The 121337-nt window shown below is 46.9% G+C and overlaps 1 protein-coding gene and 1 long non-coding RNA gene across 3 annotated transcripts; both read right to left on the bottom strand.

Annotated features, from left to right (window-relative positions):
• Nucleotides 1-23739: 23739 nt before the first annotated feature.
• On the bottom strand, nt 23740-105174 carry CARD10 (caspase recruitment domain family member 10). The gene is made up of 22 exons (XM_053251631.1): nt 104811-105174; nt 103624-103762; nt 92265-92483; nt 88178-88315; nt 83337-83662; nt 74989-75171; nt 66966-67121; nt 66277-66402; nt 63595-63792; nt 60476-60622; nt 56672-56787; nt 54541-54581; nt 53332-53452; nt 44207-44387; nt 43668-43791; nt 42681-42921; nt 37116-37185; nt 33236-33326; nt 31314-31466; nt 29744-29865; nt 26795-26910; nt 23740-24747 (listed from the first exon to the last, which is right to left on the bottom strand). Exons 2-22 carry the CDS (start codon nt 103628-103630, stop codon nt 24540-24542), a joined length of 3084 nt encoding a protein of 1027 aa, XP_053107606.1. The 5' UTR covers nt 103631-103762; nt 104811-105174; the 3' UTR covers nt 23740-24539.
• Nucleotides 105175-111003: 5829 nt separating this feature from the next.
• On the bottom strand, nt 111004-120734 carry LOC128325740 (uncharacterized). Of its 2 annotated transcripts, none has more exons than XR_008307577.1 (4): nt 120476-120734; nt 120227-120375; nt 112237-112259; nt 111004-111960 (listed from the first exon to the last, which is right to left on the bottom strand). It is a non-coding gene; the product is annotated as an uncharacterized LOC128325740 (long non-coding RNA). The 2 variants fall into 2 exon arrangements; XR_008307578.1 differs by having other exon boundaries at nt 120284-120375; nt 120476-120732.
• Between the last annotated feature and the right edge of the window lie 603 nt (nt 120735-121337).

Here is a 121337-nt window from a genome sequence, read left to right as displayed (position 1 = left end):
CGGTCTCCTGCAGCACCCACCAGCTGTCTGCTGGCCCCTTGTTTCTTAGGCTTTGCCTGCAGACACCAGGCTCCACCCACCCCCTTTTATTAGACAAGTTGTCCCTGCCTTGCGGGAAATCTCACCGCCTCTGCCTCCACTCCCTGCCGCTGCCCTCTGGCCAACTTTGTCAGGCAGTTCTGAGTGCCCTGTGAAGAATTCAACTGCTCAATGGAGAAACTAACAGGGAGACTGCAGACATTGATTTGTTTGTTTCTTGTTCATAAACAAGGGGCTTCAAATCACCGAAGACCGCCTCGTGCAAATTAGTTTTCCTTTACACCTAATCATCACTGTTGTGCACAGACAATTAAGAAGGTAAAATGGAGCAGTTTCTCTCAATGCTATTTCAGTGTGGAGCCAGGCTGCATAAATTTGTGAGGACAGAACCAGGGTATCAGAAATCAGGTGCATTCCATGTATTCTATGACAACAACCTGGGTTTGACACGGAGCAACTCCCGTCTCTTGGATGAGTGTACCTGTATGATTATGTTTGCAATCCAGATATCAGGAATCGCACACACATGAATCATATGAATCATGAGATATCATGTGATTGTTGCATTCACACCCAGGTGTACATTTAAAATATCATAGGGTACAATCAAGGCCTAGTTAGACTTAAGACTACATGCAGAGGTTCACCTGATGGTATGCTCCACTATATAAAAAAACCATCCCTACACATAAAAAACTAGCATGACAGGGAGATAGAATTCTTCCCCCTGAGTATATTTAATTTCCTCATATAAGGATCCTTTTTTTATAGAGGAGTTTTCAATCATGTAAGCCCCCACCTGTAATCTGAAGTGGTGCAATCCAGACAGGTTTGCACAGAAGAGGAATGACTGGATGGGGCTAATGACTAAAGATATGGGGCAGGAGATCTGGGGCTAACATTTTTAAAAGGTATCCCAAATATCTCCCAGAAAAAGTTACTCGAGACAGGGGATGACATACGGTGCAACATTATGTGTGCATTGCAACATAATGTTCACAAGAGTGCACTTTTGTACAGGTGCAAAAATTGCTCAAGGAATTGCATGACAGTACATCCCCTGGAAGTAATGGCCACATTGTTGTGTATTGTGTAATTGTGATTGTGCACTTGCACAGGAGAGCACTTGCGCAACTGCACGATCATTATGTTGCAACATGCTTATAACATTGCAAAGTATGTCAGCCAGTGTTCTACTAGGGACAGGTACTAGGAAACAAAGAAGGGGAAAAGAGGGACAGTTAACACATACGATTTTGGTGACCCCTTTGACTGCATTGGAAGATCTAAACAGTGCACACCAGTGCATGGTGGGATGTTGCAAGGGATCAAGGGATGCTCTTATGGGACACATGAACATAGGAACATAGGAAGCTGCCATATACTGAGGCTATTCACACGATGGGAGAAAATCGGGCTTGCGGAGGCTAGCCTGATTTTCTCCCATCGTGAGAACCATCGGGCTTGGCTCCACGCTGCAGCAACTCATGAGTAGACCCCTGACCAGGGCATGCTGGAGCTTCCAGGGGCTGTGTGGCCCCCGATCCCCCCAGCCCCCACCAGCTCCATAACGGAGCCGGCAGTCTTGTGGGTGGCCGGTTTGGCAGCCCAGAGCAGACTGACTGCTCGTGTGCGGGGAGAGCAGGCTAAACCCACTCTCTCCGCTAACCCTCTGGAGGCAGGTCTCCTTGATCATGAGACCCACCTCACTGAGTCAGACCATTGGTCTATCTAGCTCAGTATTGTCTTCACAGACTGGCAGCAGCTTCTCCAAGGTTGCAGGCAGGAATCTCTCTCAGCCCTATTTTGGAGAAGCCAGGGAGGGAACTTGAAACCTAGATGCTCTTCCCAGAACGGCTCCATCCCCTGAGGGGAATATCTCACAGTGCTCACATGTGGACTCCCATTCAAATGAAACCAGAGTGGACCCTGCTTAGCTAATGGGACAGGTCAGACTTGCTACCACAAGACCAGCTCATGTCATTAGTGTCCCTAAAGACACCATCACCTCAACCATCCACCTGCATTATTGATGCATTTGGGATAACCCTGCAGCACACAGATCCATACCAGCACTTGCATGGTCGGCCTGATGGATGACCTTTACCGGGGAATCGACAGAGGGAGTGTGACTCTGTCGGTTCTTTTGGATCTCTCAGTGGCGTTCGATATAATCAACCATGGTATCCTTCTGGATCGCCTGGGGGAATTGGGGATAGGGGGCACTGCTTTCGCAGTGGTTCTGCTCCTATCTCTCAGGCAGATTCCAGATGGTGGAGCTTGGTGACAGTTCCTCTTTAAAACGGGAGCTATTATATAGAGACCCTCAGGGCTCCATTTTGTCATCAATGCTTTTTAATATTTACATGAAACCGCTGGGTGAGGTCATCAGCAGATTTGGTGCAGGGTGTTATCAGTATGCTGATGACACCCTATTTCTCCTTATCATCATCATCATCTTCATCATCAGGCAATGGCATTCACTCCCTAAATGCCTGCCTACAGGCAGTAATGAGCTGGATGAGGGATAACAAATTGAAGCTGAATCCAAGCAAGACGGAGGTACTCATTGTGGGGGGTCGCAATTTAAGGGATGAGTTAGATCTTCCTGCACTGGATGGGGTTACACTCCCCCAGAAGGAACAGGTACACAGCTTGGGAGTGCTCTTGGATCCAGACCTCACCATGGTATCTCAGGTGGAGGCTATGGCCAGGAACGCTTTCTATCAGCTTCGGCTGATTCGACAGCTGCGTCCATTCCTTGAAATGAACGGTCTCAAAACAGTGGTGCATCAGCTGGTAACCTCCAGGCTCGACTACTGCAATGCACTCCACATAGGCTGCCTTTGTACGTAGTTCGGAAACTTCAGTTAGTTCAAAATGTGGCAGCCAGATTGGTCTCTAGGGTAACCCAGAGAGACCATATTATGCCTGTCTTAAAACAGCTGCACTGGCTGCCGATATGTTTCCAGGCGAAATACAAAGTGCTGGTTATTACCTTTAAAGCTCTAAACGGCTTGGGTCCAGGTTACCTTAGAGAGCGCCTTTTTCTGTATGATCCCCATCGCTTGTTGAGGTCATCTGGAGAGGTCTGTCTCCGGTTGCCACCAATATGTCTGGTGGCGACTCGGAACAGGGCCTTTTCTGTAACTGCTCCTGGTCTATGGAATGCACTCCCGGAAGATATCTGCAGTTTAGGCTCGCTGTCGGCCTTTAAGAGAGCCCTAAAAACCTATTTATTTGGCCTGGCCTTCCAAGGCTTGTAAAGTGTTGTTTTTAAATGTATTTTAATTGGTTTTAAATAGTTTTAATCATCTTTGAATTGTTTTTATATTGTTTTTAGCATTGTTTTAATTGTGGGGTTTATGTCTTTTAAAAGTTGTTGTACACCACCCAGAGCCTCTGGATAGGGCGGTTTATAAATATAATAAATGTAATAGATAGATAGATAGATAGATAGATAGATAGATAGATAGATAGATAGATAGATATCAAATATCTGAAGGCTCTTACATAGAAGAAAGAGTAAACTTTGTTCTCTGCAGTGGTTTGAAAGGACAAGAAAGCAGATTTAAGCGAGACATTGTGAGGAATTTCTTAACTATAAGAGCTATTAGACAGTGGAACAGTCTGCCTCGCACAGCGGTGGCCTCTCCTTCGCTAAAGGTTTTCAAACAGAGTCTGGGCAGCCATCTGCCAGGGATGCTACCGTCATTTCCTGCACAGAGCAGGAAGTGGCCCAAGATGACTGGAAGTAGAAATGGCCCAAGGTACTGCAGCACCTGAGGAGAGGCACCAAATGCTGCCTTGCCCCATGACCCTCGTGGGGGCCAGACCCCTTTCAGAACAGATCTTTGCAAGCACTTAAAGTGACGTAGGGTTTGGGGAGGAGGGACGGTTACCAGCAGCCTTCACTTCTCTCCTTCTGCATCTTGCAGGCTTTGCAAGGAGTGTGAGGAGAGGCACTCCTTGCAAAGCTTGCAAGGGTCAGATCAGTCCTGAAGCGCTGCTCTGATGGGGGAGATGGAGGATATCTTGCCACCCTTCTGGTGCCTCAATAATCTGCCACCCGAGGCAACCACCTCATCTCGCCTCATGAAAAGGCCACCTCTGCCAGAAAGGATGTTAACAGTAAACACCCTCATGGGGGCCAGGCCCCTTTCAGAACAGACCTTTGCAAGCACTTAAAGTGACGTAGGGTTTGAGGAGGAGGGAAGGTTACCAGCAGCCTTCACTTCTCTCCTTCTGCATCTTGCAGGCTTTGCAAGAAGTGTGAGGAGAGGCACTCCTTGCAAAGCTTGCAGGGACAGATTTGTCCCAAAGAGCTGTTCCAATGGTAGCAGCAGGGGACATCTCCCCACTGGCTGATGCCACAGTAACCTGCCACCTGAGCTGACCGCCTCATCGTGCCCCATGAAAGGGCGCCCCTGACTAGAAGCATTAGTCTGGAATGCTTCAGAGGCACAGGAGATACACTAGTGCTTCTCCCGCCGAACTGGCGCTTCATTAGTCAGGATGTCAGCCAATGTGTGAACAGGACTCACATGTCCAAGTGAAGGAGGTGAGGCTCCAGAAATGATCCTTAGTATGAACATGGGGGGGGGGCTATAAGCATGTCCCTATTTTCATTCTTGAAATGTTGAGGGTATGAGAAGAGCTGGTCTTGTGGTAGCAAGCATGAATTATCCCCATTGCTAAGTAGGGTCCAGCCTGGTTTGCATTTGAATGGGAGACTACCTGTGTGAGCACTGTAACATATTATCCTTAGAGGATAGGGCCACTCTGGCAAGAGCATCTGAGGCTCGAAGTTCCCTCCTGGGCATCTCCAAGATAGGGCTGAGAGAAACTCCTGCCTGCCACCTTGGAGAAGTCGCTGCCATCCTGTGTAGGCAATACTGAGCTAGATGGACCAATGGTCTGACTCGGTCGGTATAAGGCAGCTGCCTTATGTTCCTATGAATGTTTAAGCAACGTAGGCATGATGGTACTTTGGGGAGGGGCTGTAGCTCAGTGTGATAGAGCACTTGCTTTGCACACAGAAGGTTGCAGGTTCAGTCTCTGGCATCTCCAGGTAGGGCCGGGAAAGAGCCCTGCTGGAAAGCTGTCACCAGTCAGTGTAAGACAATACTGACTTAAATAGACCAGTGGTCTGACTCAGTCGAGGGCAGCTTCATCTATGTTCAAAAAGAAGAAAGGGGAAGAAGAAAACTGAGATGGATGCTCTGCAGCCCCCGCAGCAGTGGGGAGCCACATAAAGAAAGACCTTTGACTCCCTCCTCCTGTGGAAGCAAAGCCCCCCTGCTTGCTGCCTTGTAGTACTTGTAGGTAGTTTGTTGGAGCTGCGAAGTATCCTTTGCAGGAGGCAGCTAGGACAGGGTTTCAAGCGAGGGCGAGAGCTGTGTGGTGTGCTCTCTGGGGCTGCAGTGTTTTTAACTGACATTACAGGAACACTTCATCAACTGTGTTTTCTGTTCCTGTGATGCTTCGCAATAAGGAAGAATCTCTTGAAAGGAGGGACATCTGGTAATTCTGGATTGGCAAGGGAAGAAAGCCGCACACACACACACACACACACACACACACACGAGTGCACTTCTCCCTTTACATCAGCAAGCCTTCCAGACTGGTTGCTGCAAGCTGACCTCCTCCCCTACTTATGAGAAGTGCCCCCCTCCCCCTCCACCCCTCCCCTCCTCTTAAAGACCTTCCCATGAGGGACAGTCATTGATTCCAAGTAGATCGCGCTGTTCTGCATTTTATACACATTCCTCTCTTTGTTACATGCTTTGATGAGCAGTGACCTAATTAAAAAACATTGCCTTTTGGAATATTATCAATGGCATCTGAAGGGAAGATACATGCATTTTGTCTCTTGACCTAGATTTGGAGATTCCCTTTCAGCATTAAATTCCCTCTTGGCTTCCTCAGCTGCAGTCGTACCCAGCCGTGCACTATTACCCATCCATCAACTCCAGTCTACGGTTGCTCCAGTGACTTATTGCTTGTTGGCGCTGTGTCTCTGCTCATGTCCTGCAGGAAGTTTGCCTTGGCCACTCTTCGCCAACTGCTCACAAGTCCCAAGGACTATGCTGAAGCCCAAAGCATCCTGGGATTTCGGGGAGAAGGAATAAACATCGTCAAAGCATTGTGCCTCCTCCTTAGATTGCTACACACAGGCAACTAACTTGGCAGGAGTCTTCTGGGGGACACACCTTGCTCAACAACTTTTTCAGGAGTCTATCAATGGCTACTAGTCTGGTAGCTACAGGCCATCTCCAGCCTCAGCGGCAGGATGTAGGGGAGCAACAGCAGGAGAGAGGGCATGCCCTCACCTTTTGCCTGTGGGCTTCTCCGAGGCATCTGGTGGGCCACCGTGGGAAACAGGATGCTGTAGGCCATGAGCCTTATCCAGCAGGGCTATTCTTATGTCCTTTACAATCCCCCTTCACAATTCTGTAGGGGAAAATTTCCATTGTACCTTGTTTACTCCAGCAGCACTAATAACAACAACAGCAACAACAACAATAGAGTGGCTCTGGGAAAAGAAAACAGTAGTGGTGCCAATAGTTGTTGGTGCCCTTGGTGCAGTACCAAAAGAACTTGAACACCATCTTGACACCTTGGGCATCGATAGAATTACAACACATCAGCTACAGAAGGCCACACTACTCGAGACAGCATGAATACTATGACGTTATCTTTAATTTTCTTTAGTTATCCTAGACCCTTGGAAAAGGCCCAGTAATTAAAGTACCAAATCCAGTCAATAACGTCTGGTAGACTGTGTGTAAATAGATAATAATAATATTTACATACTGCTTTTCAAAAAAAGTTCTCAAAGCAGTTTACATAGAAAAATAAATAAGTAAACAAATAAGTTGATTCCCTGTCCCCCAAAGGCCTCACAACGTATAAGAGAATCACCACTTTAAAAGGCTTTAAATATACTCCCCTGGCTTTTTCCCTTTTTCTAGAGAACCATCACTTCTCCCCTCATTCAAGAGCAGATAAATGGCCCTTCTTGGGGTGCTTCCCATGCTAAACAGTATTTTGAGGGAGCATATACATCAATGCCACAATATCTTCAAAGCTGTTTTTATTATACAGCCAGACTAGGGCACCATTAGACATAAGAGCATTTTATTCAGATCAGGACTCTGGTGCTGGGGAAGGCAAGTTTTCCCTTTCCCTTCCACAATTTTCCCGGTTCAAATCCCACCCCCAAAGCTATGTCTGCCCCACAAGGCAACTAGCAGTATGAGGAGAGTGATTTCAAACAAGAACATAGCACAGGAGGAGTATAAAGACACTCTCCCAACACCACCATTCCAATACAAACCCTTCTACAACTGCCTTTATCTTTTTAACAAGTTGTTCTAGTAAGAACTAATCTGCCTACTTTCCTTTCACTATCCCTGCAACTGGACTAAATTTGGTTCCAATCCATTAGGCAGTTCACAAGTTAGTTCACTTGTGCCTCAAATGTTCATGTGTCTGCCATCTTGAATTGGGGTGGATGACATCATCACAAACTATGCATTTGAGGTGTCCCTATGGGTCCCTACACCTGCAGCAAATTTGATTCAAATCAGTTAGGCGGTTCACAAGTTAGCCCAATTGTGCCTCAAATGTCCATGCGCCCACCATCTTGAATCAGGGTGGATGACATCATCACAAACCATGCCATTGAAGTGTACCTGTGTGTCACTCTCTACAACTGTACCAAATTTGGTTCATATCGGTTAGGCAATCCACAAGTTAGCCCACTTGTTCCTCAAACATTTACACGTCCGCCGTCTTCACTCAGGGTGGATGACAGCATCACAAACTATGCTGTTGAGGTCTCCCTATGTGTGCATACAGCTGTACCCAATTTGTTTCCTATTGGTCCAGGCATTAGGCAAAGTTGATGGTGGGGACACGCACACATGGATGGACAGACGGACGGACACAAGGACACACGGAATGCTGGGTGATCTCATGAGCCTACTGGAAAATACACGAGGGATCCTGCTCACAGATAGCCTGCACTACATCTAAGCTGAATTTAGACATTATGTTGTACGAGTGTACAAATGTCTGTGCACACAATGTATGAGAGTACTGTGTGTAAATTGGGGCCGAAAGTCCCACCCCAGCCCCATCAGCCATTCTCGGCGGCATGCTACTTATGATTAGAGCAGCGTTTTTTCTGCTCGGTGTTTTTTCAGACAAACACCACTCCATGAGAAGCATGCTGTTGCAAATGACTGATGGGGCTGGGCAGGCCTTCCAGCCCCATTCTACACACAGAACTCTCGTACAGCACTCAGCAGTAACATATGGAGAGGGCGATTATGTTGTGTACAGATACATGCTCTCTTTCTACCGTGCATTTGAGGGACCTGTACCTAGGTTCACTTTTTATATGAATGCAGTTACAGGTCAGTACAGGGATGACTGATGTAGCCGGCATGAACTTCCAGCCCTATTTTAGATCATCTTATGTAGAGTGCCTTTTGGATAAAGTCTGAAGAGGGCTAATGTGTGAACAACTGTACGTGTATACAGAGCTGTGCCTGTGTACACTGTCCACTCGTTGTACAAGTATTGAGTATAACATGTGAATAGGTCTCTAGTTTGGTCCTAAATCCAGAATCTTACCCTGCTTTTTGCATAGCCAATGTCCCTTCTAGGCCAAACAGCCAACACATGGAGATCTGGGTCAGGACCATGGCAGAGGCAAAGGGTTAAATGCCCAAAGCCAAGCTCCTGACCTGGACCAGGTCTCCATGCAGCTATTATTTACATTCCAGCAAACTAACACGCAGGCCCCAGTCACACAACCTGCATATTGTCTAGTTAGGCCTTGGCAGTCCTTTGCAGTGGGGCCAAGAGATAAGGAGCACACTCTTAATTTGTGTAGTAGTGCCTCACCCTGGCCTGGAGTAACACAAACGTTGGGCCAACCCTGGTTCTCTTCACTGTTAGAACTAAAAGAAAGAAAGAAAGAAAGAAAATTGACTTGGTCCTGATATTGAGGAAAAACAGAGTTATTACAACACAGCAGATCTTTTGAACACACCACATCTTGAATAAACAAACACGTCTTTTTATATATCACATCTTGATACAGAATATGACGTGCATCTCGCACCATGTGTCAAAATAATAAACATGCAGCAAGAAAGATAAACTTCTAGTAATGAACTAATGGAATAAAATCAAGCAAATCCATTGTATTGCATTTATTTATTTATTTATTTATTTATTTATTTAACTTATATGCCACCCAAACTTTCGTCTCTGGGCAGTTAACGGTGACATAAAAACAATTAAAACAAATATAAGAGGTTAAGGCAGTTTAACAATTTTAAAACAGCATAAAATTAAAACCTACACATTTAAAAAGCTGGAAAAGCTTGGGTAAAGTGATGGGTCTTCAGATTTTTTTTAAAAAATAGTTAGAGATGGGGAGGATTGTATCTCCGCAGGGAGCACATTCCACAATCTTGGGGCAGTAGTCAAGAAAGCCCGTATCCGTGTGGCCACCAGCCAAGCTGGCAGTAACTGGAGACGGACCTCCTCAAGTGACCTCAATGGGCGGTGGGCAACATAATGAAGACGTTCTCTTAAAAACCCAGGGCCTAAGCCATTTTATAACTAGCACTTTGTATTTTGCCCGGAAACCTATTGGCAGCCAGTGTAGCTCCATCAACAGAGGAGTAATGTAGTCTCTCCGAGATGACCCAGAGACCAACCTGGCTGCTGCATTCTGAACCAAATGAAGTTTTCAGACTACGTACAAAAGCAGCCCCACGTAGAGCTCATTACAGAAGTCAAGTCTGGAGGTCACCAACAAATGTACCACTGTTTTGAGGTCATTGATCTTGAGAAACAGGCACAGTTGGCATATCAGCCAAAGCTGATAGAAAGCACCCCTGGCCACCACCTCAACCTGAGAAACCAGGGAGAGGTGTGGATCCAGAAGTACTCCCAGACTGCGAACCTGTTCATTTTGGGGAAGTGTGGCCCCGTCCAGAACAAGTAGGTCAAAATCATCTCTGGAGTTCTGACCCCGCACAATAAGTACCTCTGTCTTATCTGGATTCAGCTTCCACTTCACAAATTTTGCCATTTGTGTCCTGGCAGGATTTATATACAAGGCTGTTTCACACAAGAAGTTTTCCCAACTGAGAAAGAATCTTGCTATAAAGAAAATGTATGTGCATAACACTTGGGGAATACAATACTAGTGTTTATTTTGCTTTGAGCACATAGTTGCTATACTATCTTCCCAAGGCTTTTATGTGTGTGAAAAAACACAAGAGAAAATTTGGGGACTCACATCATTATTAACAGTACCCAAGGGCTAACATACTGCACAAGAGAACATCAGTCTAGTAATGTTGCATCTGCACAAATTGTTTTCCACAATAATAAGCCTGCTGGAAATAACGCGCTTACTCTTGTGTGACAATTTGCACAGATTTTGTGTTTGTGCAACTTGCGCAAAAGCAGCATTACTAGGCTGACATGCTCTTGCACAATATGTCAGTCATAGATTTTCCTACATGGAGATTATCTCTGCGTGGGAACATCCCACAAATGCAAATACACAAACCTGTTTACTAGACCTTTCCTTTCTTCCTTTGCTTCCACATTCTTGTAATAAGAGCCAGCAAGCATAGTGTAGTGGTTAGAGTGTTGGACTAGGACCAGGAAGATCCGAGTTCAAATCACCATTCAACCATGAAACTCACTGGGTGACTCTGGGCCAGTCATGTATCTCTCAGCCTAACCTACCTCACAGGGTTGTCATGAGGATAAAAATAAGCATGTAAATAAGCATTTAGCATCTGAGCTCCTCGGAGGAAGAGCAGGATATAAGTGTAAAAATAAATAAATAAAATAAAACATTGTCAACTCTTGAAAACTATTGCAGTACAATCGAGTGATCCTAGTTCTCATGCTGAGCAAGCTCCCACCATTAAGAAACCACTAAACTTCTCCTGAAACATGGCCACTCAGTAACCACCATCATTTTCTGAACAATAGGGAATGATGAAGACTTGTCTATATAACAGTCACATTCAAAGCTCCCAAACTACAATGAAGACCCTCATTTGGCCATATGTGGCCTACTGAATTGATTACACAGCCCAACCGTTTTGTAGCTCTGCTTCTTTCCAGCTTATGAAGGTATGTTCCATAATAGCCTCCAGGGTTCACAGTGTAATGCTTTAACCCTAGCCATGCCTAAAATCCACTGCTTCTCAGAGCTCAACAATCAGGAGCTGGTTGAGAAGGCACACCAAAACCTAGCTTCGCTCCTCAAGATCACGCATGGAAGAAGCTAGAATTCCAACCTAATTCCAAGAGGAGCCTCATACGAGCCATATTCAAGGTTTTGGGACTACTACAGTTCCACAGGAGCACACCAACCGTGCAAAATGGGGCGGCAGTGGTTGCACAGATCAGTGTCAGAAGGGAACTGGGTTATGGGCAGCTCTGGAGGGTAGACTGGAGCTTGAACTGGGGACCAGGAGGGACCAGTAGAGAACCAGGAATGAGAGAACAGACCAGGGACCAGGATCACGAGACAAGCCATGTGTTAGAGCAGAAGCCAAGGGTCAAAGTCAAGCGGACAAATAAGAACAAGGAATGGAAGACAAATCGAAAGTCAGAGCCAAAACCAGAGATCAAGCCGATCAGGAAACACAGCACAGCAGAACCAAGGAGACCTTGAAGCTAAGGCAAAGCCTGAGCCCAGACAAAGCCTTTATATTCTCCTTGCCCTGGGAACTAGAAAAGGTACAGAAAAGAGCCGAAACGGGATCAAGGAGGAAGAGCACCTTCCTTACTGAAAAAGGCTAGAGTCTGGGGCTTTTAGAAAGGTTTTAGAAAAGTCCCAGAGTTTAGAAAAAAGGCAACTAAGGGGTCATACATGGCCGAGGCTTATAAAATAATGCAGCTGTGAAGAAAGCGGATGGAGAGAATTTTCCTTCCCTTCTCACAAATAGGGTCAGCCAATGAAACCGATTATCAGAAGATGTGTGATGGACAAAAAGAAGTGCTTTTTCGCCAGTGCATAATTCATCTATGGATTTTGCTGCCATAGGGTGGCGAGATGGCTACTTTCTTAGATAGCTTTAAGGGAGATTAGACAAGTTAGTGGAGAGCAAGTCTATCAATGGCTAGTTTTGATGGCTAAATGCTGCCTCCATGTTCAGAGAGGAAGGATGCCTCTGAATACCAGTTGCATGGGAGCAACAGCATCTCCTACTTGGGGGCTTCCTTATACATTCCTGCCCATACTTTCCAATCATCATCTAGGGCTCTCCTCGAAATCCCCTTATTGTCAGAAGTACAAGAAGTGCTCTCTAGGAACAGACCCTCCTCAGTGCTGATACCAACTCTCTGGAATGCCTTTCAATCAGAGGCCCGTGGGCCCTCATGCTGTGTGCTCCACTGAGTGGCTGGTTACAACATGGTGGGGGTTTTTCTGGTCTTGGATCATAATTAAAAAGAATCTAATTGAACATGGTTATTCTGTTGTGCTTTTGAAGAGTACTAATGCTGTAATAGGCTAAACAGACAGTGTTACGTTGTAGCAGTCCATTTCTGCATTGTGAGGCTGTGGGTCAGCAAGAATAAAGATAAACTATCTGACCTGGTGCAGAGCATCTGCACCCTTAGTTCTCCCTGTCTACCCCCCTCCACCCGGCAACTGATCCGGCTCCCTGCCCTGTCTTCATTTTGTCTCCATCCCTTCAGCCAGTTTGTACTCCCCCTTCCTACATCCCTTTGGCCAGTTCATTCTCACCCCCATCCCTTCAGCCCCAGTTTCACCACCCATGCCACCACCTGCTTGGCCATCCTCCTTGCAAGGAGCCGACATGTGGGCATTTGGAGCCGACGTGCACCCTCCCACCACAGTAGCACCGCTGCCTCCTCCTCGACCTCCCTCCCTCCTCGGCAGGCTGGCTTGAAGAGAGGCTCCCCCTGCTCTGCTCTGCTCTGCTCTGCCCTGCCAGGAAATCTCGCAAGAGCTGCCACGCAAGGGATTAGCCATGGGTATGCCTTAGAGAATGATAGATAGATAGATAGATAGATAGATAGATAGATAGATAGATAGATAGATAGATAGATAGATAGATAGACACAAACACACACACACACACACAAACACACACTAGCTGATCCTGTGCAGAGCATCTGCACTCCTAGTTCACTGTCAATGCTTTCTCCCCCCACCCCACCCACCCCAGCTTTTTTGCCTGCCTGCCTTCTTCTTCTCCCCCCACCCCACCCCACCCCACCCTCCCGCTTGCAGCCGTCACCTTCTTCTTCTTACCAGCCAGCTGCCCCCATCTTCTTCTTTTGCGCCTGCCACCACTGCCATTTTCTGGCTGCCCGCTAGCCACCCACCCACCTCCAGCTACTCAGCCATGCCCGCCTGCCACCCGGTCGCAGCCACCTGCCTGTCCATCGGTCATGACTGGCCACCCACCACCATTTTCTTTGGCCGGCCTCCACCAACGCCACAGCCACCATTTTCTTCCACCCATCCTGTGGCTGTCCGGCAGCTCTCTGAACTCTCGCGAGAGCAACACATGGGATTAGCCACAGGTACATCTTAGGAGAATTAAATATATATCTTGGGATGGATGGAAGGACAGACAGATTCATTCCCAGCCAGGGATACACAGCTCCCTGGGTGTACTTTCAAGGCTTGTGAGGAGCCCTCCCACCTCCCTGACCCATTGATTAGTAATTGGGATGCAGCTCTGTTTCCTCCTGGTCAGAGGACTTGGCCATTAACTCACTAGCTTGCATCCAGAATACATTACTCATTAGCAGTGCGCTACTGGTTTACTTGTTCTTTTAACTTCCATGGCAATACTCATGAGTAACTTAATCTGGATGTAAATCAGTCACTGTAACTGTCTGTCTCATAACCATAACATTTACATTTGCGTGCATGTGTGCATCTCCATGGGGTACCTGAACTGAAGGTTTCAGACAGGAGGGATTATTTTAAAAAGGTTGAACCTCGCTAGATGGATAGATAGATAGATAGATAGATAGATAGATAGATAGATAGATAGATAGATAGATAGATAGATAGATAGATCTGCCTTTATCTATCTATCTGCCCCAGATCTCTGAGAACTGCAGGCAGCTTCCCATCTCTTTGGTGTTCCCCTGATATTTTCATATATTTATTTATTTTTAGATTCTCTTTGAACATCAGCATGTTCGTTCACTGACTTATTGGGAACACTGAGCCTGAGGCCGAGATGCTAAGGTGATGACTGGCATATTCAAACCTCTTTGGCCTGATAAGCTTCATGGCTGCAAACACGGTTTACACAAAGCAATTGTGCTTATTAAGCAGTGTTGTTTGTTGAGCCGGGAGCCCAGAGGAGCTGATCCTTGGGGAGGTTCTGCTGGCCCCACTTACTCAGCAAGTGAACATTGGCAATCCCCCTGGAGCATCCCCCAGAAGTTTTTCACATGGGGCTTTTAAAGCCCTTTAACTTGCATCTTCCTCTGGAATGGAGAGGGTGGCCTTCACATATCAGCCAGATTTACTCTGAAGTCTCTGCAAATTATCAGGGAGCAGTTCACACACAATTCGGAGGTTTTGCTGTGCGTTAGTGTAGCCTGATTTCTATCCAGGGTAAAAAAAAATCCACTATTTGCGTCAGTTTTGGGGGGACAACTTCAAATTCGCAGTAATGCCTCCCAGTAAATTCGTGGTAAAGCCTGCTGTGTGTAAAAGTCCCTGGTGGCACAGGGGATTCCCTAAGTGATGCAGGATCACTCAGATGCAATTAAACGGCATCCTCCAGTCTTGCTGTAGGCACTGATCTCCAGGGTTTGGCACACATGAGAGGGTGCCCCCGCCTCCAGTGGCATCTGCAGAGGTTTGTTGATCCGGAGCTGGCTTGGGGCCAGCAGTCTGCTATCAGTGTTACTCTGGAGATAATTTAGCACGTCTGCCCTGTATTTGATTTACAGAGAATGAGTCTTGTTGGCAGGGCCATTTGTTTTATTGTTCTTTATTGACTATACAGCACCTTGTCGTTTAGGCGCTTAATAAATTATTTTTTATCCTCCACCCTTCCCTCCTCCCAGGATAAAACCATCTGGACCCTTTTATTCTCTCTGATGCAGTTCTGTTCCCAGCCCTGCCCACAAAGTATCTGGCTACCAGCGTTAGGGTTGCCACATGTCCAGGATCGGCCTGAACAGTCTAGGAATCGGACATCCCATGCAGGATGTAGAGAAATTGTTGCCTATACTCAATATCCAAGAATTTGAGCAGGAAGATTGCTTAAATAAATTTTACCCATTTTGTTGGTGCTTCTCTCCAGGCATTGCAGCTACTGTACATGGCATCCGTGTTTAAATGCCCCTTATTCTTACCCTTTATTTTCTCACTAGTGCTGCCAGCTAACTAGGTTGGCTCTCTCTACATGGCTCAGTAAATCCTTTCCCACATTTAAATTGTGGGAGATGGGACTCCATAAGCATCAACACTCAGCACCAACAAGTCCTATTGTCTATTAGGAACATTAGGAACAGAGGCAGGGAATGTAGGACTGCCTCCTTGATTCTCTCTGTCAATCTCTGCTCTAAGTCTGACCTGATTGGTAGACTGTAGACTGATATCCTTAGGACATTCCCTTCTTCTTTGTTCTTTTTGTTTTCTTCTTCTTCCTTCCACCACGAGGTAGCTAGAACAGGGTGCAGGCCTTTCTATCTAACTTTGTAACTTCCTAAAATAAGCCTTGACTTGTGTTTTGACGTTAAGCAATTGTCTCCAGATCTCATCTTTAAGCTCTGTTCTCATCAAACTGGGTTTCTCTGCAAAATAAGGGGTTGATTCCAATACTCCCCTACACAAACAACCATCAGTTTATAAATTGTTATAAATAGTCATTTTAAAAACAGTAAGTGTGTACACTGTAAACACTTAATACTGGTTTCTTTCATTTCTCACCAGGGGCATAGCTACTACTGGACAAGGGTGGATAATGTCCCTGGGCCACCAAGGTTGGGGTTGCCCTCTCCCCACCCCCAGGACACTCCCTTGTCCTCTTTCGGCACCCAGCTAGTGAACAAAGTGCTCACAAGCTGGGAATGCGAGGCAGGGCCCCTCACCCGGTCCTTCCCGGACAGCGAACAAAGAGCTCAGTGCAAGGGAGACAACGCAAGCACCCAGCCACCCTTTTGCTTGCCAAGCAGGAAGGAGTGGAAGAAGGGCTGCACAGCTCCCCCTTTCAGATGCCAGCTGGCCACTTTTGTTTGGTGTCAGGTGCAGGGGGTGTGATTGGTGTAAAGGGGGATGTTGGCTGGAGCCTGGTGAGCTCCCTACACCCCTGTGTCTCCCCTGTATTTGGGTTGTGTAATCATATTTATTTCTCATATTTGATTGTGTTTGTGTTTATTAAGGTGAAACACTTCTAACTCTCTTTTGTGCAAGGAACGCTATGGGGGGAATGTGTGAAACAGCCACCAAGAGCCACTGTTGAGCACTCTTTGCAGTCTTGGTCAAAACAATCGGGTTTTGACATTTGCTTCCTTTCCCACCCCCATTGATGGTTGTGTCCAGGAATTCTTTCTAATAAATGTGGTGATCCTAGCCAGCATCCATGCCTTTCTAACCTCAAAGCTCGACTACTGCAACCTTTGAAGAATATCTTGAAGTGCCCCTTTGTGTAGCCTGGCGCTTTCTTAAAGGCTGGAACGATGTGAACATGTCCAGTCTGCTCCAGACGAGCTGCACCGGTTGCCTATTAACTTCCAGCCAGGATTTAACATATTTTTTTTCTTTACCTCAGAGGCCATACATGGCCTGGATGTTACACGTCTCCAGACACGACAAGGCTGTTCACATGCACAGCCAAACCCAGGCTAGGGAAGCTCAGCCTGGATTCGGCTGTGCATGAGAACTGCTTGGATTGGGCCCAGTTATGGTGTAGCAGCACCGCATAGCCCGGCTTTTTAGCCTGGCTGTCAGATGAGGTTAAAGGAATGAGCGCTCCCTTAACCCGGGCTTGCTGCTAGTATGTGAGCTTGGGCTGCTTCCAGCCCGGGCACACAGAGAGATGGGTGCCTAGTGTGTCTGTCTCCTGGGGAAATTCCCCAATCACTGTGCTCGGCACGGGGTGCATTGTGGGATTCCCGGGGACCAGGAATGCATCATTCTGGCCTCCAGAGCTCTGTGCGAATCATCTGGGAACATGATACACACTTCCAGAAACATGCAAATGCTTGTTTGGGGGAAAGATGAGTTTAACCAGCCTCCCCCCATGCCTGCCCGCCGCCCCGTCGTGTGAATGACCTCAACACATCTTTTTTTTATTATCCAACAGGCTCATTTGGTGGATGCAATCTGTAGCCAACACTGAAATATTTGTATTAGCTTTTGTTTCAGGCTAGCACTGTGCATCCTTCTTCTCCAGCCCTCTTGCATCCCAATAGATCAGGAGTTTGGGACATAAGAAACACTTGACTGTAGGCCTGAAGGCCAGCACAAGAAAGAGGAGTTTAATGTCTCAGATTGCAGCATAAGTGTAAAGCCAAAACTAATCACTAGTTCTCCTTCCCAGAATACCCATCTCTTTTAGTCCAGTTCTAAATCTGGAATGCAGAGAAACTGCAATCACCCAAGTGGGGCCAAAGTACAGAAAAACTACCATTCAGTGGCAGGATTGCCAGCTAGCTACACGTTTTAAAAGCCTGCTGTCACCAGAATTGGAGGGTACAATGCCAGAAGAAAAATCTAGTGGAGCTGTTTTTGCTGTTAGAATGGATTGAGGGACTCCCAGAGGGCAAGCTGGCACAGTCAGGGTATTGGGGAAGGCTGTATTATATCATCATCATCATCATCATCATCATCATCATCAATTTTTTACCATTTTATTCAGAGTTTTTGACAAATATCAAACTCTCATTCCAGATGTTAGAAAAATGGGTCACTTTGCACTGTGCCAGGAGTGATCTGCTACTCTTCCCTGAAATGTGGATGTGGTCTGGGAAGATTATCATGGGCCAATCTGTAAGGGCGAGACTTTCATGAGGAGAGGTGAGGCAGTCGCCTCAGAGGGTGGGTTACTCGGGGGTGCATAGACAATACAGGCACTTGCCTGCAGCAACAAATTTTGAGGGGTGGCAAATCTTGGGGGGCGGGGGAAGTTAAATCTTTTAAATACCTTTTTCAACCACTGCTGCATGGCGGCAGTGCAGCGCGGATGGCAGCAAGAGCTCCTAGCGGACCCGCCTGCCTCCCAAATCATGGCAGGTCGGGCCATCTGTGTGGCAGAGAGAGCTCCTCCCATGCCCCCGCCTTCCTCCCAAATGACAGGTAGGGCCATTTTTGGCCCGAAAATGGGCCAAGAATGGCCCAACCTGTCATTTGGGAGAAAGGCCCATGGGAGGAGCTCTCCCTAGCATCTCCGCCACCATCCCATTGTGCGCACACGTTAGTGTTCCCTCTAACAGGGATTGCCAGATGTGGTTTATTACAACCCCCAGAATCCCAGCAGCAATGGCTTTTGATTGGGGATTCTGGGAGTTGTAGTGAAAAACATCTGGAAATCCCTGTTAGAGGGAACACTGGTGCATGCGCACACACACACACACATGGCCCCACCTGTCATGATCTGGGAGGCAGGCAGGCCCACTCGGAGCTCTTGCTGCCCCACCACCACTGCCTCACAGCGGCAGTTTTAAAGGTATTAAAAACAGATTCCCCCACGCACCCAAGCCCTTTACGTGTAAAGGGAAACCCTTGCTGGGGCAGCAAATCTTTGGTTGCCTACGCAGCAAAAAGCTTAATCTGCCCCAGGATTACTGGGGCACCAGCAGGGAGGCAAGATGCCACCTTGTATCACCATCACAGCAGTTTTTCAGGACCAATCGGATGCTTGAAAACTTTGAGGAGTACCTCACATCCTATGCCTTAGGAACATAGGAAGCTGCCATATACTGCATCAGACTATTGGTCTATCTAGCTCAGGATTGTCTTCACAGACTGGCAGCGGCTTCTCCAAGGTTGCAGGCAGGAATCTCTCTCAGCCCTATCTTGGAGAAGCCAGGGAGGGAACTTGGAACCTAGATGCTCTTCCCAGAGTGGCTCCATCCCCTGAGGGGAATATCTTCCAGTGCTCATACTTCTAGTCTCCCTTTCATATGCAACCAGGGTGGACCCTGCTTAGCTAAGGGGACAAGTCCTGCTTGCTACCACAAGACCAGCTCTCCTCTCTGCCACACCCACTGCCACTTCCCTGATTGCTTTTCACACACTGAGAGTGCGCTGTTTAGCTCCTCTGCAGCCCTCTTTGTGGCAGTGGTGGAGGAGTGAGGTGAGGTGAAAGGCAAGGCAGGGGAGGTCAGGGGCACCCAAAAAAACATTGGAGACTTGTGCCACCTAAACCCCCCCCCCCATGATGTCACGGCTCTCACTCCAAGGAAGACTAACTAACTAGCAAACCACCTGCATACTGGGAGATGCCAATGGGTCATCTATGCCCTGATGCCAACCATGCCCCAATGCCTGGGCATCAGCATTGGGGGCATGGCTGCTGGCATATTGGCAGCACCAGCACTCAAGCCAGCATTGCTCCAGTTGGTGGACCTTTGATTTCTAGTGAAAAATAATAATGCAGCTCCCCACAAGCTTGCAGTCTTTCTACTCCTGGTTTAAACAAGGAGTGCCTTTAATACTATAAATATTTGACCCAATTTTGTATTTCGCTTAAATACCTACCTCATTGCTTTCTGTTTTTAGGTTTTAGTTCTTGTCAAACAACCTCCTTCGTTCGGTCGTATGACTCTACGGAACCCGCTCCATGAGGGCAGAGGCTTTAAATTACTCTTTACATGACTTCTGCAAAGTATTTACTGCCAATAATAGGTACCTGCTAACCAACCCTTGACCATTCTTCCTCTATGCCAAGCCCAAATTAACTCACAGCATTAATATTTACCCAACTCTTCTCTCTCCCACCTCCATCTTCACAGAGAACGAAGCAGCAGCCCAACAGAAACCAGGTAAGTAGAAATGCAGAAGTGGCCACTTTGAACCCTAGAAGAAATTGTGGGCCTCAGAAAACAGGAAAGAGAAGCTGTGCAGTGTGACTTTTACAGCAAGAGACCACAGACAAGATTCCTTCCATTCCAGCCATGCTATGATTTTTCTGAGTGATGATCTACAATTTCACTGCTCTCACCTGACAGCCACCCCATCTGTGAAATGGACTTGGTTCTTCATCCCCTCAGGCTAGGCCTCAGCAGCTAGATGGCCCCTCAGCTGCAATGATTTTTACCTCCTTGTCAATACCAGGCAATGTTATATGAGGATGCCTGAGAATAAATACACAAGTAAGCAAAAACAGTTTGTAAACAAGCACCCTTTTTAAAAAAAAGAAAAGCTAAGGAGTGAGCTCTCAATGGGAAACTAGAATTATTAGCTTGGTAGTCTGTTTACATAGTTCACACTGCTTGCCTGCCCTACACAACTCCCATACTCTGGTGTTGTTTTGCCCACAACAAATAGAATATTTCCAGGCATTCTGGAAATAAGGGGAGTGGACTCTGGAAATAAGGGAAGAACAGACCAGCTGTCACCAGATGGTTAGGAAACAGGTGGGATGTTCTAACTGCATAGATCAGTGATTCCAAACCTTTTTCTTAGTGCGGACCACTACAATGTTACCAAAAGCTTTTGTGGGCCACCACTAAGCCTTGGACACCGCCTGATTCCGCTTCCTCCTCTTGCTGCAGCCTCCTCCTTCTTCCTCCCCCTCCTCTTCTCAACACCCCACCACGACCATTATATGCTCCCTACCCTGCTGGGAGATGTAATGTATCCTCTCTCAACATGGTCTCCTTCCTCCTCCTTGCTGCCCCAGCTGCAGCCATAACTCTGCCCGCCGCTGTTGCTGGTGGGGAGCGAGTGGATGCAACACATTATCTCTCGCTGGCGCGCAGGGGTCCTCCCATCCCCATCCCCATCCCCATCCCGAGCCTGCTGACATCCCCTCGTTCCAGCGGGCAGTGTAATGGCTATGGCAAGGGCAGCAAGAAGAGGACGTGGAGGAGAAAGAAGGCAAGCAGCCGCACGGCACAGGCATCATGGACCACCTGCAGTACCTTTGCAGCCCAAAGGTTGGGAACCACTGGCATAGATACAGAGGCTATTCTCACAATGGGGGAAAACTTGGCTAAGGGAGCCCAGCCTGGTTTCCCCACATCATGAGGGGCTAACCCGCCAAAGTAGCCTTCCTCTAAAACGAGGTTAGCAGAGTGAGCACTCCACTAACCCAATTTTCCCCCCAATTGTGAGACACCATGGTGTGGCTTTGCACCATGGCGACTTGTGAGTAGACCCCCGATCAGCAGGCTGCAGCAAGCGTTCCGGTGTCGGGGGTCAACCAAGAATGCAACAATGCACTCATATGGGGCATGCTGGGATTTCCGAGGGTCAGATGCCCCCCGATCCCCGCCATCCCTACCATGGGCGGATGATCTGGTCGCTTGGGGGGGGGGATGCTCATGTGCAGGGAGAGTGCAAGGAACTGTCCCTGGGTGGACACTAGTGATGTGCACGGTCCGGAGAAGTCTGGACCGGCACCGAAGGGGGGCCTTGTTTTTAGGGCGGGGAGGGCTTGCTTAGCCCTCCCGCCTCCTTGCCCCCGCCAGCGCCCATATTTTCTAGTATAGGGGCGCTGGAAACCAGCCGCCCCCCCCCCCGCCGCCGCAGCGAAAGAACTCCCAATGCCAGCCCTCCCTCCCTCCCAGCTAGCTGCCCGCCCACCCGCCCGCTCGCTCACCCGCTCACCGCATAGGAAATGAGAGGAGCTCCGGCACAGAGCTCCTCTCGTTTGGAAGGCCTCCGGCATAATGGTGTTTTGCGCGCGCGCGCGCATGCGCACACCACAAAACACGCTGTTTGCCGGAGGCCCGGTCTACCCGCCGGGAAAGGGCCGGGTAGACCGGGCCTCCGATCGCTGGGTAGACCGGGCCTCCGATCGCCAGAGGCCTGGTCTACCCAGTGATCGGAGGCCCGGTCTACCTGGCCCTTTCCCGGCGGGTAGACCGGGCCTCCGGTGAATGGCGTGTTTTGTGGCGCACGCATGCGCGCGCGCGCGCGCGCAAAACACCATTATGCCGGAGGCCTTCCAAACGAGAGGAGCTCTGTGCCGGAGCTCCTCTCGTTTCCTATGCGGTGAGCGGGTGAGCGAGCGGGCGGGCGGGCAGCTAGCTGGGAGGGAGGGAGGGCTGGCATTGGGAGTTCTTTCGCTGCCGCCGCGGCGGCAGCGGCGGGGGGACGGCTGGTTTCCAGCGCCCCTATACTAGAAAATATGGGCGCTGGCGGGGGCAAGGAGGCGGGAGGGCTAAGCAAGCCCTCCCGCCCTTAAAGGCATACCCCCCACCCGGACCCGAACCAGGCAGGGCTGGACCGGTCCGGCAGTTCGGCCATTCTTTGGAATGGCCGCCGGACCGGTTCGGACACACTACTAGCGGACACACAGCTACCGGCTCCATCACAGAGCCAGTAGGGGCAGCAGGGATCGGTCTCCCCCAAAATCCCAGAATGCTCTGCGTGAGTGCGTGGGGCATTCTGGGGAGACCCACAAGACTGCTTGTAGCCTCCCAGTCAGGGGTTTACTCATGTCCCCGCAGCGCTGAGCCACAGCACTCCACTAACCTCATTGGGGAGGGCACTTAAGCAGGCTCACCGACGGGAGCCACACAGCTCCCAGCAGTTCCCACAACCGCAGAAAAGCGGGCTGAGCTCCCTTAGCCCACTTTCCTGCGGTTGTGAGAATAGCCTCATTGAGTTGTTGTTTCTGGGCTACTTTGTAGGCCCATTGTAGCTTCTGTTTTCAAGGTACCAGGCGTAATAAGAGGGATCAGTCGTTGAGAAAGGGTCCAAACAATCCCTCATCCTCAAGCAGGATGTCATCAGAGAGGGTAATCTCTGGCAGTCCCTCTGGGTGCATTGACACTCCCCCCACCACAGACTCCTAGTTTGTCCCTAGGTGTGCTGTAGGGTGATCCTCTTCGTAGGATGTCTCCTTGAGGCCAGGTCACATGTGGGTCCTGAAAGTTGGGCAAGATTTGGGCTGTTCGTATGCAGTTTTCTCACAGCATTTTCCGCATTAACTAGGAACACAGGTAGGTGCCTTATACCAAGTCAGCCTTTGGCCACTGTGGCTGGGGTTGATGGGATTCGTAGTCCAAGATCTTTGGACCCAGGGCTGGGAACCCCTGACCTAAAGGCAAGAGTTTGAGAGCCCACAGGGGTCAGCTAATGTGCTGGGGTCAACTAGTCATGCTCCAAAGGCCATTGCAGCTGAGGATGATGGAAGTTGTAATCCAATGACATCGAGGGATGCAAAGTTTGGAACCCTTGGAAGAGAGGATAAGACTGCTGTGGCCCACATGTTCACAAATCTCCCTCCCCCCCCACCCTCTCACAGCTTGTGCTTTTGCTAGGACGAGACACAGCAAGGGAACTGCCAAGAGACATTAGACAGAGAAGAGTGACATGAGACCAGCCAGGGAGAAAGGTGGGACAGGAACCCCTCCATGCAATTCCGTCGGCTAATGCTAGAAGTGCAGCCATTATTCATTTCCATTGTAAATGTTATTTAATTCTCATCTATATGCAAGTCTTCAATTAAAACAACAACAACAGACTCCATGTATAATTTATTCACCATAAAGCTTGCAACGAGGATGTCTCACAAGCCCACTTACTGCTGCTCCAGCTGAAGGGGCTGTGAGCGTCACCATGTATGCACAAGAAAGCATCCTCCACCCACTTCCATCGGGATGTGAAGAGGTAGAGACAAAAGCCCACAGAGAACATGGGGAAGGCCCCCTCAAATGCAGGGTACAGGTAGGAAGTGCACTATTGTATGTGTATTGACTATAGTACATCAATAACTGTACATGGGCACAGATCTATACATGAATACACTGTGCACAGACTGTAACATGGGGAAGGAAGAGGGCCTTGAAAGAGAAAAGAAGATGAGATGGATGAATGAGACTGCCAGCGAGGAAGGATTAAAAGGTGGGGGAATTGAGTGGTACTTTCCAAAGAAGTCAGATTGGCCAAGTCAGATAGGGGAGGAGAGCCAGTCTTGTGGTAACAAACATGAATTGTCCCCTTGGCTAAGCAACGTCTGACTTGGTTTGCATTTGGATGGGTGACTACATGTGAGCACCGCCAGGTATTCCCCTTAGGGGATGGGGCCATTGCTCAATGGTAGAGCATCCTACATGCAGGTGGTCCCAGGTTCACTTCCCAGCATGGTCTGACTCGGTATATGGCTGCTTCTTGTGTTCCTAAATGTGCATGGGGTGTGGAGCATGTCATATGTTGGGACGAATTCCAAAGGAGACCACGGAGTCCAAGCTTCTGCCCTGCAGAGGCAACTCTTCCACTTGGAGATGCTTCAGAAAGGACGCCACCTTCGCTGCAGTGGCACCCGTCACATTTCGCTGTCTTCCACCCACACGATCCTGTTCTGTTCCTGGAAGATGTGGGCTCGCACCACCTTCACCAGCTCCTCTGCACTGCCCCAGGACTGCGGATCCACCCACGCCCAGGAGCAGGGCAAGGTGGGGAGGGCCAGCTCTGCTCTCCGGAACTGCTTCAGCACCTCGGAATCTCGCAGCCCCGGTTTCCCCAGCAAGCTCCTGGAAAGAAGCACAGCAGAGAAATTCGCCAAAAAAGTATTTTCTGTGAGCTGCCATGAATAATGCATTAGCAGAGATGGGCTAAGTCAAGCATGTTAGTTTAAGCACGTTGAAGTCTAATGGCCTGATCCCAAGAACTGATGGGGCGCCACACTAAATGCTTTAGGTTGGGAGCGTTCACCGACCAGTGCACTCCGCAGTGCAACATTACAAATTCCAACATTACACCCTGTGTTGCCAGAAGATGTGTCACTACAGGATTTTGGCTGAAGTGTCTTAAATACTCAACAGTGGAGGACAGATGCTGTAAGGGCAGGACTCCCTTGCAAAGGGAGTTGGTGACTTTTGATAACCCAAGACAGCAGAAGGCCTCCCGCTATCCACTCTCTCCTTATCTGGCTTGCTTGACCTAGATGCGGCTTTTGCAATGGGGAGAAGCAGAGGATTATTGACTGAGGATTATTGGGGATCAGGCCACTCGTGTGCAGCATCCTCACTTTTTAATAACATCTGCAAAGAGTTTAAGAGATCCTTCCCACCCGCACGTTAAGGGCTGTTTCAGAGACCTTGCTTCATGTCCCTCACTGTTTGAGGTGGAGCAGGAGGATTATCATGGCTTTTTCCACTGTAGCACCAAAACTCTGGAACCCCCTCCAGATGAGGTATGAACTGCTCCCTCGCTGCTATTCCCCGAGTGAGCGAGTAAAGATGGTTTTATTTCAGAGGTATTTGAGTCCCTCTGAGCTGCTGTCTGAGGTTCGTTCTCCCACTGAAGGCCTGCATTTGTTGATTTTATTGCTGCTCCCATTGCACTGTTGCTTGAATGATTTATCCTTTTAATATTTTTTCTTGTTACCTGGTTGTAAGACATCTTGGGCTGCCTCAGCATCAGAGGATGGTCTGTAAATATCTGAACAAACATAGCCCTATCAACACTTCCTTTTCACGGGGGGGGGTGTTTACCAGGGACAGCCCAAGGTAGTGCGGTGTCTGACCACTAGTACTACTACTACTATCTATATACCACTTTTCAACAGAAGTTCTCACAGCATTTACACAGAAAAATAAAAGTAAATAAATAAGATGGTTGGGTTCCTGTCCCCAAAGGGCTTACACAATCTAAAACACAATCTAAAAACACCTTAAAAGGTGCTAGAGGCTGCTTTGCCCCACAGCACTGACTGGGGAGATCAGCCCCATTTCAAAACTGACCTTTCGAAGTTTTGAAAGTGGCACAGAGGGCAAGGAGGAGGGAAGGTTTCCAACAGCTGCCGCCGCCTCCTGCTCCTGCTCCTGCTCCTCCCTTGCATATTTGGCAATGAATGCAGAGATGCTCCTTGCAAAGCTTCCAAGAGTCAATCAGTGCTGAAGGGCTGCTCCAGTGGTGGTGGCAGGCAGCTTCCTGCCATCACCCCAGGAACCTGCTTTAGATTCAGGACAGGCACAAGGAAGTACTCCTCTACACAATGTGTCATTAAACTATGTCATTCACTGCTGCCGGATGTGGTGATGGCACCAATCTAGATGGTTTTTTAAAAGGGAGTAGACAAATTCATGGAGGATGGAACTATCAGTGGCTAATACTCTGGACAGTTATAGATTTCCATCAAGATCAGAGGAGGCATGCCCCTGAACACTAGGTGTTGGAAAAACCAACGGGAGGGGATGGCTGTCCCCTTTTCCCTGCTTGCAGGCTTCCCTGATGCACCTGGCGGGCCACTGCATGAAACAGAATGCTAGACTGGATGGGCCTTGGCCTGATCCAGCAGGGCGTCCCTCACATTCTTATGCTGCCTAAGGCAACTGCCTCACCTTGCCTTGTGGAAGGTCCGCCCCTGGGAATTCCCTCTCCTACAACCAACGCAACCAGAAGTCAGCTTCCAAAAAATCAGAAATGCACACAGGCTTGGTAAGCAACACACACACTTTGCTCTGTTTGGGCGGTACCTCTCTTTCCATCCCGTGCTCCTGCCTTATTCTCTGGAGATTACCAGCTTTCCCGAGCCACGTAATAAACTGCGTTGATCCTAGGTTGGGCTTTTCATACCTGATTCCCCTGATGTTCTTTTCAGTGACCTCGACATGGATAATGATGGGGTATATTTCACGTTTAATTAGATCCTTCACCACCTGGACCTCCAGCTCTAGCAGGCTGTGTTTATTCTGCAAGGAAATCCAACAGATTTACTGATTTAAATGGAAAAGAAATAACCTGTCCCTGACAAGTTACATTAAATCAAACCCCATACTGTGAAATATCATTGCTTTTCCAATAGTAATTCCATTAAAAGATAGGGATTTACAACCAAACCTAAGAAGAAAATAGAGAATTGAAGGGCAGGGTCAGCTGATATACAACTGGCTGGGTGTCCAATACGTCTGGGTGAGAAGAGATCCCTGCAGCCACCTTCAGGGATATTTAGTCTTCTGAGTTAGTCAAGGCTATAGAGTCACCTCACACACCTTCCAACTTGTAAACAATTTACCTACAGGTGCCCCATCGTCCTCCTGCCCTCCCTCCCTTTCAATTTCCAGCTTGGTGTGTTTTCTTTCCACCAGTTTTCATAGGGCAGGGCCCCTGCGCCTTTAACAGCCACGTGTCAGAAGAAAAATAATCAAATGAAGTTTTCACCACCATTGCATTTGCGGGCTGGGAAATGCTTCCCCGGGTAAATGTCTGCTTGACACGGGAGCTGGGAACCCTGCATTTTTGCTCTCTGATAGCCCTTGGTGTCATTTCATTCCCCGCAATCTACCTCAGCTTGATTCAAAGATATAGGTCTTTATTTAGTTAAAGACATTTATAAACCAGACTTTTCAGTCCAAAATGGGTCCACAAAGCAGCTGACAGCTCAAAAGCAGACACCAACAAGAGTCAATATAACAATTCAACATGCCAAGAGAAACTGCACAACACACAAACACTGAATGTGCAGCTAAACACACACACACACACACACACACACACAGAGACATTTCCTCGCTTCTGAAGTGTGGTAGCTATTTTCGCCGATCCCCTTTTCCCCTCGAAGTAGCCCCCCGAGAGTGCTGTATGACTCAGAAGTAGGCTCCCGAAGGTGCTGTGTGACCCTCAGCATTAGTTAGGATGTCAGCCACTGCAATCCAAATGCCCTCTGAAATAAGAATGTTTTTACCTTATGATTGGTTTTACCCAATGCCTGGAAACTATGAGAAAAGATGGGCCTCTGTGGGGAGCCAATTCCACAACCTCTGTGCTGCCAAAGAAGGCCCTGACCGCCACATCAGCCAAGTGAGTGGTGGAAGGAGAGCACATGGCAGGCATGGACTCCACGTAGAGTGGGGCAGCAGAGTTGAGTGGCAGCAGTGGTCTTATGGATTTTTTTAAAGGTATCATCTACTTCCTTACTGCCCCCTCCCCACTGCCTCAGCCAGCACCTGCTGCCAAGTATGGGTGTGGCATCTCACCTCACCCACCCCTTACAGAATATAATTTTAACTGAATGTGGGGGGGGGGGTGCGGTGCGGTGCGGTGCTAAAGTCATATTTCACCTAGGGTTCCCCTGAGCTGGCCCTGCTCTGCCCCACTTCATTAGGAACATAGGTAGCTGCCATATACTGAGTCAGACCATTGGTCCAGCTAGCTCAGTATTGTCTTCACAGACTGGCAGCGGCTTCTCCAAGGTTGCAGGCAGGAATCTCTCTCTGCCCTATCTTGGAGAAGCCAGGGAGGGAACCTGGCAGCTTCTGCTCTTCCCAGAGAGGCTCCATCCCCTGAGGGGAATATCTTACAGTGCTCACATGTGGTCTCCATTCCTATGCAACCAGAGCAGACCCTGCTTAGCTAAGGGGACAAGTCATGCTTGCTACCACAAGACCAGCTCTCCTCTCTTTGCCACCCTTTGCATCTCTAATGGTGGGAATGTGCAGAGCAGGGCCTGTGTGGAGAAGCTCGTTGCTCAGGCAAGGTCACCTGAGAGAACCCAGGCCCCTGAGACATCCAGGTCCCAAGACTGGACCACATTCTGGGTTCCCTTCCCAGTTTATGTGCCAAATTAACTCTTTTGCTTTTGCTCACCAGATAAACTCATGTCTCGTTTCCTCTGCCTTGTGCTAATCTCAGCTTTTGAGAGTGTGGCTCCTCCTCACTATATGCCTCACATCTGGGAACGCAGCCATTACTCGCCTTGCACTAAGCCATGGGGCCATTTCACTGCTCCCAGGACTAGGACAGCAAATGGTGCAGATGCCCTTTTCACAAATGCCCTCTTCAAAAGTACCACCATGACCATGCACAGTGGCGCAAACGGGTCGGAAGTCGTGCCCCCGATCCTCTGGTCGCTGTTGTGCCCTGCTGCTTATTATTAGAGTGCCATTTGTCTGAACAGGGAAGTGCTATATCAGTGATGGTGGGCGCTTCTATGATAGGAACATAGGAAACTGCCTTATACAAGTCAGATCATTGGTCCATCTAGCTCAGTATTGTCTACACAGACTGGCCGCGGCTTCTCCGAGGTTGCAGGCAGGAGTCTCTCTCAGCCCTATCTTGGAGATTCCAGGGAGGGAACTTAGAAACTTCTGCATGCAAGCAGGCAGGTGCTCTTCCCAGAGTGGCCTATCCCCTAAGGGGAATATCTTGCAGTGCTCACACATGTAGGCTCCTTGCTTAGCTAAGGGGGCAAGTCATGCTTGCTACCAAGAGATCAGCTCTCCACCCTTGGATCACCCCAGTCTCATGATCACAGATATGGCACCTCCCTGTCCAGACAAATATCACTCTAAGTAGCAGGGGCGCAACAGTGACTGACGGGTCGGGGGTAGGCCTTCCGACCTGTTTGTGCTGCTGTACATTGTTAGAGCAGCGTTTTGGGGAAAGGTCTTAATAGGGCTAGAGTCTCTCTGGGCTAGAATAGGGCTAGTCACTGTACAACAGTGAAAGGAGGCTTTTGTTCATCTGGGGTTCTCATTCTAAAGCTTGCTTAGCACAGTGCTCACTTAATCTGGCTCTGCGGCTCACCTTTTCACTGGCCTCCTGGATGGTGTGGATCCTCCCACTATTCCTCTGGCTCTGAGAGATCCCATCAGCATTCACAATATGCTTGGAGGAGGCAGAGGAGAGTCTTTCTTCAGTGAGGGCATCTGTGAAAGGAAGGTGTGGGGTTTTTTTTAAGTCAGGCACTTGGAGGGAAAATGCTAGTAAATGAGGGGCGTGTGCAACAACAGAATACTCACAATGCTGTGCTGAGATATACAACCCTGATCCTATGCTTATGTAATCAGAAATTAGTCCCACAGCAACAACTGTGCCGCAGCAACTCACAAGGAGATCCCCGGCCGGGAGGCTAAAAAGCAGCCTCCCAGCTCGGGGGTCTCTCCAGCATGCTCTTGTGCAGAGCATGCTGAACTTCGGGGGCCACACGGCCCCCGAACTCCCAAGCCCCTGCCAGCTCAGTAACAGAGCCAGCAGTTGTGTGGGTGGCTGATCCAGACGCCCAGGGCTTCCCCTGGTCATCTGCGGGGAAAACCTGCTCTGGGCAAGTCTCACTGATCGTGAGACTCACCTCATGGACTCATGGGACTTCAGCTCAAATCATGCAAGTTAGAGGGCATGGATTGATCTGCAACTCTCTTTTTTGCAGCATGGAGCGGGGAGAGGTAAGGCAAGGACAGGGAAAGCATGTGTAGAGAGGAGTAATCACGGCAGGACAAAGATTCCCAGCCATCAGGAAAGTCAGACACTTCTGTAAACTCTTTGTCTAAACCTCTGTTAGACTCTCAGACTCAGACCTTTACATTGCAGTTTCTAATGCTTTTGTAAAGGGGACCCACCAATGGAACACCACCTTTGTTCAGGACTCCTTGGCTATCCCATCTCTTGACCCAGCAGAAACTTCCTTTGCCTTTATTGTCCATAAACACGTGATCCAAGCATTGTGACAATCCAATTCCAAAGTTCCCACAAGGCACTGAGGGGTCCCAAACTGGTGTGTGAGGATCACATCAGCAGGCAGTACTCTCTAGCAGCAAACCTTTTGCCTGCAGTCTTGTGAGTCATAAACATGGGATGTTTTCCCCTTTTATGTGCAACTAAATTTCACTGACTTGATGGCACTTAATCAATCAATCAATCAAATTTCCAGAATTCTGTTTTCTGCACCAGGCTGCAGACTCTGCATTATGGGGTATATGTGGAGAAGGACAAACATGCAGAAAGCCCCGTCAGAGACCATTCTCCCTTCAAAATTCAAGAGGAGAATGCTTTCACAGAAGAAAAGAGGGGAACTGTGTTTGCTTCTTGCTGTGGGAGTAAAGATGATCAGGACATGAAAGACAGAAATTTCCCTTCCAAGAGTGATCTTGAAGACTGGGGCAGAGGAAGGACCCCAGTGTTCCCTCTAAGAGGGATTCCCAGATGTGGTTGACTACAACTCCCATAATCTCCAAGCAAAATCCACTTCAGCTTGGGGATTCTGGGAGTTGTAGTCAACAACATCTGGGAATCACTGTTAGAGGGAACACTGAAGGACACCCCGTTCCATTCCTGACCTAGCCTAGCCTGGTCTAGTCACTCAGCCACTCCAGCTCACCTGCCAGGCACAAATGGAAGTCTTGATGGGAGGAAGGGAGGTCCAGAAGATTCCTAATGAGCTGGGGTGCTAAGCAGACAGGCGAGAGCATGACAGGACGACGGCTCTGAACCACCAGAGGGCGTACCAGACTGTAGGGCTTTGCAGTTCCATCTGTGTACAGATAAGAAGGCCATGAAAGATGTGCAAGAGAGTTAAGGAGAAGCAGGGAAGGATCCTATAACAGCTGTATTAACCATGCAGGTGGGGAAAAGAGCTCTCCCTGACCATTGAAAACCTTAGCTTTGTTCTGGCTTGTGAGTTCTGAGAGGAGAGCTGGTCTTGTGGTAGCAAGCATGACTTGTCCCCATAGCTAAGCAGGGTCTGCCCTGGTTGCATATGCATGGGAGACTTGATGTGTGAGCACTGCAAGATATTCCCCTCAGGGGATGAAGCCGCTCTGGGAAGAGCAGAAGGTTTCAAGTTCCCTCCCTGGCTTCTCCAAGATAGGGCTGAGAGAGATTCCTGCCTGCAACCTTGGGGAAGCCACTGCCAGTCTGTGAAGACAATACTGAGCTAGACAGACCAATGGTCTGACTCAGTATATGGCAGTTTCCTATGTTCCTATGGAAGACTTTGGCTGGGTTCACACATAACATGGAGCATGAAGTTCCCCAGACCAAAGATATGGAGGGAATCTGAAGCTGGCACTGCAGTCAGTCATTTATCCCAGTTTGTTGGAAACAGCCCAGTTGAGTCAGAGGTACACCCTCTGGCCAGTCCTCCCAGTGAGGCCCTCGAAGTTATCCCAGCATGCCTTGTAATGCTCTTCGAATGGCAGGCCCTCACTACATCATTCACTTTGCAGCCATTGGTCCCGGTAGCAATGGGGGCGGCCAAGTCTGGAACGAACCAGAGGTTCATGAAGAGTGCCAGTTCAGACATATCCCACACCTCAGGACAAGCAGCACTTGGATTTGGCAAGCCCAGTGGAGTAGCCAGCAGAGCAGCAGCCCGTGTTCCACTCCACTGGTGCCCCTCACATTGTGCGTGACACCACACACACACACACACAGAGGCCCCTCCCCTTTACACATGATGTCACATGCAAAGGGGGTGTGGCCCAGTCTCCGTGGAGCCCGCACAAGCCCGCCGAAGCTCATTTTCTGGCAGCGCTTGCTGCTGCATCGCATTTACTTCCCTTCCTCTCCCAGCGAGAGGAAAGGAAATAAATGTGCTCCAGCAGCAAGGGCTGCCTGCAACTGAGATCAGATGGGCTGGGGTGGGCCCTCTGGCGACTGGGCCATACCCTCTTTGCCATGCATGTCACGTGCAACAGGGGCTCTGGCGGCCCTTTTCATTCGTGGTACGGCTCTTTGAACCCATTCATTCAATGGCGGCTCGTCCGCCCCATTGGGCAAGCCAACTCCAAATCTGAGTTACACATCACAGTTTGAGATGTGAATGAACCTCACATCTCGAGCGAGCCTCAGGTTCCTGCCTGGGCGTGGGTTCAGACAGTCCCAGGAAAATCAGTAGCCGACTCTGCAAGTAGGCTCTGCATTATGTGTGAACCCACTCTGTCTATTTGTTTCCAAGAGTTTGTGATGCCTTGAGAGATAATTTATTGCAGCATGAGCATTTGTAGGAAAGAGCCTGCCTCGCTGGATGCATGTCCTCATCTGTATTGTCAATCTTTCCCACAGAAGCCATGCGGGGGGAAATAAGTTTTTCGCAAGGCTGCATACTTTGCCTGGAATCAGATTCCATTATAATCACATTGATATGCAGACACCCAGTATTATAGAAAATGCACCCCATGGGTGGTAGAACAGTCATAGATTTCAAGGATTCCTGGGAGCAATTTATGTGGAATGCCAGTATAACTCAAAAGCAAGCCCTTTTCCATTGGGGTGGGGGCAGAGGCAGGGGCCACAATTCACCTGGGTCAGCATCCGGCCAAGGGTCTTTGCCTTGTCCCTGCTGCTGCTTCCGTTTTCCCAAACGAAACTGGACTAGGGCCCGCTTCTTCAGCTGAAAAGGAAAATCAAAAGCATGGGGGGTGGGGGGGAGCCAGAACATATCACTTGGTTGCTCACAAAATGACAGCTATGTGTTTATTATGGGAAGTTAAAGAGACTGTCTTGGGATGCAAATCCCAAAGCAAGGAGGGGCATATCAGCAATTAAGCTCGCTCCGTATTCCTTTGAGAAACACCTCCTCAAGATAACAATGTGAGGCAACTTCTTGCATCCCCAATAAGAGAATGCTACATTAGCAGAGAACGCTGCACTACAGTTGTGTGGCAGAGATTGCCACGCAGGGACCCTGGCCCAGGGCTGCAGTATTCCCATGGGATGGGAAAGGAAGGTGGGGAACAAGCTAGCCCCTATGCTCCCTCCGTGCCATTGACAAAAGCAGTCAAACACTGATGTCAATCAGGAGGACCTTATGGTTGCTCCAGGCTTCACACAATGGCCAACATGACGAGAAGAACTACTCAAAGTAGTCCCACTGAAATGAAAAGAAGTAGTTGAGCAATGTCAGCCAGTGTGGACAAGGGAGGAAACTTAAAGCCAAGCTTTTCTACCCTCAGAGGAAGCAGGGCTGGTCTTGAGGCAACTAGCAAGAATGGACTCCTTTGCTAAGCAGGGTCCATCTTGGTTTGCACTTGGATGATGACTACCTTTGAGCACTGTCTGCTATAAGATATTCCCCTTAGGGGATGGGACTGTAGCACAGATATAGAGCATCTGTTTGTATGCAAAAGGTCCTAAGTTCACTCTCTGGCTTCTCCTCTGGAATGGAGGGCGTGCATTCACATATCGGCCAGATTTACTCCTGCGAGCTATCGGGGAGCACTTCACTCACAATTCGGGTTTTTCATTGCACATTAGAGTGGAGTGTGATTTATATCCAGGTTTTAAAAAATCCACTTTGTCAGTCTTGGGGGGGGGGGGGGATTGGAACTCGCAGTAAACCTGCAGTAAAGCCTGCCTGTCTGGAAATGCTCCAGGTAGGGCGGAGAAAGAGACTCCTGCCTGCAACCTGAGACAGCTGCTGCTAGTCAGTGTAGACAATACTGAGTTAGAGGGGCCAATGGCCTAACTTGGGATCAAGCAGCTAGCTAGGGTGCCATGATGGGCCTCCCAAGCCAAGATCGGTGTTTAGAAGTTCCCTGATGTTAGGAAGTTTCAAATCCTCTTACCAGAAATGTAAACACATATATATCGTTTATTAATTAATATCCCACATCTCCAGTCATGTGAGGTGGCTTACAAAAGCTATGCTTTTCTCCACAAGCCCACATGTATGTGACTTGGTTACTCAGCAGGGAGCGAAGAGCAAATGTGTACATGCACAGTGGAACTTGCTTCTCCATAGAGCTTCATATGTCCTACTAAGAGTGGAGTCCTACTACTCTTATTCATGTTGCATTCCACCCTTCCTCCAAAGGAGCTTAGGACAACGTGTGTGTGCCACTGAGTCGGCTTCGACTCCTGGCGACCACAGAGCCCTGTGGTTGTCTTGGGTAGAATACAGGAGGGGTTTACCACTGCCATCTCCCACACAGTATGAGAAGATGCCTTTCAGCATCTTCCTATACTGCTGCTGCCCAACATAGGTGCTTCCCATAGCCTGGGAAACATACCAGCGGGGATTCGAACCAGCAACCTCTGGCTTGGTTGTCAAGTCATTTTCCCGCTGTGCCATTAGGGGGCAATTAGGACAACATACATGGAGATTATTTCATTTTAATCATTTTCACTTATGCTGAGAGAGGCTGGCCCAAAGCCACTTAGTGAGTTTTGGGACGGAGGGGAGATCTGAACCCAGGTGTCCTTGGCCCTAGTCGGACACTAACCATTACACTATACTGCTGAGCCTGTAAATTTTGTGAACATCACTAACTTAGGCCAAAAGACATTTTCCTTGTCCAAATCCCACAGATGTGAGCCCCACTCTCACCAGTGCAGAGTCTGAACCACCACCAGGGAGGAGGAGCAAGGCAGCTGTGACTCACACCAGGAACACAGAAGCAGGACAGCGGCTGGGACTAATATTCCTTTTTATCCATCCCCAACGCATTTCAAATACAAATACTTGTCAAGGGACTATCTACATAAACATATAGGAAAGAATGTATTTATGTAGCTAGCAGGACAGTTCACACAACCCTTGGTATTCCTTTTTATTCGCTGCTAACACTATTCCGATATGATCTTTTGGCAAGAAAACAGCAATTCACGTGATCATAATTAGAGTAGGAGAAACCTCCTCCACTGATTCGGGAGCTGTGTGCAGTGTTTTGGTCCAAATTTGGACCGACCCACCCATTCAAGCAGCTATTTGTATGTTGAAAGTTGCTTGTAATCAAGGGGATAAAAAGCTTCAGCGGCTAGTGGGAGCAGGCGGCACTGGGGGCGGGGATGTGGCAAGAGCGAGGCACTTTAAGAGTAAATGAGAACATGCTCTCAGCTTATCGGTCCAGGAGCACTCCTCAAAGCTGCAGCCTCAGTGGCACTCCCCCAGCAGCCTGGCCATATGGCGCGTGCAAGGAGGCCAGGTGAGTGAGTGCCGGGCCAGCAGCCGTGATGACAACGACGACACACGGCAGGGCTGCTGGGGGCCAGGGGCACCACTGCAGCAGCAGCTTGAAGAAGCGGTAACGGACCAGTAAGCTGCCATTACGTTTTCATTTACTCTTAAAAGGTGCCTCACTCTCGCTGCCCCCCACGCTGCCCCCCCACCCCCCTGCCCTCACCAGCCATCCTAAGCTTTTTATCCCATTTATTAAAAGCAACAGTTTACATAGAATTAGCGGCTTCAACCGGCCCGCAGTGAACCCGGCTGGATTTGGTTCGATCTTGGACAGGTCCACCTTTCCTGAAGGCCAGTCCGGTTTGCAATCAAACTGTCAAACCAGCCTGGTTCATGGTGGACCGGTTCGTTATCGAACTATTCGTGCACACCCCTCAGGTGCACTCCGAGTCCCATTTGCCGATCATCTGTCAGTTAAATCCAAGGTTGGAAGCCCCGTCTGTGCTCATGTGCTAAGCAGCAGCTGGGTTGGAAGGTTCTCTCCTACCCAGCTGCTGAATGAGGTAGGAGGAAAAATCTTCTGACCCAGCTGCTGCTCAGCACACGCTCACGGGCAGCGCCTCCAACCTAGCTTTTAACTGACAGGCCAGGGGTGGAGCCACCATTGTGCGAACGGGTTCAAAGAACCTGGGCCACCAACGAAAAGAGCTGCCAAAGCCCGCAGAGGGGCGTGGCTCAAGTTCCAGAAGAGCTCCAAGCAAATGCCCCCCGCCCCCACCCTGGAGAGCCCCGAGCGAGCTCTCCCCTTGTTCTTTTCAGGCAGCGCTTGCTGCCTGACAGCCTTTATTTCCCTTTCTCTCCCTCCAGCGAGGGAGAGAAAGGGAAATACATGCTCTGGGGGAGAGCTCACTCAGGCTATCCCAAGCCCAGGCCATGCCCACTTTGTGCGTAACGTCACATACACGGACATTGCTAGAGGCCGCCGTTTGGTTGGCTCTGTGCCTGTGACAGGCAATCAGTAAATGGGACCGTTCACAGTCCTGAATCAGGATAGGCGGCTTCTCTACCCTAATTATGATTGTGTTAATTGCCCTATTCTCTTGTCAAAAGGTCATCTTGGAATGGTGTTCGCAACAAACAAAAAGGAATACCAGTCCCCGCAGCTATCTTGTTGGTGGACCAACAACCTCAGCACAGAAGCAGTTTCACTCAGACTGGCCAACGAATTACCTGCTCTCTCTTTCCAACCTGCACATGCCCTCAGTATCTCCTCCAACTTACCTTTGTCCTGCAGCCTTTTTGCTGGGCCACTACTTGTCCTTTCTCCTGTACCTTCAAAAGCTGGCTAGCCCTGGAAGGAGAACAGCCAATGTAAGCAGCTCAACAGGAACCCAAAATGAGACGCAGTGGGACCAACTGGTCTCAGCAGGCACCCAGGGCCACCCAATGCATGCAGTTTTCTCATTCCCATGGCCGTTTCAGTAAGCAAAGAGTATTCACATTTCTGTCACCAACAGCTAAGTAGATGAAGTTGGCCACTATTAGCCTCAGCCTTTTGTTCTGCGTAATGCAAAAGAGACGCACATTGTATCTCCTTGTGAAGTCCTAATCAGTGGAGAAGGGGCAGCCCAATGTCAGATAGGGGCAACAGAGCACCTACTTTGTATGCAAAAGGTCCAAGCTTCAATCCCTGGCATCTTCAGGTAGGGCTGGGAAAGACCCATCTGAAACCTTGGTGGCTGCCAGTCAGTACTGAGCTAGATGGACAAGTGGCCCAGTTCCACAGAAGGCAGCTTCCTATTTTCAGATGGCAGGCCAGGTTTTGCCCCAGCTGCAAGAGCATCCTAAAGTGAAGCACCTTACTTTTTCCACTCTGAAAATGCAGCCGCTTGCCTATATGGGACACAGTAAGACAGTGTGCTAAGGGATACTGCTATTACTATTTATATACTGTTTTTCTGCAAAAAGCTCACAGAGTAGTTTACACAGAAAAGGAATAATGAGAAGAAGATAGTTCTCTGTCCCCGAAGGGTTCACAATCTCAATCACAAAAGGAAACACAAGGGAGACATGAGCAACAGCCACTGGAGGGATGCTGTGCTGGGAATGAACAGGGAGAGTTGCTCTCTGCCTGCTTAATAAAAAGAAAATCACCACTTTGAAAAGTGCCGCTTGTTAGTAGCAGGGAACCTTTCCCTATATCTTGGGAGCCTGGTTTCTTGAGGAGTGGGCAGGAAGGTTTTGCCCTTTTTCCAACAGGCTTAACAACTGTGCACTTAGTTCCAGATAAGTTAATGGGAGCTTTTGAAAATCAAACCCACTCCTAACCGCCCAGCCCAGCTTCCAGAGGTATAGCCCCACCCTAGTTTCAGTCCCTTGGTCACACTTGAATGGGATGCTAGAGTAGGGGAAAAGAGATGGAACCACAAATGATCTTTTACTTGCCAGCTGCAAAAACCTTAGCCGGTGTATTAAGTTAGATTTAATTGATAAAATATTATATTGGCATGTGGTTGAAATAATAGTTTAAGGAGCAGGCATATTTCCCTTGTTTTTAATATGATGTGTGTGGGCATCGTGGTAGGCTCCAACTTAGAGGAAGCTTTTCCTTCTGTGCAAATCTGAAGGAGAAATTATGATCCTAAGAGGGATCTGCAGTTTGTGTAAGTACATCTGCAGTTGTATAAGTAAATCTGCAGTTTGTATTAGTACTTCCATTTAAATTGTTGAAGCTCTTCTCATGATCAGTGAGCTTCTAGTGGGTTTGCAGGGAGAGCGGGCTTAGCCCGCTCTCCCCGCAGACGATCTCGCCTGCAGCCCTGGGCGGCCCCATTGGCCACCCAGATGACTACTGACTCTGTCATGGAGCCGGTGGGGGCTGCAGGGATCGGGGACCACACGGCCCCCAGAAGTTCCAGGATGCCCCGCACAAGCACACGGGGCATTCTGGAGGGATCCCCCAAGGCCGGGAGGCTGGCTGCAGCCTCCCATCGGGGGTCTAATCGTGTGTCGCCGTGCACCACGGTGGCACATGAGCAAAAAAATGAGGTTAATGGAGCACTCGCTCCATTAACCTCATTTAAGGGGAGGGGGAATTAGGTGGGCTAGCTGCTTTGGGACCACTGGAATTGTCTGTGAGCCCGGTGCTTCCCACAATGAGTAAAAAGCAGGCTAGACTCCTTTAGCCCACTTTCTACTGATCGTGAGAATAGCTTCAATGTAATATACAAGTATGTTAAGCAGTTCACCCAGTTAATCAGGGGTGCCTTTTTAGTCTGTGAAAAGGTATTTTAAAACTAATTTAACCTAAGAGTTCTCAAACTCGGGTCCCCATTGTGGCTGAGGATGATGGGATTTGTAGTCCCAAAATATCTAGGGACCCGAGTTTGAGAAGCCCTGGGTTAACCAAGTTGCAGCCCAAGCTTCCCTGTAAAAATTACTTATTTCCACTTCGCAGCAAGTGAATTCAAGAATTCTCTAGAACTGTGAATTCTAGAATTCTAGAAGGGAGTTCTAGAATTCTCAGAAAGTGAATTCTAGATAGAATTTTCATCTCATTTCATCACATGGAGGTCATCGAAAGAGGTCCATCTCCATATGCCGCCAGCTCAGCTGGCGATGATTCAGGGGCGAGCCTTCTCTGTAGTAACTTCTGGGCTATGGAATGCTCTCCCTATAGACAGTCATGGTTTAACATCTTTGCCAGCCTTCAAAAGAGCCCTTAAGACATGGTTTTTTTCCAGGCAGGCTCTTAGTAATCTTTGAATGGTTTTTTAAAATTATTTTAATTGCTGTTTTTTAATTGTTTGTTTTTTATTTGGTTTTTCGTGAGTTTTGGGAACCGCCTAGAGCCTTTGGAGTCAGGCGGTATATAAATGAAAATTAAAATTAATTAATTAATTAAAATGCTCTCCCTCGTGGCCCTGAAGGTAAGCTAAGCATAGAAATTCCAGCTAGGACAGGGTTACCCATGGCTCTACCCAGCTTTGCAGCCATTCGAGTGTCCCCAAATCCCAGGCCATCCACCGGGCAACACTAATTTCCTCCCATTCTCACAGTCGCAGTACTGCAATGTCTCCACCCTTTTGCCCCAAACTACCCCTCTTGGCTTCCTCCCCCAGCACTGCCTACCAACCACATTTATTTATCCAAAAGCATACATCCAGCCTTTTCTAGAAATCCAATAGTAACACAATAAAAGCTCAGCACCAAATAAAACTCAATTAGCACTTTAAACCCTGACTCTTATCTCACACTAATCCAATAAAATTACATAAATATTACAAAAATATGTTTATAGCCTGTTTAGATAAGAGTGTTTTTGCACAACCTACTAAAAACTGCCGACTAGACTTTATCAATCCTCAGTGGGCAAAGTGTTCCATAAGCTCCTGCTGCGTCCTCCAACTGTTTGGATTTCGCAGACAGCGAGTACTGAGTGGGGCCTTTTCTGCAGAAATTAATTAACGGGAGGGGACAGAGTCACTCTCTAAGATCCCCCCCCACCAAATCTGTTGTTTTTCAGATTTCTCATACAGCACCCAGATATTGTGGCATTTAGCCATAAAAGTTAAGAACAAACCTCATGCCGTTCTATAGTTATACAGGGCAGAACGTTTTCTGCTGCTAATTTTTTCCATGGAAAAATTATCCCTTCTAAAAATACAGGCCGATATACAGAGTAAGGAAGCATCAGCACAGCAAAAGAAGCAGACTAACCGCACATCCAGACTAACTGCACTAGTGCCTCGAGGAAGGGGCAACTTTTGACCACCTCCCATTCCCCAAGAAGCCCTCTGTCAAACCTGAAAATATGACCCCGAGGGCTATGCAGCCCTCAGGGACACATTTCAAGTGATACAGAGGGGCTGAGTTCTCACGATCATTCTGCCACTGAAAGTCGAGAGAGTGGGGTACACACACACTCGTGGTGCATTTCATGAGAACCTGGGGAAATTGTACTAATGTTGGGAGGAGTTTAGACCAGCCTGAGCTCCTTCATCCAACACCAAATCCCAGATTACTGGTGTCAGGACGGGGTGGTGCAAGCTCTTTGTGACATCGGTGCCATTTTCCCGGTTTTTTATGACATGTGCTGCGGGAGTGCAGGAGCTTCCTCCCCCACCCCGACTTTTGGCGGCAGAATGATCGTGAGAACTCAGTCAGGGCTTCCTGGGAAAGGGGAAGGCAACCAAAATTGCCCCTTCTCTGGTGCACTGATACAGTTAGTTGGGAAGTTCTGTCAGGCTGCACTGGCACATCCTTGCTCTGCACATCAGCCACTACTCCTCTCACATGGAAGAAAGGATACAGCAACACCCACAGGGGCGGATTAAGGGACAGGCAGAGTAAGCACCTGCCTGTGGCGACAAATTGCCTACCAGCGGCAAATTCTCCTCAAAACCACTTGCTCATATTCCTCAAAACCTCTTGCTTCTGGAGAGTCCGCTACAAGCACAACTAAAGTGCAATAAATTGCCCTTGTCCATAGACAGAGCCATCCTTTAGCAAAAAAAGAATGTGATTCAAGCAGTCCAGAATCAGATTTGCCTCAATCTGGACTGGAACTAACGAGTGCCAGTGCTGCTACAGACAGTGAAAGGGAAACTGAAGGTGCCCCAAAGCCCTCAACAAGACAGAGTTAAAGTAGATAAATGGACTGCAGCAGCATATCAGGCACAGCTCACTGGGTGTGCTAAAATTAGTATGTAAACAACAGTCCAGTGCCTCCAATTTTCTTTCCCTTAAATTTAAAACAAGAGAAGTGCATGCTATTGTGTACTGTCTTTAAAGATTTGCAAGCATTCCAATAAAATAATTTCTACATGAAGCTTTGCATTTTTACAAATGGACCATATAAGCCTCAGTAAATGGGTTCTGTGGAATTTTTTCCGAATCAAAATATTGGCGTTCATATACTTGAGGCTTTTAGGGAAACATCTGAGCTACTTGTACATAACATTAAACTAACATCGGAACATCTTTTTCTGGTGTTGTTTACTAAATGCCTAAGTCAAATCATCACGGTGACACAGATTATAATCTATTTAGGCCCCAAAAATATACCTGAAAAAATTCCAATTAATAATGCCCCCCAAAAACCCACCCCACTGTTCAACTGCAATATTAAAAATAAAAATGAATTATAGGCTGAGGTATAGGCTGTGGAGAACTGTTTTCTCCTTTCTCTAAACAAAGGATTAATTGACACACAAGAAAAATTCAAAGTGAGGATCCTTACCTTTAAAAAGCTACACAGCTTGGGAGCTGGACACTCAAAGGATCATCTACCATCAGGCTATTCACACACTGAGGTCTTTAGTCCTATTACAATGTATTGTATTACACTGTATACCTATTACATGCACAGGTATCTGAATACACATACACATTGTGTGAATGACTGTACCTGTGTTTGTTTTAAAAGTGAAACTGGGTACAGATCTCTTCAAATGCAGGCTGCAGATAGGAAGTGTAAGGCTGCACCTGTGTGAATAACATACGAAGCTATACACAGATTGTACCTGTGTTGAACACAATGTGTGAATAGCACTTTTGTCAGAGATGGGTGGCAACTGGGGAGAGGATCTTCTTGGCTGTGGTTCCTCAGTTCTCAAGCACTCTCTCCGAATAAGCTCTCTTGGAGCTTACTTTGGTATCATCCCAGCACCCGGTAAAATGGTTTAATTCTCCCAAGTTTCTTACAACTCCTGCCTAACTGGTTTTATCAGCTGTTTTATTTTTAATCTGCTTGTTCTGTTTTGCATCTGGAAGCCCCGCCGTGTGGCACTGAGGGGTAGACCTTGATTAAATAAAGAAAATAAGTTTCCCCCATTGGTCCATTACCTGCTGTAATTAGGGACCGTGCCCCTGTCCAAGTCCCGAAGGGTGAAGGGATCCACTCGGGCACCATACCACTCCAACCGCCCCTTGTGCAAGGTGTCTGTGACGTGGAGGATCTCTCGGCACTTGACACACAGGGCATTTGCGTCGCCAAGCTCCAGGAGGCTCAGGTTGGCACGCACATAGAATGAGTCACCAGGGATTTTCTTCCCAGCATCCAGTGCTTGTTTGAGAGGCTGGTAACCTGACAAAGAGAAGAAAGGGCATAAGGACATAGGAAGGGCCTGGCTGGATCAGAAAGTGCATAAGGTCAGAGGAAAGGTCCTGTCAGTCCCCAGCATCCCAGCTCCCACTATGGCCAACCAGCTGCCTCAGGGAAAACTGCATAATAAGGTCAACCTTACAGGAGCTCAGAGATACTGCAAAGCAATTAAGAGGCCTCATGGCTCTCTCTCCCACACCAGATAAACTGGCATAACTTCACAAGCCAATAAGGGGTCCTGTTTTTCCTGCTGCCTTGTGGTCTTGGGGTAGCAAGCATGAATTGTCCCCTTTGCTAAGCAGGGTCCATCCTGGGTTGCATTTGAATGGGAGACTACATGTGAGCACTGTACGGAATTCCCCTTAGGGGATGGGGCCACTCTGAGAAGAGCATCTGCATGCTGAAGGTTCCAAGTTCCCTCCCTGGCATCTCCAGATAGGGCTGAGAGAGACTCTCTGCCCTGCCTGTAACCTTAGAGAGAAGCCGCTGCCAATCTGTGTAGACAATACTGATCTCGAGGGACGAATGGTCTGACTCAGTAGATGGCGGCTTCCTATGTTCCTATGAGAATCTGAGATTCTCAAGATGTGGGATTCTGGGCCAGATATTCAGTTCGATGTTTCTGCAGTGGATTCACAGATGTGCAGTAAACACACACAGCAGCAGTTGCCCAGATGACTAAAAAGGATAAACGAGCCACATATACCCTTGTAGTTAAAGCGGTTTACCTTTCATATCAGGCAGGAAAGAGAGAGCAGATGGGTCATCCCAGTGCAAGAGGGTCAGGTGAGCTACCTCCCGTGTGCAGTTCTCCAGGGAAAGCACCTCCCCATTCAGCTGCATCCCCCTGAGCTGCCACAGAAAAACAGAGGGGGGGGGGAGATGTATTGATCAGGAACCATGAGCTTCATAATATTTCTGGGCTGTGAGACAAACTACAGAGGAAGGCAGAGTTGCATCAGTAATCTACTTAGGACCGAACCCTAAATAGATTAAGTATTCATGGGTAAACACTCTCCCACCTATTTCCTTAGGACCTGTGAAAGGGTAAACTAGGTGCCTAGGTTTTTCTCTGAAATATCTAACTCAGCCACTAGGTCTCATACTGTATTGCACAAGTAGGGTGTGCTCCTGAGAAGCAGAAGAGGCAAGGGGTAAGAGGCATCGGAGAAGGGCCACCCTCCTGTCTATTGTTGCAGTCTTTCCATCCTTATTAAAATTCTTCCTGATCAGACATGAACATTCAGCTCCACACTTCCATCCATACCTCTAGCAGTCGGCATCCCTCTTGGAGCCCAGCCTTCTCGGGTTCCGAGCCAGGCCTCACCCACTGGACGTAGATCCCAGTCCTGTTTCCTCCCAGGATGGAGATGTCCCCAACAAGGCCCCTGCCTTGCAGAGCCGGAATGCTCAGGTTACCTCTGCTAGACAAGTGCACCATTACAGAACTAAACAGGAGGAAAGAAAACAACAGGAATTTAGACCCTGGCATCTCAGCAAGGAAGGAATCTCATTGTCTGCCTCAATTACCACGATAGAGGGCGCTCTGTAAATCACTGGGGAGGGTGCCTGTGAGGTCTGCCAATCAGTGCTCTGCAATGCTCAATAAATATTCAACATTCCCATCTTGTACCAGGCCAGGCTCAAATGGGTCATGCAAGACTGGCTTTTCCACAGCTACTGCAGAAACTGCAATCAGGAGGGGCTATCACCGCCAGCCCTGCTCTCTTGTTCACAGATGCATGCCACTCTGATAGATGGGACAGTGCCATCCTATGCATGATTACTCAGAAGAAAACCCTGCTGTTTGGGGCTCACTCCAAGGTAAGTATGTATCGAACCGCCATTCGCCAACATCCTGGGGAAGCAGGATGTTGACTGTGGTCCATCTTTTGCTACCTGAGATTCTTTTAAACTGGAGATTGAACCTGGGTTCTTTAGCTAGGGTGTGTTGTCCCACTAAGTCATGTCCCCTTGCATTTGGATGAGAGACTACATGAGAGTGCTGTAAAATATTCCACTTAGGGGATGGGGCCATAGCTCTATGGAAAAGCATCTGCAGAAGGTCCCAGATTCACTCCCTAGCATTTCCAGGCAAGGCCAGGACAGACTCCTGCCTGCTGCAAGTCAATACAGACATAGAAACATAGCAACAGAAGAACCTCAGGTTGCTTACCTGTACCTGTGCATGCGTGGAGACCCATTCAGGAACATTCAGAGCTCTTACGGCTCTCAGAGTTAGGGCCTCTCTCCCGCCCTAGTATATACTGCAAGGTGCACCTCCTGCCCTCCGGTTCCATATTCCGCTGCCGCACCCTGAAGTGGGGAGGCCGGGTCTGTGTGTGAAGGTACAGGTGACCACTAGAAGAACTTCAGGTACAGGTAAGCAACTGAAGTAGTTCTTCGTGATCCCTGTACTTCACATTGATGGGCACATCATGAACTCATGTACCTAGAGGAGGGTACAAGAGAGACCATCATGTGAAGATTGATTGCAGAACCACTCTCCCAAAGGCAGCATCATGACAAGCTTGCATGTCCAGGTCATAATGTTATATGAATGACATTAGTGTGGCCCTAATGGAGCTCTACAGATGGAGCCGTTGGAGATTCCCCAGTCGAAGGCTGTGAACATCACTTGTTCTCATGTTGAGTAGGCCCACACTGGCATAAGGGATGGACGACCCACAAGTTGATAGAGTTGGAAGGTTGCTACTCTCCACCAAGAGACTGAGAGTGCAGATACTCTGTGTCTTTGTTGTGGGAGGCCGTAGATCACGAAAAGCCCATTAATCTGTTGAAATTGGACTGTCTGGTCTACATAGAAGGCTAGAGTTCTGCGTATGTACCGAGTGTAGAGTTTTCGTTCTGCAGGTGTCAACGGGTTCGGGAAGAAGGTTGGTGAACAGATGTCCTGCAGCCTGGGAAATCCTGATACGGTCCTTGGAAGGAATTGGACATCTGTTCGTAAGAGCACCTTTTCCTTGTGGAAGGCTAAGTATGAGTAGTCTTTTCTTAATGCTCTAAGTTCACCTACTCTGCGGGCAGAGGTGATGGCAATTAAAAATGCAGTTTTCATAGTCAGTAGCCTAAGATCACAGGTGGCCATAGGTTCAAAGGCCTTGTCCATGAACTGGGAGAGGTCGAGCAATAGGTCCCAGGGCATAGAGATCGGGGGGGGGGGTGTTTCAGAAGAAGGTTATTAAGGCTGTTCAGGAAGCGCTTCACTTCTGGGACTGTGAAAAGTGACAGTCCCTGTGTTGGGGACCTATGGGCCACTATCGCTGTGAGGTATACGCGGATCAAAGACATTGACAGCCCAGATTGCTTGAGTAGTAACATGTGTGAGAGGCTGACGTGTACAGGAGCTCTTAGTGGAGAGGCACCCTGTGATCTTGAGAAGGTGATGAGTTTTTTCTATTTTGCTTTGAAGGATTTGAGCATTGTGGGCTTACACAACTCTGTCAGGACCTCCTGGATGTCTGATGGTCATTCAGCAAGATTCTCTACACCGTGAGGTGCATCCTGAATATGTCTGGGTGAAGCAGAGTTCCTTCATCCCAGGAGAGCTTTGGATTGTGGAATGGTAGATGCAGGTAAGTATAGTCCACTAAGTGTATCAGGTAAGGAAACCAGTGGTGGCATGGCTATCACGAGGGCGATCAGAATACAGTTTGCTCTGTCCCTCTTGATTTTCTGTAGGACAGCAGTATTGAGGGAAGTGGTAGCAGTGGTATTGGGGAAAATATATAAAGGAAATCCTTTTCACAAGATATCATGAAAACGTCCCCCATGGAGTTCGGTCCCATGCCTGCCCTTGAGCAAAACCTCAGGCAATGAGTGTTCTGTGCCACGGCAAATACATCTATAGTTGGGGTGCCCCACTCCAGAAAGACTCTCTGAAAGAGTTTGTGGTCACCGCTTGTGAGAAAGCTTGGGAGTTCTGCTTAGGTGGTCTGCCCTGATGTTGTTTGTTCCCTGCACATGTATTCTTTCTTTCTTTCTTTCTTTCATTTATAGTATATACCGTCTGACTCCAAAGGCTCTAGGGGATTCACAAAATAAACACAAGAAAAACAAAATAAAACAAACTGTTGAAAACAGCAATTTAAAAATTTAAAATTCAGAGATTATTAAAAGCCTAGCTGAAAATGGCAGAGAGGTAAAGGTTGTGACGTATTGACCAGCTCCACAGCACCATGGACAGTTCCAGCAGGGAATGCAATCCAGTCCCTCCCTGGCGATTTATGTATGATTTTGCCATGGTACTGTCCATGAGGATTTGAAGCCTGTAATATTGGGGAAAAGGTTTGGAAAACCTTGAATATGGCCAAGAGCTCTAAATAATTTATGTGGTGTCTCGCTTCTCTTGGTGTCCATATGCCATACAGTGCCTGCGGATTGATGAAGGTTTAGCCTGAGAGAGTGAGATTGCATTCTTGGATTGAAGGTGTCTAGGAACCAACGTTGTAGCAGCCTCATCTTGAGTCACGCCAGGGCAAGGACAGCTGTGATGGATGCCATAAAGCACGCTGAATTGTGTGTGCTTTGCATGGCCCATGAAAATTTAAGGTGTGGGTCAGCAATGCAATATTCGTGATGCAGTCTGCAGGGAGGAATACAGCCCTTTCATGGTATCAGATATGGTGCCCAGGTACTTTATGACCCATGACAGTGTAAGGTTGGATTTTTTGCAATTCACTTTGAGGTCCAGACATTTGAGAAGGTCCAGAGTCAACTGTATGTGATCCTGTAGCTCCTGCCTGTTGTTTGTGGCCAGGAACCAGTCATCCAGGGAAGGGAATATATGTACTCCCGCTTCCTTCCAGTGAGTGAGGACAACTGCCATGCACTTTGTGTAAATGTACAGGGCTGCTGAAAGACCGAATGACATGGGTCTGAACTGAAAGGTCTGTGCTCCTATCCAGAAGCATAAGTATTTGCAGTGTTGGGGCCGGATAGAAATGTGGAAGTATGCATCTTCTAGATCTATAGATATGAACCACATGTCTTTGTGAAGCAAAGGAAGGATGGAAGAGATGGTGAGCATATGGAACTTCCTGTAGGTCACGAAGGTGTTGAGATCTTGGAGGTCCATAATGGGGTGGAGGCCACCATCCCTCTTGGGGATGGTGAAATATAGAGAGTAGAACCCCTTCTGGCAGTTTCCCTGGACAGGCTCTATAGCTCCTTTTCCCAATAATGAATTGACTTCTTCCCAAAGAACGGGATTGGGGCATGTGGTTCGTATCCCAGAGTCTGGAGGATTTGTATGGAACTCAATTATGTAGCCAATTCAAACTATGGTTAAAACCCATTGGTCTGATGTTATGTCCTCCCATGTGTCCAGGTAGGGACATAGTCAAGTTCTGAACTGATAACTGTCAGGTTCTTTTAGGGTAGGTGGAAGCCAGTCTGGGTTTGGATTGGGTCTTGAGAGGCTGATATGTTTCCTGTATTGAGGGTACCTTGAGTGGTGAAAGGACTGGTCCAAGAAGATGTAGTTTGATGGCCTAGAAGTTGTGGCTTGTGTAGTCTGGGGGCCTCTATAAGGTCTTGTATATGAGGGAGATGTGAAACTCATTGACTTCACTGTTTTGTGGAGTTTCTACACTCTTTCTATCATTTCATCCACACCTTTTCTTCAAACAGTGCTTGCCCAACAACTGGTGTACATGCCTCTGGAGTGAGGACAGAAGAGTGCAACCACGCGTGAGGTCAGAGAGTGATAGAGATAGCCATGTTCCTTGCTGTGAAGTCTGTTATGTGCCTCAAGGTATGGAGTAGCTGCTTGTACAGGTGAAGAGCATCTTTCTTTATCAATAGAATAGCTTCCTTGCCTTCTTGCAGAAGTTGTTCTATGTAAGGTGTTGCTTTTTCCCAAAGCAGGTGGTTGCACCATGCCATACAGGCCTGGTAGTTGGCCACTTTTAATTTTAGTGTGGAGGTAGAATTAAATCTCCTAATGAATCAAGCTTTCTGCCCTCTTTGTCTACCGGTGCAAAGATGGACTTATTTTTCATGCTGGCATGTGCCACTTCTGCCACTATAGAGTTGGGTGTAGGATGTTTTTTAAGAAACTCACAGCCCTCCATCTGCATGCTGTAGAAGTTCTCTGTCTTCTTAGAGGTTGGTAGTAGGGCTGATGGTTTCTCCCAGCAGGGTTTTTGTAATGTCTAGAAGAGCAGAGTTCCTTGGAAGATAAATGATTGATTGCAGATCAGAATGAATCCGGTCAAAGAGTGGGTCTGTATTGGTCTTTGGGGGCTCTCTGACTTTGAGCCCTGGAGCTGCAGCCAGTCTATGGATCTGTTCTGAAAATATCTTTAAATCCTCAATGGGGATGGGAACTTTGGATCCTCAATGAGTTCAGACAACATGGAACCCAATACAATGTATGAGGATCCTGGGTCCTCATTTGAGTCCCTCAATTGTGAGGAAGAATGGGGTGATTGAGGTTGGAAATCGCTTTTTGGGATTGGGTGAGCCAGTGCTGGTTCAGGCTGCAATGGTGGCACAAAGCAGGTGGTACTACCTGAGGAATAGCAGCTTTCTGCTTCGTGGGAGTGTCTTCCACAGTGGGTGGAATCACAGTTAGATTTGTATTCATGGTGTTAGATGAAGGCACCGTGATCCTGTCCCATAAGCACTTGGGTTTGCTTCAAGGCTGGGGGGAGAGTGCACATTGCAATGGGGACTGTGATTGTCGGTCTGGAGGCGACTGGCATTGAGGCGACCGGGACAGGCTCTCAGATCTGCAATAGCAAGTGTAGTTTGAGCCGCAATAGTAGCGTTCGGGATGGTATTGTCTCCCAGGTATCATAATGCTGCTGGTAATAGCGATCCCTGTTGTCAATGTTGAAGCTATCATCAAAGAAGTATCGGTATTTTTTGCAGGAGTAGGAAGGAAAGCAATATGCCCACCTGCGGTGGTATCAGTCATAAGAGTGTGTGGAATGCTCTATCTCCGGGGTTCTGTCTGGAGAGTATTCCAAGGGTTCCCCCGCATCTGATGCCTTGGGGTCCTCTCCCTGGTCCAACGGAGTGTTGGATCTCATGGGAAACTGTGGGGTCGGCTGTGATGGAATCCATGGATGCTCCCTCAGTACCGGGGAGTTCTAGATGAGTACTGAGGCCGTGGTTGCCAGCAGTTTCTTTGGAATCAATGGGAAGTGGAATTCCGAGGGGAGATTCAAGGCGTTTGGAGAGTTGGGGTCAGAACGGCTAACTTCTTTTTCTTTCTAGGGAGATCCAGGTCCAGTTGGAGATTCTCCCTCTTCTGAAGTGACTTTATTGGTACCGACGAACCTGATACAGGCACTGTAGCGGGTGGTGCAGTGGGCATGGAAGGCCCCGTCGGCCCTGAAGGAACCCAAGCAAACTGCACTAAGGAGGTTGACATCATGGCAACAGGCATTGAGTGGGGCGGCAAAAAGAGTCCCTGATCTGGTACCAGCATAGTGTCTCCTCAGGAGACTGAGGTGGGGCTGAGCAGGCCATCTGAGTTTGAAGGAGAAGAGTTTTTTCACACTGTAGGGCCCTTAGCCTGGTTGCTCTTTTGCAGCAGGTGAATTTTTTGCAATGTTGGCAGGTCTCTGTGACGTGGGCTTACCCTAGGAACATAGGAAGCTGCCATATACCGAGTCAGCCCATTGGTCCATCTAACTCAGTATTGTCTTCACAGACTGGCAGCAACTTCTCGAAGGATGCAGGCAGGAATCTCTCTCAGCTCTAACTTAGAGAAGTGAGGGAGGGAATTTGAAACCTTCTGCTCATCCCAGAGCGGTTCCATCCCCTGAGGGGCTTATCTTACGGTGCTCACACTTCTAGTCTCCCATGCATATGCAACCAGGGTGGACCCTGCTTAGCTAAGGGGACAAGTCATGCTTGCTACCACAAGACCAGCAATCCTCTCTACTAGACAAGGGAGGCAGACTTGGTGGCTGTCTGCTGATGGTATTTTAGCGCGGCAGTCTGCACATTGCCTAAAAGTAGTTTTACTGGCCATACATCCTGTGGAATGCAGGGTGGGGGCCGCTAAACAAAAAACACTAAAAGGACCAGCTAACTAAAATACTGAGAGATAACAGCAGAAATAAATGGAACAAACAAGGGTAAAGTAAAGGGGAGAAATGAGAGCAAATGGCAAAACTCACAGAGAGAAGTTCTCCAAACGGTTGTGCTAAAAACACAGTGGAAGATGAAGAACAGTAGGGTGGGAAGGGTGCCTTTAGATAGATAGATAGATAGATAGATAGATAGATAGATAGATAGATAGATAGATAGATAGATAGATAGATAAGGGTGGAGGAGAGGCGCTTTCCCACCTAAACTCTGAGAGCAATAAGAGCTTGGTATGTTCCCAAATGGGTCTCCACGCATGTTCAGTGCCCATCAGTGTGAAGTACAGTGACCATGAAGAAGCTGCCTTATACAGAGTCAGACCATTGGTCCATCTAGCTCAGGAATCTCTACACAGACTGGCAGTGGCTTCTCCAAGCTTACAGGCAGGAGTCTCTCCCAGCCCTTCCTTGCCGATGCCAAGGAGGGAATCTGGGACCTTCTGCATGCAAGCATGCAGATGCTCTTCCCAGAGTGGCCCTATCCCTTGAGAGGAATTTTGTACAGTGCTCACATGTAGTCTTCCATTCAAATGCAAACCAGGGTGGACCCTCCAAAGCAGACCAGCTCTCCTCAGACAATACAGAGCCAGATGGGCCAATGGTCTGACTCAGTGTAAGGCAGCTTCCTATGTTCCCCTCTCCTTTCTAAAGACAAGGCCAATGTCCATCTAAGGACTGGAGATGAAAGAATACAGCAGTCAAGTTCCTCTATTGCCCAAAGGGGAACAAGCAAAATCTCCAGTGGCCGGAACAATATCTTCTGCTCCATTTGTCAAGGCACTTTGTGCTCTTCCTTCAGATTCTTCTGGAAGCCCCGAGTTGCTCAATTTAGCCTTTCCTGGGCCATCCAAGCCTGATCTCGCCTGCACCTCCACTGCCATACCATTCTTCTTTGCTCCATCACTCCCTCCACCTCGCCTTCTCCCACCGAATGCACATTGTAAGCCTTTTGAACAGAAGTAGTGAAACTTCTATACTCTGCAGATTAGCTGAGCACAAGGCTGCCTGCAAAATAAATATAGCAACGTCGTCTCCCTCAGAATCTCATTGGTCTGATCTTCACTTTAACCTTCAGGGCCAGCTCATTCAACATAAACATTTGCCTTGGACGCTAGCCCTGTAGAGGGCACTGCATCTCCAGTTGCTGGGTACCCCCAATGGCTGCTGCTAATTTTGTTGTAAGGGGCCATAGGTCAGAGGTGGGGCATGTGCTTTGTATGCAAATGGCTCCAGGCATCTCCTCTTGGGATGGGGCTTTAACTCCGGGGCAGAGCATCTGCTTTGCGTGCAGAAGCCCCCAGATTCAATCCCTGGCATCTCCAGATCAAGCTGAAACCCTAGAGAGCTGCTGCCAGTCAGAGTAGACGATTCTGAGCTAGACGGACCAATGATCTGACTCAGTATAAGGCAGCTTCCTATGATGATCCCACGGACTCGGTCTTGTAACAAGAGCCAGCGTAGTGCAGTAGCTAGAATGCTGGACTAGGACTGGGAAGACCCAGGCTCAAATGCAGGGGTGTCCTTATGGCAGGGTCAGCAAGGCAACCACCCCAGAGCCTGCTCTTTTAACCCCCGTGAAAATTAACTGGAAGTGGGGCCTGCATTGAATGGTTTGCCCCAGGCCCTGCCCCAGTGCTCTCTAAGGACAGCCCTGCTCAGCCAATTAACTCACGGAGTGTCTCTGGGCCAGTCACTTCTCTCTCAGCCTAACCGACCTCACAGGGTTGTTGTTGAGGATAAACATCACCGTGTACATTGCTCTGGGCTCCTCGGGGGAAGAGCAGGTTATACATGTAAAAACATTACACAACTTAAAAAGAGCCGGTGACAGGCAACAATGGGCACAGGCTTCACAGGATGGACTAGAGCAGAGGGGTGCCCCATCTAGGATGCTTAGGAACATAGGAAGCTGCCATATACTGAGTCAGACCATCGGTCTATCTAGCTCAGTATTGTCTTCACAGACTGGCAGCGGCTTCTCCAAGGTTGCAGGCAGGAATCTCTCTCAGCCCTATCTTGGAAATGCTGCCAGGGAGGGAACGTGGAACCTAGATGCTCTTCCCAGAGCGGCTTCATCCCCTGCGGGGAATATCTTGCAGTGCTCACACATCAAGTCTCCCATTCAGATGCAACCAGGGCAGACCCTGCTTAGCTATGGGGACAAGTCATGCTTGCTACCACAAGACCAGCTCTCCTCTCTGCTTGAATTCACAAGGCTGCCTCTGGAAGCCACCCCTAATCTGGAGGCGGGGGTGAGTGGCAAACAGACCTCCTGGAAAACGCCCGCCGGTTGGAAGTGCTGGACAAGCACATTTCTGACTTTGCCCTCGTGTGCATGGTGCCAGAAGAGGAGGGAGATCTGGCAGACGAGACGGTGGCAGTGACACTTCCTGACAGGAAAAAAGAATGGAGAACATGTTAACATGGACAACCTTTAAGGGTCCAAGGTGACCCTGCAACTTTTCGATCCAAAGCATGTTAGGGGGAGGAATTTAGAGAAGAGCACTAAGGTAGATGGAGAAGGAAAACCCTCAACTGAGGCGTCCTTCTTTCACTTAGGAAAGTAGCGGAGGTAATGCTTAAGTGACCCACCCACGTGGGCAGGGAAAAACTGCTTAAATCTTTCCCACAAAACCAAACACAGAGATGCTCCAGCTGGGTGCTGTTTTGCGGTCAGGACTCACACTAATCAGGCCTGACCCACAGGGCTGATTCATTTAAACATTGCCCTAGCCCCACAGCAGCCACTCACTGAAAAGCTGCTCTTGCACAGCTGGCATCTTGTTTCGCAAAGTACTATCCCCACCCACCCCTGCAGACTCCTGAGACTAGTGTGTTAAGCACAAGCAGACAGAAAAGATCCCAAACTGGAATCCACTCCTAGCTGAATCAGATGCTGAGACAAGCCCATAAAGAGGCAGCAGGCGAAACCTGAACTGGAGTCTGGCGAGTGTGGGATGGGCTCTGGGCATGTCTTCCCCAATTTTCAGTATCGTACCCCTTCCCCAGCATCTGACTGCAGAAGGCAGACAGTCTTTGCACGCACACCAAAACATCTTGGATAGGTACACAGGTACCACAAATGCCACAAATCTAGCAAAGCCTGCCTGAGATATACAGTGGGGCATGCTCTAGAGATTTACTGCCCATCACCAAGCACCAATAACAGCCTGAAGCATTTATCTCTTCTGGTTCCTGATCCTCTGAAACAGAATCGAATTCATAGTCAAATACAATCTTCTATAAATTAGACACAACAGACCAGAATAGCCAAAGCATGCATAGATACATGCATGAGGCCGGTGAGCCCCTGGAGGTACTTCCAGAGTTGGCAGCACAAATGTAGGCCAAGTGTACCCCCTGGTGGGCATCTGGTCTTGCAGCCGATTTGGCAGAAGGAAGCCCCTCCTCTCCCCTTATTCCCTCATGCAGCTTTCAAGAAAACCTATAATGGAAAACCACAATCAATCAGCAATACCTGTTAAGTCGTCCATGCTGCCCAAGGACCCACAAGATTGACTGAAGGCAGAAAAGAAACACATATAGGTAGACATTAATCCAAACACTTTCAGTTATCAAAAACATCTCTCTCTCTCTCCCTGCCCACCTCACCCCTTGCACTTTAATAAGAAATGTCTATTTATGCATTACGTTTGTATCTCTCCAGCAAATTCAGAGTGGCATACATGGGGCTCCTAGGCAAACACTCCTAAGTACTGACCAGGACTGGACCTGCTTTGCTTCAGAGAAGAAACGACATGAGGCATCTCTGGATCATTTTCTAAGCTCATCCTTCACTGATGCACTTCTACAGCCAGCTTCCTTACCCTTTGCCCCAAATGGTGGCCATCCATCAATTTTTCTCCTCCCAGCCACTGTTTGGCCCTCTGCCCTACCCAAGATGTCCTCCTCTCCCTCTTCGGACAGTTCAATTCTTCCATCTTGTCATTTCATTCAGTCTTCCCTCTGATTCATGGCATCTTGTGCACCCTCTTCTCTACACTGCTTCTGCTAAAGGTTCCTCCCCACCTGCTACTAGACCCTTCCTTTCAGCAGCGATCTTCCATTTCACTGCACGAATTCCTATTCCACAGCCCCAAACTTAGCAAACCACCAGAAGGCCTAGGTGCAGGCCACAGGGTCCCATTCCCATGCCTTTCAGCTCCAGTCCCAGGCCCCGTAATCATGGAATGCCAAAACACTAACTGCAGCAAACACACCTGAGCCCCAGTGCAGTTTGCAGCAGAGACGCCCCGAGCACCTCCAGATGGGCAGAGAAGAAGATTCCATTCCAATGAGCACTTTTAGATTTCAGTCCAGGTTAAAGCCATTATTGCTGCTGCCTAGTTAATCTCATGATCCTATGTTTTTGTGCTGTGGTTTCAGCTGCTTATATTATATTGGTTTTTATATTATATTGCAGAACTATAATATAGTTATGTTATGTATACTATATTATTGTGTGTGTGTGTGTGTGTGTGTGTGTGTGTACACACACAGGCCTATTTCGGGGTGTGTGTGTATGTATATGTATATGTATGTATGTATATATATGTATATATATGTATATATGTGTATGTATACACACACACACACACACACACACAGAGGAGGACCTTGATATCCATGGATTTGTTATCTGCAGATAACCACCTTGGGATTGTTTTAATGAAAGGCGGTATAAAAATCTAACAATAAATTTTAAAAATCTAACAAATTCGCATATCTGCGGTCGGATAAAAGACACCCGACCTCGGCATACATGGGAGGGAGGGGGGAAAATACGCCATGTGGCCCTGTTTGGAACAGAAATAGGCCTGTGCTGCATTGGCAGCGTGGCCACAGTGACCCTACCTTAAAGGCAGGGAGAGCCACTCCTGGTCTTGCTGTCAACGCAGCAGAGCCCATTGAGCTCTCTCCCAGACGGGGCTGCGCGGCCCTGTTTAGGAGGAAGATCGGCCCGTGCTGCATTGGCAGCATGGCCAGAAAGGTTCTCCCTGCCTTTAAGGCAGGGAGAGTCGCTCCAGCCCGCACTGCCCAATGCAGCGCAGGCTGATCTCCCTTCCAAACGGGGCCACGGGGCCCCGTTTGGGAGGGAGACCACACCCGCACGTCTGACATCAGACACAGGGATGTGGCTAGCCAGGCCCCTGCATCTTACGTCAGACGTGGGGGGTGGGGCTAGGGGGCCGCTGCCACCACTCACAAACCACCGCCAGCCTCCCTACGCTCCTAAGGTAGCTTCCTATTTTCCTTTGATGGGAGTTGTAGTTCAGTAACATGTGGAGTACCACATGTTGGGAACTCCTGGTGTAGACAATACTGAACTAGATGGGGAAATGGTTTGACTGTATAAGGCAGCTTCCTATGTTCCTAAGTTAATTATCAGTGTTGCATACTGCCTTGAATACACTGTGCAGAGGTAGGATATAAACAGATATGCCCACCACTGAAATTAACTTGGGAATAAGCCATGCCCCACAAATATATGCAGATATTGAGACGTATCTTATTGTAGGCAAGGCTTTGGAATGAGAAAGGCCAAGACTGAGGAAGCCAATGGGATGGATGATATTGGAGAACAGAAGGCCTGAGATTCCCAGGATTACCTCTTGATGGGCGTCAGTCGATCTTCATGCAGCCGTCGAATTATGGAGCCAGCACAGGGTGGGAAGGGAAAGATGGAAAGCCGGTTGATTTCCTTCTCTCTATCGGGAGACATTTCCTAAGGGGAGGAAAAAGATGCTTAAAAGCAGCATTTCCCTACTAGTGGCACACTGGCTGGTGTATCATGGTGACCCTCTGAGTCAGCTGCAGAAGTGAAGAGCCTCAACTCCCTGCTTTTGATTCGCTCCTTTTTGCAGAAGGGCAGTATCCTCAGTGCATTGTGAGGCAATTCAGCTCCAAAAATGAGAAGTTCAAACTCCCTGCTTTGCTGCTCCCTCAAAAAAAAAAAAAACACTTTAAAAAAACAACCACATGGTGACCATGATTGTATGGGGGGCAGCATGCTCCAATTTTTTTTTAAGTGTGCCTCAGGAGGAAAAAGCCAGGCCCTTTTCTCCCTTGTCTCCCTCTTCCTTAAACTCACTCCCATTTTAGGCCTATCACCCAATTAACTATATGAGTTTTTACTTACTGAGCACTGGACTATATACGTACCAGGTTCACGATGAATAAAACAGAGAGCAAAGGGCCATCTTAGGAACATAGGAAGCTGCTATATACTGAGTCAGACCATTGGTCTATCTAGCTCAGTTTTGTCTTCACAGACTGGCAGCAGCTTCTCCGAGGTTGCAGGCAGGAATCTCTCTCAGCCCTATCTTGGAGATGCCAGGGATAGAACCTGGAACCTTCTGCTCTTCCCAGAGCAGCTCCATCCCCTATGGGGAATATCTTACAGTGCTCACACTTCTAGTCACCCATGCATATGAAACCAGGGTGGACCCTGCTTAGCTAAGGGGACAAGTCATGCTTGCTACCACAAGACCAGCTCTCCTCTTCACCCCCTTTTATTCTTTTGCCATCCCCAGCATATTTGTAGCTGATTGAAAAGTTCCAGACCACCATGATGGCTGTCCTGGGAAGGAGAGGGAAACTTCAGGAAGCACATGGGATGGTAACCAATTTGTTTCTAACAGTGTCTACTCTGTCTGGAAGCCAGCTGTGAAAAGGAAGTTGGATGCAGCGGAAAGGTTTCCTTTTCAAAGGCATACTGAAGTGGTAGACCAACTGATGGTTGGCTGTTGGCCCAACATTCTGCGATAGGATATAATTATGCAAATTGAACGTTCATGCACAATGTGCAGTCTTTATTCTATGTGTGCCTTTTTTAAAAAAAACAAAAATCGATAAAGAGCTCAGATAGAGAGAAAAAGGGAATCAGCACATAAGGAGAATTGTTCCATATGGGGTTAACCACAGGGCTAGAAGTCACAGGAATGATGAATGAAAATCTATTATCCCATAACTCCTATGAATTCGAAGCTTATCTTCATACATTTTCCAAGCTTCTTCAAAATCGTAATGCTAGAATCTTGCTCTACCTTAAAATGAAAACAGAGATCCAGGGAACGGTGACAATTTCACACTAATAATTTATAAAAGTGAATGTTTCTTTGTTTGTTTTTTACATCCTGCCGTATTTTGAGAACTCACGGTAACTGTATATATGGATACAAATGCCTTAAAGATTCATTTTGAAATATACCAAAAAATTTACTAAGAGGAGAGGGTAGAGGGAGGGAAGCAGGATTTTAAAACATGAAAATCCTAATTTGTTCAAAGCACTTCATACACATTGAGGCTATTCTCACGATGGGGGGAAACTGGGCTCAGGGAGCCCAGCCCAGTTTTCCACCATCGTGAGAACCACTGGGCTCGTGGATGAGCCTGGTGGTTCAACGGAGGCTAGCCCACCAAAAACAGCCCTCCTCTAAAACGGGGTTAGCGGAGCAAACACTCTGCTAACCCCTTTTTTTTTTTTTCAAATCGTGAGATGCCACGCTGTGGCTCCGTGGTGACACATGGGTAGACCCCCAACCAGGAGGCTGCAGTAAGCCTCCCGGCATCGGGAATCCCCTCAGAATGCCTCGCGTGCTCGGACTTCCGGGGGCAGACAGCCCCCAATCCCCACCATCCCTAACGGCTCTGTGACGGAACCAGTAGTCGTGTGGTCGGCCAATCTGGCCACCGGCAGTGGGGGTGGAATGCTCACGTGCGGGTCAAGCCCGCTCTCCCCGCACAAGCCCTGCAGGCTCTCCACACTGCTTGTGTGGAGAGCCTCATTATCTCAATACTTTTTACGGTAATCTATAAGATATTTTAATTATTATCCTCATTTTGCAGAATCATGGGAAGGGGTGAGGAGAAAGAGGTTTGCCTAAGACCACCTCAGTGAGCTCAAAGGCCAGGTAATATTTTAACACTAGACATTAAGCCCGTTACATTAATGGGCGCTAGAAGAGTTGTGTAGAACTGTTTGCAGGTTTAACGGGTTGCTATGTGGACCTACGACGCAGAGACGGTAACTACGCGCGCACGCAGTTGTGTGCGTAGTTTCTGTTGCTGCGTCCGCGCGTGCCACGCATGCACAGAACACCTGCCAGAGACACGGACGCAGGTACCTTAGGGTTTTATTATATAGGATAGGATTTTCCAGATCACATTCACACCCATGCAGCCCAGTCCTAAGTCTGCATATCCAGAAGCAAGACCCACTGAGTTCAACGGGACTTCTCCTTAAGTAAATATACAGAAGACTATCAGCTGTGGTGCCACGGTGGGGAAGCAGCTTGCCTAGGGAGCAAGAGGCTGTTAGTTCAAATCCCCACTGGTGTGCTTTCCAGACAGTGCCTAGTAAATATATATTTGTAGTCACATATATCGGGCAGCAGCGATACAGGAAGGTGCTGGAGGCGGATGCTCACTTCAGTGACAACGGCAGAGGCATCATCTCATACTGCGTGGGAGAAAGGCAATGGTAAACCACTCCTGTATTCTACCAAGAAAACCACATGGCTCTGTGGTCTCCAGGAGTCGACACCGACTCGACGGCCCAATCTTTCCTTTCCTACAACCTTATTCATTATACTATACCAGCTCTCTAAATAGCTGGTTAAAACATACGAAGCTTTCATATACTGAGTCAGACCTTTGGTCCATCTAGCTCAGTATTATCTACGCAGACTGGCAGCAGCTTCTCCAAGGTTGCAGGCAGGAATCTCTCTCAGCCCTATTTTGGAGATGCTGCCAGGGAGGTTTTTTGTGATGTTATTATAGCCAAGCAGTTTCCTAGATTCCTTGACTAGCCTGTGTGGTTGCTGCTGTAAAATGTTTAATGACCAGGGACGGCAGTCAAGAAAGAGAAGATATTTACGTAACAGAAAAGAGCAGCAGCTACGGGCAAACTGGAGTAGCAGTTATACCATAACACAAAAGTGCCGCAGTCAAGGATTTTGCTTGCTTTTGCCAAAACCAGAAGAAGTCTTTTACCCTCTTCTCTGCCCTCACCACCTAACTCTTGGGGCATTCTTCCCAGCAAAAGCTCTACAGTCTCGGTGATCCTGGACAAGGCCTTTTGCCGTCCTGGCAAACAGCTTCTCTGCTTAATAGAAAAATAAAGGCCTAGTTCACACAATCGTTCAAATCCAGATTTAACATGAGTTGCCAACATTAGTGCAATTGTGCGAACCCACATCAAGCTAGTTTCTGGACCAAGATGAATCTGAAATTCCTGCCTAGGTATGGGTTCACACAATCACACTTGCATTAAACCTAGATTCAGACAACTGTGTAAAATAGGCCATTATAAGGCCAGCAAAACTTATCATCCCTCAGCAATGCTGCAGGTTTACCCAGTTCTTTTAAGGTTATTCAAAATGTGCAAATGCAAAGAGTACAGAAATTCTCACCATATTCTGGTCCATGAAGTCCTCAGGAAAGAAGATGTCTGAAACACCTGGGGTATCCACAACCCCATCCTCCAGGGATGAAGGTTTCTCTATCACACTCCAAGTACTGCTTAGGATGGAACAGAGCGAATGGGAGGAGACACACATCTGAGGGTGGAAATATGTATCAGTCAGTAGACAATTCCTAAAGCGAGATATTCTGGGGATTAAGCTGACCTGAGAGCCACTCTGTCCAATCTGGAAACTCTGCATGAACCCCTATACTGCAATGATTGTAGGGAGGGAGAAAGAGAGGCTATTAGACAGACTTACCCCTCCACCTCTGACTATAGAGTCTGAGCTGAGTCTTCTAGTAAACAAGATTGTTTTGCATTCCTTGTGAAGTGGGGGATGGATGTAATGGGTAAAATCTTAACTTGGCTTTACTTTATGCTCATGTTCTTGCTGCTTTCTTGGTCCACTTCACGCAACAGATGAAGGCTGTTGCCTCCTAAAGCACGTGCCATGATAAATCGGTGGTTTCCTAAAGCCAACGCAAGGAGTTTCCAGGGCATGTACAAATGGGATTACGCCAGTCTTGTGCTAGGGAGCATGCTAAAAACCCTTGGCTAAGCAAGGTTTGCCTTGGTTTGCATTTGAATGGGTGATTACATGTGAACACTGACTGCTGTAAGATATTCCTCTTAGGGAAGTGGTTCCCAAACTACAAAATAAATTGTAGCTGGGACTGATGGAAGTTGTAGTTCAGCAACATCTTGAGGCTCCCAGTTTGGGAACCACTGCCTTAGGGGATGGGGCCATAGCCCTTTGCTTTGCATGCTGAAGCCAAGCAAGCCAAGCAGAGCATTTGCTTTGCATGTAGAAGATCCCAAGTTTAATCTCATCTCCAGGGATGGGATGGGAAGGACTCCTGCCCCTTGGAGAGCTGCTGCCAGTCAGAGTAGACACTACTCAGCTAGATGGACCAATGGTCTGAATCAACAGAAGTTCACTTCCTATGTTCCTTTGGTGCTTTTAAAGAGGTGTAGATCCAGTATACTGAAAAGCAAATTCCCAGCATGTGCTCAGAAACACTCTTGATGTGCTAGATGGGAGATCCCTACACATACCACCTTGAGTTTCATGCAAGATAGTTGGAAAACACATATACATACATACACAGATACACAGATACATACAGCCCAGCTAACTGGACAAAAAGGCACCTTTTTCAAGTGGTTCCTTTCTTATATTTAGCAAAAGGAGAGCAATTGTTCCTATTCAGCCCAGCTCAGTATCCTGCCAGTGGCTGCAGCTGGTGTCTCCTTTGTTTAAGAACTGGTCTTGTGGTAGCAAGCCTGACTTGTCCCCTTAGCTAAGCAGGGTCCACCCTGGTTGCATATGAATGGGAGACATGATGTGCAAGCACCATAAGATATTCCCCTCCAGGGATGGAGCCACTCTGGGAAGAGCAGAAGGTTCCAAGTTCCCACCCTGGCATTTCCAAGTTAGAGCTGAGAGAGACTCTTGCCTGCAACCTTGGATAAGACGCTGCCAGTCTGTATAGACAATACTGAGCTAGATAGACCAATGGTCTGACTCAGTATATGGCAGCTTCCTGTGTTCTTTTTAAACAGTGAGGCCTTGGGGACAAGGAACCACTTCTCATTCCTTTAGGTATATAAATCACATTGAGAATGTTGTTGTTGAGAAGCAGTATGCAAATATTCCTAAAAACCCGACAACAATATTATCAGTAATAATATGTGAAGATAATAGGAACATAGGAAACTGCCATATACTGAGTCAGACCATTGGTCTATCTAGCTCAGTATTGTCTTCACAGACTGGCAGCGGCTTCTCCAAGGTTGCAGGCAGGAATCTCTCTCAGCCCTATCTTGGAGATGCTATCAGGGAGGGAACTTAGAGTCTCAGATGCTCTTCCCAGAGCGGCTTCATCCCGAGGCGAATATCTTGCAGTGCTCACACTTCTAGTCTCCCATTCATATGCAACCAGGGCAGACCCTGCTTAGCTATGGGGACAAGTCATGCTTGCTACCACAAGACCAGCTCTCCTCTCCATAATATCTGAAGATATAATTCAGGGCACAACAAGCAAACAGAGAGCATGGAGAGCTGCCACCTGAAAAGGCACCTAGGACCAGTGTTCCCTGTAACAGGGATTCCCAGATGCTATTGGCGACAACTCCCATCATCCCCAGCTGCAATGGCCTTTGGCTGAGGATGATGGGAGTTGTAGTCAACAACATCTAGAAAACCCTGTTACCGTGAACATTGCCTTGGACTTCAATCCCTCCAATCGGGATATGCACAAACTGGTTCGGAGGTCCGGAGTTCAGGCTGGTTCAGCAGCAGCAGGAGGGGTTACCTTTAAGGAACAGGGAGGGTGCTCATCCCCCTCCCCGCCACATTTCCCATGCCGGCGCTGTCTCCAAAAGTGTTGGCGCAGTTGACATACACATGTGCACCAGCCACTTAGGAACATAGGAAGCTGCCATATACTGAGTCAGACCATTGGTCCATCTCGCTCAGTATTGTCTACACAGACTGGCAGCAGCTTCTCCAAGGTTGCAGGCAGGAATCTCTCTCAGCCCTATGTTGAAGATGCCAGGGAAAGAACTTGGAGCCTAGATGCTCTTCCCACAGTGGCTCCATCCCCTAAGGGGAATATCTTCCAGTGCTCAGACTTCTAGTCTCCCTTTCATATGCAACCAGGGTGGACCCTGCTTAGCTTAAGAGGACAAGTCATGCTTGCTACCACAAGACCAGCTCTCTTCTTCTCTCTTCTCTTCACTTCCAGTCTGACGCTGACTGGGGCAGCAAGGAGGTATGCTGCCGCCCCGCACAAGTGGTTTTGGAGACAGCACCAGCGGGGGAAATGCAGTGGAGGGGGGGGATAAGCACCCTCCCTGCTCCTTAAAGGTAACAACCCCACCGCTGCCAAACTGGCCAAGCACTGGTTCATGCACATCCCTACCCACCAATGCAAAAAGCAATTATGTCCTCCCTTCCTACAACCCTGACTTTATTCCATAACTCCAAGCTATCTTCTCTCCCTCCCACCAAAATATTTGCTCTTTCCTCTTCTTTGTGCAAGTGACCTCCCCTTTTGAACTCACCTTCTTGCCCAAGTTCTTGGCACAATGGCACCGCTGCAACTGAGCCTCTAGAGTGCTAATCTTGCCCTCCGTCTGAGTAAGCTGGCTCAGCAACTCATCCCTCTCCTCCTCCAGGGTCCGAACACGCTTGCGATACTGGTCCTTCTCAATGAGGCTTTGGGAGTATTGCAGCTGAATGCCATCTCGGTTCTGGATTGCCTGAAAGAAAGACAGTCCTGGAGGGAGGCAGATATCTCTTGGGCAGGTGGGGTTGCAGGCAGAATGATGCACACAAAATTCCACAGTCCGAATAAGATTATGCAACACTGTGATGCCAGTTAAAATTAATTACAGAAATGAATGGGAGCAGGAGCTACCTACACCAATTTTAGAGGATCAGCAGCAAGGGTTGCGGGAAAGCAGCCTTAAACAAACTGTCAAGAGAAAGTTTCTATACGCTGCAGTATCTGACCCCATCTTGATTAAAACACATTTATCATCTACCAAAAGACACTTTTTGGAGATGCAAGGCTGCAGGAGCAAATATATTGCACATCTTTAGGTCATGCTCATTAACAGTGGATTTCAGAAAAGATGCATTATCGGCAATGGAAGCAACATCAAGATGCAATTTAAAGCATTATCCAAGAACAGTTTTGTTTAGATAAATAAAGGAGGAATTACTAAACGATGATCTTGAATTAATTATCCACCTTTTGCCTGCAGCTAGGCTTTGTAAAGGTAAAGCCTGGAAAAAAACAATTCCTCCAGCCAGATTAGATTGGCTTAACCATGTATGAAGACAGTGCTTTGGGTTAAATTAAATTATTGCAGAAATGCAAAAGATGAAGAAACAAATAAGGTCATGAAAGGATAGATTGTAGTTATTCAATACCGGAATACTAATGTACAAGATAATATTGAATAATAATATTCAGGATAATATGCATTATTTTCCATGAGTTGAGGCATTTATTGTAAGGTGGTGAGAGTTTTATATAATATTTGTATATCTCTTTTGTCTTGCAATAATAAAAATATTTTTAAAAGACGTAGGCAACACTGTATGTATCTGCTGATCCTGCATAATTTATTCTGCTTTCATAGGAGGGTCATGGTATTATGCAGTGCAATAAAGCCCCACTTGATTACTGGAAGTCCTTTTCAACCCCCTTGTGGCATTCACCAGACACTGGCTAACATCCCACTCAGCGTAACATGGGCAGTGGTTCTCCTAGCCACCATCACAATTTGCTTGCTCAGGTGGGTGAGCAGCTGCAAGAAATGTCTGCCTTCTACCTCCGCACAGTGGGCAGCGGGGAGGAGGACCCACTGCCTCAGGTGACAACACAGTACTGAGGAGAGCGCTGAGAGGGTCAGTCCTCCCTGGAGGGGGTTGGGAGTGGGACCACCACCCAGAGGGAAAGGGCAGGCAGTAGCAGTAGAGGCAGGCCCTCCCAGGACACCTCAGCAATGGCAAAGACCCCTGAAGCGGGCTCTGGCCTGCAGCACTGGGGCTGCTGATCAGAGAAGGAAGTTGCAGGCACTTCAAGCCAGGATGCAAACCTGATGGGCCAGAATTCTCCTGCTGTCAGGAGTTGAGGTGATCCTAAAGAGCCAATCCCATTCCACCGCCTCCTGTAGAGATCCAAGGTCTGCTGTACTCCCTCAGACTAGGCAACCTGTTGCTGAGGCAAACCACTAGGCCGTCCTTCTATGCATCCACATCTTCTCTGCCACCTACCTATCCATTGCCTTTTACCATCTGCTAACTAAGCTAAGAAGCACCTTTTAAAATGGTGATTCTCTTTACATTTAGCAGGGGGAGAGCAACTGGCCTATCCAGCTCCAGCACAGCATCCCTCCAGTGGCTGTTGCTGGTATCCACCTTATGTTTCTTTCTAGATTGTGAACCTTTCGGGGACAGGGGACCATCTTATTTTCATTATTCATTTTTCTGAGTAAACTGCTTTAAGCTTTTGTGGAAAAACAGTACTTAAGTATTCACAGCAGTAGTAGTACCCAGCATCCCAGCTGGTTTTCTGGCCTGCCCTTCATAGGCCTCAGGAACTGCGGCACTGGCTTGGGCTTGTAAATGGGCTCCAAACTCCACTTTGGAACCTACATGACTTCCAGCCATTGGGGCCAAGGCCACCTGACAGGTGTGGCATCACATGGGAAGAGCCATCTAGCTTTCTGAGAGGCAGCATGATGTAGGCAACAGAGCATCAGACTAGGACTAGGGAGACCGAGGTTCAAATCCTCATTCATCCATGAAGCTCTCACTCTGCCTCAGCCTAACCTACTTCACAGGGCAGCTGCAAGTATAAAACAGGGTAAATGGGGAACCCTGTATCCTGCCCCGAGCTCCTTAGAAGAGGAGAAGGGGTAGAGGAGTAGGAGTAAAAGAAAAAGAAAACACAAAACAAAATGGCTGGATTGGGTGCACAATACTAGCATCCTTGTTCCCACTAGATCTCAGTCCTCCCAGGAAGTTTCTACATCCCTCTCTTACCTGGAGTGGCATGGGATGGAGCTATGGAGAAGCAGCAACCACGTCACTACAAGAAGACAGGCAACCAAGCTGCTACCAGAATGTAAGATTCAGCCCCGAGCCCCCTGGCAGTCCGAGATTATATCAGAGGGATTCTACCACCTAATGAGGGCCCTATTCTGGGGGACAGTGGGGCAGTTTCAACTCACCTGGTCCCTTTCCTTCTCGATCTCCTCTAACTGAGTCAGCACGGTATTCATCCTGTGTTTGTACAGGTCACAGTTCTTCTGCAGAGTCTGGAACTTCAGCTGCAGACCCTCCATGTCTTGCAAGTACTGAAAGGGGAGGGGATGCAGAAGGTTAAACCTTCCAGGGATGCATTTAGGGCTTAAATTCACGCAGGGTTGAGGCCTGAAATCTGATTCTTTTTTAGTGCTAGGTCTGAGCCCTGGAACAGATGAAGTCATTGATTGATTTCAGCATCTCTTAACTTTTTATGCTGTTGCACATTTTAGATTAAAGAGCAGGATACACATAGTGGCTGACAATCTGGATAAATTACCCAATGCAAGTCCCATTGAAATTAATAGGACAAGTTAGTCATGACTAACTGATTTAGTGAGGAGGTCAGCCACTGATGATAGAATGAGAGAAAGGCATGCAAGCAGAGTATTTTCTCTCCCCCATACTTCCAAAGTAACCATACATAGCCCATAAACACACGGGATGGGGGTAGGGCTTCCAGGGCGGGAGCTGTGGCTGGCTAGCAGGCAGTTTTGAACCTCAGCACCCCTCCATTTTAGATATTAAAGACTGGGTGCATCCTAGGCACAGTGAGCAGCATGCATCTCCATTGACACATCCCCAATAAAGAATGTTTTGGGATAGAATCTCTTACCTTATCTCTCAGTTCCTCTGCCCAGTGCAGTTCATTTTGCACAGAGTCTAGTTTCTGACACAGTTCCTGCCGGTCAGCCTGTGCTTCCTTCCAGTCATGCTCCAGAATGTCTAAAAGGATCCTCCCGGAGTCTGGCACCTGGCCTTCACCTGCCGTCTAAGCGACAAGGGAGCAAAATAACTCGTCTGCTCAGACAATCTGAACTACCGGCAGTGGGATGAATGGGGCGGGTAGCAGCAGTTAGGAACACCCTAACACAGGGGGCCAATTTTCAGATATCACCACCAGGTGTGCTGGAGTAAAACAAGTAGCTCTAAGTCAGGGGTTTAGGGAGCTTGTCCTCACTGGCCCCTCCGCCCACCGCTGGCCACGTCCCGTGTCTATGTCAGGTGCAGGTGAGTGGCCAACACCCAGAAGTGGGGTGGGGGTCACACAGCCCCTCTCGCTCCTAGTGAGGGAGAGAAAGAAAGCACCCAGATGATGATGATGCTTTCTTTGCTGGCTGGGAAGATGCAGGCAAGGTGTCGCACCTTACGCTCCCAGCTGGTGAACACATGGGAGAAGGACAAGGGGATGCCCTGGGTGAGGGGATGCTGTGCCAGCCAGCCCCAATCCTGGTGGTCTAGAGACATTTGTCCTCCCTTGTCCAGTGGTGACTATCCCACTACTTCAAGCAGAACTAATGAGGCCTACTTTATGCTTTGTTTAAAGTGCTGACTCTTATCTCGGACCCCCTCCCATGTGCTGTGAATCTGGCTTGTAACCAACTGTCAGAACGTGGGCTACAAAGGGGTGTGTTGCCTATGTATTGACTGGCTGCCATCATGAACCAACACAGCAGATTTGTGCCCAAAACAAAAGGCGGGGGGAGGGGGGCGCCTTTGGGTTCCCCTAGGACTGCTTCTCTTGTGCTGTGAAATTAGTTTCTATCCAACAGTAAATGCAAAAGCTGTTAGAGGGTGGGGGAGACATGGATGCACACATGGACACAGAGCGATCTCACAAGCCGCCTTCCCTTGAGAAAGTAGGCTAAACACAAATGGAGAAAGCACACAGAGCTTACAGACACATCCATACTACATGTGTAGGGGCTGAACAGGCAGTCTAGTGAAGATGTGTAGGTTGGGCGGCGGGGCGGGGGGGGGCCATGTTGCTGTGATTGTACTCCACGGCAGGGTGGGGGTTGAAGGCATACATATTGCCTGGAAGGACACATCGCTTTAGAAAGGCTTTTTATCCACTGTTATATCTGGTAGGCTTCTTCGTTTTAAGCTTTTTATTTATAACCTTTAATTTGAAACTTTAAACACTTGTAACTGTAAATGTGGTTTTACCTTGGTCTTTTAATTTTTTTAGATTTTATTAATTTTTATTGTTTTATATTGTATCTATTTAATGTTGCAAATCGCCCTGAGCAAGAGTGTAATTGAGGGACGAGGCATAGAGCCTGCATGGCGTAGTGGTTAGAGTGCTGGACTAGGACCAGGGAGACCCGAGTTCAAATCCGTCACTTCTCTCTCAGCCTAACCTACTTCACAGGGTTGTTGTGAGGCAAAACATAAGTATGTAGTACACCACTCTGGGCTCCTTGGAGGAAGAGCGGGATATAAAATGTTAAATAAATAAATAAATAAATAAATAAATAAATAAATAAAGGGCTATTGTCCGTATCCTTTTGCTTCCACTAGAAACTAAAGACATGCTTTATGATCTCCCAAAGAATCCTGGGAACAGTTCAGTGAAGGTGCTAAGAAGTCTGTTAGAGATTCTGAACACCCCCCTCACAGAACTACTGTTCCCAGAGATCCTTAGGGAGAAGGAATGAATGGAAAGTGTGTGTACTAAGTGTGTAGTATAGACGAACATAGGATGCTGCCATATACTGAGTCAGACCATTGGTCCATCTAGCTCAGTATTGTCTTCACAGACTGGCAGTGGCTTCTCCAAGGTTGCAGGCAGGAATCTCTCTCAGCCCTATTTTGGAGGAGCCAGGGAGGGAACTTGAAACCTGCTCTTCTAGATATGTCCTAAGAGCAGGGGTATAGCTAGGGGAGAGGGGGCCCGTGTTCATCCCTCTCCCTGGTGGCCCCCCCAGAGTGAGGGAGATAATGAAGAAAATAGGGAGGGGTGGAGCTGGGGGCCCATGTTCTTTGAACCCTTTTGCTCAATTATAGCTACGCCCCTGCCTAAAAGCATTTTGTGCACACTAGAGAACCCACTTCTCCATGCTGACTTTCTGCATTCCACTGTAATAAGTTGTACCGCCTGCTCCATAGAATCTGTCAGTGTCCATGGAGAGCTTCCACACTAATACAGAACATTTCTAGAGGCACCCAGTGCTGGCATAAGAGCTCTCCACATCATCCAGAGCTCCCAACACAATAGGTGGTGATGCGCATTATAGTGAGGAGGTACCATAGGAAAATGACTAACCAGAAATTAGGGGTGTGCATGAAACGTTTCGGGCAAGTGGGGGACAGAGAGCAGTAAGAGCTTTACTGCTTTAAGGAGCAGGTACTCAGGAGCAGGTACTCAGCTTTAAGAGACAGGTATGCAGGTCCTTACCTGCTCCTCCGCTGCCCCGCTGCCATTCCGGTCATGGCACTGTGCCGCTCAAAAGGCCGTGCGCGGCTGCTTCCCTCTTCCCAGCAGCCTGTGTGCAGCGTCGGCACACACATGGCATCTATGCAGATGCCACGTGTGTGCCAACACCATACACAGGCTGCTAGGAAAAGGGAAGCAGCCACCCACAGCCATTTGAGCGGCACAGAATCGTGACCAGAATGGCGGCTGGGTGGCGGCAGAGCAGGTAAGGACCTGCATAAAGGTAAAGTGTGCCATCAAGTCAATTTCGATTCCTGGCGACCACAGAGCACTGTGGTTGTCTTTGGTAGAATACAGGAGGGGTTTACCATTGCCTCCTCCCACACAGTATGAGATGATGCCTTTCAGCATCTTCCTATATCGCTGCTGCCCGATATAGTACCAGCGGGGATTCGAACCTTCTGCTTGTTAGTCAAGCATTTCCCCGCTGTGCCACTTAAGGTGGTCTAAGGGCCTGCATACCTGCTCCTTAAAACTACCACTCACCCCCCACCCCCCGAAATGTTTAGGCTGCAGCAACCTGAATCATTTTGGCACCTCTCGAATGAGGTGCCCAAATGTTTCATGCACATCCCTACCAGAAACCCAGTAATTTGTAGTCTACTGCAGTTGGGCAGCCACTGTCTTGACCAAGAGTCAACAAATATGAGGGCCCAGAGCAGTGAAACACATTATTCTCTCAAATTTGAACTAAAGAGTCAAACTGTGTCAGATTGAAGCGGTACAATTGAAATGTCATAACTAAGCCATGCTTTACAGTTCATTATGAATATGGAGAGATGGGCTCATGTCTTCCAAGATAAAAACCAAGATAAAAACCTTATAATTTCATGCTACATAGGACCAATTCTTAAATCCACTCAAAGAAAGAATTATACGGTATAATGGCAATATCAACATTTTCTTGAGCATATAATAGATTTATATAACTGATTATATCCAGATGCTTCTTCCTCACTAATCAATGTCTTGTTTTTCCCTTCTTAAGTAAAATTATATCTTCTGCTGGCTAAACCTTGTTGTTGGGGAAGGAACACCCAAAGTGAGAACATCTTTAAGTAGTTTTCTCCAGATTTTTGATAACTAGAACAAGCTGTATGCGAAGAGATAATGTATAAATAGCATTTTTTTTTAAATCAAGGACATAACAAACCATTAGCTTTCTGTAAATGCTGGATGCTTTTTCAAACACATAACAGGAGAAAATTCTAAGATACCATATCCACATATCATCCATGGACAAGATGGGGGGCATATATATTGGCAGACAGCCTGTTTCTCCCAGACAACAGCTGAGAGCTACAGCTGTGCAAAGCACCCATTGATATTTATTTTAGTGGCATCTAAAGCAACACCACAGGCCTTTCCTTACAATAGATTTTATTTTAGCATTAATTTTACTAACATAATCCATGAGCCTGGTCCACAAATTTTGGCCATCAGTATCGCTGAGTACATCTCAGAGGACAAATGGTCATAGTGATTTTTGGCAACATCTACCTCCCTAGAGATGAGGGTGAAAGATAGCATAGTTGCACTTAACAGCTCTCTCTGTGTTTTCACCCCTTCTTTATCCCTAGCACCAAATGATTAGGTAAAATTCCAGTCATTTAGAGTAAGGGTTAGGGCAGGGGAGGCATTGTGCCTAGGAATGATGGGAGTTGTAGTTCGACAACAACTGGAGGACCAGGTTTGCACATCCCTGGGTTAGGGTAACCAATTGTTGTACCCTCTCCAACGAGTAATTCTTGGACAACGTTCCTGAAAATTTTCATTTCCATTCCTCTGAAAACACTGATAAAGTTCTATAGAAGCTTTTGTGTTTTTAAAACTTTAAAAAGCGTTTAAAATACTATTGCAAATTTGGCCGCTGTAGGCCCAATGGTCAGGACAATAAAAGCATGATAACACATTGAAAACTGAAAGTATTACAATGCGTTCACCTACTTTCCATCTCTAGAGGTGTAGTCCTTGTCAAAAATCACAATGTGCATTTGTTCCCCTGGATGGCACTGACCACCCCAGCTGGCTCATGTATTAACTCTAGCTTTGATCCAGCACCAGCGGCACTCCAACCCATGTAATGCATGGCGGCAATAGTCTTGCTGCAGTGGTGGGGAACAGCCTTGCAATGGGAGGCTGGTCTGCTCAGAATGTTTCACCTTTTGAAATAAATCAAGGGAAACGTGTGCTCCAGTGGTTCAGAGCTTGCATGCACAGCCTTGAAAGAGGTGTGTTTTGGAGGAACAACAAAGGAAGAGGAAAGGTTTGCAAAAAGGGCAGTGCATTGATGCAAAGAAAAATAGCAGCATTGCTGGTATACATCACTTTGTTTGCCTTAAGGTTTACACATAAGGGCTGTTCATATCATTGTTAAGTGGGCAGGTCAAGTGCATGCCCACCATCGGGAGCTGTGCACACTCCCGATTTTCAGTTGTGTTAAAAACACAGGCTAAGGTTGGAGGAGTGGGAAGTGATAACGTGCAATGCCAGTGCAGGATCCAACAGCACCGTCCACTTTAAAAGTGCGCTACCCGGCACTTTTATCCAGCGTACCACCAAGGCAGGAGGAAACACTACTGGAGCCTGAGCCCGTCTTGCATACAATCACTTTCCTCTCCTCCAACCTAGCTTTTAATTCACACATGGCCAAAAATCAGGAGTGCACACAGCTCCAGAAGGTGGGTAGGATGCTTGTCCTACCCACTTAGCAGTTGGGAGAGCAGCTCTATAACATACGTGGCTGGGCAGTGGGAGACATGAAAGTTACATAGCAGAGGCTAGGAGACCAGTTGAGCAGGGCTACTGGGACCCTGCACTCATCAGCTGCCTGTTAAGTAGCCACAGAGGTCAGGAATTCTGGGGACTGAACAAAATCTCATGGCCCAAACTTGGGAAACAGCCTAGTGAAGAACCAGAGATTGGCATGTTTGGGGCAGTTACCAGGGCCAAGTTCTCCCCCCATGGGCTAAGAGCCAGTACTGCCATCCCTCGCCAATCATAAGGGTTCAATTCCAGCAAAACCTCGTGGTTGGGAAATTCGCGGTTGACAAGCCATTGAAATCAATGGCCAACAGGGGGTTAAGGGAATCACAGTCACGAAAGGACCACAAAATACAGTTTTTAAAAAAGGAAAAAATCCCTCCAAATCCCCCCAAATCCCAATGAGTCAGTAAGAGGAGTGAAGAGGAACCCCTGAAAAACACCCCCTGACCCCCAGAAATCCAGGGGAGACCCCAAATTGCCCCAAAATCTTGCCAAACTGCAGATATTCGGGTCGCAGTTGGCGAGACCTGCCACAATTTCCCAGTCGCGGATCCTCAAAACCGCAATTGGGAAATCCGCGGTTGGCAATGGATGACTGTACTGCCATCTTGGTTCTTTCTTGACATTGGTTCCAGTTGGGTCTGAGGCAAAATACATGGGATTGTGTCCAAACACAAATGGAAGGAAGCTCAGAGAAAGGGGCTGTGCCAAAGCCTTCCTCCCACTGCAGCCCCCTAACCTCCCAAAAAGCCACTTCGGAAGGCCAGGGGAGCTTGGGAAATAGGATGGCAGATGGCACAGGAGGGAAGGGAAAACCCACTGGAATCAGGGGGGAGGCATTCTGCACAAGCTCCCTGCACCTCATGCCAGGAAAGAACAGGACTCTGAGATAGTTGAGATGGCATCCTTGCTCCTGAGCCAAAGCTAGATATGAAGGTAAAGTAGCAATAACTGTTTAAAGCTGATTGGAAAGCAGTAGGTATTTTCCAATATAATTTTCTAGTTACGCTGAGTTTTGTTTTGTTTTGAAAAAGCACACCTCACCCTCCATATATTGTTATTGATACACTGCTTTTCAGCAGAATATACTGTTCTGCCCCCTGCCACTATCCAGTTTCAGTTTGTACAAACTCAGGTCTTTAGCACTCATTTGAATTTTAGTGTTGGCACAGACAGTGATTATACTCTCTCCAGGAGCCCAGGGTGTGATCTCTTTGACACATGATACAGCCACCCTGCTGAAGCTAAGCAGGTCTTGGTCTGGTCAGTACCTGGATGGGTGACCAACTGGGAATCCCCTGTATGCCACTTTGAGTTCCATGATGGAAGAAAAGATAGGATACAGATTTATGTAGCAAACAAAGAGTACAGTTGCTTTCTTTGGGTTTCCTTTTCCCTTCAGTTAAAAAAAAAAGAGGGGAAGGGGCATTTGGCAGTGGGAGAGCAATGTTTTTGCTGATAGTCTAGAAATATTGTAACCCATATTGTAAATAAGAAGTTTTGAAGACATGGCATTCTAGGTTTAAACAGTGGCATCTTCTTCTAATAAATCTCATGTAGCGCAACAGGGAAGTAATAGGGAAGTAACTAGGGAGCAAGAGGTTGCCGGTTCGAATCCCCGCTGGTATGTTTCCCAGACTATGGGAAACACCTGTATCAGGCAGCAGCAATATAGGAAGATGGTGAAAGGCATCATCTTATACTGCACGGCAGGAGGCAATGGTAAACCCCTCCTGTATTCTACCAAAGACAATCACATGGTTCTGTGGTCACCAGGAGTCGACAATGACTCGACAGCACAACTTACATGGGTTATGAGAGACCACTACCACTGTCCTTGCCAGTAAAGGTAGATAGTACCAGGTGTCAGGCAGCTGAGCCATGGGGAGAAGTCACTAGGGAGCACTAACCCAATGCCATTACTGGGAAAGCCAGGAATGTGTCAGGAGTCAAGCCAGGGAGACTGTCAGGAGTCAAAGGATTTAGGCAGGAGCCAAGATTCAGGAACACACCAGGAGTCAAGCCATGGAGACAGTCAAGAACCAGGAGTCAGGAAAAAGCCAAGGTCAAGACATATCAACAATCAAGAGCCAGGAGGTCAAGTACGTAATCAGAAGCCATGAACAAGCCAGAGTTCACACCAAGCAGACATGAGAGGTAGCAAGACCAGGAACAAGGGAACCTTGATACTGAGGCAAGGCCTACCTTAGCAAGAAAGCCTTTTATACCTCCTGCTAAAGAGAAAGGCCAATGAGTGATCCCAAAAGATGGGGCCTGCCCAGAGCTTCAGAAGCGTAGACATCTGCTGTAACGTTGCAGGCTGCCACAAGGGGCAGCAATGTGCAGGGCCCCAAGCTCAGACAGAGCATGACACCAGGCTAGAAAGACTATTGGTCTGACTCGCTGCAAGGCAGCTTCTTGTAGCATCTTTCCCATTTTCAGAGGAACTCGGGAAGCTGCCTTATACCAAGCCACACCATGGGTCCATCTAGCTCAGTACTGTCTACACTGACTGGGAGCGGCTCTCCAAGGTTTAGGGCAGGAGTCTTTCCCAGCCCTTCCTGGAGATGCTGCCAGGGATTGAACCTGGGACCTTCTGCATGCAAAGCAAATGCTTTGCTTGGTGGGTTTGATCTTTTTCTTCCAATGGTACCTGCACCATGCTCTGCAGCTCCTGAAGCGATGCTCTCAATCGCTGGTTCTCTGCTAGCAACTCAGATACGGTGTCGGCAAGGCCATGTTCGTCCGCCTCTCGCTGGGGAGCTCCCAAGGCCTGCTTCTTCAGCAGGGAACACTCTTCCTCCAGGCTGCTGACCTTGCATTTCAACTGGTCCACCTGGAACACAGCAGAGGACAAAACCAACAGCTCACCACTAATGCATGAGTGTCGTGTCCGGGAAGCAATGAGAGGGATTTAAGCAGGGCTCAGTTTAGACTAGATCCAAGGCCAAAACTCGTTTTGAAAGCCAGGGCTCAGCCCTGATGCATATGGAAGAACAACAGAGAAGGGAGTGTAACTGAGCATGTGAATGAATTACCCCAATCCATTCCACATTGCTGGGGTTGGGGCTTCCAGGTCAAACAATCAACTTTCTTTTTAGGACACATACAAGTTCTCTTAAGAGCAAAGGACCTTGAAGATGAGGCAGAAACTGGAGCAGATCAGCTATCCTATGCTACTCTTTACATTCAGGATGTCATTACAGTACCATTTTCCCATCCTCTAAGAACATCCATCCATTTCAGTGTCATGGCTTTCTGCAAAAAAACTCTGAGAACTATAGTTCTGTCATAGCAGTGAATCATCACCACCATCATATCCTCTTCTGCTTCTTACACAGTTCATAGGGGCAGCGAGTGCCCAGTCCTCCCGACTCCCAACAGATGTCCATCTGCCTAGACATGCTGATCACAACTTTCTACTGCCAAGACTGGAGGGCTAAAACATCCATGCAGATTAGCAAGAACCCATGAGACAGGACATCCTACCAACAAGCATCTTTTCTTTTTAGTGTGACAGAGGAGTGTGTACTGTGGTTTAAGCACATTCCTCTTGGAGAGTTTAGGGTCTTCCTACTGCATAGGTGTAGCATTGACATCAGACCACTGTATCCTCCCACCCAGTTTCTAGCTAATGTTTTGCAAACCCTCCATGCAAATTCAAGAAACAAGTCTCTTCACACCATGAAAGGAGTGAGTCAGACAGCATCCTCAAATCAGAAAAATTATCTGATTTACCTAATAAGAGTATGGGCTCATAAGCATCTTCTATCTATGATGTGAAGAGATTTGTACAAGGCGGAATTTCCCTGGAGTGTCACAAAGACATTCACCAGAAATTGGGCGAGACCATATCCCACCCATATCCATGCCCATATCCACACCCAAGTGGCCTGATGGCAATACTACACCCTAGACTAGGGCTGTCACACTATCACCTGTGGGTTGGATCAGGCTCTGCTGAGCTCGCCTGACCAGTCTGAGTGAAAGCAGCAGCCCTGGGACAAGCCACTGCCACCACCACTTTTTAGCTCACATGCTAAAGTGGCAGCACCTCTAGTTGTTCGTTGAGTGGCAGTGGAGGAAGGAAGGAAGGAAGGAAGGAAGGAAGGAAGGAAGGAAGGAAGGAAGGAAGGAACTCACGCTTCCCCTCCAGCAAGAGTTAGTCAGAGAGGGGTGGCAAAGTGGGGGGTGGCAGCAGTGGGGTGGGGGGGAAAGGAAGCTGGCTGGCCAACAAACTACCAAAAAATATTTAGATTTTCCCTGAGCATATTCTGGTGTAAAAACAGTGCATTCAGCTAATTTAAGTGGCAGGGCAAGAGAGGAAAGAAAGCAAGAAAAAGGAGGAGGAGGAGGAAGACAAAAGATGGCACAAGGCTATGTGCACACACCCCAGAGGTGCATTGGGATCAAATCTAGCCCGCCACCCAATTGAGTTTGACACCCCTGCCCTAGACAGTAGAAAATTCTAAATAAGCAGTTGTATATACGCGCAAACCTTGTCATACGTGGACTCTATATCCGCAGTTCCACATATTTGCAGGTGTCTGATTGACACCTGATTTCATTATCTGCAGATATGAAGGGGTTAAAACCCACATATCTGCAGTTCCTAGAGGGCCAGAAATGACCATGGAGGTCATTTCTGGCCACCATTTGTCATGAGGAGTCATTTTGTGGTTGTAGCATTTTTCTACAATTTTTTGTGGGGGAAAGCAGGGAATTTGGGCCGGGGGGGTGCATTTCTGGGCAGCTGGACACCCACGGAGCACAGTAGGGGACTTTTTTGTGGATCCTCCCTCCATGTTTTTGCCCTTTTATTTGCCCCTTTTCCAGCTTCAGAGAACCTAACCACCCCCCATCCCACACTTTGGTATCCACGGTTTCAGCATCCACAGATCAGAACCCCTGTGGATATTGAGGTTTGCCCTTATAACATACATACCAAGCTTGGTATGCATTACAGTATTAAACCACAGTATACAATACAATACAATGTCACACTAAAATAAGAACTGGATAGATGCTTTCTGCAGGTAGAAAAAATCCTTCCTTTGGTCCAAGAATATCAGGCGTGGCAAAGACACAGGCTTACATGTCCCCTAGAGTAATGTGGGTATTGCAGATCCACCCTTGCACTCCAGGGCCCTTAACATGTGTGGCAATGGTGCTGTGCAAGAGGAACATAACCAGAACTACTGGTCTTTTGCACAATCTTTCACCGCACACTAATTCCATTGGGAATAATGGAAATAGCATGCAACGTGTGATCACAGAAGAGGTCAGTAGTTCTGATACTCCCCTCTTGCATAGCACTGTCGCCGTGTGTATGAGAGCCCCACAACAGTGCAGGCAGTTCTGCAACACCACGTTACGCCGTGGGACATGTAAGCCAGTCTCAATACACACACACACACACACACACACACACACACTTTCAAAGCAGCAAATGAGCATGAGCGTTCCTTTAATTGTAGCTCATTCCTATTCCAAGATGTCAGAACTATTGTAGCATAGTGGCTGAGATACTTGGGTATGAGGCAATAAGACACTGGTTCATAGTCTAACTCAGTAGATGGCTTTGGGCAAGTTACTAGCTCTCAAGAAAAGAAAAGAGGGAAGGTATTAATGCAGAAGCAATGAGAGGAGACCTCAAAGGTGCTCTGGAAAGATAATGTATGAATATGTTGGAGCGCTGGTTGAACAAAGCAGTCTTCTATACCATCTCAGAATAACTAGCATCTCTCAGCCTCTCCATCTGTAATATGGGAATAATAACACAGGGAACCGCCTTATACTGAGTCAGACCATTGGGCCATCTATTTCAATATTGTCTACACTGACTAGGAGAAGCTCTCCTGCCCTTTACAGGCAGAAGTCTCTCTTAGATCTACCTGGAGATGCCAAGGATTGGACCGGGAACCTTCTGCATGCAAGCAGATGCTCTTCCACTGAGCTACAGCCCTCATCTCCTAGCGGAAATATCTTACAACAGACAGGGCTTGCATCCAAATGCAAACCAAGGTCAACCCTGCTTAGCAAAGTGGACAATTCATGCTCAAGACCAGCTTAATCCCTAATTTTAATAATAAAAATGTATTATTATTTCACTGCTTTTTAAAAAGTGGGTACCCTAGCCATTTCTGAACCTTCCATGACAGAGTAGTATAAATGCCTAAATAACTAGACTAATTTATATCCAGAAGAGTATGCAACATCTGTTCCATAAGGTGTATGTGTGCACATGCACACACGCAGCACTTTCTACAGCTTCTGAGATACATAACCTGAATAAAAAGATGCTCACCCCAAACACTTAAGAGAATAGAGCCTATGCAGTTCACTAAAAAGGATATTAAGGAGTGTTCTGTCCCTGGTCTGTGTATTAATGCCTTCCCAGAGCAACTGCCAGAGTGGCTACAGGGCACAGATCTAACCAACAAAGGCTGGGACTGCCACAATCTATCATTTTTACAGCATCATCAATATGCATGTGGCTTTACAGAGCAAAATAGCAGACAGTGGCTTACTCTACAGTAGCTGGAGTGCACAGCGAAAGGAGGAAGAAGAGATAACAGAAGGAGAGATAGAAAGAGAGGGAAAGGAGCAATACGCAAGGGACACCATATGATCACAAGCAAGTGTGGCTTCACTTAGACTTAGGCTCAAACTAGAGGATACATTAAACATGGACTCATCTCTCCTGCACGTTTGTTTTTTATTTAGTAATAGCCCGACCCAAATCAGATCTGCAATATGTAGGAAGGGGGACTAACCCTTTCCCCCTGTGTGGAATGGGGAAGGTGAGCTGGCCCTTTCCCACTGCATGGGGTTAAAGAGAGCTGCCCCTTACCCACTGTGCCATTTTCCTGCCAGAAAATGCCTTTGTAAAAGTGCTATTTACCCACAGAGTTGCCATTTCTGCAAATAGCAGCCTGAGGGGCAATTTTTGGCAAGAAAATGGCATGGGAGGGAGCTCACCCCCCAACCCCAAACCCACCCACCCCACAAAGTTCTCATCCAGACTGGTGGCCCCTGCAGCAGCTATTTATAAAGAAAACCAAACACAGGAGAGACAAACATGTGCTTTAACATATCATCTTGCTCGGCCCCCTAGATTAGTTGTCACTTTGAGGATCCAAAATGGAGGATAATTGCTTATAGAAGAGCACAGTAGAAGGCATGTGTCTTTGAGGAAGGACCTGATGGCTGAGGGAAAGCTGGCTGGGGATCTTTGGGACATCAGGGAATGCTATACCTGGGGCCAGGAGCTCTATACTAGTGTTCCAAACCTGGATACACTGTACTCAGGTGGAGGGGAAGGGGACCACACACCACTTAGCTCTTCCCCCTGCAGCAACACACTCCTTAGCCCTGCCATTGCTCTCCCCAGATTCAGTGGCTGACATATTTTTCTCAATAGCACGACCCTAAAGAGTTACTCTACACAGGAGTTACTCTACACAGGAGTTACTCTTCTCAGAAGCCACTGAGTAAGTGAGTAATTTTGGCTCACTTGCTAGAGATATCTGGAGCCCATTTGTAGTTCAAGCATCTTGCTCTTTGGCTATTCCCAATTGCTGTTTATTTCAGAGTCTATCCCCACTGGTATGTTTCCCACCTATATCGGGCAGCCGCGATATAGGAAGATGCTGAAGGGCATCATCTCATACTGTGTGAGAGATGGCAATGGTAAACCTCTCCTGTATTCTGCCAAAGACAACCACAGGGCCCTGTGGTCACCAGGAGTCAATCTTGACTCGACGGTAAACTTTACCTTTAGTTAGAATGGGATACTGGAGATGATCTCAATCAAGACCATCAAGGAACACCTTCATGCAGGAACAGCTTGGATGACTCTTGCAGCCTCAAGGCCTTAAAAATTAACCTCATTAATCATGCTCATAAAACTCGCCCACGCCCAAACCGCAGCATTTAAAACATATCAGAGCAGAGCATCTAAAACATAGCAGAGACACTGCTACCTCCGGCACTGACACCTTGCTCATTCATTTCCAAGGATCCAGATGACGTCATCCCAAACAACTGAATTCCTGGGCTTTCCCCATTGTCATCCTGTTTCCCTGTCCCCAAAGGCTGATGAACCTCAGAGTTTTCTCATTTCCATTAAAACTGTAGCACAGTCCTTTGGGGCTGACAGTAGCACTCTCACATCACCAGAGGCCAGGGGGTGGTTGGAGATATTGATGGTGATCTTGCATAATCTCCTACCTGTTCCCTGTTGCCATCATTTTAAAAAATATAAGGCAGCACTGTAACTGACCGAGTCTTCCTCCAGCTCAGCAGGACGTTTTCCAGACAGCAATTTACTTTTGCTTTTACTTTAGGATAGGGGCAAGTTCAAAGGGAGGGATTGACAGCTAATTCAGTGCAGTGCCCTTCATACAAGGCAGTGTATGGATTCTGTACACCACCTAGAGATCTGCATATCAGGTGGTATAAAAATACGATAAATAAATAAATACAGCCAGTGGCATTCTTCAGCTTTTTTTCTTGAAGGTTGGCGCTGAACGTGCAGTATATGCATCCTTTTAAAGTTGCACTTTGGGGGAGTGTCAAAAATGGTTGTGTGAGATCCTCCACCATTTTGGAGAAACCCCACCCCTCTGCACCACCCCCTGCCCTGTAAAGAGTGCTTCCTTTCCCTTCCCCACCTCCTCCTCCTACACCAACTGCTCCTGCCTCTTTGCTCACTCGTGTCAAGAGAAAACCACCAAGAGAGGATCACCCACTCACCATCCCCCATTGCCTTCACCTTCCTTGACCACTGCCACTGCCACCTCTGCCTCCGCCTCCTGCCTACACTCGTTGGCAAGAGCCAACTGAGAATGGTGGCAAAGGGCACTCAAGTGCGTGAGAAAACACCCAGTCCACCTGCTCGCCAGATGGCACGAGATGGGCAGCAGAGGGAGGAGGTGGTCGCGGTGGCTGGGAAGCGGGTGGATCAGTTGTTTTCTCTCAGAACAAGCAAGAGAAGATGCAGGAGGAGGTGGGGGAGTCTTGGAGACGCCACTGCCAGTCTGAGTAGACAGTACTGAGCTAGATGGCCCTAATTTGCTTCGGCATGTGCTTATTTACGCTCAGAGGCGCTTTTTATACTCTCATCCTAACTCATCTCAATTTACACCACTTCTTCCCGCAGTGAAGTGCCCCATCTGGGAAACCTCCAAAAAAGTTCTGGACACACAATATTTATTTATTTATACGTGAGTGAGTGAGTGAGTGAATGAATGAATGAATAGCTAGCCTTGGTAAATTTGGTAAGGCATTCCTCTGTTGCTACCTCTGTAGTAAGCCCTGAAAACGTAATGGCAGAGGGTGGGGTGTGCCAGTGGGAATGGAGAGGGCTGCCTTCCCCTTGGCATGGGAATTAGATCAGGCACAGTCACTACCAAACAGGGCCGGTGCTAGCATAGCGTTAATTAAAGCACCAGAGAACCTTTTGGTCATCACTTGAAAGCACTTAGACCCCCAACCACACACACTACCAAACAGGCTACCCTGTATTCATGCACACGTGCTACTAATGCACACCCTCAGTCACACTCAGCCCTACAGTCAGGGCTGTAGCACGGGTGTCCACGGAAGTTTTTCTAGGGATGGGGGCAAAGGCTGCTTGCTGCAAGGATTTTGTCCCGGGGCAGGGGTGCAGCGGCGGTGGCAAAGACTTGGGCCATGCACCCTGCACTGCGCTCCAGCAACTTCTTACTTGCTCACTTCTCACTTCCTGCCCTGGAGGTCCAAATGCTGCCACTGCTTCCCGGGCCTGAGGCATAGTGAGTCCTCCATCCCTCCTGCAGGGAGACAGTCAGGTGTGCAAGACCAGTCCCCAGTGAGCCCTGCTGCCTGCCGAGCGCACCATGCCACTGCCTCCCCACCCAGGGCTCCCCTGCCCCACAACCCCAGCCCCCACCCCGGACACCCATGGGCTGTCCCAAGCTGCTCCAAAATTTCAGGTCTGAGCTTTTCTGGGAAAGAGTACCACTCACTCCAAACTGCACACATAGAATTTCTTATCTCCCAGCTAATAGAGGGCAACAGGCATAGAACACTAGCAGAAAATCCTATACTAGTACTGATTAACAGTTACTGGTTCCCTCTTTTTGCATGATAAAAGGCTTTGCATGGGACTCCCAGTAGAAAGGTTTGCACTTTTTTTTTAATTTAATCTGTTACTGTCTTGGAGGGCCCCTCATGCATGAGCTGCATTGGTGGGGTAAGGACAGAGGAAGTAGATTTGAGTAAGATCAAGACTAGGAATAACCAATACAGGCAGGAAGGCATGACAATGAATTCAGCAAAGAAACAAGAGCAGGACAAGGTAAAGAGAAACCAAGGAACTAAAAACAGGCAGTTTCAAGAATGCAGTCTCAGGACAGCCAAGGATCCCCAGGCAAGAGCTGCTGATCAGCCTTCTATAGCGCCTCCGTTACATCTCCTTTTATAGAAGCTGTCAAGTGTGTGGAACCAATGATACCAAAGCAACTACAACAGTGCAGATAGTTCTTAATTCACTACAGTGACTTCTGATGTGAGGAAATGAGCTCAGTTTGACTTTGACATACATATGCCTTTGCACCACCCTAATTATAGAAGTCAAGGGTGGTCCTTCCATGAGGCAAGGTGGGGCAGTCACCTGAGGCGGCAGATTATTGGGACGCCAGAAAGGTGACAAGATGCCCCCCACTGTTGTCATTGGAGCAGCTCTTTGGGGCCAATCTGACCCTTGCAAGCTTTGCAAGGACCACAGGGAGAGAAGAGGAGGATGCTGGTAAGCTTCCTTTCTCCCTGTCCTCCATGCACTTTCAAATCCTACAAAGGTCGACTTGGAAAGGGGGCTGGCCTCCCTAGGGGCATGAGGCAAGGCAGCATTTTGCACCTCGGCTTAGGCGCAGCATTACTGTGGGTTGCCCCTGATAGCAGTACACATCTGTACACATGTGCACGTACACAGAGAGAGAGAGAGCCACCTAACCATACCCCAAGTTGCAGGTCCCGACTCCGCAGGGCAGCAGCATTTTTCTCCTCACACAGCTGTGCATAGCGCATGGCCAACATATAGTTTTCATCCTTCAACCTCAGCAGCTCCATGCTGTTGGAATCCCACTCCTCCTGGAACCTCTGGCAACGCTCCTGCAGCTTCTGCAGCTTCTGGAGCTGCTGCTTTAGCTCAGCGCACTCCTCCTCCAAGGCCTGGTTGTTTGCGTGGAGCTGGTGCTCTTTTGCTAGGTGGCCTTTCCGCTGGATCCGGGCCTTCTTCACCTCCATCATCAGGAACTGGGTCAGGCCTTCAGGGCCTTCCTCATCTGGAAGAGGACAGACATAGTCAGCTCCTTGGGCAGCAGGACCAGACAGGACAGTGAAACTCATCAGCCAGTAGTAGCCTATTCACACTTGAGGATCATAAAAAGCAGCCTATTCATAAGAACATAAGAAGTAGCCTATTCACACTTTAGAAACATAAGAAGCAGCCACATACTGCATCAGACCATTGGTCCATCTAGCTCAGTATTGTCTACACAGACTGGCAGTAGGGATGTGCATGGAACCGGCTGGCCTGGTTCGGTTCGAGTCCATACTGTACTCGAACCGGACCAGGCCAGTTCGGTCCGGCACCCCTTTGAACCGCCCCCCCCTGTTCAATCCGGGGGGGGTGTTCGCTTTTTTAAAAAAAAAAAACTTTTTTTAACCTTTAGTCCCTTCAGGGGGCTTCCTCTAGGCCGGGGCGGGGGGTCAGCGAAGGTTCCCTTCCCCCTCACTGGCCTCAGTCATCACTGCTGCAGCCTGTTCGGGCCTCCATACGGTGGCACAGCGGCCATTTTGCCCACCACCACACATGCACAAATGGCCTCTGCGAGGCCTGGCATGGCTGCAGACTAGCACTTGGTAGGGTTGCAATGAAGGCCTTGGAAAGGATTTTTTTTTTATTTTTTAATATTTTTATTTATAAGAAAATAAAAAGAAATAACATGGTACTTTATCATCTCTTGGACTTCCAATGGTTACATATGACATATTACATATGACAATCCAAAGTTCCGCTTCCACCCTTTGCCAACCTTCCCCCTCGTGTCAGATATTACAAAGAGATATAAATAAGGCACTTGTCAACTCTCAGTATTAAAAAAAGCCAAATCCTGGGTGTGGATGTTGACCCTGTGCTAAACTGTAATTTATAAAAGGTTCCCCAGGTTAACGCAAATATTTCATCTGAGGCATTCCGCAAATAAGCAGTGACCTTAGTCATCGAGGCATATTCCCATAGCTTCAGTAGCCATTCATCCACAGTCGGGATTGCCTGTGTCCACCAATTGGCAGCATAGAGAATCCTGGTGGCAGTAATCATATATAAAGACAACTCTGTGTATTTAATAGGTTTACAGGGTTTAGTCATATTTAACAAGAAAAGCTCGGGTGAATAGGGAAAGTTTATATTTAAATTTTGTTGCATCTTAAAGTGAATTTCCCCCCAAAATTGTTGTGCTTTGCCACAAGTCCACCACATATGATAGAACATCCCTGCATGATTCTTGCATTTTCAACAGTCTCCCGAGTAATTACTGTCCATCTTACTAATGGTTGAGGGAGTAATGTACCAACGGAAATACATTTTGTACCAATTTTCTCTAAGGGTGCTATTTGCTGTAAATGTAATATTCACATTCCATTGATATTCCCATTGTTGAATATCAATTGTCCTATTTAAATTTTGCTTCCACTTAGTCTTTGTATTTCTTTCTGCACTATAGAACTAATTTGTAAATACTAAAACCATGAAGGTTCCTCGGACCATTCCAAAGTAAGAGTTTGAATAGATTTAGGTTTTGTTTTTACAATAGTTAAACTTTGCACACTATATGCCTTCTCTCTCCAAACAATTAAACTTATTAGATTTTTCTTCTTTTTGGAAAAAAATATTTAAAACAGATGCCAAAGGTGATAAATCCGGGCTAATCCTTTTGTTCTACTTATCCCAGACGCTTAACAGACTGTTTCTGATTGTATTGGATTTTATGTCCTGATCATTTCTTTTTATGTTAGTCCATAAAAACTTGTGTAATCCATCTGAAAGATCTGATCCCTCCATGTCCATAATTAGACCATATGGTTCTCTGATCCAATCCGAAATCCATGTCAAACAGCTGGCATGGTAGTATAGTTTCAAGCTAGGGACAGCCAGTCCTCCCCATTCTTTTGCATCTTGCATAATCCTAAACTTGATTCTTGGCTTCTTATAAACCCAAATAAAAGAATGTATATGCCTTTCCCACGTATTCAGCGTCTTATCTTCAATCTTAACTGGAATTATTTGAAATAAAAAATTCATTCTTGGTAAAATATTAATTTTAACTGAAGCTATCTTTCCCAGCCAAGAAAGATTTAGTTTTTTCCACCCATTTAAATCTGCTAGGATGAGATTCTACACTGGTAGGTAATTGTTCTTGAAAAGGTCTTTATTGTTCCCTGTTAAATTAATCTCCAGGTATTTAATAGACTTTGCTGTCATCTGAAATCCAGTCTTGTCTTTCAAATACAATCGTTCCGTAGCTGACAGGTTCCATGTAATGATCTGTGTTTTGTTTTTGTTAATCTTATATCCTGAGATCCTACTGTACTGATTTATATGCTCCAATATTGCATCCAAGGAGTCCTTTGGTCGAGTAATTGTGAGAACCACATCATCAGCATACAATTTGTCGTTATGCTCTTGGTTTGCCATTTTAATTCTGTGTATTCTTTGCTCCTGCCGAATCTTCTTTGCCAGCGGTTCAAGAACCAAAATGAACAGCAGTGGAGAAGGAGGGCACCCTTACCTGGTGCCCTTGTTGACTGCACACCTTTTGGATAGAATCCCATTCACTATTATCTTTGCTGATTGTTCCTGATAGATACTTTGAATCCAAGAGAGGAAATTTGATCCACAATTCATTCCTTCCAAAACCTTAAACAGAAAGGACCAATCCAAATTGTCAAAAGCTTTCTCCGTATCCAGGGAAATCATCGCTGCTTTACTCTTCCTCTTTGAAATATCATCTATTGCATTTAGGACAAATCTCAGGTTATCTTTCATATATCTTTTTGGTATAAATCCTGTTTGATCCAGCTGTGTTATATCAGTCAGGAAGCCCTTCAACTTTCCTGCCAAAATCACCATGAAGAGTTTATAATTGACATTCAGCAAAGAAATTGGTCTGTATGATTCAGGTCAAGTTGTATCCTTCCCTTCCTTATCTATAACAGAAATTAATGCTTCTTGCCAGGTGGAGAGCAGAGCATGGCAGTGTAGTATTTCTTTCATTACTTGAGTCAATGGGCAAATTAGTATTTCTTTAAAATTCTTGTAATAAACACAAGAAAATCCGTCTGGGCCATGGATATTATTTTTAAACACCGTATTGCCTCTCTTGTTTCCTCCTCGGAAATCAGTTTATTAAGCATTTCTTTCTGTTTCTCCGTGAACTCTGATATGAACTCTGATATCTGTAGATTTTCCAAGTACTGTGAAACCTCCTCCAGATCCAACGTTTCCTTTCTGTATAATTTAGCGTAATAATCTGTAAACTGATCAATCATTCTATCCATATTTGAAACAAATTCTTCCCCATTCTATATAGAAGTAATGACTCTCTTCTCACGTTCTTTTCTAAGCTGGTATGCCAGTAGTTTATCAGGTTTATTACCCTTCTCGAAATCTTTCTATTTTGCATAAATTATGTTCTTATATGTCTCTTTTGCTTCTATGAGAGCCATTTGTTTACGGAGCTCGTTTATACCCTGCCATACATACTTCAAAGAGTTCATCTTGTTTGTCATTTCTAGTAAGGACTCTTTCTACTTTTGCAGACCTTTCTTCCTCCTCAAGGCCTCCAAGATGAGCAATCCTCTCATGAAAGCTTGACTGGAATCCCATATGGAGAATAATGAGACTTCTGATGTCATATTTCTCAGAAAGAAACTCTTTAATTCATCTTGGCACTTCAACTTAACTTCTTCTTGCAGTAACAGGTTATTCAATCTCCACCTTCTTGGCCCCAAAAGAACTACATTCCAATCTCCCATCACAAGGACTTCTCTGGAAATGCTATTTAGATGTTGTGACATGTCTACACCTACAATGATTAGAATCGTTAAGACAATGGTTTTTCCCATGACACTCTATGGATGCAAAAGCTGGACTCTGAAAAAGCAAGATAGAAAAAGCATTTATGCTTTTTAACTTTGGTGCTGAAGAAGACTTTTGAGGATACCATGGGCAGCCAGGAAAACAAACAAATGGATCATAGAACAAATCAATCCAGAATTTTCACTTGAGGCACAAATGATCAGGCTCAAACTATCATACTTAGGACACATTATGCGAAGATCCAGCTCCCTTGAGAAGTCCATAATGCTGGGGAAAGTTGAAAGAAAAAGAAGAAGAGGACAACCAGCAGCAAAGTGGATAGACTCGATTACGACAGCAAGGAATGCACCACTGAGAGACCTTAAAGGCCAAGCTGAAGACAGATCATCCTGGAGAGAATTTATCTATGTGGTCGCTAAGAGTCAACACCGACTTGATGGCACTTAATCAATCAATCAATCAATCAATCAGTGTGCTAAGTTTAAATTTGTAGATCTCTGCCTAGAAGATACCATGTGAAATGTAATGCATCAGCAGAAAGTCCAGGACCACACAGTCATGCACACACAGAGAATTTCTCCCTGCCCCCCACCACCCCCACCTTAACTATGAATGCTAGGATCCTTCCAAGAATATTCCAAGCCTCTCTGCATGATCTGAATAGCCATATAAGGGGAAGCCTTCTGCAACATCTTACCCAGGATCATAGAGCAACGCTGAACTGGCTGCTTCCCTGTCAATCGGGTGAAATGTTCAGGATAATAGAACTCCAAGGACTCTAGGAATGCTTCATAGCCTCTCTTCCCTCGTCTTCGAAGGATATCAATGAGGAGTCCTGTAGGGAGACACACAGTCAAAAGATCTTTCACTGAAGTAATGTGGGCCACATGATCAACCAGCAGAATCATAGTCAGTGGTTAGAGAGGCAGGCTAGAACTGGGGAGATTCGGGGTCAAATCCCCTCTCAGCCATGCATAGATAATGTCACCTTCTCTCAGCCTAACCTACCTCACAGGGTTGTTGTGAGGATACAAAGGAGGAGAGAGAAGCATGCCCATTAACTCCTTGGAGGAAGAGCAGCATAAAAAAAAGCTACAGGGTTGCAGGGTTCACCAAAAATTAAACCAAAATTAAACCAGGGTTAAACAAAAATTAAACCATTGTGGGTTCAAAAATCAAGTGAGACCCAGGTTTGGACAAACAAACCAGCTTCAAACCCTGCATGCAGATCATGGCTTTACTTCCCAAAATGAGCCATTTGCTGACTTGCACAGATTCAGACGTACAAACTTAACAGTCACAGTTAGATGAAATAAGCCATTGTTCTATGCCATGTCTGAACCTGCCCCATTATTATTTCTGCAAAATCCCTAGAGTTGAAAAACAGCTGCTAGCCTTGCATAACTCTTGACCTCTTGGAGTCGACACCACATTTTTAACAATACCATCGCATTTGCCATTAGCTAGAACTCTACGTTTGTTCCTGGGAGCCCCTAGACCTATGAAATCTTTATTGGTAAAGTCAGGACATCCAAATTAAGAGTTAAAGTAGTCAAGCACCTGCATTTGTTACTGTAACAAACAGCATTCAGTTGTCTGCACCGGTCTGGCATTCCTAGTATCTTCAGTCCACTGCATATGAATGCACAATTTTCAACCACTTATTTTTAATGCAACATTTGTTGAAAGTAGTCTTTTTATGCCCCATTTCCTAATCATCTTAAGGCTCATTTTGATTTTTGGCAAGCTCCGAGTCTCTAGAGATAGAAGATATCTATCCTTGGATAGCCTTGGGTAGTTGCCAGGCAGACAGGCAGGCATAGTGAGACAGAAAATACTCTGTTGGATATACTAAGAACTTTGTGTCATTGGCTACCTACCTACCATCAATGCCCTGATTACTGAGTTGACAACAGTGGCTGCATTTTTGAACCAAAATGAACTCAGGGACATGCTACAACTGCAGAACATAGCTGCGATCATAGATCAAACTCTGTTTGCCAAAGCAGCAGAAACGATGTGGAAACACAAGGGAAGATATGCCAAATCATTCTTTGATTAGGGACACTTCACATCATCTGCAGTGCCTTGTCAATTCAGGAACAATGATTTCAGGATGTTGCCTTTTGTGATCTTTGCACAGAAGCAGTCATCATTGGAGAAGGTTCCATCACCGGAATTCTTGAAAGCAAGATGGACAGTTATGCACTTAGAATGCACAAGTGCATATATGAACCTCAATAGTATACCAGAGGAAGAAGATGGTCACTCTGAACCTCGTTATCTATCCCAGTTAAATAGTGGTTAACCAAAGCAGTTTGACCAGGATTACATTCTAATAATCCACTTTACAGGGCTCACTGATCCTGATTAACTTTTTAACCAAGATCCTTGTGTTGTGAGAATGCAGCCTTTGTGAGAGAAATAGGGCCAAAAGGCAAAACACATTACACAGACACACATCACACCAGCAAACAGAAGGCTGTGGCCATAGTTGTTGCTCTTTCCTTTTATAGGTTAGCTGTTCTGCAAGAGGAATCCCCTGAAAACCTTTCTGCTAATCATTACCAAAATATGACACAATAGTGGAAATGAGGCATAAAAGGCCAACTCAGCTATCTGTGCCTGGCTCTTTTGCCAACCCATTGTCCTGTCCTTTTTGATGCTCCCCTTGGCCTCAGAAATTTGGAAGCGGGGAGGGTGAAAGGAGTCACCTCACCAAGTTCTTCCTACACCCCACTTCAGCCATTTCACCCAGCTTGCTCCTTCACGCAGGAACCTGAGCTGTCCTCCAGCCATCCGTTTTTCCTCCTTGCCCTCTCCCTCTTCATTCTGAAACAGTTACTGGTGTTCACAAACTTGCACAAGCCCAGCCTCTCTTCCCAGGCCAGGATCCCATGATACTCCCTCCACCTGCTCTCCCCAGCGCATTGCCATGGCAACATGCTCCCTTCCACTTCCACCTCCCAAACCTGACGCCTGCAGCTCCCCTCCTGACGGCTCTGCCCCCCCCCATACTCTTCCAAGTATGGAGGAAGTGTCCAGACAAAATTAATATTTCATCAAAACCTAGTGTTTGCAAATTGCGCATTCAAAAGAAATTGATTTTTTTTTAATAAAGCTGCCAAAGCCAAACCAGCAAAGGCAACTGAGTGTTGTTTGTTATAGTAGTGAGCAGATTAGCTCATAATTTTCTTAGATCTTAATCTGAGCCATCCTGACTTTACTGATAAAGATTTCCTGAGAGATTGTGCCAGGGGCATGGCGGGCCCAGTGGTGAGACGAGGTGAGTCAGCCACCTCAGACAGCACAGGACTGTCTACAGGTCACTTTCGCTACACATCGCCTCCAGCTGCCTCCACCAGCCTGCCACCTCCCCAAAATTTCACACGCACTACCCACCCACCCCCTTTTCCTCCTCCCCTCCTTCCTGCCCTGGCAGGCAGAAGACATCACAGAGTATCTTGAATCACTTCTTACCGTTCTGTTCCCCACCGCCTTCCTTTTGAAAAGGAAGTGGGAAGAAAAGCAGAAGTAGTGGCTGTCACCATCAACACCTGACCTTCTCTGTAAGGCCTTGAGGACAATGGCAGCTCCCATCAACACTAAGTGTGTGTGGCTCCCTGACTAACAGTTTACTGGGCCTGTGTGAAGCTTCAGCCCAAGCCAAATACTCTGTACAGTCCCCCCTGGCACCATGCGGAGACGACCATTCTCACCTTTGCTCAGCACCAGAGGGCTTGTTTAAGGCAAACAAAGCCCTTTTGAGCCTCTGCATAAGAAAAGCCCTGCTGGATCAGGCCCACGGCTTCCTCAGTCCAGCATCCTGTTTCACACAGTGGCCCACCAGATGCCTCTGGGAAGCCCATAGGCAAGAGCTGGGGGCATGCCCTCTCTCCTACTGTTACCCTCCTCCAACTGGAATTTAGAGGCATCTTCCCTCTGAGGCTAGAGGTGGCCTATAGTCCACAGATTAGTAGCCATTGGTAGACCTGTCCTCCATGAACTTATCTAAACTCCTCTTAAAGCCATCCAGGTTGTTGGCTGTCACCAAGTCTTGTGGTAGAGAATTCCACAGGTTGATTGTGCATTGTGTCAAAAAGGGGCATGCGAGATGGTGCACCCCATCTTGGAAGGTGTGCACAGAGTGCTGGAAAGTGTAGCCCTTCCCAGTGCTTTCTTCCCACAGCTCTTAAGAGAGGACACAGTCTCTCTTAAAGGGCACTCCCAACACTGAGGAAAGCACAGTACTGTGTGGAGGTCAACACAGTGGAAATGGCTCTCACACTGAAGGTTTTTTTTGTCAACGTGGCCCCCACTTGAAAAATAGTGGAGATCATTGAGAAACATGGAGGGAAGAAGAGGAGGGTACCCCAGTTGAAAACATGGAAAACCCACCCCCTGAGAAGGCTGAGTTTTATACAAAGCTATCAATTCTTGTCCATCTCTAAGGACCCAGAGTTTTAAAAAAATAATGGGCCTTCACCTCTGCCAGGTAGAACCAACCAACCAACCTTCCTGGCTTATGGACCAAAGGATCTAAAAGGCTTCAGCAGCTTATTTGCAGAATAAGAGATGAACCATAACTTACGTAGCACCCTAGGTCCACTGATGTCTGCTGCAGCAAGCATGTCAAGAATAAAGAAAAGGTAACTCCAGACACTTTGAGAGGCACATCAAGAAGCTGCAGCCAATGTCCAACTGTGTCTTTCCAATACACCTCTCTCTGCCTCAAAGAGGCCTCTCCCGCCCTCGCTTCCACATGACTTCTTAACTTTTCTCACCTGTGCGGTTGCTCTTGCATGGAAACCGGAAGGCACTCAGCACCTCCTCTTCATCTTGCTCATCTATCACACGACATTGGCGCAGGTACGGGGTCAGCTTGGCTGGGTTCAGAGAACGGGTTAGATGGTGCCGCACGCTCTCAATCTTCTCCCATAGTGCACTTTCTTCCTCTTCATCCCCAGAGAGGCTTTGGATCTGGCTGGCCGTATTCTCAGGCCCTAGGGACGCATACTCAGAATCATTCATTACGGACTCATTTCCCCCTAACTGCTTTTAACTGGTCCCCTGCAAGGGGCAGATGCAAAAGAAACAAGTTCCTGGAACTCCCTGACTATCTTTGTGGCATCACCTCTCTTCCTTCCTACTCCTCTTCAAAATCTTCATGTTCCATCAAGCCCTCTACTTCTCACTCTCAATTGATTTTATTTTTATTTTTTACAGTTATATCCTGCTCTTCCTCTAAGGAGCCCAGAGTGGTATACACGGTTATGTGTATCCACACAACACCCCTGTGAGGTAGGTTAGTCTGAGAGATATGTGACTGGCCCAGAAGTCACCCAGTGACTTTCACGGATGAATGGGGATTTGAATTTGGGTCTTCCTAATCCTAGTCCAACACTCTAACCCAGGGATGCTCAACTTTGGCCCTCCAGCAGTTTTTGGACTGCAACTCCCATAATCCCAAGCCACAGTGGCCTATACTCAAGGATTATCAGAGTTGTAGGCCAACATCTGCAGGAGGGCTGAAGGTGAGCAGCGCTGCTCTAACCACTACACTGCACTGGCTCTCAAGCAGACTTGCTGCCCACAGTGGCCAGTCAGATGATTCGGGAGACTTTACAAGGGGAGCCCTTGCCGCCGCCGCCTCCTCCTCCTCCTTCTGCTGCTGCTGCTGCAGCCCAACAACTGCTATTCCAGTATACACAGCCTCTGAACCTGGAGTTTCCATTCATCTATCATGGCTAACAACCACTTGATAGACTATTAATTTGTCTAATCTCCTTTTAAAGCTATCTAAGATAGCGTCCATCACCACAACTGGTGGCAGAAATGAAACCTAAGTTCATATGTGTGTATTTGCATGCACCCATCCTTTGAAAATTGACTCTCTCCCTTTTCCCTAACCCTTCTTTCTTCCTCCATAGTTTAAATTTAGACTGTAACCTCCTTGGGGGCAGGGAGCGGTTTCCTTACGTTCAGACCCATAGGCGTGCACCTGCCTCCCCAAAAAGTTCTTCTTCCTCCCCAGCGGCCACCAGGAGCTCAGCTGAGGAGGGAGAAGAGCCCGCTGTGCCAGCACTCCAGCCGATCCTCCTCCTCCCGTTACTGCCAAGTGAGCAAGCAAGCAGCTACTAGGCTGTGCTTTCGTCTTCTCCCACCCACACGCCTGCTCAAAGAGCCAGTGTGAGCGAGGCCGGCTCGCGGCACTGAGGGAGATGGCGAGAGAGACTGGAAATGACTGACGCGACAACAGCCACTGCCGAGAGAGAGACTCTGCAGCTGCAACTCAGAGCAGCAGAACATGGAGGAGGAGAGAGTGGACTAGTCTCTAGTCCTCCCCTTCAGCTGGGCATATTGGGCAAGTGGATGGCTGTGTCTGTCTTGAAGATCTGTCTGTCTTGTATGAAGATCTGTTTTCTTGACTTGATTGATATTAAGTCATTATGCGGGGGGGGGTGTTTACAGGTGAGGTCAGAGGTGCACCTAAGTAATGGGGGGGGGGGTCAGTGTGTGCCCATGTCTGTCTTCACCTTCCCCCATGATGGCTTCCTGGTGGAAGGCTGCTGCTAGCAAAGCAAAAAGAGAAGCTAGGGGGATGGGATGTGTGACTCTTGTCTGGGGCTCTGCAAGAGAGAGAGAGAGACTGTATGTACAGTATGTACATAGGCATGGCTGATATTCTGCAAAGGGGATAGGCTTTCTCTGTGGTTGCCTCAGGGCTTTGGAATATGCTCCCTACTGAAATAAAAGCATCTCCGTCTCTGTTTGTTTTCAGGAAGAACCTCAAGACTCTCCTGTTTTTGCAGGATTTTAATTAATTTTAATAATTTTAAAACTTGTTTTAATATCTATCTTATTCTATTGTTTTTATTATGTATTTTAATTTGTTACTTTTAAATTTTGTACACCGCCTAGAGATGTACATATCAGGCGGCATAGAAATATGATTAAACAAACAAACAAAGGTGAGCACCCTTGGCTCTTCAGCTGTTGCCATATAACCTGACCCCACCCTCACACACACACACACACACACACACATTCTTGTGATCCCACTCCAAAAAATTTAGGCTGGCTACAGGCCTGCTTACGTTTGCTCCTGTTAACTGGGCAAAGCAGCATCTGTTTTAAAATAGTGGCTCTCTTACAGGGGGAGAACAACTGTCCTTCAGGCTAGAGTAGCATTTCTCTAATGGCTACCATGACTACTATCATATATAAATTGTATTGAAATTTATAGATTTCATTCCTTTTCAATGAAAACATTTTCAAGTGGTTTACAGAGATAAAGGAATAATAAACAAGAAGGTGACTCCCTGTCCCCAAAAGGCACACTGTCTAAGAAGAAACACATGAGAGCCCCTGGTGGTGCAGTGGTAAAACTGCCACCCTGTAACCAGAAGGTTACAAGTTCGATCCTGACCAGGGGCTCAAGGTTGACTCAGCCTTCCATCCTTCCGAGGTCAGTAAAATGAGTACTCAGAATGTTGGGGGCAATATGCTAAATCATTATAAACCGCTTAGAGAGCTCCGGCTAAAGAGCGGTATATAAATGTAAGTGCTATTGCTATTGCTATTGCTATTGCTATGGGAAACACCAGCAACAGCCACTGGAGGAATGTTGTACTGGAGTTGAATAGGGCCAATTGATCTCCCCACACTAAACGTAAGAGAATTGCCAAGGTATCTCTTTGCCTGGTTAGCAGGGGTTGCTATGTTGTTAAGTTTCTTTTGTGGTATTGTTGTTAAGACAGTGAGCTCTTTTGGGATAGAAAACCTTTTTCTCCTACTTTTTCCTATATAAACTGCTTTTTGCTGTTGAAAACTGGTAAATTAATAATGACAACAATAACAACAACTAGCTGGGCCGGGCACAGAGCATCTGTGCCTCTAGTTTCGCCCGCCTGCCATGGCTGCCGTTTTCTCCCCCGCCCGCCACCTGCTCCCCACCCCTCACCTGCTGCCGCTGCTTTCCCTACTGGCCTGCCAGCCAGTCATCACCATTTTCGCCCACCCGCCTGCCAGTTTCCTCGCCGGCCAGCTAGCTGCTGCCATTTCCACCTGCCAGCTGGCCGCCCTGCACCATTTCGTTTCCCGCCTCGCCCGCTGCTTTCTTCTCCCCCTGCTGGCAGCTGCTTGTGAACTTTTGCGAGAGCTGCCACACACAGGATTAGCCACGGATATGTCTTAGCAAATTATATAGAGAGAGATGATGATGATGATGATGATGATGATATCACAATATTCTGTAAAGCAGCCTGGCCATTAATGGCACTGAACAAACAACATACTGAATTTCCCTCTTCAACACAACTATTAAAAGACGCAGGCGCCCTGACTTCCATTGCATATGGCCATCCAAGCCAGGCAGGATACTCCAAGCCAGCAGGAATGTGAAAGCAATTAAGAATCCTGAGTGAGTCAACTTCATGAAATGTAAAATCTCTCTGGATAAAAGAGCTCTCCAGCTGTTCAGCAATGTAGACTTTTTAAAAAGCCCTCTATAAAACAAAAAAGCAACCCCCTCCCCCCCAAAAAAATCCTCTTGCATAAAGCTCAATGTTATCCCCAACTCCACAGCTCAGAAACATCAGCCCTCACCAGAGCCAGATGATCAATGCGGCACAAGGAGCAGGTGAAGTGGGCAGCTCCTATTCCAAGGGCCTCCTCCCTTCCGGCCTCTTTTCCGCTTCTACCTGGCTGGCTGGGACTTCCCTGCTGACATTCTAATCTTGGAGGACTGGCTGGCCAAGCTGTGGTCTCCTGCTGTGACCCATGCATAACCACGGGGGACTGGCTGGTAACCCCAGGCAACATATCAACAAGTGCATTGCTTCCTTCCGGCTGACTCCTAGCTCAGGCATGGGGCTGTGGGACCCAAGGTGATGGGAATTCCCTTTTTCTGCGGAGGGTGCTCAGCCTTCCTTAAGTGATTCTCTGTGTTGGCCTGCATGGCCGGTGTGAAGGTAATCAGAAGTGGATGGGCAGAAGGGTGGTGGGTAGAGGGAATTGGGGAGATTACTGGAGTCTGTGCTGGGTGTTGCACTCATGCTCATGAAGATGGAAGGAAAGGGGAGGGGGGAAGAGAACAACTAGACTGCTCACCTTGAACCTGTGTGCATAAATGGAGATGGGTGGTACATATCATGGGCATGGGGGGAAGAGAGGGAGCACTTGTAATGCCCTCTATTTAGGGTTACCTTTGAGGACAATCAGAAAGCTACAATGGGTCCAGAATGCAGCGGCTCATTTACTTATGGGTGCCAGAAAATATGACAGGGTAATACCTCTCCTGCAGTCATTACACTGGTTGCCTATTCGCTCCCGAGTTCAATGTTCAATTTAAAGTCCTGGTTTTGACCTTCAAAGCCTTGTGGGGTTTGGCACCTGTTTACCTACAGACCCGCCTCTCCCATCCATTTACATCCCATCCAGTCAATTCTGCTCAGATGGCCCTTTTGTCAGTCCTCAGTTTCCGAGAGGTTCGGGGCGCTAGGACCCGTGAAAGGGCCTTCTCGGTTGCTGCCCCACCTCCCTGGAATTCTCTTCCTCTGCAGATTCATTTGGCTCCTTCTTTGTCGATTTTTAAGTCTCTATTGAAGACTTTTCTCTTTCGCCAGGCTTTTACCTTGTAGTTTACCTAATTCCCCCTGCCCCCGATAGTTACTTTAGTTTTATTTAGAATGTAATTTTAATCCTGTTTTGTTTTGCATGTTTTTGTACACCACTCAGAGTCATCAGAGTGGGCAGTATATCAAGTTTTTCAAATACATACATACATACATACTCAAAACCACGATTGGGAAACCCGCAGTTGGGGAGGGATGACTGTACTTCTTTCAGACAAAGGGCGATTTTGTGGGGGGGGGAGCTAAAACCTCTTTGGGTCTTTTCTCAACTAGCTGTTGAACTTCTGTAAGGGATAAAAGATAGGGATGTGCACTAACCGGTTCGGAGGCCCGGGACTCAGAACTAGCTCGAATGACCGGCAGTTTATCCGGTTTGAAGGTGGAGGAGATATCTTTAAGGATGGGGGAGGGAGCTCTTACCCCTCCTGCCATGTTTCCCCTGCCGGCACTGTCTTTTAAAACGGTCCAGCAGGGCGGCAGCATACCTCCTTGCTACCCCGGTGCCTCCTCAGACAGGAAGTGGCCAGAAGTGCCCGCTGCGCATGTGCACGTCGAAATATATTTCTCCCTCCAACTTTGAACTGGCAAGCACCCGTTCCGTGCACACCACTAATAAAAGACAGCTCCTGTTGGGCTTTATTTATGTATGTATGTATGTATGTATGTATGTATGTATGTATTTATTTATTTATTTATTTATTTATTTATTTATTTAAGAAATTCCTACCTGCACATGCTCAGAGGCTATTCTGCTTTGTTTTACACCAGAAGACACTCTCCACTTCTGCCTAGGAAGTGCGTGGGTGGCTTGCACTCTGTATTACAAGTCCAGAAGCACCATCCTCTTTCCCAAGAGCTCCTTCTCATCTGCACATGCTCAGAGGCCATTCTGCTTTCTTTCACCTCCTCTTCACTGCCCAGGAATGGATGGGAGCGATCATGGCACTCTGGACTCAGAAGCAACACCATCCAGCTCTGTGTGTCCTCAAGGGTGGCAATAGACTTTCAGCAGCAGCCAGCATGCCACGGCCTTTTAAAAGGTTGCTTCTCATATTTGGGGGGCTTTAACGTAGACAAAGCTAGGCGGGGGGGAGAAAGAAGTAGAGTGGCAAGGTTTTGAAAAGAGTTCCAGCTTTTTTTCCTCCCCACCCCGCTGAGGCTGGGGGATGGAGCTGGAGCTTCCTTAAATTTTTTATCAATTCTAGTTTACTAGTAATATTTTGGTTTAGCAATGTATCATTTAAAAACTTTTGGAGCAGGATTTAGCTTACATTTGTCATTGGAATGCCTAATCCCTTTTCTACATCCACACACACACCCCATAAGGTGTTTCTGAATGGGACTTGGATCACAATCCTTTGTGTTTATTTTCACCTTTCTGGTGATGTCGCATCAATACTGGTCTATGGCATAGTGGTTAGAGTGTTGGACTAGGACTGGGGAGGCCAGAGTTCAAATCCCCATTCAGCCATGGAACTCACTGGGTGACTCTGGGCCAGTTATGTATCTCTCAGCTTAACCTGCCTCACAAGGTTGTTGTGAGGATAAAAATAACCATGTACACCGCTTTGGGCCCCTTGCAGGAAGAGTGGGATATAAATGTATAAATAAATAAAAATACATAACTGTTATTATTATTATTATTATTATTATTATTACATTTATATCCCGCTCTTCCTCCAAGGAGTCCAGAGCGTTGTACTACATACTCGAGTTTCTCTTTCACAAGAACCCTGTGAAGTAGGTAAGGCTGAAAGAGAAGTAACTGGCCCAGAGTCACCCAGCTAGTTTCATGGCTGAATGGGGATTTGAACTCAAGTCTCCCCGGTCCTAGTCCCGCACTCTAACCACTACACCACGCTGGTATTGTCAAATGTGTTGCCTTGTACGCAATATTAGTTCTCTTTGGAATAGACCCAAATAATAGTACTTCAATTGCAGTGCAGTTCTATGCAATTCTACTCAGAAGTGCCACTGAATTCAATATGGCTTACTCTGAAGTAAGTGGGTGTAGGATTGCAGCCTTAGTCATGATGACTAACTTTTTTCATTAGAGCTGATTTCAAGGAATAGGGTAGGATGGCTATTCCTATTCTCCCTTTACTGCCAGCAGGGCTTCTTCCTCTGTATAGGCTTGCCAATAGGGGTATGCACGAATGGACCTGACTGGCCAGTCAAATTGACCAGTTCGGCAACATGCGGTTCGGCTCAAATTCAATTCAAATTCAAGTAGAGCCACAATTTTTGGTTTGTGCATACCCCTACTTGCCTCCCTCCAGGAACTAGCATCATCAGATCTCCTAAATAACATTTTCCGTCTTTACCCTTAAAATTTACATCTTATCTTCCCCAGTACACCACTATGCCTTTCATAACTACAGGACACACAAATGTTGGACAGATTGTAGCTTTCACTTTCAATGTATTTCACAAGGCTGAAATGTATTTCACAAGAAACTCTAATTAAGCGCCAGTTTCAGACTCTTATTTGTTTCCATGCGAGGAAAACAGCATGTTCTTTTAAAGACATAGAGCCTGTCAAAAACCTGTGTGCAGATGGAAAAATATGTGTGTGCAGTCATGACACGTCTGTGCAATCCTGAATGTACACAATTTCCTCTTGGCTCTAAGACTGAAGGAAAGGCTCTCTGCACATGCTCACGGGGGCTGTGTCTCATTATTATTGCTCTACATATTTCTGGTGTGAATAATATTTAAAGCTTATTCTTCTGGAGCAGAACTCCTGTGAGTCCTTGACACATTACTGTCAAGCCATGAAACTCACTGGGCGACTCTAGGCCAGTCGTTTATCTCTCAGCCTAACCTACCTCACATAAAAGTAGGTTAGGCTGAGGATAAACATATCCATGTACACTGCTTTGGACTCCTTGGAGGGAGAAAGGGATATAAATGTCAAAATAATTAAAAAATGACCACAAGGATGCTTCTGGACCAAGGTTAAAACACTGTTCTTCAATGAGCGATCTTCCATAATGCTTATATTCTGGTTAAGATAGGGTTATGCCTGATATAGTCCATGGAACTTCCTACTGTTATCTCCGCCCACCACCAGGTAGAGAAGACCACAAAGGCCCTCCTGTGCTATGTGCCTCAGGCCTCCCAAAGCCTTAATCCAGTTCTGGCCCTCCCACAGCATGGCACAAAGTCAACATCCGCAGGGACCGAAACTACTGAGAACACTGCCCTTGTTCCACCAGTCAGGAGCAAATCTCCAGAGCATCCTTACATCAGATATGGCTCATATCCTTAGGCCAAAACCTGACCCAAGGCTCCTCACAGCTTCAGTTCCCACTTGCTGGGATTTCCCCAGCCTTTTCTAAGGCATTCAAGGCAAACAGAAGATAAGGGTGTTTGCACAACAGAGACCCAGAGGCTGCTTTTCCACAGAAACCTCTTTTAACAAACTCTGTGTTGTCTGCAAGCAGTGTTCAAATTACGAGGGGCCAGAGAAGGCCAGGCCACTCTAGTTTTTTATTTTATTTTTATTTTTTTATCACATTTCTGTATCACCAAATCATGGTGCCTCAAGGCAGTCAACAAAAATCAGCAGTTATAACAAAACAAACAATTTGAAATCTAGCCAAAAGCCTGATTAAACAAGTGTGTTTTCAGAGCCTTCCTAAAAACCACCGGAGATGATGAACCTCTTACTGGAGCAGGGAGTGAATTCCAAAGCCCAGGGGTGGCTAGAGAGACGGCCCAACCCTGAATTGCCGCCGGACAAGCCAGCAGAAACTGCAGGAGGACCTCCCCAGATGATCTTAATAAGCAGTGCTGCTCATGCAGAAGGTGGCGTTCTCTTAAATATCCTGGGTCCAAGACATTTAGGACTTTATAGATAATTAGCAGCGCTTTGTATTTTGCCCGGAAACATATCAGCAGCTTGTATAATGCTTTTAAAACGGGAGGAATGTGGTCTCAAGAGAGTTACCCCGGAAACCAACCTGACTGCCAAATTTTGTACTAACGCAAATGTTTTGTGCTGGTACCCTTAGCTACTGTTTTTTATAACAAGGCAGCTGTAATTTAGCTAAAATTGAGAGTGGGGCTCGTAGATTTCATCAAGGATGCTCCTGCCTTATCTCTCATAATTCAAGCACTGTCTGCAGAAACATTTCCCAACAGGTCAGCCATGAGGTTCCCAACTCTCCAAGTCATGAGCAGAACTTAATTCATTTAGAATGCAAACAGAAAGCTTCAACAAGAAAACCTTTCATAACCTAGCATTAGTCTCACAAGTCCTATCCGAGTCAGCAAACTTAAAGCAATATAATAAAGCTAATATAACCACCATGACTTCTTCCAAAGAATTCTGGGAATTGTAGCTTAGTGAGCTACTGAGAATTCTGCTAGAAATTCCTAGCCAAGAACACCCTATAATTTTCAGGGCTCTCTGGAAAGAAGAAATTACTGTCAAACCATTTAAATCAGTTATGTGGGGAGGCACACAATATTCACAGGGATCACCGTCTACAATACACACCAAGCACAAACTTTAAGGGAAAGCAGGGTAGAAATTTAAGAAAAGCAATAGACAAAAAATGGACCACAGGAACATCTAGGGTTAACAGAGGCTGGTGGGGAGAATTACTGGCTGCATTCACATGAACAAAACCATGAGGGCATTGGATACTTTCACAGGAATAATTAAAGATAGTATGCCATGGTTTTGTGCTGTTCACACAAGAACATGAGAATATAACACGGGTTCCCATCCACTGTAGGAAGATGTCTAAAGATGTCATGCATGCAGGGATGGCCCCACAGCTATTTGTGGCTCTTTTTCCTCTTGTTGATTCACAGAAGAACCCAGAAGGGGAGAAAGCATGTCCTACAAAATTCATATTGATGGACAATTGATAAGACAATGGATGAATGGGGTGGAGAGCCAGCCTTACAGTAAAGAGCCTGAATTGTCCCTTTTGCTAAGCAGAACCCACCTTGCTTTGAATTTGGATGGGTGACTACATGTGAGCACAATCTGCTGTAAAACATTCCCCTTAGGGCAGGGGTTCCCAACCTGTGGTACTCCAGATGTTGCTGAACTACAACTCCCACCATCTCCAAACATAATACATTGGGGTTACTGGGAATAAATAGATTGGGAACACCTGCCTTAGGTGAGTCCCTTAGGGGATGGGGCATATCTTAAAGGCAGAGCATCTGCTTGATTGCAGAGGGTCTCAGTTTTAATCCTTGGCATTTCCAGGTAGCGTTGGGAGATTCTTGCCTGAAACCTTGGAGAGTCACTGCCAGTCAGTATAAACAGATCAGGCCTGCTCAATTTTGGCCCTCCTGCAGATGTTGGCCTACAACTCCCATAATCCCTGACTATCGGCCACTTTGGCTGGAGATTATGTGAGTTGTAGTCCCAAAACAGCTGGGGGGCCAAAGTTAGGCAGGCCTGACCTAGATGGACCAATGGTCTCACTAGGTATAAGGCAGCTTCCTATAAATAAGGATGTTACCCCACCTCAGAAAAGGCTCCTGTTTCTTCCTCTCTCATTGTCAATAGCAAGGAGACAGAAAATGTATATCCCTTCTTCTCCCAGGCCAGGAGCCAATGGGTGCCTCCACACTTGGGGAGATTTAATCTCAGGTATCTCCAATTCAAACAATCTCATGGCTGGGAAAGGCCCCTAACTTCAAGCCCTGGAGTGCCTGCCTGTTGGAGTAGACAGCAGACCAGTGACTTTGACTCAATATACAGGAGCTTCATACTTCAAGGTTAAATTCCTATCCTTCACCTACTGTAGGTAGAAGCGGAAGGTTCTTCCTTTGGGTATTGATATCTATCTGGCCATGATAGATGCATAAAGCTGGATTGAAATGGTAGGTCCTAGAGCCCCAGTTCTGGATTTGCTACCTTTGCTGACTTCCCCACTCCCAGTTCTTTACACCAGTGTTTCACAGTGTTCCACGACTCAATTGTGTGCTGTGAGGCAATGATCAGTGTGCCGAGCTGACTTGCTCTCCAAAAGCAGTTGGGAACGCAGCGCCAGCCTAACTAGCTCCTGAAGGGGCCGCCCAGCCACTTCAGGAGCTAAGACTGGTGCTAAGGAGCGGCTAAGACTGGTGCTAAGACTGGTGCTGCATTCCCTGCAGGGAAGAGCCGCTCCTGGGCTGCGCTGCGAACGCAGCACCAGCCTTTGTTTAACTGCCGAAGGGGCCACATGGCCCCTTCGGCAGTTAAGCGGCTTCTCCCGAATGGAGACTCAAGGCTCCATTCGGGAGCCAGACCACGCCCCCCGCATCTGATGTCAGATGCGGGGGCGTGGCTATCCCCTGCGTCTGATGTCAGATGCAGGGGGCGGGGCTATTCGGGCGCCCGCCGCGGCCACACACGGGCCGCCGGCGGGCTAGCTACGCCCCTGGGTGCCCCTCCGTCTCATGCATATATATACACACACTTCCATATGTAATAACTTTATTTTTGAAATGACCAATAAGCTCTCCAGTCCTGCAATGCCCATCCATACTACATTACCTGTCATACTGAAGAGCCACAGGTAGCACCAATGGGATAAACACTTCTAATTGGGTGAATTCTTCTCTGAGTCTTCTCCTCAGTGTGACGATAAGCATCTTTGGGCCATCTTGTTTTGTGTGAAGTTTAGATTATCCAGCTGGCAATAGAGCACAGAAATTACAATAATGTCCTTCCCTTCTACAGAATCATTCATGGCCTCTTTTCAGATTCCCTCCCTTTGTTGTATCTTGTGCTGGCCCCACACGCCTCTCTCTTGCTCTCCTGCACAAAGTACACCTTACAGATGAACCAATCCCAGGGGTGGGGGGAGCTAGATGATGTGCCACAACAATAACTTAACTTTCTACCTTTACCTCTTCCCAGAATAACTTCACTGCTCAAATATCCATTATAGACAGACTCAACTTCCTGTAGGTTTTAAAGGGATATAGGACAAGGGCCATTACTGTACCCAGAAGTACTAGAATGGAAGTACTTTAGCTCTGCGAAGCCTTAATTAAAACTAGGAGTCACTAGGGCCTCAGAACCTAGTTCCAAAGCCAGGATCCAAAGTCCCGTAACTTGGAAAGCATTGAAAAGAGAGTACATTTGACTATGTACAGAGTGCCTCTCCTTTACCATTGGATCTATGCCCCTGACGGAGGGAGGAGAAAAGAACTTTAAGAGCAGAGGGTTACCTCTCATTCCATATGTAATAACTCTCAATCAAGTAACATCTTATCGTTTAAAATATGTACATATACCACTTTTCAACAAAAGTACCCAGAATGTTGGGGGCAATATGCTAAATCATTGTAAACCGCTTAGAGAGCGCCGGCTATAGAGCGGTATATAAATGTAAGTGCTATTGCTATTGCTATTGCTAAAAGCTCTCATAGTGATTTACATAGCAAAAGGGATGAGAAAATGGTTCCCTGTCCCCAAAAGGCTCACAATCTAAAAAGAAACAGAAGGGAGACACCAGTAACAGCCACTGGAAGACACTATGCCAAGATAGAGAAAGACAGCTGTCTCCCAAATTGTAAGAGCCATCACTGTAAAAGGTGCCTCTTTGCCTAGTTAAACATTATACATACACACATATAGTGGCCAAATCAGTAAAGCATGCATGCAGCCTTTTGTCTCGGAGTCATCTATCTACCAGCACAATCTTGCCCCCTTTGAGCTATGAGAAGAACTATTACCTTGAGCCGCTCAGGTGATGGGCAAATTCCACAATCCGACTCTGGGTCAGAAGGAGCAATCAATCCCCCACACCATATGGAGCGGCACCGGAGTTTGCCAACTTTTGTCCCGTCCCTGTTGATCATTCTCCTTGGCCTTCCCGCCTGCCTTTAGCCCCCTCCCCCCTCCTGCGATTGCTCACTCCTCTCTTTCGCAGACACGCACGCACACCTGGCGGGAGCAGTCAGCAGCAGCCCAGTCCCAGGCGAAAAAGAGGGCGGCGGGCTAAGCAGGCTGGCAGGCAGGGGCACATTTCCCGTCGAATCAAGTCTGCTGCGAGGTGGCCTGAGCCAAAACAAGTCCCAACAGCCCCCACCACCACCCCCCGCCTGCCCAGGAATGCGCGCTGTGTGGATTCCATTCCCAGAGGAGACAGAGAGGCTCGCTCCGGTGGGCGGGCGTGGAAGGACAAAATGAAACTAGCGGCCAGTAGATCAAGGCAGCGCGACTAATAATAGGCCAAGATCCCTTCTGCACGCAGCACACAAGCCATCTGCTCTCTTTTATGGAGCCTGTCCGATTTACAGCCAGTTACAAAAAGCAGCGTTACTGGGAACAGCCTATATTCTGCGACGATATCTATAATAACAGCAACAACATTGACAATAAAATTCAGCCATCCCAGGTCCTTGGGAAGGACGCGATGTCTGGATAAAACAAACCAGTCAATAACACCTGTCAGACTGTGTAAACAAGAGATAATTTAATAATAATGCATTCATTAAGCGTTTATATAGCACTTTTAATGACATATCTCTATATTTATTTCATTTATTATTTATTTATTAAAAGATTTGAGATACCGCCCAATCCACAGACTCAGGGTAGTGTAAAAAACAAGAACAGCATCCGCAATAACAAAGCAAAAAAAAAAATTAATATAAATATTTATTTAAAATAAATATATTTAAATATTAATAATCTATTAAGTATATATGTGTGTGTGTGATTTGAATAATCTTGAAAGAGACGTTTCTAAAATTACACACGCACACACATTGCAAATTAGGATGAGATAGGAAACAGAATGAAAGAAGCCACCTTGGAGTTATTGCAGAGGCAAGGTTCAAATCAGGGACTTTTAGCTCAAGGAGCGCTAATTCCTGTAGTGCTCCTTGTAGCACCAGCCAGTTGCTGCCTAGGAACTTCAAAGAGAATTGCATCACTGTTTCCACACCTGTATGTTTTTGTGTGCATCTTTAGTACTATCAAAAAAGACTGCATGCTATGTTAAAAAAAATTGAACGGTGGTGCTAACAGTCCACTGGGATGCTCGCTGCACAGTTGTACCCCGTTTCCACAAAAGTCAGAAAAACTCTGTTACAGTGACAGCTTAAGTGCAGCGAAAATACAGGCTGGATGATGAAGGAAAGAGTGAATGAACAAAGTGTGGCAATCGCAGACTGGTCCTGTGTTCACAAGCATGAATTGTCCCCTTTGCTAAGCAGGGTCCACCCTGGTTTGCATTTGAATGGGACACTATTTTATTTATTTATTTATTTGTTTGTTTGTTTATTTGATTGATTTCTATACCACCCTTCCAAAAATCTCACAATCTAAAAAGAAACACAAGATAGGCAGCAGCAACAGTCACTGGAGGTACTGTGCTGGGAGTGGATAGGGCCAGTTACTCTCCCCCTGCTCAATGAAGAGAATCACCACGTTAAAAGGTGCCTCTTTGCCAAGTTAGCAAGGGTATGCCAAGTTAGCAGGGGTTACATGTGGGAGCACTTTAGGATGGGGCAGCTCTTCCAAGTTCCCTCCCTGGCATTTCCAAGATAGGGCTGTGAGAGACTCCTGCAGGAGCGGAACCACCACTGTGCGGTTCAAAGAATCCAGGCCATGCCCCTCAAGGGCTGTGCCCCTGCCCCGCCCCCTACGTCTGATGGGGTTTTGCTCGGAAATGGGGGGCGTGCCCCATTTCCAAGCAAAACCCTGAGTCCGATGTCAGTTGCGGGGGGGGCGCCGCGGTGGTGGGCAAACACAGGCTGCCACTGGCCTCCCTACGGGCCTGGACTCCTGCCTGTAACCTTGGAGAAGCCACTGCCAAATCTAAGCTAGATGGACCAGTGGTCTGATTCAGAAGCGGATAAAGCAGCTTCCTATGTTCCTATGAAGTGCCCTCAGTCTCTGTGCAATTATATGCCTGTCTACTCAGAAGTACTGTAATTTCCACTGAGTTCAGTGGGATTTTTTTCCTCAGGTGTGGATAGGATTGCATCCTTAGTCACTCTTCTGCACCGGCTGATACAAGCAAGTGTTCACAATGAAGGCACATATAATTTGAGAGATGTACCTCAAGATACTTTGCAGTGCCAAACCCGCACACAAGCTGACAGAAGTACCTCAATAACCTCTGTAATGATGTAATCCGAGTTCCTCTCTGATTGTGTCATGCAGCTCCTTGCCTAGGCCTAATTCTCTGCAGTGGCCTTTCCTGGAGAGGAGAGCTGGTCTTGTGGTAGCAAGCATGCCTTGTCCCCATAGCTAAGCAGGGTCTGCCCTGGTTGCATATGAATGGGAGACTAGATGTGTGACCACTGCAAGATATCCCCCTCAGGGGATGGAGATGCTCTGGGAAGAGCAGAAGGTTTCAAGTTCCCTCCCTGGCTTCTCCAAGATAGGGCTGAGAGAGATTCCTGCCTGTAACCTTGGAGAAGACGCTGTCAGTCTGTGAAGACAATACTGAGCTAGATAGACCAATGGTCTGACTCAGTATATGGCAGTTTCCTATGTTCCTATGTTCCTGGCTGTTAATTGCAGAAGCAGATCAGCAAATGTCAATGCAGGGGGGGCTATGGCAGTTTAATTCACATTTACAAATGTGAATATGATGAATATATACTGCTTTTCAACCAAAGCTCCCAAAGCAGCTTACAGAGATGTAAATAAATAAATAAATAAAATGGCTCCCTGTCCCGAAAGGACTCACAATCCAAAAAAGAAACATAAGATAGACACCAGCAACAGCCACTGGAGGGGATGGAGATGGATAGGGCCAGTTGCTCTCCCCGGGCTAAATAAAGAGAGTCACCACTTTTAAAAGGTGCCTCTTTGCTCAGCAGGGGAAATACAGCTGGTAGCACACATGAAAAAGAAGGGGGCACACCAAGGGCGCACCGGTCGAGATGTTTGTGGAGGATACCACTAATCCTCCCCCAGCTCAGCACATCCCTTGATCACATGTTGGGGCTGTTCATCCAAATAGCCCCTAAACACACACTTGAAGTTATTATTTAAACTCTCTATGAACCGACCTATTACCTTCTGACACGAGGGAGTGGAGGCAGGGGGCAGGAGGCTATGTTCTGCCCTGAGTTACCCACTCTGTGGCCCCGGAGACAGCCCAAGATATTTTGGTGCCTGAGGCAGAATAATAATACCTAGCATTTGTACAAACATGTTTTTTCCTGAGTGTGCAAAGTGCTTCACACATATTAACTTGATGTAAACCTTACAACAACCCTGTAAGGTTAGTCAGTATTATTATCCCTATATTGCAGCTGAGGCTGAGAGGGAGCAGATTCCATGAGTTCATGACAGGCAAGATCAGAAGTGGGGAAGTCCTGATTCGCAACTCAAGCTCTAAGCCATTCTGCTGCACCAGCTTCACATGCAGTAAACATATAGTAAGAAAGTAAATAACTGACAATTTGCTGTGCTCTAACAGTACACACACACACACACACACACAGAGAGAGAGAGAGAGAGCTCTCAAAGCATTTGCCACCTGAGATGGGACACCTCATCCTGCATGCCAAATGGCAGGGCCAACAATAACGAGCAGTGCAAAAGTGCTCGCTATTCATTATTTACTTATTTTTCACATTTAGGAATTGCATTTCGGCAAGCATCCAAAACAACACAGAGTAAAACAGCATTAAAACCAATTTTAAATTTTAAAATATTAAAATGACCCAAAAAAAACCCACCCACCCAACAGCATTAACTATTAAAAACACTCAAAAAATTGAGCTTATTAAAAACCCAGAAGCATTAACTATTAAAAGCATTAGGAAGCAGAGGAAGGTGTTAACTTGGTACCTAAATGAAAAGGAAGTGGGAGCTTGTCTAGCTTGGAGGGAAAGCAGCAGAAAAGCAGGGAGCCAGAAAAGGGGAAGAGTAACAAAAGTTAAAAGCAAGTCTTATGAAGACTGGGGTTAAAGATGTGAACTGGGTGTGGTGTGGAAGAGCTGCAACTCTAGATGCAGCGATTCCAGTGGATCTCCATTAATGTTTGATAAGATAAGATAAGAGGAGAGAAAGGATTTATTCTCTAGGGTAGAGAATAGGGTAGAGTAACCAACTGACAAAAGCCTCCAAGCATTCTTGGATTTTATTTTATTTTAAACTCACAGGCCAGTTACCAGGATGCAAGAACCAATGCAAGGCTTCTTCTCCCACCCCTGCCACTTACCTGATTTCCTTTTTCTTTTTAGATGTACGCTTTACATGAACAGACAGGTTTTGTGCTAGGTTGTGCACCTGAATCAGCTAACTAAATCAATAAAAATTCAGGTAAAGCTAAAGTTGTGCTGTCAAGTCGGTGTTGACTCTTGGTGACCACAGAGCCCCGTGGTTGTCTTTGGTAGCATACAGGAGGGGTTTATTTTTTATTTTATTTTATTTTTACATGTATATGCCATTATATACCATAATACCATAATATGCAATTATATACCATTGCCTTCTCCCGCGCAGTATGAGATGATGCCTTTTAGCATCTTCCTATATCGCTGCTGCCCAATATAGGTGTTTCCCATAATCTGGGAAATGAAATAAATACACAGAGCAGACAAATACACATACAACAGGAACAGAAAAAAATAATCCTACAGTTGCAAGCTGAGTGCCTGATGATTAAGCTACTCATCATCCAGAGAACCAGCTACCACCTTTTTTTCTGTTTAAGAGCTTGGTTCCAGTTCTAGTTCAAAGTAAACAAAATATTTTTAGATTTGAGTTCCATTCCAGTTCACTTAAAAAAAAATCTCTCTGAACTTTTGCATTTATATTCAGTTTGACTCCCTGCCTTGGACTTTCAGAGAGGTGGGGGGCAGCCGAGCCCATCGGGACCACTCCCAATCCTGGCACTTCCGCCCTGCCTAACCCAACTTTTTACCCCAGCCTTTAGCCAGGGTTAAGTGCGCATGTGCACCCTTAACCCTGGCACTAGAGTCATGTGTGCGCTTGGGCTGCATGCAGCCTGAGAGCACACAGAGCTGGACAGCAAGCGTGCCCATCTCTGGGGAAATCCCTCCAGGCACCACGTTCCTGGCGCAGTGCATTGAGGGATGCCAGAGGACTTCCTCCTCCAGCTCCCTGCTCTGCTGCTCGCTGTGGTTTGGCTTATGTGCTGTGAGAGGCAGAGCCGCTCTGCTTGCTGTGCTTGTGTGCGGGGAGGCAGGTAGGAGCCTGCCTCCCTGCCAGTCCTCCCCATCACCAGGTATGTTGGTCGTGTGTACACTGACATGAATTCCCAGAACAAACCACAAAAGACAGAAACATGCTGTTTGGCAGATAGGTTCCAGATCTCACCCACACTCCCAGAATCAATGTCTCGCCCACAATACCAGAAATAAATTAAAACCCTGAAAAAAATCAATAATTTCCCGGAAAGTGCGGGAAAACTCTCCCACTGGAAAAGCTTGGGAAATGATGCCTTCCGACAAACTTTGGCAATTTTCTCGGCTACTTTTACAAACAGGAAGTCTGAACTTTCACAGAATGCTGAAGAAATAAACAAGCAATATTGTTTCAGCTCACTGGATTTCTATCCATGTTGTATTTCCATGAAACTTGCTTAAGAAATAGAAAAACACTAGATATCTTCATTTGTCGATCTCATTCAGTCCCCCTCGAATTTGTCTTTTTAGGAGTTATTGGCAGCAACACTATTACAAGCTCAAATCAAAGCTGCTTTTCTGGTCATCATCACGAGTGAAGGGAGAGTGCATGGTCATTCTATGGTATAGGAGGGATGCTTGCAAGCTGCATGCCCATCTTACTATGAGAGGGAGAGGAAGGGAGATTAACTGATTAAACTAAGCAGCTTGAGCAGCTTGTTATTTGTTATTTCTCTGTGTAAACCACCCTGAGCCATTTTTGGAAGGGCGGTATAGAAATCGAATTAATAACAATAACAACAACAACAACAACAACAAAATTTAATTTAATTAACTACAGTATATAGTACCCCATTCCTGACTTACTGGCAAATTCCTCTGAGCTTACCTACACAGCATTTTACTAGTCACCATTTGGGTGACCCCCTTCATGAGGCAGGGTGAGGTGGTCACCTCAAGCGCAGATGTTGGGAGGCATGCGTGAGGTGGCAAGTGCTGGTTCTCAGTTACTAATGGCACCATCCCACAGGCGTCCTTGCCACCCACTGCCACCATCCTCACTCCACTGGGACATGCTGTTCAATTTTCCCTCCCTGCCTCATTAGGGCGTGTCTCTTCCAGTTCCTTCCCCTCTCCCCCTCTCCCCGAGATGAGCTAATAACCACTAGCTGCCATGGCCCACTTGAAGGCTTAGTCTGAGAGTTCTCATGTGCTGTTGTTGTTGCTGCTTCTGCTGCTACTGCTGCTGACAAAATGGTCTGAGAATGCAAGGTACCCTTCTTAGATGGAGGCTGGGATGTATCATATTGTCCTTTGGCTCAGGCAACAAAATATCTTCGGCCACTGCTCGTCATCATAACACAAACCGGTATGGCCTCAGTTTGCAAGATATGTTGCACCCCTTTTATGCAACTTAAGTTCACAAGGATAAGGTTTTTTTAACGTTGCTGTGTACCATGAGTCATTTGCTATGCAGACCATCATCATCATTGTTTTTACATTACGTCTTTCCTAAATACTTCATATGCGTTATCCTTACATGGTTTGGGCCCTGGGTACAGAAAGATAATCTTCCACATGATCTTGCATGTACGTTAAGATTTTCATAGCAAGTCCTTCTCTGGGTGCCCTCACTTTTGAAGATGAGATGGGTGATGATTGCCGAACGGACCTTTCAGCTGTAGTGCTCCACTTTTGGAATGCACTCTTCAGAGGGACCCACCTGGACTCCTGTTCTTTGTGTCCTGGTTAGCCACTTCGGGGGCTTCAGGGTCAAAAAGCAGGATATAAAATTATAAAAAATAAGTAAATCATCACAACAGCCCTACAACTTAAGGCAGTACTATATTAATCTATCAAGTTGGGGAGTTATTTAGTTACATTGTTCAAACAATCAGAAGCCTGTGAAACTGTTGTCATTGTAAAGCAACCAAAAATGGCGGGTTGTAGCCAGTTCTGTTCTGTATGCTCAGAGTGAACGATAATTTATAGAAAAGGTTTCCGTGGACTAAAGCTTACATATATATATATATATATTTACCTCTGACTTAGCCATTGATCATTCTGTGAAAAGATAAAATACAAATTATAACAGCAGTAGAGAACAAGTTAAAATAAACAACATAGATAACTGGATAAAATAATCCCATAAATAGTGTGACTCCCCATAACAGTCTTCATAAAACACTTAATGGAATAATAAAACATTTACAGGAAAACCAACAATACATTATATTCGATTTATAACCTAATTTCTTCCATCCACCACATTAGGTCTGCAAAAATTGGTCCTCTGTGACACCTCTACCAAACCTGAATTTTACCAAGTTGCATTAAAGGAGATAATAGCATCCAAGTTATTGTCTTCAGATAATAGTGTCCAATTATTGAGGTCACTGTATCGTGCAACACAATCCCAGCATATGATACTCTGAAGTCCCACAGTATTCAGTGGGGCTTATTCCCAGGTAAGCATGCATAGAGTTGTGCACTACCCACTTTTCCAAGCCGTGAGAAGTTCCAGAGTAGCATCACTCACTTATGTTTTCCTTCGAATGAGAGAGAGCATTGAAGACTTAGGGATTTTTTGTTGTATTTGCTCTATTTACAAATATATAAACATTCCTACAAATCAGCACATCTACTGCTCCATATCAGATCAAGGTTGCCAGGTCCAAAGCCAGGGGTGTATCTAGGGTAGGGCAGACAGGGCACGTGCCCCGGGCGCCACTTGAAGGGGGGCACCATTTTGTAAAATCAAAAAATTAAAGAACAAATGGCTGCCGAAAACAAAATGGTCACCGTGCATTCTCAAATGGCCTCTGTGAGGCCCTAGGTCATGCCAGGCCTTGCAGAGGCCATTTGAGCATGTGCGGTGGCCATTTTGTTTTGAGCAGCCATTTTTTAAACAAGATTATTTTTTTAAATGGCCACCGCACATGATCAGATGGTCCCTGCGAGGCCCTAGAGGCCAGCGGGGGGGAGGGGGGACCTTTGCAGAACCCTCCCCCACAGCCTTTAGGAAGCCCCCCAAAGGGGCAACAGGTAATTTTTATATATATATATATATATATATATATATATATATATATATATATAAAAAAGACACTGTACACATATTCAGATTGGCACTATGTACAGAGAATCAGGGCTTGTGAATACTGAGCTGACGCTTAAGAGCTAGGATTGTATTCATTTGCTCTTACTTTGCTTCTTGTGATAAGTGAGTTAAATGTGATGTCTTACTAATATGGCTATTAATGGTGAGTTTGTCTTTGAATCAGTGTGAAACCCTTAATATTAAGGCCCACTGGGAGTTTCTTGCTCTCTTGCTCTCATTTTAACTGTCTTTCTGAAATGCTAGGATATATTCCAAGCAGTGACACAGTTTACTCTGCATATCCTTTCATTATTTTCAGAGTATCTGGGAAAAGTCAAATTCTCCATTTATTTTTAAAACTTATGTAATGGTGATGCTATGATGCATAGTAGAGAATTAGACAGGCACTTCTGTTTAGTTTTCCAAGTACACCTCCACATCGTATTTGGGTATTTCATGAGCCCCAGCATACTGAAATTTGTAGTTTTCCAGCATTTTTTGGTCTGGCTAAGTCCACTGCTAAATAGTTTTTGAAATATTAATAGATTAACGAGCCTGACTTGTATTTTTCAGCTGATATTATGATAAAGTTATCTGAAAGATGGATGTCAGATGTTTGGACAGGGGGCGCAATTTCAGTGTTTGCCCTAGGCGCTATTTTCCCTAGATACGCCTCTGTCCAAAGCTGGTGAGCAGCTCTTTATCTTTACATCTCCCAATGCAGCACGTGAGGCAACATCCTCCGTGACTCTATTGTCCAGTGTTTCTCAACATTTTTGGAGTCATGGACTGGTATATTATTCATGCGCCATTTCTGGGACCATCAGTTAGTAAGGGGGTCACCCCCCTCACCCCCCCCATCCCCACCCCAGGCACCCCTAAAAAAAACCATTTTGGGCAGCTCTCTGGTGCTCATTTCCAGGCAGCCCTCACTGCTGGATAATGTTCATTTCGAGGAAGTGAAATGAACATTATGGAGCAGTGAAGACTGCCGGGGAATGAGCTCCGGAGAGCTCCCAGTGGGCCCCGCTGGCCCAAAATTGGTTTTTGGGACGGTGATTTTTACTAGTGATGTCTCACAGACCCAACGCCTCGTGACAAACACTGCATATTGTCCACCTTCTCAAGTCAGCATTCATGGTTTCCCCTTTTGCCTTCACAAGAGCCCTGTGAGGTAGGTAGAATATACATTCATTACATGTATATCCCACTCTTCCTCCAAGGAGCCCAGAGCAGTCTACATGGTTATATTCGCTAACTAAGAGGCACCTTTTAAACGTGGTGATTCTCTTTATTTAGCAGGGGGGAGAGTAACTGGCCCTATCCACCCCCAGCACAGTAACTCCCGTGACTGTTGCTGGTGTCTATCTTGTGTTTCTTTTTAGATTGTGAACCCTTTGGGGACAGGGAGCCATTTTATTTATTTATTATTTCTCTGTGTAAACCGCCCTGAGCTATTTTTGGAAGGGTGGGATAGATAGATAGATAGATAGATAGATAGATAGATAGATAGATAGATAGATAGCAAGTTGTTGTTGTTGTTGTTAGTGTCAGAAAAGAAGAATATATATATGGAAGCAAACTGCTAGAAGTAAGAGAGAGAGAGAGAGAGAGAGAGAGAGAGAGAGAGAGAGAGAGAGAGAGAGAGAGAGAGAGAGATTTTCCCCAGTTAGATACAAAGCTGTCCCATGTTTGTCTTTTCTCTTTCAGGCAGACAAAGGAGGTTAATTCATCAATGTATAATCCCACTCTTTTTCTTTGCTTAAGGCTATTTCATGACTTCATGACTCAGATCAGACCTGAATCAGAGGTTTCCTGGTTCACAGTTCAATTGCATGCCATGCCATGGAGCATGTTTGAGTTTGCTCAGAAGTAAACCACACTGGGTTAAGTGGGACTGGGGAGTACTAGAATAATTTGGATCCTAGCCCATGTAAGATTAGCTCTGTAGACATACTTCCTCTCCCCTCTTTGTACACTACACAACAAGTGTAGTGTACACTTTGTACACTACACAACAAGTTGTTAACAGGTTTCAAAAATAATAATAATAAAACTAATTATGCAAAAACAGAAGTGCACCCCGGTTTGTGGGAGAAGCTTTGTGACATCCCTAGGAGACTCTGAAATGTATCATTGTTATGTAATACATTTATATACTGCTTTTTAAAAAATCTCAAAGCAGCTTACAAAGCAAAAATAACGAAAAGGTGTTTCCCTGTCCCAAAGGGGCTCACAGTCTAAAAATAAAAATGGCTGTGCAAAAACAGAGAATATTCACAGAAGAAATTGGATAGGTATCTAGGGTGAATGATAGCACATAAAACCAACTAATGTTTCAAAAGGGAAATCTCTAAGGATGAAGGAGAAAAGGCAAGAGAATGGGCTGGGTGAGGGTCTTCTCTATGCAGGGATGCGGCTGTAACTTAGGGTAAGAGCATCTGCTTAGCATGCAGGTCTCAGGTTCAATCCCCAATATTTCCAGATAAGGCTGTGAAAAATTCCTGCTTGAAGCCCTGAAAAGCCACTGCCAATCAGAGTAAGCAATACTGAGCTAGATGACCTAGGCCCTAGTCTGACTTAGTAGACTGTAGCTTCCTATGTTCCTTTGGGGATCAGGTCCATAGCAGAGTGTCTGCTTCCCCCTTCCCCCTGCCCCATATTTTATTTTATTTTATTTTGTTCTGCTTTATATTCAGAAGGCCCTGCCTGTAACCTTGGAGAGCTGCTGCCAGTCAGAGTAGATAATACTGAGCTGGATTGACCAAGGGTCTGACTCAGTATAAGGCAGCTTCAAGCTTCCTATGTTCCTAGCTATTTCCAAACATAAGTAATGGGCTCTGCAAGAAGGTTAGTACTGGCACAAACTTTCATACTAAGAATTCTAGAAGTAGTAGAGAACTGATAGGAACAGACTGCAAAAATCAAGTGTGGGCTTCAGAGAAGCCATTCACAATATTTCCAGGTACAAATTGCACGAAAACCAGCTAATTTAGACATACCCTCCGGTTTTGTATAAAAAGCGTAACGAGGAACTTCGAGCTCTATTCCCTGTATTCCTCTATCTAGTCCATTCATTTCTTTGTTGTCCCTAATTGCCTGCACTAATGTTTCTATAATTAAACCGAGGAGAAGAGGCTATAGCAGATGTCTTGTGGTTGTTCCCTTTTGTAATAATACATATTGGGGTCAGTCTTAGCAAGGATGCTCCACATACATGCCCTCCGGTTTGAGCAAATTAATGTCATACAGTTCGGAAAGCTGTGCGTTTTGAGTTTTTGAAACAAGAAAGGATGTTCTGCTGCAGAGGATGGGTAAAATCTTCAGTACCAGGGCTCCTGCTGATTTCCATATTTGAAATCACATCACATTAGGAGCATGCGCATAAATGTGCTGGGTCGCTAAGTCACAACTGGTAGACCTGGGGACTTCTTTGGTGATGCAATTTGTGAAATTTACAGTGTGCTGCTAGAAGCGGGCCGTTCTTCAGAACCTGAATGGGTACCCATTAGTTAATTGGGAACTCAATTTACACTTACAGAGATTCAGCAAAGAATTCGCTTTCTCGCCAATGTGCATACTGCTGGGAAAGGAAATACGTTTTAAGAAGGAACAATAATTCTGGTTGATTGAGCCAGTGGACAAATCCCTTGTCACCTGTTAGCCACTGAATAGGGGTTTGGGTTGGGGGAGAATTCTGGATAAGAATGAAGGATGAATAACTTGTGGACAATTCAATTGATTTATGGAATTCATTGCCACATGGGATGGGTGATGGTCATCAACTTAGATCAGGGCTCCCAACATTGGGTCCCCAGATGTTGTTGGATTACAATTCCCATCATCCCCAATAGCTTTTGCCCGGTTAACTAGTTAATTCTCATGTAAAACGATTTGAATGATACCACCCACTTCCTCTGGTCCCAACCAGAGTCTTAGCAGAAAAGGTGGGCTTGAAAGGGGATTTGAAGGTAGAGAGTAACAGCGGATTCTTGCTTGCTACAGGGGGCAGGTATGAAGCGTGTGTGTGTGTGTGTTTCCATACAACAATAAAGTGTGGGATATTCTTCAAAGGTTTTGCACAGCTTCAGCTGCCTTGCAACTCTTAAAAGGGCCGGCAGGATTTTCTAGAACCCTAACTGGGAGGCTTAACTTATTTGCTAAGGGGAAAAAACTGGCTTGGCTGGCTTCTTGCCTTTAACAGCAGCTTGATATACGGAAGTCAGCAAGTGACGCTTTTCATGTGTGGAGATAAACGTGATCACCTGCTCAAATCTGCAGACCAAGCTTCTGTTAAAGGCCCTAGCAGCATCATTTCTATCACAAACGTGTAATGCTACTCACCTTCACCACCAAAGGCCCTTTCTACTTTGAAAAACTGGAGGATGGACTGGTGTCCTTCAGCTTCTTTAAGCCCCTTTGTTTAAGCTCTTTACGTTTCTAGCTTCTTGATCTGGATTTATGGCCAAATATGGCAGTCTGACATATATGAATTATACACAAGTGACAAATATCATTGTGCTTTGTCTCTGGGATCCAGTGTGAGTTCTTCTTTTCACTCTGGAGATTTAAAAAAAAAATCTAACCAATTTGTACACTGCCACCACATTTACAGTATGTACTGTTTGTAATTATTTAAGAGTCAGGCAGGAGTAAAGTTAATAAAGTATTTTGCTGAACAATTCAGTTGAACTTCTCTCCCATTCAGTCCCACTCCTGCACTCTCTTCCTGCTGCTGGGCTGGATCACTTCCTATTAGCTGTTCCTCCATTCAACATATTCCCCTGCGTTCATTTTAGATCCAATGTCTGCTTCCTTAACAATTTTATTTCCTTACATTCTGGGTTCTCCTGATCTTATTAGCAGCAGCATCTTCTCCTGCTATCCTTGGGATCTCAAAGTCCCTGATGGTTATTGTGCTTGTCCCTCCACCCTGCTGCCAGTTGGTTTCCACACCCTGTTGACCCTTCCTGCCCCATGCACAGGAAATGTTGGCAGGAACTCTGGGACGGGACATAGTTCTTGAAAGAGCATGTCACATAAGGGATGTACATTTCTCTCAGAGGGCCTTTCCAGAATAGATGCTGACTCATTTGCATGGTAATGCAAATGGCTTCCGTGCATGTGTGGAAGTAACTCTAACGGCCTCCAAACTTGTGGCCTCCATGCTTGCACAGGGGCCTGAATTAGGCCCCCGCCAGCCTGCGCTGATGGGGAGAGCACTGGCGAGGCCTAGGGGAGCCACCACCGGCCCACCTCTGCTGAGGAGCCACATTGCCACTGCTCTGTGTAAGGTAACCTCCTGCCCACCCTTTTTCAACCCAGTAGTTCCCCCGAAGCTTGTAAAGGGGAATCCTTACAGGATTCCCCTTTGCAAGCACTAGCTTTGGGTTGAACCAATTCGACCCAGTTCTAAGCATGATCTGAACCACGGTCCAGTTCTAACAAACCGGCATGCAGACCTGGCGATTTGGTTCAAGTTCGGTTCGAATTCAAACCAAACTGCCCAGAGTGGTTCCATGCACACCCCTTTTTGCTGATATATTCCAACATAAGAGCAAATTACCACAGTTGGGGGGGAAAATGAGGAATCCACAATAAGAAGGTCACATTACATTTGCATTGTATTCATAGCACCATCTGCTGGCAATCTGCAGCAATCCAGGGAACAAACTGTATTTGTAGCCTAACTTGGAAAAAGTCTAACCTGAAAAAAGACAGTCCTTTCGCAGTAGTTTCACAGATTACCACAGATTGCTAATGCCATCAGATGGTGCTAAGAATATAACACAACAACCTTCCTAGTATAGTGTGGACTACCTGGGGGTTTTTTCATGATAATTTGCACTCATATTGGAATACATCAGCATCTGGAAGGACACCATCGCTCTCTTCAGACGTTATTTTAAAAGGACAGCATACTTGCATATGCCGTCCAAAGCAAGGATGGAAGTCCCAGCGCCCCAGCATATCAATCATTCCCCCTCCTGTGCTGCTCACAATTACAGCGTTCATCTGAAAAGGCAAACACTGTAAGCATCATGGCAGATGTTTCCATGACTGGCTGGCTGAGGAACCCGAGCCTGCCAGTCATGGAAGCAGCCGCCATCACACAGGGTTCAGATTTTAAAACGAACGCTGGTGGTACGGAAGGGGGAGTGAGAGGGAGTGGTTGACATGCCAGGGGTGGGATTTCTGTTTCCTCTGTGGGTCTCGTATGCAAGTACACTGTACTTTTAAAATAACATCAGAAGAGGGCTTCTATATCTCAATATACAAGTCCCTGACGGCTAGGAAATTTAGGACCAATAAAAAGAAATACTTTTTCACGCAGTGCGTAATTAATCTATGGAATTCTCTATCAAGGGATGTGGTAATGGCCACTAGCTTGGATGGCTTTAAAGGGGACTTAGACAAATTCATGGAGGATCAATGACTACTAGTCTGTTGGCTATAGCCCATCTCCAGCCTCAGAGGCAGGATGCCTCTAAATACCAGTTGCAGGGGAGCAACAGCAAGAGATAGGGCATGCCTTCATCTACCTCTTGCCTGTGGGCTTCTCAGAGGCATCTGGTGGGCCACTGTGTGAAACAGGATGCTAGACTAGATAAGCCTTGGGCCTGATCCAGCAGGGCTATTCTTATTATATGCCCCAGAGTTTCCTGTACAAATCTACCCATTCATTCACCCTCTCTTTTCTGGGCCAACTACCCATTATTCCAAATGTTGCATTTTCTGCCTTAACACCACTTCTGATCCCAGCAAATCTCACAAGTTCTGAAAGGATCCTTACAGGACATAAGTTTGCATAAACATCCTCAAGGCAAGCAGAATCTACCATTTTAGCTTCCATTTTTTTCCTCACGGTAGTAGGCCTGGAACCCAGGTCAAGCGTCCCCGGAATTCTGGACCCGATAAAGCATCCCCTTACCTCCCTTTCCCCTTGCTTGGACCTTGGGCCCAGGATCAAGCAACAAACGTTGGCAACCTTATATCCTATATTCTTCCATCCTGTCCTCTAATGCTATCGACTCTGCAGAGGCACCTGCCCTCCAGCTTGTCCTCCTTGAAATGTACAGCCTTGAGGAAAGAAAGAAAAAAATTAAAAGGAGAGTCAATACAGTATTTGCATTTCGTCTGCCCCATTAAGCTCCAGTTAACACAGTCAGTGTTAACTTACTGCTGACTCATCCTCAGAAAGGCAGGCAAGCAGGGACGGGGAAGTCCAGTCAACTTCTGTCTTCTCCGAACCAGTCACCGTACAACTATTGCTCTCTAGGTTGCAGCTGTAAAAGAGAGAACTCAACCCAGGGCCTCCAGTCAGCGTTCAATTCCAGTCTCGCTTCTTTGCCTCCAGTCAGAGGAATCAATTCGCCAGTTTCAAATGAATGATCAGAAGCCAGTACAAGCTGTACCGTCTCCAGCGAACTGAGACCAAATGGAGCTTTGACAATTGTTGCTGCTAGTTATTCTGCAGCAGCCAACCAGAATCTCTCTCTGCTTCCTGTATCCCCCCTTTTCTTTTCTTGCTCTTCTTCTTTTTATTTAATGAGAAGGTTTCCTGGGCAAGTATTGCGCAGGACGTGGCAAAGCAAAGTAAGAAAAGCCAAAAGAGAAAGAAAGAAAGAAAAGGAAGGGGGCAGGGGAGAAAGAATTAGAGTTTCCCCTGGAAAGGGATGGTATGGCATTATCCCAGCAAGAGGGATGATGTGTGCTCAGCCAGTGCCAGAATGATGTCTCCTTTTGTCAACACGTTTACTGGTAATCATTGCTGCTTGCACATCTCATTAAAAGTAACAGACTCACATCTGTCCAACACAGGGACTGGGGAACAGTTTTGAGACACACAGACATATGAAAATAAATGGCCAGTCCATTCTTTGGGCAGATGGGTTACTTGCCTGAAGCAAGGTAGTCACAGTAATGACTAGGGAAGCAGTAGTCAAACCTGAGACTGGTTTTTCTGAAGTGAAAACAAACCACCCACCAATCACCTGATTTCTAGCTTGCCGGAACCCTGTGCAGACATTGCACTGGATGCG

The sequence above is a fragment of the Hemicordylus capensis genome, chromosome 5, assembly GCF_027244095.1.
Source record: "Hemicordylus capensis ecotype Gifberg chromosome 5, rHemCap1.1.pri, whole genome shotgun sequence".
NCBI lineage: Eukaryota > Metazoa > Chordata > Lepidosauria > Squamata > Cordylidae > Hemicordylus > Hemicordylus capensis.
The sequence above is the reverse complement of the archived record's forward strand: the minus strand, read 5'-3'. Positions and strand labels throughout refer to the sequence as shown.

Excerpts from the sequence above, each read along its gene's own strand:
- CARD10 (XM_053251631.1), bottom strand. Across the intron at positions 67,122-74,988 it reads AGCTGCAGAGCATGGTGCAG|ACGGCAGGTGAAGGCCAGGT; the intron begins GTACCATTGGAA and ends CTTGTCGCTTAG. Across the intron at positions 56,788-60,475 it reads ACTTCATGGACCAGAATATG|GAAATGTCTCCCGATAGAGA; the intron begins GTGAGAATTTCT and ends TCCTCCCCTTAG.